This window comes from Fistularia commersonii, chromosome 31 (assembly GCF_037954325.1).
Source record: "Fistularia commersonii isolate RoL2024-O1a breed Wild chromosome 31, RoL_Fcom_v1.0, whole genome shotgun sequence".
NCBI classification, from domain to species: domain Eukaryota; kingdom Metazoa; phylum Chordata; class Actinopteri; order Syngnathiformes; family Fistulariidae; genus Fistularia; species Fistularia commersonii.
Genome location: NC_141314.1, coordinates 10229605 through 10368442, shown reverse-complemented (window position 1 = coordinate 10368442; position 138838 = coordinate 10229605). Strand labels below are relative to the sequence as shown.

The 138838-nt window shown below is 46.5% G+C and overlaps 4 protein-coding genes across 10 annotated transcripts; 2 read left to right on the top strand and 2 right to left on the bottom strand.

Moving 5' to 3' along the window:
- The first annotated feature begins 17790 nt into the window (after window positions 1-17790).
- Window positions 17791-25487, top strand: gabrp (gamma-aminobutyric acid type A receptor subunit pi). Its single transcript, XM_086178745.1, has 10 exons — window positions 17791-17926; window positions 19828-19927; window positions 20029-20141; window positions 20353-20420; window positions 20503-20720; window positions 22846-22928; window positions 23092-23229; window positions 23306-23458; window positions 23976-24169; window positions 25058-25487. Exons 2-10 carry the CDS (start codon window positions 19875-19877, stop codon window positions 25373-25375), a joined length of 1338 nt encoding a protein of 445 aa, XP_086034871.1. The 5' UTR covers window positions 17791-17926; window positions 19828-19874; the 3' UTR covers window positions 25376-25487.
- Window positions 25488-27422: 1935 nt separating this feature from the next.
- afap1l1a (actin filament associated protein 1-like 1a) lies at window positions 27423-56454 on the bottom strand. Of its 2 annotated transcripts, none has more exons than XM_086178877.1 (19): window positions 56197-56454; window positions 38146-38271; window positions 37987-38070; window positions 37818-37897; window positions 35817-35952; window positions 35593-35688; window positions 35298-35512; window positions 35029-35208; window positions 34592-34675; window positions 33790-33868; window positions 33425-33544; window positions 33124-33335; window positions 31753-31898; window positions 31566-31629; window positions 30998-31112; window positions 30303-30470; window positions 28490-28665; window positions 28191-28316; window positions 27423-28110 (listed from the first exon to the last, which is right to left on the bottom strand). In XM_086178877.1, the coding sequence occupies exons 1-19, from the start codon at window positions 56267-56269 to the stop codon at window positions 28084-28086; spliced, it is 2307 nt and encodes a 768-aa protein (XP_086035003.1). In that variant the 5' UTR covers window positions 56270-56454; the 3' UTR covers window positions 27423-28083. The 2 variants fall into 2 exon arrangements, with proteins under 2 accessions (XP_086035003.1, XP_086035002.1); XM_086178876.1 differs by lacking the exon at window positions 56197-56454 and adding an exon at window positions 40003-40160.
- Window positions 56455-57888: 1434 nt separating this feature from the next.
- ablim3 (actin binding LIM protein family, member 3) lies at window positions 57889-109957 on the bottom strand. Of its 3 annotated transcripts, none has more exons than XM_086178629.1 (23): window positions 109422-109957; window positions 108282-108375; window positions 101226-101360; window positions 86544-86727; window positions 80516-80631; window positions 76968-77094; window positions 76793-76886; window positions 70433-70520; window positions 70289-70347; window positions 70133-70204; window positions 67911-67940; window positions 67704-67830; window positions 65738-65833; window positions 65516-65566; window positions 62798-62917; window positions 62652-62722; window positions 62316-62484; window positions 61384-61413; window positions 61175-61230; window positions 61027-61093; window positions 60926-60936; window positions 58811-58891; window positions 57889-58741 (listed from the first exon to the last, which is right to left on the bottom strand). In XM_086178629.1, the coding sequence occupies exons 2-23, from the start codon at window positions 108295-108297 to the stop codon at window positions 58628-58630; spliced, it is 1914 nt and encodes a 637-aa protein (XP_086034755.1). In that variant the 5' UTR covers window positions 108298-108375; window positions 109422-109957; the 3' UTR covers window positions 57889-58627. The 3 variants fall into 3 exon arrangements, with proteins under 3 accessions (XP_086034755.1, XP_086034753.1, XP_086034754.1); XM_086178627.1 differs by lacking the exon at window positions 108282-108375 and adding an exon at window positions 68450-68611 and having other exon boundaries at window positions 101226-101363; window positions 109422-109956; XM_086178628.1 differs by lacking the exon at window positions 108282-108375 and adding an exon at window positions 68450-68611 and having other exon boundaries at window positions 109422-109955.
- Window positions 109958-115598: 5641 nt separating this feature from the next.
- On the top strand, window positions 115599-138624 carry sh3tc2 (SH3 domain and tetratricopeptide repeats 2). 4 transcript variants are annotated; one of them, XM_086178865.1, is made up of 22 exons: window positions 115599-115858; window positions 120059-120157; window positions 121220-121333; window positions 123005-123132; window positions 123232-123337; window positions 123478-123621; window positions 124344-124545; window positions 124628-124701; window positions 124851-125046; window positions 125214-125350; window positions 125449-125499; window positions 125641-125951; window positions 127434-127628; window positions 131149-132009; window positions 133161-133381; window positions 133484-133650; window positions 133864-134041; window positions 134204-134354; window positions 134443-134565; window positions 134736-134886; window positions 134991-135187; window positions 135322-138624. In XM_086178865.1, exons 2-22 carry the CDS (start codon window positions 120148-120150, stop codon window positions 136024-136026), a joined length of 4422 nt encoding a protein of 1473 aa, XP_086034991.1. In that variant the 5' UTR covers window positions 115599-115858; window positions 120059-120147; the 3' UTR covers window positions 136027-138624. The 4 variants fall into 4 exon arrangements, with proteins under 4 accessions (XP_086034991.1, XP_086034990.1, XP_086034989.1 ...); XM_086178864.1 differs by having other exon boundaries at window positions 119377-120157; XM_086178863.1 differs by lacking the exon at window positions 115599-115858 and adding an exon at window positions 118769-119376 and having other exon boundaries at window positions 125659-125951.
- Window positions 138625-138838: the final 214 nt, after the last annotated feature.

The following is a 138838-nucleotide window of genomic DNA, read 5'->3' as shown; positions in this document are numbered from 1 at the left end:
ACAACATCAGGGATAAGAATGGACGACAGAATGGGGCAGCAAGGGTGAAAAATACACAACCAAAACCAAACGATAATATAAATAGTGACAATAGCAATGACAATAAAATAAATAAGGTGAATGTGTGCAGGCCGGGCCTCCTCTCTGAGAGGCAGGTCCAAGAAGGGGCCAAGAAACTATTAACTCCATCTGCTTGAAAAGCTGCTTTTACCCAGAGCCGTCATTACATTAAATTGCACAGAACCCTGAACACTTGAACCTCACATACAGTAAAGTGCAATAAACCCTTTTTTTTCCGCTTTTCACTTCTGTACTTCTTTACTTTTTTTTTTCTTTCTACATATAAATCTATTCAATCTTCACAATTTATATTTTATATTTCGATCTTATATTTTTTCTTCCTTTCTCCAACCCGGAGATGCTGCTATCGTTGTATTGTTGTTTTGTGTCCTGCTTCTCAAGGTTGTTTTTTGGTTTGTTTTGATTCAACTGAACCTGAGCAGCTAAGAGCTGCTATCTCTAAATTTGGTTGCAATCTGTGTAATGACAATAAAAGTCTTGAATCTTGAATCTTACTGTCCTGTCAGCATCCCTCTATCCGGATCTCCACCATCTCAGTGAGACTTGATCTCCAGGATGGGAGGAGAAAAGGAAGACATGATGGTCCTAACGTTACGTTCATCTTCCATCTGGAGATCTTTTCCTCATAAGGGTTGATGCTTTTTTTTTGTCTTATGTCCTTAAGCGATTCAACTTGTTCTCTTTATTCTCATTCACATTCTGTATATCGTCAGCTTCTTATTTATTAATTTTTTTTGCCTAAATCAAATCCTAATTCAAAATATTGCTTGATTTTTTATTTTTATTTTTTTTAAAGCCTGAAAAAAAATTGTGTTTTTTTTTTTTTTGTTTTGTTTTTTTACGAAGACGATTTTAGAACAATTTTTTTCTCGGTCTTCCTTTTCTTTGGGCTTTTCCCTTCAGGGGTCTCCACAGTCAGTCCACAGTCGACCCTATTCTCTGGATCCTCCTCTCACACCAACTACCTCGACCATCAATTTTCTCTTTGGTCTTCTGCTGGACCTCCAATTCCAGCATACTTCTACCAATACATTCACTCTCCTTCCTCTGTCCATGACCCAACCATCTTAGACCTTCTCTCCAAAGCATCTACCATGTGCCGTCCCTCTGATGGACTCATTCCTGATCCTCATCCTCATCTGTCTGCCTGTCCATCACCACTGCAAACAAAAACGGGCTCAGAGCTGATCCCTGATGGAGACCCACCTCCACCTTGAACTTCCCTACAGCATACTGCATCACTGTCTCACAGCGAGCATACATGTCCTGCACCAGTCTTCTCTTCCACTGCAACACACTTCTCTGCCACTCCAGACTTCCACATACAATACTGAAGCTCCTCTCTCAGCAATCTATCTGTATTCATTTTCATTTTTTCCCTTGGTACAGCTGTAAATCCTGCAGATGGTGACATTTATACATTTATTGGCATGTAAAGGGTCAACGCTGCCAAACCCCCACTCACCCGGAACTCCGTCATTCATGCCGGAGAATGTGTGTGTGTGTGTGTGTGTGTGTGTGTGTGTGTGTGTGTGTGTGTGTGTGTGTGTGTGTGTGTGTTTCACCTCGGTGGCTTGTTGCAAATCCACATCTACGCCTTGAGACAAACCAAGTATCCGACCACAACATCGCCAGCGACCACAAGGCTTTCATTTTCCCTCAGTGTTCTTAAACAAGAGGAAGTGTCTTTTCTAAACTGTCATGTCACACGAGCACACACACACACACACACACACACACACACACACACACACACACACACACACACACACACACACACACACACACACACACACACACACACCACCTCCATACCCTCATATCTCATTTGTTGTGACACACTCCACCAAATTCCACCTTCCAAACAGCTCCTCACTTCACCTGGCAGGACAAGTGTTTTTTTTTTTCTTTTTTTTTTTTTTTTCTTATGAATTCATTTATTTTCTTATGTTATCATATCATGTTATCATAACTGTAACACTGTTGGGTTTTTTGTAGCAACAGCTGAAGGACACCTGCAACTCATAGATGGATAGATAGACCTTCTTAATCCAAGAGGGAAATGAAGTTGTTATAGCAGCCAAGTACACCATTCACACATTAAAAGATACATATAATGTTATTTTATTGTGTGTGTGTGTGTGTGTGTGTGTGTGTGTGTGTGTGTGTCTTTCATCCATCTGTAGCAGTAGGGAGGGCGGGCGGAAGGGGAAGAGTCCATCTAGCGGCAGTGAAATGAAAAAGACTTAAGGGCTTCATCGAAGGTCATGCGCATACCGGTTGTGTACTTCATCAAGAGTTACTTCTTGTGTACTTTTGAGTATGACATCACCTCACAGGGGTGCTTGGTTAGCACTCCTGTCGGAGCACTAAACATCATAGCTGGTCAGTCACGCCCACCATGAGGCAGATGAACTGCGTGCCTCAATTTGTGGCTCTTGGCACCTGGTTTATGACCGCTCAGCACAAGAAACTGGTAACACACATACAGTTGTTGACGCAAAAAATACAGTACATTGGAAATGTAGCTCATATAGCAAAAGTGTTTAAATTCTTTTTAACGGCGACATACGGAGAGACAGCAAAATGGTGTTAGTGCTGAGCATACTGGCAGTTAGCTGTCATTGCGCAATCTACATTGAGGCTCAACAGTCCGCTGCCTCACTGCGCATCTCCTCAGTATTTGAACAGTAATTTTGAATAAAAAAGTTCAATGAAAAATATATTTATAGTGCAAATCTGTTTTTTCATTTGACATTTTCATCTGTCCAAGATTGGCAAGTGAGGCACGGCCTCTCCTGCCTCTTCTGCCTCACCTGCCTGCATGTCACATACAGGGACATACAACCAATCACATCATAATATAATATATATGTGTATGAGGCAAATAAATTATGGATTTTTTTTTGGGGGGGGGGCAAACAAGCTTAATGCCTCCAAAACATTTAGCCCCGTCACATCGGGCCAATGAAATTACAGTAAAATTTTGAGGCCGTCCAATTCCCACACAGATGAAGTTAATGGCTTTAGTGAACAGGAAGACAAACTTAGCGATCGGATAGTAGCTAAAAATATTTCCTTGTAACATCTGTGTAAATATCTCATGGACACCTGTAGGTTATAGACAATTGCGGCCTATATATGTACACAAATGTACATTTATTTACTTATTTTAAGCTGATGCAGCATCTGGTGCACTCTATACTCCATGATCTTCTCTTCTATTGATTATCAATGATATTAAAATCAAATTTGAACCCAGCAACCCATTATTACTAATTAACTTATATTGTAAGCCACACATCCGCACATCCAAGTATCCCCAGGTTAGAGCGCAGCTGACAGAATCGAATCTTTATGAATTTTATCTTATGAGCAACGGTTGCATATTGAGCGTAAATCCATCTCGAGCAGCCACATTAAATAAATAACATGCTGAATATTCATGCCGAGCCTCACCTTCCGCGACTGGAGTTTGTTTTCTGGATGTCTGGAGCGTCGTCGTCACACAATCCAATAGTTAATTACAGCCGTGTCGACTGGAAACAGGTCTGACCCGCAGAAGGCCGACGCGCCGAGCTTCCAATTAACTGCTCCTCTGTTGACCGCGTGCGAGGACTCGGCAGGAATTGATCACTTCATCTGCAACATCAGGTGAAAGCCAAGGTTACAAAGTGAACGAAAAGATGTCTTGAAGAAATAGGACGTTATAATTACATGAGGGGGAAAATATTGTCTGATAAAAGAGCGACCGCGAGTGAATGAAAGTGTGAATAATTGTAAGTCTCTAAAAGAACGTGAGAGTGAGAGAGTGAATAGTTGTGCACGTTCAAATATGATGTGAATGAAAGAGTGAATGATTAAATGTTTCTATAAGATTTATGAATGAAAGAGTGAAGGCTTGCACGTCTCTAGATGGCGTTAGTGAGAGAGTGAATAGTGAAACGTTCAAATATGACGTGAATAAAAGAGTGAATGGCTGTATTTCTCGATCTGACGTGTGAATGAATGAGTGAATGATGGTACATTCAAATATAATGCGTGGATGGTTGTATTTCTCAAGTGTGTGGATGAATGAGTGAATGCTTGCACGTCTCTAGATGATGCAAGAGTGAGAGAGTGAATGGTTGTGTTTTCAAATATGACGTGTGAATGAAAGAGTGAATGGTTTTATGTTTCCATAAGATATATGAGTGGAAGAGTGAATGCTTGCACGTCTATAGATGGCGTGAAAGGGAGAGAGTGAATAGTTGTATGTTCAAATTTGATGCGTGAATGAAAGAATGAATGGTTGTGTTTTCAAATATGACATGTGAATGAATGAGTGAATGATTAATGTTTCTATAAGATATATAAATAAAGGAGTGAAAGCTTGCACGTCTATAGATGGCGTAAGAGTGAATAGTTGCACGCTCAAACATGACGTGAATGAAAGAGTGAATGGTTGTATTTCTCGATCTGACATGTGAATGAATGAGTGAATGATTGTACATTCAAATATAAAGTGTGAATAATTGTATTTCTGAAGTGTGTGAATGAATGAGTGACTAATTGCACGTCTCTAGATGGCAAGTGAGAGAGTGAATAGTTAAACGTTTAAATATGACATGAATGAAAGAGTGAATGGTTGTATTTCTCGATCTGACAAGTGAATGAGTGAATGGTCGTAGATTCAAATATAATGTGTGAATGATTGTAGTTCTCGAGTGTGTGAATGAATGAGTGAATGCTTGCACAATGATGCAAGAGTGAGAAAGTGATTGGTTGTGTTTTCAAATATGACGTGTGAATGAATGAGTGAATGATTAATGTTTCTATAAGATATATAAATAAAAGAGTGAAAGCTTGCACGTCTATAGATGGCGTAAGAGTGAATAGTTGCACGTACAAACATGACGTGAATGAAAGAGTGAATGGTTGTATTTCTCGATCTGACATGTGAATGAATGAGTGAATGATTGTACATTCAAATATAAAATGTGAATAATTGTATTTCTGAAGTGTGTGAATGAATGAGTGACTGATTGCACGTATCTAGATGGCGTAAGAGTGAGAGAGGGAATCGTTGTACGTTCAAATAATGGGTGTGAATGAACGAGCGAATGTAGTACGTCTCTACACGTGTCCCTATGATTGACAGCGACCGGTCCGCGGTGACCCCGCCCCCTCGCCTCTCGCCCAATGACTGCTGGGATTGTCTCCGTCAGAATCTTGTGAAATGTTCTGGAGATAAAGTCACAGCGAGACGGACGGAGGAGGACGGAGTTGACGGCAGAGACGAGGAAGCAGAGACGAGGGCGAGACGGTGCAGGTGGAGAAGATTTGTAATCCTTAATTCGTTTGTTGGTTTCTTGTAAAAGCAGCTTCTCGCTGTTTCTGCAAACAAACAATTCCAAGCCACGGATCCACGCCATGCACACGTGCACACATCGCCGCACGCTCATTTCCATATAGATAAGGCGCATTCCTTGCACAGTGCATCAAAACATGTCATCTGCATTTGACTCCTGGAGTTCAGGAGCAGGTTTGGGGTGGATAAGAACGGAGGGACCCGCCGGAAAGAGGATGAATAACAAGGACGTCGAAGAAAACAACAGGAAAAGAGCCAAATAATTGATTAAAAACAAGGAGGGGAAAAAAAAAATCCACTCCTGGGAACGTGCAGCCTCCCAGAATCGGAATAAATTGAATGTATTTTCCATGTGGCACTCGCCCGGATGTTTTTTTTATTTATTTTTTTTAATTCCCGAGAGTCCTCTCCGGCGAGCTGCAGACGACGCACTGGAGCGCACGAGAAAGAATCATTAAATCTGCTTCAAATCATTCTAATCAAGCTAAATGCGGCTTTACGCTTGATAAACAGCAATCGTTTTCTGTCTTCGCGGTATACACAGGTTTTGTCTTGTTCACCGACTCATTCGGCGGCATGTGTGTGTGTGTGTGAGTGTGTGTTTACTCCCCAGCCCGGGGGGGGTTTTGAGCTCAGCTCCGGTTCAGGCTGCCGGTGCACCTGTCCATCAGCAGGTCGTCACGCCTGCGGCGCATCCGATTTTGGGTTTCCCCTTTTCTTTAGCTCTTTGTGCGTTTTTCTCCCCAATCCAGGTTCGTGGTCGGTGCGTGGGATCGTCCCCGGGTCCCGACGGCCGACCCGCCCTCCCAACTCTCTCAGATCCAGGATAAACAAGAGCCCGACAAAGAACTGGAGATGTTTGGATTCCTCCGGGTTGTGTCTCCGACCCTCGCCGGTTCAAAGTGATGGATTTATTTATGCGGTGAAGTAATTTAGCTCCGCGCAGGACATCTCTCCTGATTTCCTCGCTCGATTTATTTTTCAGGAAGCCGAACTCGGGGTAGGAATAACAACCTGAGAAGAAGGGGTCTCCACCGCTTCCTCCAGCTCCTCATCTTCTTTGCCGTCCTCCTTCAGTCCATCTGGAGACCTCCTCTCCGGACGTCCCCCGACCTCAGCATCCTTCACCATCCCTCCTCCAAACCTTCTCCATCTCCAGAACATCTAAGCCCGTCCATCCGACGGTCTCCGTCCAGGAACCTTCACGCCTTCATCCCTGCCTCCTGTCTTCTTCTCGGTGTCTCCAAACCAAACCTGCGAATCGATCACCCCGAAACAAACGTGTGTGTGATGACAGAACTCTCGTCGACACGTTTTTTTTTTTTTTTTTTTTTTAAAAAACGCAAACATGGTCTGCGGGAGGAAGTGTTTTTCCAAGACTCTCCTGAAAAGCCGTCACGTTGCCTCCTGACCAGGCAGGTAAAACAGTGAACCCTCACTTTTCGCAGGAGTTACTTTCCGAGACCCCCTGCGAAAAGTGAATTTCCGCGAATTAGACGTGATTATTTTGATGGTATTTACAGACATATTACCCTTTGACGAACCTCACTCAACCCTTTACCAATCTCGCGCAAACTCTTATCAACCCGCCATCGACTGTATTTCTCTCTTAGACAGCAAACTAAACACTTTGGGATCATTGCAATGCACATTAAACATTGAGATACAATACAAAATGTAAATGAGTCAATTAAAAAGCATATTAAATGTAAATGGAATTGACTTATGGAAAGAAATCAAATGTTATATCTTGAATAAGTCATTTTATAAGGTATTCACCACTGAAGATACTTTGCTGTACCGAACCTTGAATGATATAGATTATTTTGCTGTTTTACTGATGCTTAAGGTCGCCGTCTTCCTCATGTTAGCTTCGTCTTTCTGAATATAACAAAGTGTAGATGGTTAATGTCGTAATGGCACCCAACTTCAGCAAAACTTCTGCCTTCCTTTAACGAATCAAGAAGTTTTTATCTTTTCAGCAACAGTCAGCATCTTCCTGCTACGCTTGAGGTCTAAAGCAGACTTTTGGGAGGATGCTGGGCGTTTGGGAAGCATTGTAGAGCGTGTTGTTATCCATATGAGATCTTGCGTGGGTACACTGGAAGGAACGATGCTGGCTATCTTTGTTCACCAAAGGAGATCTCTTATTTGATTTATTTCATATAATTAATTTTAGTCTCTTCTTCTTCTCTTTTGGGCTTTTCCCTTCAGGGGTCTCTATATTGAATCCACCTTCCCCATCTAACCCAATTCTCTGGATTCTCCTCACTCACACCAACTACCTTCATATCCTCTCTCACTACGTCCATCAATCTTCTCTTTGGTCTTGTTCTAGACTCCCTGTCTGGCAGCTCTTCTTCCAGCAAACTTCTACCCAGATCCTCATCATGGATTGGATATGAACGGAGGACCGTTCATGTCCAAACCATCTCAGTCATCACTTTGTCTCGGTCATACATGTCCTGCACCCCTGTGACAAACTCTTCTTTTCCTTTGGTCTTTTCCCTTCAGGTGTCTCCACAGCCAATCCACCTTCTCCATATCACCCTATTCTCTGGATTCTCCTCTCTCACACCAACTATCTTCATATCCTCTCTCACGACGTCCACAAATCTTCTCTGGTCTTCCTCTAGACCTCCTGCCTGGCAGCTCCACCTTCAGCAACCTTCTACCCAGATCTTCACCATGGATTGGACATGAACAGAGGAGCGTTCATGTCCAAACCATCTCAGTCATCACTTTGTCTCGGTCATACATGTCCTGCACCCCTGTGACAAATTCTTCTTCTGCTTTTGGCTTTTCCCTTCAGGGGTCTCCACAGCGAATCCCTAACCTTAACCCTAACCCATCAAACCCTTTTGGTCATTGTCAGTGTTTCCAGACCATCTCACCACCGTCTCCGTCTTCTGGCTGATAGTTTTCTATCTCTTTGTACCCCTGACACTTTTCTCCAGCCATTCCAGCCTACTTGAACCCATTTCTTCACCTCTTTTCCACACTCTCCATTGCTCTGGACTGTTGACCCTGAATACCTGAAATCCTCCAACTTCTTGATCTCCACTCCCTGTAGCCTCACCGTTCCACTCGGGTTCCTCTCATTCACACGCAAATTTTCTGTCTTGCTGCGACGAACCTTCATTCCTCTCCTTTCCAGCGCATACCTCCACCTCTCTAGATGTTCCTCCACCTGTTCCCTGCTCTCACTACAGATCACAATGCCATCTACAAGCATCATGGTCCATGGAGATTCCTGTCTGACCTTGTCTGTCAGCCTGTCCATCACCACTGCAAAAAATGTGACTGTATTTTTTCTTCTTAGACTAGAATACACCTATTCTATCATGAAAAAATGTTCAAATACTGCAAAGAGCTGCTAAAGAACGCTAAATTGCGAGAGCGTTTACATATTCAGCACCGGTCAGGCACGTTGATGGGAAATGTGTTAATTTGTTCAACCCTGCATCCATTCATCACAATCAAAAACCGCGCCTCGTACCTGGGAATCGGCTATTTAGGCACAATTCCCTCCGTGCGTCCCAGACGTACGACATGCTTAATGACGTCCAACGCTTCGGCCGGACGCTCGGCCGTCAGCGACTCTCTGGACCTGCTTCCCCCCGCTGGGCTTTCACAACCTCCTGAGGAAACCAACTGGTGCATGCTAATTGGTGTGGCTACAAACCCCGTGGTGAAAAGGGGGGGGGAAACCGTATCTGTGTGTCATACACAGGCACATGCATGTGCAGCCGAGTGTGTGTGTGTGTGTGTTTATGTACGTGTGTGTGTGTGTGTGTGTTCAGGAGTATCCACTAGTCTGCTGGACCATGCCTGCATTTGCTGCAGGAAAAAAAAAAATCCTTCTGCAGCTTACGTCACACTTGAGAAGATCCATTTGGACATTGTCCCCTTTTGTGTGCACACACACACACACTCACACACACATAAATTAACAATAAGATCCTTTTTCCAGACTTCCCCTTATCAACCGCTGTCCGCTTGTCGCCCTGCGGATACATTTTAAATAAACCCTCTGTTGTGCAGCCAAAGCAGAGACGGGTCATAACTCGTTACCGTGACGATCCATCAACGCGTGTTAGCCGTCAGCGACCGGTGGCGTCAAATAGCCACGGTTATTAATATCATATTAACCGTGGGGTCGTGGGTTGGGAGATGTAAAGCGGTATCTTATTTTCCTAGCATTTTTTAAGCGCTTTCGGCATGGCGGACACGTGGATCCCTTTAGTCGAGCAGCCAATCTTCCACTTTTTGCGATGATTGATACGAGTCATATCCTCGCCGTTATTGTTTCCTCTCCCGTACCTGCGGCCCATTAGCAGGACAGAAGTGATGTGTTGATGTGGGGGAGGAGGGGTCGCGTTACCTTTTCACCTCTCCCGACTCCCGAGGAAACGAGAATCCACCGCAGGTCCGGACAATAAATACTCTTGACACTCGGCTCATTTGAATTTCAAGTAGAACGCCAGAAGTGACAGGAGTCGCTGCGGGGCGTCGAGGAGGAGGCGGGAGGGGGGGGTCGCAGGGAAGGCGAGCCTATATGGGTCACTTCGCTCGATGCAAGATGGCCGCGGTAAACTTATGGCGTGAATAGGATGGGTACGGGTGAGAGGAACAAGCTTTAGTGAAATAAAGCTTGTTGCTAGTGAAAGCTAGTGAAAAACCTACTAGCAGTACCTTTTGCTCGCTCTAAGCGATCTCAGGCAAAACTGTTCTCAGTTCTACCACCTCAGTGGTGGAACAAACTTCCGGAAGCAACAAGACTTGCATCATCTCTCTCAACCTTCAAGAAAAAGGTAAAAACTGCTCTCTTTTTACTGCGCTGATGCCCCAGATCAGGTTAGGCAGCAAGTTAGGCTATGCAGTGTGTGTGTGTGTGTACGTTTGTGTATGTCTTTGTCAAAAAAAAACAAACAAAAAAAAAAAAACCTCACTAACCCAAGCTTACTGTTCTGTATATTTCCTGTGCATCGTGTATTTGCGAGTGTATTTGCAGTCCTTATGTCCTCTATTGTAAGTCTCTTTGGATAAAAGCATCTGCCAAATGTAATGCAATGTAATGTAATGTAAAATAAGGGTTCCTGACATGAACGGCGCCACGTCTCTCGTTGTTGACTCTCCTTCTCCGGTGGGTTTTGAAGGCCGACGCCGGCCGAGAACCCGCGGCGGCCGCTTCGGGATCTGCCGAGCAGTTGATGGGTTCACACTCCGGTAAGCTGATGAAAACAGACTGCGGTGTGAGATGAAGCATGATCCTGGCAGAGGAGGATAAAGACGTGGGGATGGGGAAGAGCCGCAGACTGATATTGTTGCGCTTCCATTACGATCCGGAGAAAAAAGAGCGGTTGCTTTTTTTTTTCCCCCTCCTGACCGATCACCTCGGATCAAATACTGATGCGAAACAAGAAACCCCCGCTAGAAAATGTATCTCCTCGCGCAAAGACCCGAGGACTTTCGTAATCTGCGCGTTTCATCTGTAAAATCATCCATCGTCCATCATGGCCGCCGCTGATAACGTCAACTAGGGATTTCACGACCCGAGCTTTTAGGTTTGCGTTTGGAAGAAAACAAACCTCATGGAAATGCATCCGGTGTCACGCGCAGACGTTCATCCGCTCATTAAAACCCGAGATGAGGCGTTCTTTGTGCAGCCGTTCAAGCCGCCTCCATGCAAATAAGCCTCCCCGATGTTTTTCCGAAGCCAAGAAAATAAGATGTTTCTGCAAAGCAAGGCCAGGCAATTTATCCAACGCCGGATTATTCGCGATGTTTATTTCCTCCTCAGCTCGACGGCGGGTCGGTTGGAAGCTTTCCCTCTGTTTGTAATTGAAGCTGTATCTTCGCGGCGCACGTCGAACCCACGCCCGGCGCTTTTCTCTTCTGCTCTCTCGGGTCAAATCCAACAAAAGAGGAATTAAGAAGGATTCTAAAATCCAGATGTTTTTTTTTTTCTTCTACTCACCGCAACTATATCGTGGGTGCCGTTTTCACAGCACTTTCCCTTTTTATTGTCAGTAAAATCAACATGACAATTTGACCCGTTTTATTGATTCATGCACTGAGCTCCAGGTAATTGCACTCTCGTGCACTTTGCTGCTAATTTCATTCTCACTCTATTGGCGCCACGTGCGCTCTCCAGCACTAATCAATGTGAAGCCAACAAAACATCTTCACTAGGTTCCTTAACGCACTTGCTTCAGCACAAGTTAGATTGTGAGAGGCTTAATTGTGAATAATGATAATAATATCAAAAATAAAGATAATGATGATGATGGTGATGATAATAATCATCTTAATAATAATAATAACAATAATAATAATAAAAGGATGAATGAGAATACTGATATAATAATAATGACATTAATATTAGTGATAATGATAAAAATACTAACAATAACAACAACAATAATAATAAAAGGAAGAATGATAATACAGATAATAATTATCAATAAATTAATAATAGTGATCATAATAAAAATAATAACAGTAACAACAAGATCAAGAATACAAATAATAAGATGAACTGTAATAATGATTAAAATTAACGATAATAATAATATAATAATAATAATAATAATAATAATTAAAGGAAGAATGATAATACTGACAATAAAAATAATATTTAAATCAATAATAGTGATAATAATAATTAAAAAAAAAAAAAATACTTGGTGGTCCTAGAGGGTGTTTGAGCTTTGGCAGAGTGCTCTGCTGTGTCTGACTTTCCTTTTGCAATTCCAGGCTGCAGCCGGAGCTTTCTGGAAGATTGGCCCCGAGCTTCATCAATTTAGGAGTCTCTCCAGACTCAAAAATGAAAACAAATTGCACAGAGATAACAGCGGCCGGGTGAAGTGAAGGGGGGTGATCTCGTGACGAGGGCAGAAAAATGGTGATTAACAGCCTCACAGTGGGGGTGAAACACACCAGCAGGGAGCGCCTATTTGAAGCTGTTGTCTCCTCAGAGATGTTCAGGCCACACGAAATAGAAGAGATGGAGGACGGCGAGGAGCAGCCGCGGGAGAAGGAACAGGCATGGAAAGGAAACCGGCCTCCGTTCCACATTTTTCTTTTCCCGGTCTGAAGAAAAGCAAAGCACGGATGTGTGGGGAATAATCTCAAAAACTAGATATTGCCACGGCGTGTGGGCGCCTGGTTGGATTCCCACGGGTCTCCATGTTCTCCTTGTGTCTGGAAGTCCAAAATCATGCAGGAGGTTCATTGGAGACCCAACATCAGGCACGGCCAAAGTCCGGCCCGCGGGCCAAATGCGGCCGTGTTAAAATTTATACCGGCCCGCAGCCTCCGACATAAAATCAATAATATTCGTCCGCCAGCTCTGTTGAATACATTGATTTACTGAGGTGAATACATTATAAAATCCTAGTGAATTAACTTTGTGTGTGTGTGTGTGTGTTTGTGTGTGTGATGATCAAAACCATAATTTTGAATATCTTTTCAGTTCTTTCGTTTCTCAATTTACAATCAAACCGGGTCTTGCAGACCTGACAAACTAAATATTAATATTATAATTGGGTCCGCCAGCTTGTGGGAGGTTTGTTCACGACACTTCGTATCTCCTGCTCTTTGCTGTTTGTACGCATTCTCGGTGCAAAAAATACAAAAAAAAAAAAAAAAAGCGCTAATGTAGCTAATGCTACACCAGAAAGCATGCCAACCCCCCTGGCTTTGCACCCACTATTTGAGAAGCAAAGTGTTAAAACCACCTGGGAACTAAACCTGGATGATTCATGTGTGTTCTTCTCAGATGACCTACTTATTACTGGGAAAAGAAATAGATGAACACACCTGAGAGAGGAGAGCTGTGGTGAACATCTCAGGTCTGCAGTGGAGCCCGAGAAAGGCTGGGCGTTGGTGGATCCACATTTTGATGCTCCTACCGCAAGGTTTTTTGATTCTGAAATGCTTGTTGACATGACAATGTGAGCTTAGAGGGACAGGGAGGCAAGGTGGTTGTGCTGCAGCAGCTGTGAGTTTTCTTTGGTGGACCTGGAGGGCGGAGGAGGTCTCGCAGGGTTGAGGGCGTGGAGAGCGTCCAGACCTCCGGGAGCACGGCGAGGATCCGGTGACCTGGTTTCTCCGGTCGGATGTTAAACAGGGCGAGACGACCACGACGGCTTGGGCAGGAATTAGCTGCCCAAAAAGAAAAGAAAAACCATTGGAGACACTTGGAGAAGATGGAGACTCCCACAAAAAAAGCCCCCTGTGGGAATCCAACCAGGGACCTTCTCGCTGCTAAAGAAACGGGTGCAAGCGTCAGTGGATGGAGAAAAGTGTCAGGGGTGAAATGAGATGGAAGACTATCAGCCAGAAGGAAAAGAAAAGTGGAGGAGACGGTGGTGAGATGATCTACAGACACTGACAATGACCAAAAGACAAGGGACAGACCTGGAGGTCGCAGATATGAAGATGTTGAAGTTCTCTTTGGGAGCGACCAGGATGGAGAGGATGAGGAATGAGTCCATCAGAGGGACGACACATGGTAGATCTTCAGGAGAGAAGGTCAGAGATGGTTGGGTCATGGACAGAGGAGGTAGAGTCGATATATTGGTAAAATTGGAGGTCCAGAGGAAGACAAAAGAGATTGATGGATGCGTGAGAGAAGATATGAAGGTAGTTGGTGTGAGAGAATAGGAAACCCCTGAAGGGAAAAGCCCAAAGGAGAAGAAGAATGATAACAATCATAATGTGTGTGTGTGTGTGTGTGTGTGTGTGTGTGTGTGTGATATCTGGTCTCAGCAGCACATGTCCTCAACCAGATGTTTTGATTTTCCCTGCAGCTGAGCCGACCTGCAGCCTGCAGATGGAGCATCTAGTCCTGTGTATCAGTAAGTATTAGTAAATAGAGACTTTTTTTAAAATATTATACTTCATATTTTTACACTTTAGTTTGTTCAATTCAGTTTGCTTGTCACTGTCTTGCCTTTGAATGTCTTGCTGATGTTGCTAAATAGAGGTTTGAAAAAAATCACCAAATCACACCAAAAGTGCACCAAAAATAAAGACAACTTTAACTATGTTTTGCTTATAGTGTAAAAAAATGTATTCTCACATGACGTTTTGAGCAAATATAGGCTCGTTCTCAGATGTATATAGAGAGATATATATTAACATGCATGTTATTGTGGCAACATTTTTAAAGGGAATGATCGTGTGATCGATTCTCTCCTTTTTTTTTTAATATATGACATCATGTCATATTAACATTTTCACATTATCTCCACTATTTTTCAAGACCAGACCCGAGAAACTTTTTCCACCTATGCATAGATATGGAAACTTAAACACTCAATGGGTTTCAGCATACAAATTTAAAATATTGCGGAAATACACGGGAGGAAGAATTAGACCAACAGAGTAAAATAACACCGACAGAAAACCTCGGATGGACAAGAAAAGGAGGTGAAAGAAGGCCTTGTTGAGCTGCATTTTATAATAACGGTGCAATTTGCAATAAACGTCCAAAATGTAATAACTTTTTCATTTCATTTTGTAATAAACTGCCCCAACGCATTTTGTAATAAATTTTGCCGTAAAAAGTTATTACATTTTGAGAAGATTATTACAAAATGCACTTGCAACTTTTTTATTCTCTAGGAAATGTAATAACGTGGAATTTATAGAATATTCTCTGTTAATGCAACCTTTGAATAGTATACTGATAGTAATTGCTAAGTGCTGCTAGGCTAATACAGTGATACTAATAATAGGCCTAGCTTTTACAAATACTTTAAAGTAAAATAAAATACAATTAACAAACTTATGCTTTAGAATTGTTATTACATAATGCACCATGTTATTACATTTCCAAGAAAACAAAAAAGTTGCAAGTGCATTTTGTAATAATCTTCTCAATATATAATAACTTATTACACAATGCAGCAAAATTTATTACAAAATGCGTTGAGGCAGTTTATCACAAAATGCGGCTTTATTACAAAATGAAATGAAAAAGTTATTACATTTTGGACGTTTATTACAAAATGCACTGTTATTACAGAATGCGGTTCATCAGGCCTTCACGAGGCCTGATCCAGCTCTCGGCAGGTGGATGGGATCCACTCGGAGCCGTGGAGACGCATCGTCCCCTTGTGAGTCCCAGTGTTTACGTCCGTCACCTTCCGCCGGCTCCCCCGTTACCGTGGCGAAAGCAAATTGCATTAACTCGCGGTTATTTCGCGGCATTCCTCACTATTAGCATCGCGGCCGCGGGGATTATTACGGCAGGACGTGCAGAGCGAGACGCCTTGATTAGCGCCGCCTGTTACAGATGCTGCAGGGAACCAAAAGTGGCAGCGCGTCGGAGTTTTGCAGGCAATTAAACTATGCAGGCGGGGGAATCTCTCAGAAGGCCGTGAGAGGCTGAGGTTTCCACACACACACACACACACACACACACACACACACACACTGGGTTCAGGAAGTGCAATGAGAGCGCAGCCGAGCCTGCGGAGAACAAAGAGCTAATAGAGATTAATAGCGATTGACTAGAAGATCCTGGTTTGTCTAACGTCTCAGGAAGTGCAGATCTTCACACGTTCCATCATCTTCAGCGGTCCAAAGGTCACGTGAAGGAACGGAAACTTGCATCTTGTGTAGATTTAAATGTCTGCATTTCATGCTCAGGGTCTCCAGCCGGCTTCGGACTGAAGGACTTTACAGCTTGAATTCGCTTCCAGGAATTAGCCTGGTTCTAGCCTAGCATTCTCACAGGCAGTGAGGGACCAGGGGAGGGACCTCTGAAGACCTGCACCTTCAGCTCCACACTGGAACAAACCGGCGAAGAAGAGGAGGTGGAGGACGACAGGGACACCCTGGAGGTGGAAGCTGCCGCAGCGTTCATGGGATAACAACCATGGGTTATCAGATGGTGAAAGTGTTTTTATCTTGTGAAGAATCACATTAGCTGTTGGCCGTTAGCCGTTAGCCATTAGCTAACTCCAAGCTCCAGGCTGGTGTTCCCGGGAAGCCAGAGCGTCGGCGTGGACGGACACCTTCATCCCAGACTCCACGAAGTCTTTCCTACATGACACCACGGTAGAAAACTGCCTGACGCGCATCTTCAGCAACGGAACCGTTCTCTACGCACTTCGGGACATACATGGCGGTTCTCATAGGTCCACAAGGATCTGGTTCAAAGTTCTAAAAACTGTCCGGCTTGAATTTGGTTCCAGGAAGTAGCCTCCTCCAGGTCAACCTTGTAGCTTAACATTCCCGCGAGCAGCGAGGGAACACGGTAAGGACCGGTAGCTCAACTCAACAACAAGCTACCAAAGAAGAAGATGTGGAGAACACGGAGGTGGAACCTGCCGCGGTGCTCGTGGGATAAGAACCTTGGACTATCAGATAGATATTTATCCCGTGTGGCGAACCACATTAGCCGTTAGCTAACTCTGGACTATTTCTGTCCAAAATGTAGATATTCTTCTGCGAGGCCTGGAAACCCCTCTGAGGTGCAGCAGGCCAGAAGATCCCGGACCTCTTCCTCGCTCCTTTTCTAGCTCCTTCTTTCCATTTTCTCCAGAGGAAACATCTGACGAGGGACCATTGTGGCGTTTAAAAACTTCCTCAGAAGTACCTGGTCAGGAGTTTCCACCAATCCACAACGTCACGAGTTCCTGGAGGTGTCCAAAGACTCGGCCACGGAGAAGCTGGAGCTGAAGATCCACGGTCCCGATGAGAGATGGCCTGGTTCCTGAAAAGGTTTGAGAAAGTTCCTGCAGTGAGAAAGGGAATTTCATGCGCTTGAAGGATGATTGAAGGACGATACTGCCGTTTCTGGACATTGAGATGAATCACTACAGTGCTTTCATGAAAAATCCTTGTTTTGAAGGTTTATCTGAAGACCCTCTCAGATCTGAGGGCCGAGCAGCATTTACAGCTTACACCATTAAAGAAACAGCTTTGAGCGAGGAGGAGGAGGAGGGGGGGTTGGAACATGTTCTCCAGGGATGGATGGAGGCAGGAGCTCCAATCCAAACCCACTTTCATCTCAAGGAGGAGCCACATGGGGGGGGGCGGAAAGGGGAGGTTGAGCTGAAAGTAATCCAGCACATGACACTGATCTTCGGGAGTTAGAAGTGAAGAAGAAAGAAGAAGAAAACACCTGGGAATGAGGATGAGGAGGATTCGGTCGCCGGAGAGGAGGACCATAAATTGCGTGGAAGGGAAGGAGGGAGAGATGGGGGTGATAAAGGATGGAGAGTGTGTGGTATCGGAGGAGAGAGAGAGGGAGGAGGAGGAGGAGGAGATGGAGGAGGAGGAGGAGATGGAGGAGGGGGCTCGGCGCAATCTGCGCTCGGAGACGACGGCAGCCTCGCAGAGGCGACCAGCACACGTTGCGGACGACCAGCGGCGAGCTGCCGGGCGCCGGGAGAACATCACCGGCGGTTTGATGACGGAGACGAACGACGGCATCTCGGAAAACGACGCCGGAAGATCGGAAGCAAAGAGGACAAGGTAAGAGGGGAAGACAACTTTTCTATTATTTTACCAGCGCCGATGAGAAGGTGGTTTCATGGAAGGAGAACACCTGCTGCTGCTGCTGCTGGTGCTGGTGGTGGTGAAGGAGATGAATGAAGAGAGACAGGAGAGCGATGAGAACCTGGGTTGGTTGAAGATGAAGGAAAACAATGGTGCCAACCGACGGTAGATCAGATGTAAGGAGGGGAGATCTCACCTTGTACACCCTGCACCATCCTTCTACACCATCCTCCATCACATGGAGGCAGGATGAAGACCAGGGCGCGCAGAGGAGGTCAGAATCTCGGTTTGCATCCCGGGGAGGAAGGGAGGCTTTCGAACAAGAAGAGACGGCTTTTTATAACGTCCGACGTTGCCAAAGGCCTCCTGGCCTCCTGGAATGAAAGCTGTAAATCTGCCGCTGCTCCCAAAACCCTCCAGGGGGATGGAAACCCACCAGGTGCAAGTCAGAAGACGGTGACGCCTGCCGTTTTCTCCCTTTTCACAACGGATTTCAAATTTTGAAAAAGGTGACCTTCAGCGAGGAGCCGCGGTTTGACATCCAACAACGTCCGCTGGAATCGTGACTTAAGGGTTGAATTCAGTCCGTAACTCTTTTTTTTTTTTTAACTCAATTTGATTTGCTCTTATATTACATTGAATTTCCCCGTTGAAATGTTTGAAACGCGATTAATCCATTCCAGCACCCCGCTTTTTTGTTTTTTTTTCATTTTAAAAAAAAAAAAGAAAAATGACTTTTTCAATTCTAAATAATGTGAAAAAACAATAACAGATGATAAAAGAGACTGTAAAGAAATAAATGAGATGAGATGAGAACAACTTCACTTATACCAAAGGAAATTGTTGTGCCAGAGTTTCAAGGAAAAAAATAACAGTAATAGATAATAGTAGGAAGGAGGGAGAATAAGAAATACAATAAAATATAAATTGCCAAGGTTAAGGCTATCAAGTGTTTTAAGGTCTTAAGTAAAAAGATGTTTTAAAGGTGTTTTATAAAGTATATTCGCCTTGAAGATCTCTGGATTGGTTCTCTATCCTTAATTCCCTGCCTCCACCCTTAACGCTACAATGCTACGCTAAATGTAACTTTGCTAACTTTATGTCTAAATTCCATTTATGGACAGAGTGAAGCCGCTCCTCTTTCCGAAACCATCAAACCGTCCCCGACCGGCTTTTCAACGACTCGTCCGAAGCCACCTTCCCGCCGTCCGCCGCGCCAAATCCCCGTAAACATCTCGCAGACGATGCTCTCCATCACCGTATCTCAACAGCTTCTCCATTTCTTCACGAACGAGTCCACGACACGTACAGTGTTCTTCCATAATTCTCTCTGGGACGTCTTTAAACGCCACATCGGTGACGCAACGGTCACATTGGTGACCAACGCTCAACCTGCTAGTTGCAAACTCAGATCCAGGCAAAAAACCCAACAATCTGGTGGAACTCCTAAGTCAGGGGTGTCAAACTCCTTTTCTCCGAAGGCCACGGCAGCATAATAGTTGCCCTCAAGGGGCCACATGTAACCATAACGGCATAATCATTCATCATTTGTTACCTCAATTCTACTTGTTGAAAACAGCATCGATGTGGATGCGGATGTAGTTTATGGTCAACGCACGCATTTGACTTATTTCAGGACAATCAGACCTTTTGAGATGTTCTCGCGGGCCACGGAAAATAAGGTGGCGGGCCACATTTGGCCCGCGGGCCTTGAGTTTGACAATCAAGTTTGTTGCTCCTGGATTTGCAACCCCTCGGTTTATCACGGCAGGTGTCGGATCGGGTGGTAACAACTGTCGTGCGAACGCTGCCGGAGCGAACGGTGTGAAAATAACGACGGACGTTTATGTGCCGTTTCACTTCTTGTCGTCCCGCAGTCGCCTTTTCCCCTCCGCTGGCCGACCCATCGACCCACCGACCCGCCATGTCCGTCCGACTGAGCTCGCTCCTGAGCATCTGCCTGACCTTTACATTGGGGTGAGAAAGGGGTTGTGTGTGTGTGTGTGTGTGTGTGTGTGTGTGTGGACCGACTGTCACACACACACACACACTGCTCTTTCTTTCATTGATGTTCCCAGGGGTTGCATGTTCCCGCGGGATCACTGGGGAGAGTGGAACGACTCCCAGCTCCAGCCAACCATCCAGAAGCTGATGAAGGGTTACAACCGTTACCTCAGGCCCAACTTCAACGGTGAGATATCTGTGGAGGTTCTCAGTCATCCATGTCATGGCAAATTATGGTCGAAATCTTCTTGTCGTGGCCACTCGGGTCACGGTCGGGGTGAAATGTCTTCAAGAGAAGAAACTCGAGTCCAGTGGCCGAGACAAGAAGAAACCAACAGCGAGGAAACCCATAAAACATCTTTCCAATTTCACGTTAACCCTCTCCGTCTCCTTTCTAGAAGGTCCAGTTGAGATCGGGATGAGCCTGGACATTGCCAGCATCGACGCCATATCTGAAATTAACATGGTACGGCTCTTTCCGTTCTTCTGGATTCCTGGAACGTCTCCCCGGCGTGAATAACGAAGCCGCCGAACGCTTCTCCTTCCAGGACTACACGGCGACCATCTTCCTCCGCCAGCGTTGGCGGGACTCCAGGCTGGTGTTCCCGGGAAACGAGAGCGTCAGCGTGGACGGACGGCTGGTGTCGCTGCTGTGGATCCCCGACACCTTCATCCCGGACTCCAAGAGGTCCTTCCTGCATGACGTCACGGTGGAAAACCGCCTGATACGCATCTTCAGCAACGGAACCGTTCTCTACGCACTTCGGTACGTACATGGTGGTTCTTAGAGGTCGACGAGGATCTGGTTCAAAGTTCTAAAAACTGTCTGGCTTGAATTTGGTTCCTGGAAGTAGCCTCCTCCGGGGGAAGCTTGTAGCTTAGCATTCCTGCGAGCAGTGAGGGGCCACGGTAGGGTGACACAAGCATGTGTTAGCTCAACTCAAAAACAAGCCTTCAAAGGAGAAGATGAGGAGGACAACATGGATAACGTTGAGGTGGAACCTTCCATGGTGTTTGTGGAAGAAGAACCGTGGGCTATCAGATGGTTTGCAGGGTTTTCATTCGGTGTGGCAAACCCTATTAGCCGTTAGCTAACTCCGTACCCGTTGTGGTCCAAATGTTGTTCCTCTGCGAGGCCCGGAAACCCCTTCTGAGGCGTAGCGGGCTAGAAGACCTCGGACCTCTTCGTGGCCACCATAGTTTTTAGAAATGGCGCTTTGCGGCCCACGCGTACCTGGTGATGACCGCGGCTTAGGAGTTCCACCGATCATCATGCACATCTGAGTTCCTATGGAACCGTAAAAAGAAAGGATCGGAGGTCCACGGATGCAACCAGGAGGTGACCCAGTTCCTGAAACGGTTCTAGCAACTGCAAAAAGCTCCAAAAGTGCCAAAGGGGTTTTTCAGCCCGAACTCACAAAGCAGTGCAGAAACCACTTAGGAGGAGGCGAATAAGACGGAGGCCGCTCAGGCTTTTACGGCAGCTGAGCATTTCGGGAAAAGTTTGAAAATCCCTGTGAGTGAAGATGCACTAGAACGTGAACTAGCGCCGTCTCAAACTGGAATTTGAACAAAAACGTGCGTATCTGATTTGAAAGGAAAACCTCGATGCTGATTCTGAAGCCCGTCTTCAGGGTTCGTGACCTAAAGCTGAGCAAACCCTCCTCTCAGATCGCGCTCGCCCAGGCGTCGGACGCCGATCGATGGACGCCGAAACGGGCGTCTGCCGTCGAACCGCCGCTCCGACAGCCGAGCGTCGGTCGCTCGACTGCAGGAACCAGAAAGTACATTTTTCCCCTCGGGGTGTGAGTTTGTTTTTTTATGATTGCTGTGGCAATCAAGCATGAATTAGCCTTCAGTCGCACAAAAAAAAAAATCTAAAATCCTATGTATCATCAGTGGGTCATGTAACCCGAGGGGACGCCACACATTCTCCCCTCATTTAGTGTTTCTCCGGCCTTTCCGACAGAATTCACTTAGCACTCAGGAGGATTCGCGCTGTCCCTCGGGGCCGCGGCACCAGGACGTCCTGATGACGTTCCCTTATGACTAGAAGGCTCTGCTGGATATCAGGAAAAAAAAAAGTGTTGTGGTTCAGGATGGTGTCCTTCCTCCACCAGAACATTTCGTAAGACGTTTCGTAGGAACATTTCTCCTCTCCATCTTCATCTTGACGGTGTAGCCAGAAAAAATAAGACAAATGTTGACGGGGATCTCGTGGACAATGTTTGCAGATGACATTGTGACGTGTAGTGAGAGCAGACAGCAGGTGGAGGAACATCTAGAGAGGTGGTGGTATCTCCTACAACTGAGAGGAACTGGAGAATCCATGTGTGTGAAGGAGAGGAACCCTGGTGGAACGGTGAGGCTGAAGACGGTGGAGGAGTTTGAGTACTGAAGGTCAACACTCCAGCAGAATGGAGAGTGTGGAGAAGAGTCAGGGGTGATGGAGGAAGCAGAGGTGGAGATGTTGAAGGTTCCTCTTTGGTTGTGAGGAGGATGGAGAGAATCAGGAATGAGTCCATCAGAGGGACGGAAAATGTGAGATGTTCTGGAGATAAAGATGATTTTGGACCTGAGCAGAGGAGGGACGGTGAAGATCTGGACGTGATGTCGGTCGGTGTGATAGAAGAGGGTGAGATGGAGGCAGATGATTGGCTGTGGAGCAGAAGCAGAAGAAGATAAAGCCTTCTTGAATCCCATTTTCCATCTCCGCCATCGTCAGATCAACTGAACTAGGAGGTCTTCCTCACTCCTCCGCCCGAGCATCGGTTTCTAAAGATGTCGAGGAGGACGGTGACATTCCGGCGGAAAGCAAACACCTGGATGCTGCAGGTTGTCCTCCTCCAGAAGAACATTTTAATGTCACTAACCATGTGAACCCTCCGCAGCATCACGGCCACGATCGCCTGCAACATGGACCTGACCAAATACCCCATGGACCGGCAGGTGTGCACGCTGCAGCTGGAGAGCTGTGAGTACCTGCGAGTCCCACCATCCATCAGTCCATCTCCATGGTGTCACCTCACCTCAATCATCTCACCATCACCACCGTCGCCGCTGTGAGTGTCCGACTAGCGGGTTGGCGTTCTTCTCCCGGAACATCTGACCTCAATCGGCGTGTTGTGCTTGAGCAGGGGGCTACAACCTGCAGGACGTGGTGTTTTACTGGACCAGGGGGAACGACTCGGTGAAGGGTCTGGACACGCTGAGGTTGGCTCAGTACAGCGTGGAGAGCTACTACACGTCCGTGTCCGAGGCCGTGTATGAAACCGGTGGGTTCTTCTTCAAGACGCGCAAGCTTTCGGAGATATCGTGGTCTTCATCGCGTCCCCGTGTGCGTCCTCGCAGGACAGTACCCGAAGCTGGTGCTGCACTTCGCGTTGAGGAGAAACGTGTTGTTCTTCATACTGGAGACCTACGTTCCGTCCATCCTGCTGGTGGTCCTCTCCTGGGTGTCCTTCTGGATCAGCCAGTCCTCCGTGCCCGCCCGGACCTGCATCGGTGAGACCCGGATCCGGGCGCTTTCGGCACAAATACAAACGTTCTCCGCCTAAATGTTTGCTTTCAAAGTGCTTCACGTTCACCAATTCAATCGCTAACGGTAGTTAGCGTGCTAAGCGCTAACCGGGACCATCGGGAGCAACCGGTCGGGTCCGGTGCCTCGCTCGAGGGCACCCCTGCATGTTGGCAGGAGGAGCCGAGGAACCGCCAACCTTCTGACCGACAGCAGCCCACTGTAGTCCTTCGGCGAATACGGTCATTTGTGGATATTAAGAATAGCGGTTCGCTATGACAGACAATCGTTAGCTTGTTTCATGAGCGGTAGCTAATGTTTACAGACACAGGCCGGTTTGTGCGTGCGAAAGCCCTCCACTGGTGCGGTTTTAAATCCAATTTGTGTTGCATTGGCGTCTCCTCTCGCACCCGTGATATTAGCCACGATGCTAAGCGCCAATGCTAGAGCTTGCGGGGTTCACAGAACAATCCTGTAAAAAGGGAGGACGTGTTTGTTCGGCAGGAGTGACGACGGTCCTCACGATGACCACGCTGATGATGGGAGCTCGCACCTCCCTGCCCAACGCCAACTGCTTCATCAAGGCAATCGATGTCTACCTGGGCATTTGCTTCACCTTCATCTTTGGTGCTCTACTGGAGTACGCCTGCGCCCACTTCTACACCCTGCAGCACCAGACCATAGAGGACCTGCACAGGGTGAGAGCAAAGCCTGCAGTTCGATCAGTGGTTCTTAACCTGGGTTCGATCGAACCCCAGGGGTTCGGTGGGTCAGTCTCAGGGGTTCGGCGGAGGTCAAGACACACATTGGTGATGACATCACTGGCCGCAGGTGATCACGCAACATAGCTCGGCCTATCCGTGCTGCGGGGATTTTGGCGCGCTCAGTTGTAGTAACTTGTGACTGTCGTGATGGTACGTCATGTGATTTGTTTCTTAATATTTTAATCCCGTCATACTAATTATGTCGGGCAAAAAAAGAAAGCGGTCGGAAGAACACGTACAATACGGATTCACATGTATGACGGAACGCGATTGGAATCGATGTCCTAACTGCATGATTTGCAAAGACAAGATGAGCAATTCTAGTCCGGCACCGGCAAAACTAAGGGAGGGCTTCCTTCAGCTGCATGGAGATGGGAACTACAAGAACATAGCGCTTGCTGAATTCAAGGTGAAGATGAAAAGGCTACTCTGCCTGTTCTTTGTACCCATCAACGAAACGATCCTCGATCCAATAAAGAAGGGTTCGGTGAATGCGCATGTAAAACAGGTGGGGTTCAGTACCTCCGACAAGGTTAAGAACCACTGAGTTAGATGTTTGATTCTTTGACAGAGTTAACATCATGTTCAGACCTCTGGGTCCAGCTCTTCTGGAGGGACTCGCAAGGGCTTCCCAGGCCAGTTGGGAGACAGAGTCCTCCAAGAGTGTCCTCCTCCTCCTCCTGGTGGGATGTCCCTGGAACACCTCACCTCAACTCGAGGTGTCTCCAGGAGGCATCTTAGCGGTGATCCGACTGGGTTTCTGCAAAGCTGCGCCTTCACGGTAGCTTCACCCATTCTTCACCAGTGCGATGTGTTTTCCAGGACCTCCTGAGGGAGTTCAACGAGGCCAACGGGTCCATCCCGATCGTGGCCTGCCCCCAGGCCAAGCCGTCCTCCGAGGCGGTCCCGGCGGCCGAGGAGCCCGGCGAGCTGGCGGTCGACGTGGACGCCAAGAACAACGGCGGGCCGAAGGAGAAGACCGCCGGACGAGGCTGCAGCCTGAAGGACGCGTCGCGCAGGGCGGTGTCCATTTTCATCGTGGAAAACCCGCACAACATCGATCGCCACGCGCGCACGGCTTTCCCCACGGCGTTCCTCTTCGTCAATATCCTCTACTGGCTTTATTACCTCTTCCTCTGAACACCGGCGGAAACCGAAAGCCTTTGTTTTTGTACCGCGCCTTGAAAAGGGAGACGGGCGAAGAGAAAAAAAAAAAAACAGCTCCGCTCCGGCAGGAGGGTTTCGGTCAATGTCTAGAAATGTATCAGCGGGCGATTGCAGGGGAAGCCTGCGCAAACGCAGAGGGGAAATGTAAGCGGCAGCCCGCGCTGCATTCAACTGCCTTCATCGAGTGTCCGTGTGTTTTATCTTGTCTGTGCTTGGAGTGGGAACGGGGTGGGAGGGGGGTCTGTGGATACTTCTGCAGCATGCGGGATTAAAAATAATAAATCGTCCGCTGCTTCCTGTTTTTTTTTTCTCGTATTTTTCTTTTCATATGACGGGATTCGAAGATGAGACGTTCGTCGCTCTCATCGGGGCGTCTGGACACGTTATGAATAAGTTATGATTTGAAGAAAACGCGAGTCGGTCCCTATTTTTCCTCAGTTCTTCGGGCGGTGCACGGCTTCGCCGCCACGCCGCACATTTAATCGTCGGTTCATCCTGGAGGAGCGCCGGGTTGAGAGCGACCAACATTCACTCGTTCATTCCCACGTCATATACAAGGATTCACTCACTCGATCAATAAGTCACGTAAACACACAAACATTCAGCTTCTCATTCACAACACAGAGATGCACAAGGAACGTGTTCGACCATTCACGTTATGTAGAAAAATACAATTCACACATTATTTACATACATACTATTCACCCTCTTACTCACGTTATATTGAAAAATAACCAATCACTCACTCATTCACACAACATATAATGTGCAAGAATTCACCCTCAATCACAAGGCGTGTTTGAGGGTTCACCCTTTGATTCACATTACATATAAAAATATAAACATTCACCCTCTCATTCATGCTGTAAAGAAAAATATAACCATTCACTCCATCATTCACACATTATATAACCAGCACTCTCTCATTCAGGATATATAGAAAATTCACATCATATAGACATAAAAGAAATTATTCAGAAGTTGTATAAACTTACTACATTCACCCTCTTGTTTACATGTAATATAGACTTACAACCATTCACCCTTTTGTCCACAATATATTGAAAAATAAAAACATTCACTCCTTCATTCACGCATCATAGAGATGTCCAATCATGTCGTCTGGACATGCGACCACTCACCCTCTCATTCATAATACCGTATTTTCACAACCATAAGGCGCAGCGTGCTAAAAGGTGCAGTCTCAGTTATGTGTGCCATTATTGTATTTAACACACATATAAGGCGCGCCTGATTATAAGGCGCGGGTTTTATATACAATAAACGCCCACACTTCCCCCTTTAACGTTCTCATGGTGTCCTCTACTACGTCCACCTTACAACAACACACACAGGGCGCGCTGCACATTTTGAAGAGAATCTAAAACTTTTATGTGCGCCTTATAGTCGTGAAAATACGGTATGTAGAAAAATATAATATCACTCATTCGTTCACACGTCACATAGACGTACAAGAATTCATTCAGACGTTGTATCAACTTACAGCCGTTCACCCTGTCATTCACACATCTCATCAAGATTAAATTCAACTGACCTCCAGCATGCGTTTGGACTGTGGGAGGAACCAGGAGAACCCTGAGGAACCTCACGCAGGAGAACATGGAGGCTCCGCACCGGAAGCTCCGCCGGCGGGAATCCAACCGGGGACCTTCTGGCTGGAAGGGTAAAGCGCTAACGGCTATAGCCTTAAATCACAATCACATCCCAGCCAGCGAGTTCTTCGCCGGGTCCAGGATCCAGGTCCACGTGAGAGGAGATCGGAGGACCTCTGAGATGTAGCCAACGTGCACGGTTCGCCAATGACGGCGCAGACGACACACAGACCAGAGACGTTTGGTTTATTACAAGGTTTAGAAAACACCTCCTGCAGGCCGAGGGAGCTCTTTCGCTTTTCCTCCTGCCGCAAAACAATAGGAACCTTTTAAATCCTGCAACCTCCTGCAAGGAGATCCGCTGAGAAGATCAGGAAGTAATTATGCAACATTTCCAACTGTTATCAAGGTTGAGGGTTTCAAAAGACAGATCTTTGGAGGGTCTGCAGATTCCTGCGTCACTAAAGCGGAGTTTTAAAGTGCAAACGTCAAACGCAGGTCCTGCAGATGTTGGAGTGGAAAGAGCGGGCGTCCCTTTGTGATTCGGACCGCCGCGAGAAGACGGGAGTCATTTTTCATCGTCCGACCCGCTGGATCGGGACGTGTTTTTTGCGGTAAGTGTGTGTGTGTGTGTGTGTGTGTGTGTGGGGTGTGTGTTGCTGCACTTGATGAGAATCTCAAATGAACACAAGCAGTCCCAGGCTCACGGAGTGAAAGCAGAGAAACAACAAATATAAAAAGGCACATCGTGGCTTCAGCTTCCACACTCCTCCTCTTCTTCTTCTCTTCCAATATAAACCCTCATGGTCTTCAACATTAATCCACCACGGCCAACACGGCTGTGGTAGCAGCTCATTCCCGCATTCTGTCCTTCCGCACACCTGCATTTATCTCTCCTTTGCCACGTTCGAGAGTCAGAAGAACCGGCCGAGGAACCGGTTCAAGGAAAAACAATAAGAATGTACCTCCACCTAGTGGCCAAACGGCGGCACTACAACACGTATTTGACGTTTCGACGTCCCCCCCCCCCGTTGCGTTCCGACGCCGCTCCCGTCAACGCCGCGTCCTTTAGCTTCCTTTCTTTGACTCCCATTCCTGCAGGAGGAAAAGAACGAGACGAAACGTGAGCTTCGGACGCATCGCTTGCGACGGGCTCGGCGTCCGACGGGTCGCACCTTCGCCTTCTGCATGACCGTCCCCGAAGAGGCGGCGTAGACGGACGGAGGCCTGCGGCGCATTTCCGAGGCGCAGTTCACCGGCAGAGACTCGCTGTAGATGTTCTGGCTCTTCTTCCTGGGTCCCTGAGCGCGAAAAAGAGACGACTTTTAGGAAACCGTGGAGGACACGGGCGGAATCGAAGCAAGATTTTGTCTCCGGGCTTGATAGTTTGCACCAAAATCTCAAACGGGTGTTTGATTTGAAAGGCACAAGCAGCGCGGAGGGCTTGTTGAAGGTCCAGAAGCACCTTAAGTACCTTGCTCGGAGGCGTGGCGTCCACCGGAGCGCCCAAAGTTCCGCCCGCCAGGCTCTTCTTCAGGTTTTCCTGGACCCGGGTGAGTCGGAGCTCCAGTTCCACCCTTTCGGCCTCCCTGCTCCGACACGCCTCCTCCAGCTGCTGCAGCCGTTTGTTCAGGGGGGGCTTCATCCGGTCTGCTCCACACACACACACACACACACACGTAGAATACAATCCACCCTCATGAAGAAGTTCGCAATCACAAGTTGAGGTGGAGATGAAAACATAGGATCCATGCTAATATTGGTGATGTGGATTTGGGGCTATGCTAGCTGGAGCCGTGAATTGTGTATTTCCGCCACGTGAATGAGAGGGTGATTTTTATGTTTCTGTGACATGAATGAAAGGATGAATTGTGCGTGCGTTTATTTTATATTTCTGTGACGGGTGGGTGAGAGGGTGGATTGTGTGTGTCTGTCATGCGAATGTAAGGTTCTATGACATCTCAATGAGAGGGTGAATTATTGTGCGTTCCATGTGATGTGTGAATGAGAAGGTGAATTATATGTGATTCCCGGATGAAAGGGTGACTTGTTGTGTGTCTCTGATGTGTGACAGGACGAAGTGTGCGTTTCTGTGTGACGTGTGAACGAGAGGGTGAATTATTGTGTGTTCTTTGCCACGTGCGAATGAGAGGGCGATTTGTTGTACATTTCTGTGACGCGTGAGTGAGACGTCGCATTGTGCGTCTCTATGTGACCTGAAAAAGAGCGTTTATTGTATATTTCTATGACGGGTGGGTGAGAGGGTGGATTGTGTGTGTCTGTCATGTGTATGTAAGGTTGTGATTCTATGAGATCTCAATGACAGGGTGAATTATTGTGCGTTCCATGTGATGTGTGAATAAAAGGGTGAATTATATGTGATTCCTGGATGAAAGGGTGAATTGTTGTGTGACGGGACCAAGTGTGCGTTTCTGTGTGACGTGTGAACGAGAGGGTGAATTATTGAATCTCTAGGTGACACCAACCAGAGGGTGAACGGTGTGTTTTAATTTGACGTGATTGACAGACGTGATTACTGCGCTGGTGCTTGAGCTGCCCCAGATCAGGTTAGGCACCAAGTTAGGCTATGCAGTGTGTGAGTGTGTGTGTGTGTGTGTACGTATGTGTACGTCTTTGTCCTAAAAAAAAAAAAAAAAACTAACCCCAGCTTACTGTTCTGTATATTTCCTGTGCATCTGTGCAATATTTCATTTCATAACAGCTACACGATAATTTTTCCTTTATCATACTATTGTGCTCTCCTTACCTCACTTGTTACTAAGACACTAATAGTTTTATCACTTGTTTACTAAGACACTTTATAGTTTCACTGAGACACTTTATAGTTTATAGTTTATTTTATTTCTAATTCTGCCTTTTCTTTTTATTATTTATTACGGTTATATTTTCTGTAACTCTGGCACAACAATTTCCTTCGGGATTAATAAAGTTGTTCTTATCTTATCTTGTATTTGCAAGTGTTATATGCAGTGCTTATGTCCTCTATTGTAAGTCGCTTTGGATAAAAGCGTCTGCCAAATGTAATGTAATGTAATGACAGGGTGAATTTTTGCGCGTTCTTTGCCACGTGTGAATGAGAGGGCGATTTGTTGTAAATATCTGTGACTTGGGAATGAAATGTCGAATTGTGCGTCTCTATGTAACATAAACGAAGGTGAGAATTGTGTGTCTCGGTGTCCCTGTGGTTGTAAGTAATGAATGCATGTGTTTGTTATGACCTGGCATCTTCTGTGCAGAAGATCAGTGTAACTGTGGACTCTTCTCACCGCAGGCCGTCTTCATGTCCTCCTTCAGCTCCTTCCTCTCCTTCCTGAGGGTCACCAGCGCCTTGCGGATCCCGTCCCTCTCCCTCTCCAGCTCCTCCTTCTCCTTCAGGTAGCGCTTGGCGTCCTCCTCGGCGCGGGTTTTCCCGTAGCGGCCGTACTGGTTAGCGTCTGGGCGGAGCGCGGAGGAGGAAGGGTTAACGTGGACGGGGTCAGGGGTCGTGGGAAGGAAACGCGCCTCGGAGACCCGACGAAATGTAAACGAGACATATGAGAATGTGTGGTTGAAGGACGCGGGGGGAGATAAACAGCACATCTAATGGCGCCCGCCATAAATCCAACATTTGGTGTTTGAAGCCCGGCGTGGGGAGCGCCGGAGATCGCCGTCTTCTTTGACCGTGTGACGGAAGTGAAACTGACACGGCGGAACGGAAAGGGTGTGACGGCGGGAGGAAACTGAGGAGGATTCAGAGATTTTAAAGAAAAAAACAACCCTTTTTAAAAGCCAGAACTCTGGATGAACCAGTGAAAGCTAAATGAGAAGGTGAAGGTCAAAGGTCGACGCTGCCTCTCGTCCAATGACAGCTGATGAATGAATGAATGAATGTTCCTATCAGTGGATTCGGGAGATCCGAGCACCGACGGGGAGCTTAGAAAAGGTGGACGAAACCTGGACGGATAAAAACCCGGAGACTTACTGGATCCCGTCCTCTTGAGGGACGCCGGCGGCTTGGCTTTGTCCGAGTCGCTGCTGGAGAAACTGGAGCGCCGCTTCGCCGGGTTCCCAGACGGCGGCCTGTGGTTCCCCCCCGGCTGGGGGCAGGAGGGGGCGGACGGATGTGGGAGGAGGTAAAAAGATGGATGAGCACAGGGAGGCGTGAGACGCTGTGTGTGTGTGTGTGTGTGTTTGTGATGAGAGGTGTGTGTTTAAGTGTATGTCAGAGAGGGTTAGGAGAGTGTATACAGGCTGTAAAAATGTCATGACCTCTCATCTCCCCGTCACCAGTGTGGAGGCCCTCCTCCCCTCTAAACACACACACACGCGCACACACACACACACACGCGCACACACACACGCACACACACCTATTTATTTCCCTCTGGCCTTGGAAAGCCTGCTGCTGATAGCCAGCGAACAAAACCGCGGTTTCATGGCAGCTGCAAAAGTTTTTATCGCAACGAAAAGGGAGGACACGCAAGACTCGACCGACCGAGAGAAGTGCATGTGTGTGTGTGAGTGTGTGTGTGTGTGTGTGTGTGTGTCACCTGCACGTCTTCATTGGGGACTTCGTCGTATGTCCTGGAGTCTGTGCTGGAGGATGTAGCCCACCTACAGATCAGATGGAGGACAAATCATGGCTGCTACTCTGGGCAGCGGCCTCCCACTGACCTTCAACACACACACACACACACACACACACACACACACACAGATGCACGCACACACGCTTACAGGAAGGAATGTCTTGCCGCGTCCCGGATGTTGGCGATGGTTTCCACGTCCACGTAGTCGTAATGCAGGGACTCCGGGTCGGTGGCGGAACCGGTCTCGGCCAGGAGGACGCCCAGCCACTTCCCCAGCTCCACGGAGCTCCCCGCCTGGAGGCGCACGACACACACACACACACCTCCTTCACACCCATGTTTTTTCCGTTTTTGTTTTCTGGATGTTTGATTTTATGACAATCATCCCCTCCCCTTCCTCGCCCGCTGCTCAGAAAAGCAGTTTAGAGACGTTTAAAACAGCAAATGGAGCTGAAAATAAAAAAAGGGTATTTATAGCCTTAAACCAGGGGTCTGCAACCCGTGGCACTTTGAGTATTTTATTAAATAAAACACTCAAGTATTTAATTAAAATGTATTTTATTTTAGTTCGTTCATTTTTTAAAATGTAATTTTACATTTGAAGATTAAAGCAATCTTGTAACATCTAATTAAACGTGTTCAATTTTTTAATCGCTCTTAATAAACGTCTGCACGCGGCGGTGAAAGGACGGCATTTTAGGTTTGCTGCCGGCGGATCATTAATGTTCGTCTCTTTTTTTTTTTCATAAATACAAAAAGGACTCAAATAGAGTATTTTTCATAAACCTTCTTTTTTGGAGTTTTTTTGAAGGGAAACACGTTTCTATACAAAATGACAATATGAACGAAATGTGTTGCGACTGCAGAGAAAATTACATTTCTGCATGCAATAAAACATATTGGTCTTTTTTTTTTTTCATAAGTACAAAAAGGACTCAAATAGAGTATTTTTCATGAACCTTCTTTTTTGGAGTTCAATATGTTTTATTGCATATTGATAGAAGGTTCTGTTCTGCCGCGTTAATTTATTTTAACCCTAATTTATTAATTATTAATGAATTAATAAATTAATAAATTAATTAAATTAAATTAAACTTATTATTAATTAATAACAATTAATTAGTATTATTAATTTATTATTAATCAATTAATATTTATTTATCACTTAATTATTTAATTAATTAATTTATTATTAATTAATACATTAATTTATTAATTTATTTTAACCCTGGAACACTAACGTTAAAATAATTAACACCATCACTAACGTTGGGAATATTATATCCTGGATAAAATACAGTTTTCATCAATTTATAGCCGGGCCGATGGGAGGAGGGAAACAAAAATACAATTAATAACATGAGCGAGCAGCCCGAAGCTACCAAAGGACCCGTGAAATCACATGACAAGAATTGTGTGGGTGAAAATCTCCCGACGTTCGCGTTCTAGGGTTCCATTTCAGGGTTCGGCTCTGGTTGTTTTCTTTTCTGCGTGGAAGCGGTGGTTCGGAGCGTCTCACCTCCAGGGCGGCCACCGTGCTGCTGGCCCGCAGGATCCGAAAAGCGAAGGGGTGCTTGGGGCCCAACCCGGGCAGCACCTCGCAGCCGTGCAGGGGCAGGGAGGGCAGCGAGGTCCGGGGGTCCCCTCTGTCGGGGTAGAAGTGCAGGAGGCCCCTGAAGACGCAGCACCACTGCTCCTGCCACACCTGGTTCACCAGCACCGACAGGTAGCCTGCAGGGGGGGGAAGAGGCGGAGATCACGCCTTGCGAGAACCCGTCGCGACAGACGAGACGCTCTGGAGTCGGCGGTCCGATTCCGACCTTGCCGAGGGTCGCCGTCGGACGCCCGCGGGTCCCCGGGCCGAGGGGACTTCTTCTTGGAGAAGCTGATGATGCGCGTGATCTTCCTGCCGGCGGCGAAAGCCCCGCGTTTCACCTTCCCTGCAAACGGAAAAGCAGTTGGACAAAAAAAAACAAAACAAAAAAAAAAAAAAACAGAAGCGCGATCTTCTGGAATTCAAGGAGTTGCAAATGACTCATCCGTCACGGCAGCGATTCCAAGCCAGAGACATCTGCAATCATCACGAGGGGATGATCGGCCCCCACCTCTCCTACGGATCTGCTGATTTACGAGTTTCCTCACATCTTGTATCGGAAACCCACGGAGGAAAATAGCCGTTTCTCACCGTTCTCCTTGCAGCAGGTCTCCGCCACCGACACGCCGACGCCGTCTGAATCTGACGTGTTTCTCTCATTAGACAATCTCTGAAGGAGGGCGGGGGGGGGGCGGACACACACACACACACACACACACACACACACACACACACAGTGTGAAATCACACAGTGAAATTACAGTGTGCTGTCGTCTGTCAACAGATCTGGTGAGCTCCATGCTAACTCACACATGGATAAACAGCTGCAGAACCTGCAGCTCTGAGGGGCGGTGACCCAAATAAAGGAGGTCACGGACCCTCTGGGTTCCTTCTTCGGAGCTAAAGAGAGAAGCCTGGTCGTCCAGGAGAGGAGCCAGGTGAGGTGGCTCCATCTGGTCAATCCCTGGCGAGGTGTTGCAGGGGGGGGTGTCTCTGCAGGAGACCTGGCTTGAACCGAAGAACCTCCGGGATGTCGGGTGAAACGACTTCAAGTGAGGAAATTCAAGTCCAGTTGCCACGACAAGAGGTCCCACCGAGAGGAGGAGGTCCAGAGGAGGTCTTGTGTATCTCTGCAGGCTTTGGAACACCTCAGGGTTCCCCTCAGGGAGGAGATGGCCGGAGCATCCGGGGTCTGGCCTACTTTTGGGCTGCTGGAGGATGCGCTCTTCATCTCATCCCCCATAAAAGTCTCCCTACGCTTCTGTGATTTATGACCTCCAGCAGGTTTACCTTCTTCCGCCTTCTCCCGCCCCTGTAATTTCATTGTTAACGTCTAACAACCAGGTGCGGCGTGTTTTCGGCGGTAAAACACCCGACATCGCGGTTCCCTCACCTTGTCCAGCTCGTGTTTCCTGGGGACGACGGGCGATGCTTGCTCCTCGGGCCCGGCGCTTTGGCCGCTCACCTCTCGGACGACCTGCGGAGGGAAATGCGACGGGCGTCAGCCTCGGAGAGCGAAAAAAGAAAACACGTTTGAAGGAAACGGCAGAGGTTGCGTGCCAGAGTCCCCGAGGAGGGAGATCCCCCGCCTGCGGGCTCCGTGCCGAGCGCTGGCGTTCGCCGAAAAGCGTCTTCAGATCCCGACACGAGCGATTAGATCTATGAAGCGCTTTCTGATTTACATCTCTTCGTTGTTTGAAAGCAAAAGTATAAAAGCCTCCGTCGAACTCCCCCCTTGTGATTACGGTTGTGATTGATGGCCGCGGCGGAGCGAGGGGGACGGGGAAGGGGGATCCGCGAACGCTTACATCACACGAAAACGCCGCTCACCCGCAACCATCTGTGCGCCTGCTCCTTGCTCTGCACCGCCAGCACCAGAGCGTCGCCGTTGGGCAGGGCGAAGCGCAGCTCGTGGTGCTTCCTCTTGCTGTCCTTGGGGGCGTAGACCACGCCGCACTGGGGCAGCAGCAGATCCACGTACGGCGCCGTGTCCTTGGAGCTCTTGTAGCACTGCGGCGAGGAGATACCACAGCGGGAAGTCAGGAGAGGTAAGGCGGTATCCCCCCCACGAGGACGCCGGCGCAAACCCCCCCCCGAACCTGGAGCCTGTTCTCCCGTATGACGGTCAGCTGCTTGGCCCACTGGCCGAAGCGCTTCTTGCGCAGCAGGAAGGCGCAGATGCGGCAGTCCCTCGCCGGCGGCATGGAGCTCTCGTCCGAAGGCCACTGGTGGGTCAGGCGGACGCCGGGGCTCCTCTCCTCCTCCTCGTCCTCGTAGGACTCGTAGGAGCTGCTCAGGGCATCGGAGTCGTTGTCTGCAGGCGGAGGCGGAGGTGAGGGTTGAAGCGCCGAAGCGTCGGATCGCGCTAGCGGCGTTTAGCCGTCGTCTACGCACAGGAGTTCTTGCGGTGCAGGCCGATGCAGGTGGCCGGGTAGTTGTTGTCGGTGTCTTCGTAGCCCTCCTCCACGGAGATGGGCGGGCTGGTCCTGACTGAACAGAGACCCCCCCCCCCCCCAAACACACACACACTTATCTTCACATTCCATCGGTGTTTGATTGACAGCGGTTTTAAGAGAGGAAAAAAAAACAAAACAAACAAGCGCTGCGTAGAAACTCACCCCTTGCGATGATGTACTCGGGCATCTTGCCCGGACTGAGGGGTACGGCTTCCTCGTAGTACTCCTCGGGGGGGGGAGTGGTGGGCAAAGGGGGCGGTGAGTCGGCGGACCGCGGGGCGTTGGGGTTCACGCCGTTCTGTTAGAGGGGACACAGGACATGTTGATCCACCTGTGGTCTTCAACAACCAGAGGGACCTCGTCAGAGAGGTGGGCTTGGAGACCTTCATACATTCACTCATCCCAGCTGTCATATACATACATACAAACATACATACATACAAATGGACATAAATACATACATACATACATACATATGGAGATACATACATACATACATACATACGGACATACAAACATACATCCATACATAAGGACATACATACATAAGGACATACAGACATACATACATACATACAAACATACATGCATACATCCATACATAAGGACATACACACATACATACATACATACGGACATACTGACATACATACATATATACGGACAGATATACGGACAGATATACGGACATACATACATACATACTTACAAACATGCATACATACATACATACGGACAGATATACGGACATACATTCATACATACATACATACATAAGGACATACATACATACATACATACATACATACGGACATACATACATACATATATACGGACATACGGACATACAGACATACATACATACATACAAACATACATGCATACATCCATACATAAGGACATACACACATACATACATACATACATACATACATACATACGGACATACTGACATACATACATACATATATACGGACATACATACGGACAGATATACGGACATACATACATACATACATACTTACATATATGCATACATACATACATACATACATACATACATACGGACAGATATACGGACATACATACATACATACATACATAAGGACATACATACATACATACGGACATACATACATACATATATACGGACATATGGACATACATATATACGGACAAATGGACATACATACATACATACATGCATGCATGCATACATACATACATACATACATACATACATACATACATACATACATACATACATACATACATACATACATACATACCAACATGTGACCATCCACCCTCTCATTGGCTGGTCATAAAACATCACACACTTATCATACACACACAGCAATCATTCACCCTCTCATCCATGTGTTAAAAACAGACATTCAATCATTCACTCTGTCCTTGACACATAATTTACAGACGTGCAACCATTCAGCCTCTCGTGCACGTGTCATAGGAACTCATGCAACTATTCACCCTGTTGCCTGTTTATATATTGTATAGTTATTTTATTGCCTATCTGTATATTTTATGTATATTGTCTATTTTGTACAGTTTTATATTTGTATTGTCCAGGACTAAAGATGGAAATTAGCTATGAGCTACAATCAGGTACAAACATCTCTGCCTCTGTGCTTCATGTAATTGTACACTGTCCTAATAAACTTTTAAACAAACAAACCAACCCTCTCATCCACACGTCAAAAACAGACATGCAACCACTGCCCCTTCCATTCGTGCATCATATAGATGTGTTCATAGTGTCCTAGAAAAGCTGTCGTCGCATGAAGACATTCAACCGTTCACGCGTCTGGCTCTCCAGTGAACCTCCCGTGTGGTTTTGGACTTGTGGGAGGAACCTGGAGAACGTGGAATCGAACCGGTGACCTTGTGGAAGCGGTGGCTAAACGCCGTGCTAGCATGCTGTGCTAGCACGCCGCAAGCTTTATCAAGTCTTTAGGCGGGTGGAAGAACTCAATCCTGCCTGATCTAACATCTCCGTCAGCATCTGAGAGAAACCCCGGTCTTGTTTTTCCCCTCCAGTCTTCGCTTGGAGACGCCTCCAGCCACTCAGACTGGAGATTTAGAGGTTTCTCCACGTCAAACATCTCCATCCGTCACGTCCCGCGGGACGGAAAGCAAACTCGCCTGTTTGCCGGGCTCGATCTGCAGGTCCTTGTCCGGCTTCAGGTCCTCCGTGACGTCCTTCAGGTCTCCGAGCTCGCAGTCTGAAAAAATCCAGTCGCACGCCGTCAACGAACGGTGTGTGTGTGTGTGTGTGTGTGTGTGCGAGTGAGTGAACGTGTGTGTGTTTTACCGAATGTTTCGAAGAGGGACTCCACGAAGCTGGTTCCGTTCCTGTACACCGAGGAGTTCATGTAGATGAAGTCGGTCCCTGAAACTGGAAGAACTCGCGTCGTGAGTTTTTCCCCGCAGAGACCTTTTTCCGGCGTCCGACGGCGGCGGCGCTTCCCACCTGACGGCATCATCTGCTGCAGGAGGTTCCTCACGGAGATCTTCTTCTCCCGGGTGGAGGCGCTCAGGTCCTCCTGGTCCAGCATCTTCAGGAGCGCACTCAGCTCGCTCACCAGCACCTCCATGGCTGCAGGGGCCGGGACACGGAGGAGAAGGTGGTCAGAGTTCCAGCCGGGAGCTCCAAACAAGAGGAGGAGAAGCAGCCGCCACGTTCAAATGCCGGGAACGCCGTCGGGAAATTGGAGATTAGGGTGAGGAATAACGGCCGGCGGGGATCGCGTCTTTATTTTGCAGATTGGAGATTTCACTCACACACACACACACACACACACACACACACACACATAAACAGGATAATCTGATTTACCAGGCCCGGTCGCCGCCTGATCCCGGACAAGGTTTTTTTTAAAATTCCTTCCCTATCTGATCTGATTCCAGACCGGAGTCGGTGCCGCCTCAAATCCGCCCAACTCGTCCTCCTCCCTCCTCCGTCCAGCCCGTCGTCTCCACCTTCTAACTTGTGGCGTTTGAAACGAACGCCAGCGCGTGACTCCTGGAGCGGCGTTCATCCTCAGGGGCGCTTTGAGATTTACGACTCCAGATTTGCATCTGCAGCCGTTCACCGCTGACAAGTGGAAAGTCTGGTAAGGCCGGAAGACGCGTCTTCATCTGATCTTCTTCAGAAGCATACCTCACCGAGGTGGGTCTTCCTTTGGGCCGAAGCAGGGCGCTCCGAGGTCGCCGGTCGATGCCCTCACTTTTGTTTTTCCTCTCCGCCGCCGCGGCTTCCTGCTATTGTGTCATCACAACCCCGTCGGCCGAGCTTGCAGATGCAGGAGGCTCCGTGCAAAAACGTTTAATCAGCATCTCAGATGTGGAGATGCAAATGAAGCAGGGGTTGAAAGGTCTGGGATTTGGCTGCTGAAAGGATTCGCTATTCGGCTCCTCCGGCGTGGGAACGAGCCCGGAACAAGCCGGAACACCCAGAAACTTCAAAAAAAAAAAAAAAAAAGCCCAAAAAAGTCATGCCTTTATAATCGACCCCTCTCACATGGTGCCTCACACACATCTAAAACGACACATGACCCGCCGAGTCAGCAGCTCAGAGGTAGTGTGTGTGTGTGTCTGTGTGTGTGTGTGTGTGCACGTGCCCCTTTGATAAAGCCGGTTAGCTTATTTCCATCCGAGCGCCTCAGGGGGGAGACGACTCCGAACGCGATAACGCTGCTTTTCTCCCGCGACCCGATTGAAGCGGCCGCATCCACACTGCGCTCATCCAGAGGGAAACATCTGGGACGTCCCAACGGGGACGCGTGAAGCTTCTGACGCTCTCCTGGCCGCCGCCGCCGCCGCCCCACGCTCAAAACACATTCCTCGCCTCGCGGGGAGCGTGTGAGCCGACCTGAGAGGTGTTTGTGTAGCAGTACAGCGGTACAGTGCAAACTTTGCAGGGCAGAGGGGGAGGGGGGGGCGTGTGTGTGTGTGTGTGTGTGTGTGTGTGATAGTCAGCAAATTGAGCACCTGTGCCAACTTGCCCTGATGCAGGGAGTAGCTGCGACCTCAGCGGCGGGAGGTCGGGTTCCTCCCCGGTTTTTCACGACAGCAACACTGCTGCATTATGTTGTTTCAGACATTCCAGAAGATTAGGGGAGAATTAGCGCGTTAGCCGAGATCCCCCCCCCCCCCCCCCCCCCCCCGCGCTCACACCTCACGCCAAATCCACTAAATCGTTGCACAATTGAAGGAAATGAAGTCGGCGAACGACAGCAGGCCAAGGAGACACATAAAGTGGAAACAAGGTCTCGTGCAGGCGTGATTTTAGAAAGTCTCCACGGTGTTCCAAGTCACCGGTTCTTACCCTCGGCAGCAGAGGACGAGAGTCCAACCATTGTTCCCGGCGGCGGCGGCGGCGGCGGCGGGTGAACGCGGTCCGGCGCTGCAGCCCGAGCCTTCCCTTAACTCTCTCTGTAGCCGAGATGAACAATCCCGAGCTTCGCTCCCACCTCTGCCTCCCTCACTCTGATCTGCTATCTCTGCCTCCCTCCCACGCTCCAGCTCCCCTCCTCTCTTTCCCTTCAGGGGGGCAGGGAGGCGCTAGCATGTGTGTGTGTGTGTGTGTGTGTAGCTGTAATCCTTGGGATCGTGTAGCACCTGGGAAAAGCTTGCTCTGTAAACACACACACACACACACAAAAGGTCAGCTCTTCTTTCTTTCACATTCCTTCCCGCCGTCCCTGAATTAATCTTTAACTCGTTGTTAAACACGACGTTTTTTTTTGTTTTTCTTTTAACGGAAGATGTTTAAGCACAAAGGCGGGTTCCAGTGTGTGAAAAATGGCGGCGGAGATGAACCCGACTCGTCGCCTCGAGGCAGGAGTCGCGGGGCCGGGGCACGAGGCAACACGCCTTGGCTCACACACACACTCACACACACACACACAGGCCCTCGGGGCAAGAAAAAACCAAAATGAAAGATAGCGCACGCAGCCGTGCATGCATAGAGTCTTAAGAAACACTGGAAACTGTGATGACGGCGTTCACAGCCGTCTGAGGTCGTGGGTATTTGCTGAGCTTGCGTTTGCCGACCGTGTGTTTGCGCTGCGGTCTTGACCCCGCAGTGTCGACCGCTGTCATTGGCTCGTGCCAAAATGCCGGAACGCTCCATTTTCAGGGGAGCGACGGGTCGACCCGCCTTGTGCGAGGAACGCCGGCTCGGACTGGACGACGATCGATTGCGGCGCAGGGCGATTCCACATTCGTCCGTTCATTCATAATCTACAGGACTGTCTCAGAAAATTAGAATATTCTGATAAAGTTCTTTATCTTCTGTAATGCAATTACAAAAACAAAATCGTCATACTGAAATCAACTGAAATATTGCAAGCCTTTTATTATTTTAATATTGCTGATTATGGCTTCCGTCTTAAGAAAACTCAAAAATCCTATATCAAAATATCAGAATATTATGAAAAAGTAATTTTTGCTTTTATAATTGCATTACAGAAGATAAACAACAGCTGACATTAAAGAAATGTTGGGCTGTTATCAGAAATTGATAAATTTCTTTGAGTAAAAACACCCACAATAAGCAAAAACCAGATGTATCTCAGCCCAATTCAATGACGTATGGCTGAGTCATGTCCATAAAATTTTAAATATAGGCAAAGGCAAACTTTTAAGATGAATTATTTAAGAAGAGTGTTATCTTGCAAGGGTGATTTAGAGGAAAATGAATCCGAAAAAAAGAAAAATTAGTGAAGAAAACTAAAATTCTCAAGTAAAATTCAAGTGAATTAAGTTAAATTGAGTAAAATAAAGTGTTGTTTTTGGCTCAGTGTCCATGTTGGTGGCGTCTGCAGTGTCTGTCTGAGCTCAGGGTTCTAATTATTGATTCTAACCACAAGTTTACAATAACCATGATGTCCTTTACATTATTAATGTCCTTCTTTTTCAGCGTTTTTCAATATTAATATGCTTATTTTGTGAGGTCTTTTTTTTTGGGGGGGGGTTAAATTTATTTTCTGTTATTTATAATATATTATTTTCTACACATTATTTATATTCTATTATTTAAATGGGTAAAATTCACTTAAGATAAAAAAAAAAAAAAAATCAACATATGAACCCACTTTTGGAACTAATTAAATTAGTATCTTAAGGGAAACATTCAATCATTCACAATTAATAGACATAAAACCGTTCACGGGTCAAGGGTCAAGGGTCAAGGGTCAGACAGACGTACACGTTCACATTTCAAAACACAACCATTCACCCTCTCATTCACGCTGGACTAGTCAGGGTTTCTGATGAACCTCCTGCATGTTTTTGGACTCTTTGGCAAGATGATGTCCAAACAGAAACATCTGCAACCCTGACTGGAGGATAGAAGAAGAATCACATAAGATAAACCTTCTTGATCCCCATTGGGGAAATTCTTTTGTCACAGCAGCGTAACAGATGATCAAATAATTGTCAAATAAATATGAATATATATATATAAACAGAGAAACAATTAGGAAAACCAAAAGACATCCACACTAGAGAGAACAACAACATCAAGGAAGACATTCAGGGTGAAAGTGGACGACCGCAACTAAACGACAACACAAACAGAGCGACAATAGCGATGATAAGAATATGATAAACAAACAAAAACTGTCAGGATGCAAGTGGGCTGAGACTAACGGGATAAAAACAGAATTAGGGCACAAGACAGAGCAGCGGTTAGCGCTCGAGCTTCACAACTAGACAACGGATGCAAATTAGCCCATGGCTACAATCCAGAGTAGTGTGTTTACATGTGTGTTCATTAACATGCACTAAAAAAAACAAATTAAAAAAAAAGAGCACAACATTAGACAATCCATCATGGATGCAGAAGGCAGCTGAGGAACAGCACCAGGGGAGCAGTTAGCGGGTTTAGCATCGTCTTCCTCAACAACACTTTAACAGGAACCGGGAATCGAACCGGGAACAGCATCTTGAAAAATCAGTGACAAAATATCGCAAAGAAATATAGCAAAGAAAGCAAAACACCAGGTTCTCCTCATGTGGGCTCACAGCGAACACACACCTTGCGAGGTGCAGTGTGTGTGTGCACCAAAGGGCCTCTCCAAGAATGTCCCGCGGCAACGCCCGCACCACGCCGTGACTAAACGCGACCTTTGACCTCGCCGGCCGGTGCCGGGTAAGGGGCCGGACGGGAAAGCGCAGCCTCAAACGCCGGCGCAACAACACAAGAGTAACCAAAACTGCGGTTTGCGAGTCACAGGGCCGGACCGCCGCGGCTCCGCGCCAGATCGGGATCTAATGAAAACTGCTTTTCCTGGAAGCCCCCCCTTCTTGTTATCTTTGGACTTACCGCATGGATGGCCAGCTCTCAACCTGATCTGAGACCAGTGCGGCAGGTCGACGACCCCGGTGACTCTCTTCCCCCCCGTCCAGCTGCGCAGATGCAATCCTGCAGACGCCTTTGGTTTGCAGAAACAGCGTTCATGACACAGCGGGAATCTTATCTCATGATGTGTAAGTCACCGCTACTAGCGAGAGGCTAGCGGTCAGCAGGGTCTACATGCTGAACAGCGACGCCCCGCTGCGGGATCGTAACACCGCCGTGCAAATATTATCAGTGACGAGTGGTGAGGTTCACGGCTACCATGAGGCAGGAGAACCGCGTGCCTCACTTAGTGGCTCTCCTGCAGCAGTTTTATCATCGCTCAGCACAAGAAACTAGTAACACACATACAGTTGTTGACAAAAAGAAAAACACAGTACATTAGAAATGTAGTTCATTTAGCAAAAAAAGAGTTAATGGCGACATCCAGACAGACAGCAAAACAGAGTTAGTGCAGAGGATGCCAGTCATTGCACAGTCTAAATTGAGGCTCAAGGGACGACAGCCTCACCGCACAGCTCTTCTCAGTATTTGAACAGTGAATCTGAAAATCCAGCCATTTCGAATAAAAAAGTTCAATGAAAAATACCATTGTAGTGCAATTTTTTTTTTCATTTTACATTTTTTTTTCTATCCAAGATTGGGAAAGTGAGGCACGGCCTCTCCTGCCTCCCCTGCCTGACATAAAACAATTCATATTTTAGCATTTCAGTAAGGCAAACAGGTGATGGTAAAACGTAAAATGCTAAATGAGCTATAGCTGTTGCTCAACCTACAATACAATTTTCTGTTCCCGCTAAATTCAGGTAAAAACCCCAGAATTCATCGCACCCCAAAACACACCCACAAAATTCCCAGCAACCCCAAAATCACACAGAAAAAAAGCATTAACATAAACACTAACATTATAAAATATAAAATATAGTATATACCATAATTTCCAGACTATATGCTGCTACTTTTTATCCCCCTACACTCTGAACACTGCCGCCTATTTGATGGACGCAGCTAATTTTTGGATTTTTTGCGGGGCGAATGAAATTCATGCCGCCAAAACATTTGTCACACGAGACCAATGAAATTACCATGAAATTTTGAGGACGTTTAATTCTCAGTGGCACTTGGCAGCCGTTTTATGATCGCTCAGCACAAGACGCTAGGAACACACATGCAACAAACAAACAAAAAAAAAAAACATTGTACATGGTTCATATAGCAATAAACATTTTACTAGAGACATAAAGAGAGACAACATAGTTGTCTTAGTGCACCTCTCTTCTTAGTATTTGAACAGTAAATGTGAAAATCCAGCCATTTTGAATAAAAAAAATTCAATGAAAAATACCTTTGTAGAGCAATTTTTTTATTTTTATTTTACATTTTTCTCTCTCCAAGATTGGCAAGTGAGGCATGACCACTCCTGCCTCCCCTGACGGCACATCGCTGATTATTATTTTAATGTTAAAACACCCCCCCCCCCCCCCCCTCCGTCCAGCCTCCACCCCAGATTCCAGGCATTTCCCCCGGGGTGACGCTTCAGAAAACATGCCCGGGCACTCAACCGCCGCTCATCCCCTGCTGATAGGAATCAATCAGAGGTGAGCTTTGTGTTATCGGAGTTGTTAGTCAGAGGATACAGTGGGTTAAAGTGGACTCATAACTTGTTGTGACTACAAAGCGTCTTTTATGAACCATTTCGCCATGTTATCCTCGTCAAATCAAACATTTAGCTCATGTTCAGCGCTTTTTGCCACCGCAGACGTCTACAGGGAAACTACACCTGAAGCCTGAACGGAGACGACCAACTCACTAAAGCCGGGCTTACGCCTTCAGATTTTACAGTTGCAGACGTAAAACTGGAAGTTGGAAGGGAATCTTAAGAGTCTTGGTGGAGTTCCCTTCGTATCGGTCGCTAAATGTCGTAGCTCGGTGTTTGCCGGGTCTTGGGGCTTTGGACGATAGCGAATCTGTTTGCGAGTCTTTGCGTTATGTCACCGTAAGAACTGAATCCACGACCAATGAATGAGCTCCGGTAAAACAGGACACCTGGTTCCAGCACGGGAAAGGAAACCGTAATTTCCAGACTATTGGGCGCACCTGAATATAAGCCGCACTGGCTAGCTAGTCGCTAGTCGTCGGTGTCGGAATTGAACGGGATCAAAATTTCACAGTGATTTCGTCAGTCCAATGTGACGATGCTAAATGTTTTGCCATAAATTAGCCACGTCATTGTTTAAGCCGCAGTGTTTGGAATTTACAGTAGTTGCAGATTTCCACGAGTCTTTTCCAAATCTTTGCGCAGTCTTAAGCGTGATTCACGGCTTTCCGCTCGTCCTGCTGTCACGGTTTGGTCATCAGAGATTCAAGCATCATCCTGTGCAGCAGCTGGACACAGAGCGAAGTCTCGTTAGCATCGCTATCAACTCACAGTTGATAGGAAAGGTGCAAGAGTTGGGGGTCCCCCAGCCCTGGTCCAGTACCGGTCCGTGGATCATTTGGTACCGGTCCTCAAAGAAAATCTTTCTTGGTACGAATGCTATTTTTTTCATTCGCCTTTCAAGATCTTATTTTGAAAAATGACTGTTTTCGCCTTCGCCTTACCGCCGCACTTAACTCCGTCGCGCCACAAGATAGCCCTTGAGAAAAAATTAGCTTGTAACAAAAGTCGCCGGAGAGCTTTTTTGGGGAGGTAATGAGCGTCGCAGACTGCCAGCGAAAAAGGAAACTGCGTTTAAAATAAAATAAAGATTCCTACTTAAGTTACAGGTTCACCGCAAACTGGATACCCAAATAATGCTATGAAGCTATAAAACCCTCAAAACTATTATTTTTATTTTATATTCATGTATTATTTAGCATTCATTTATTATTTATTACTTATTATTCATTTATTTATTAGCGTGCAAAATTATTATTACTGTCTTTTATCAAGTGTAATCGTATTCAGATTAAATACTGTGAACTGACAAAACTTTTGATTAATTTTTCGAATTGCAGCAGTGGGTTGTATGAGGAATGAAGAAAAATAAAATATGCATTTAGAAATCTCAATGTACGAATATGGGAGCCACACAACCTTTTAGAAATTTAAAATGATTTACACGGCACACAGTGTTGTTGTTCTTTTTGCCTTTATGCTATTCATCAACAAAATATGTCCTGCATCTTTTTTTCCAAATCAATGAACAACTGCAAAGAAAACTAAATGACGTTTCTGTGTGAAACAAAACATCTTTTGAATCCAAAAAAAAAATAAAAAAAAGTCGGGTTGAAGGTTTCTTTGAAGAAAAATACTCAATTTCGATTTGAGTCCTTCTCGTATTTATGAAAAAAAAAAAAAAAAAAAAAAAAAAGCAGAACCTGAATGATCTATTGAAGCTTGCAGTCACTTATTTAGAGCGACAAATTTTTTTTTAACATGTTTTATTTCGATGTTACAAGATCACCATAACCTTCAAATTCAAAATGATATTTTAAAAATGAATTACCATAATTTCCAGACTACATGCTGCTACTTCTTTCACACACTTTGAGCACTGCGGCCACAAAAACATTTAGCCTTGCAGGGATATTTGGAAGGAAAAAGAAATCCAGCACGTATTTATGGAAGTTAATGGTATGTATTTAATTAAAAATTTCAAAAAAAAAAAAAAAAGGTTTCTGTGTAAATATCCCATGTTCAGGAGGAAGATGAAAATAGCAATCAGCTAGCTGCTGCAAATTATATTTGTATTTTATATACACTCAATAGAAATGACGGTGACGGACAAAAAAAAATTTAAATTAAATACTCGTTCATTATTTTCGAAAGCCAAAAGGAGCCGAAACAGAGATATCAAAGAGGGTTTCCAACCCCTCATCTAAACCAAAAGCGGTATAATGATAATCATATACAAGACCTGGGCATTTTTCGTCCCGTATCCATATCCGGCCCGTTGTGCCTTTTTATCCAGCCAAACTATTTTCTTTGAATTTTTAGTATTTTCAATCAATATTGAATTTAGAAACTCCTTATTTTTTCCTTTTGTTTAATTTAGTTGCATGATTACATACAAAATACTGTTGGTACAAGCCAAAAAATGTAAATATATAAATTACAATTTTCATTTTGTTCAATTTTCATGACCCTTAGTTGACACGCACTTAAAAATTAAATCAGACTTGTGTCCCGCCAGCCAAAATAATTGCACACCCCGTCATATGCAGTGGACCCTCGCTACTTTGCAGATTTTTTTTTGTGCGGTTAATCGTCCTTTGATGTTTTTTTTTGCAGTATTTGAAAAAATGATTTGGGCTGAAATAGCCCAAGAAGAAAAATCAAGTAAAATAAAAAAAAAATCAGTTTATAAAATGAATAAAATACAAGATCTCCTTTGGTAGCATGCATTCTTAGAGGGGACGTCGATGGCTTCATAGACCACCATTCAGATCCCCTGACGGACGAGAACCTCGCATGATGAAGTCAAAAGCCTTGCAAAATATGTGAGACTGGGTGGATTATATGGTTCGTCGGCCCACTTTTGTGACTTGATGGACCAGAAAACAAAGCAGAGGCAGCAACTGTCAAGAACGGTGCCAGTAAAGCACACGCCGGGAGATTCGTAAAGGTCTAATATATCTGTAAATAACATCAAAATGATTGCGTCTGTGTGGAAAGGGATCACTTTATATAATAATAACGATAATAATGAACTTATCTTGTGTTTCGTTCTACTTCCTCGCCGTGGGAACTGATGCAAATTCTGTGTTTTAAACACTCGTTCGTCGTACTTTTACTTCTCGGGTCTTTTAAACGGACAATAGCGAGTTCTCCGGAGTAGTTCTCTCCGTTCTCGTGTAAATATGCGGAACGGAGGGACGGATGGAGGGAAGGGCCGACGGACCCCCGGGTTCTGGCGGCTCCATCTCGTTCCACGAGCTGCGAACAAATGTTCTTCCTGCCCCACATAATTAACGGCCTGTCCGCGCGGCGCCCTACGGAGATGCACTTCCTGTCTCCGCCGATGACATCACAATCACCCCCGGCCGTCTGTTTCCCCTTCCTGTCGGCGGACCAGCGCTGTCTCTGGTGACCCCGTTCCCTGCGAGCGCCAGATCCGACGCCAGATACAAACAAAGGAGTGACTCCGTGACGGGGTTTTATTTAGCCCCCGCAGGTAGCTTTTTGTCTTTCGTCAAGCGGTCGGGTTTCGGTCGGCTCGTAAAGACTCGGGGATTAACGTGAGATCAGGGAACTGTGGGGTTCCCGCTGTTCGGGCTCCACACGGTGAAGAGGCTCCGGGTCATAATAAAACCGACATCTTGTAGGTACTGGTATCCTCGCTGCTTCTAATCAGGCCGCGCTAATGAGCTCATTAGCGAGCCTCTCCTGGGCTCCGGCGTTTCTATGGCGACAAAGAGCGAGAGTGACGTGCACGGCCGCTCACCTGTTTGAGGGTTAACCGGCTTCTAAAGCACGATGGATGCGAAGTTCACCTCGGCTGGGTTTCCAGTTTACCTGCGAGGAACGTGGACGATCCGGGAGGCGGAGAACTCTGAGTTAGCAGGGGACGTTAAGCTACGAATATGGCTGACATGAATGAATGAATGAATGAATGGGTGAGTCGTCTTTTAGACGTTCACCGCAGCCAATCACCAGCCTCCATCCAACCCTCCCCTTTGCATCGTCCACTCCCACACACTCCACCCACTTCCACACCGGCTGATTCCATCCGTCCTCCAGGCCTCAAATGAATAAATGAATGAGTGAATGTGTGATCAATATTTCCTTTGCATCCATTTAATGGATATTCCTCTTTTATCATCATCATCATCATTATTATTATTAGTAGTAGTAGTAGTATTGTTATATTCTTCTTCTTATATTATTCATTATCATTATTGTTATGATTAATATTATTTCTATTATTATTATCATCAATCAGAATCAGAAACTTTATTTGCATTTATTTGCCCAATTGGGGAGCACATGGGGTAGCAGCATGAAAATTGTGAACATCAAGAATAATAAAAAAAAAAAGATAATAATAATAGTAATAATAATAATATGCTAATATATATTTGCATAATATATAATATATAGATATATCTATATATTATATATATCTTTATATGAGGCCTAAAACTTACGGTACAAAATTGTGCAAATTGTAGATCCACTCGCTCTGCATATATCATGAGCGGCACACTCAGCAGTATTATTATTATTATTATTATTATTATCATTGTCATTGTCATTATACATGTAATGTGATTTTGAGATTTACTGTGTACGGCACACGTGTCAAACTCAAGGCCTGCGGACAAAATGTGACCCGCCACCTCATTCATGTGGCCCGCAAGAACGTGTTAAAAGGTCTGATTGTCAATAAATAAGTAAAAGGCATCCATTGACCATAAACTACATTTCCCGCAATGCACAGCGATCACATTACCCTCAAAGTGACAACGTCCCGCCATTTGATCGCAGTGAATCCTCATCAATGATGTGATCAACAAGTAGAATTGAGAAATAACCTGCTGCTAACCCCCCCTGCTAACAGCTGCTAACCTGCTGCTAACAGCTGCTAACCTGCTGCTAATTGCTGCTACCAGCTGCTAACCTGCTGCTAACAGCTGCTAACCCTGTTGCTAACAGCTGCTATCCTGCTGCCAACAGCTGCTAACCTGCTGCTACCCTACTGCTAACTGCTGCTAATCTGCTGCTACCAGCCGCAAACTGCTCCAAATTATTGCTACCCCACTGCTAACAGCTGCTAACGTGCTGCTAACTGCTCCTAACTTGCTGCTAACATCTGCTACCAGCTGCTTATTGCTGCAACCAGCTGTTACCAGCTGCTAACTTCTGCCAATTGCTGCTGCCCTCTGCTACAAGCTGCTAACTTGCTGCTACAGCCTACTTACTGCCGCTGAGAAGAAGACGAAATACTTTAACTGTCTCATCTAGTGCGACATAGAGCACAACATCAGCCAACTTTGACCACTGTATTGAACCCATCATGGATGCACGATGTGCAGGTGGCAGCTAAGGAGCAGCACCAGGGGAGCAGTAAGGGGTTCAGGTTCTTGCGCAATAACACTTCGACAGGCTAGGAACCAGGGACGTTCGGTTCCAGGGACGACCGCCAACCCCTTGCATCACGCCGCCGCTAACCGCTGCGATTTCCCCCTCTCGTTCAGGTCACCCCGATCGCTGGGACGTCTCCTCGGACTCCTGCGATCCTTCCCTTCCTCGCCATCGTCACATCGGGTCAGATCTGCGTCCGATAAATCGTGAGCGCCCGACACGAACCCTAATTGTCCCGGAAGGGGATTTCCTCATGGGTGTGTGTGCGAGCGACGTACAATAAAAAGATATAGACCCGGGCAGATGGGTATCGGCTCATAATGGCACGGTCAGGGGTCAAAGGTCGCAGAAGTCAGCGGGGCGTCTCATCTCTGGATGAGATCTGACCGTGACACCCCGCCTTTTCATTTCCCATCCTTCACCCAGTGATTTATTCGGGTCGGCGCTGGCACACAGGGCTTGACTCAGCCTGCCGCCAGACAAAGACCCCACAGTTCCCTCCCCCGTTGTTCGGCGCTGAGATCACCGCGGCGATAAGTCTTGGCCGCAGAAAAGTATTCGCGCAGAGAAAGATGCCATTCTGCCCGTGGAAACGGCGTGTTATTGACGTCGCTCAGGCGAGGGCCGATGCGCTCGCGGTGTCTGGAGGAAACAACTGCCTCTGTCTGACGCTTTTGGCTTTTATTCATTACATTACATTACATTTGGCAGACGCTTTAATCCAAAGCGACTTACAATAGAGGACATGAGGACTGCAAATAACACTTGCAAATACAAGATGCACAGGAAATATACAAAACAGTAAGCTTGGGGTAGTGAGTTTTTTTTTTTGTTTTTTTGTTTTTTGACAAAGACGTACACAAACGTACACACACACACTGCATAGCCTAACTTGGTGCCTAACCTGATCAGGGGCAGCTCAAGCATCAGCGCAGTAACATGCTGACAAACATAAACATATACTGACATACATGAACATAAACATATACATACATACATACATGCATACACACATCATACCAACATACATATAAAACATGCAGGCATACATATAGACATGCATAGATACTTTCTCACATACAAACATTACATTACATTTGGCAGATGCTTTTATCCAAAGCGACTTACAATAGAGGACATAAGGACTGCAAATAACACTTGTAAATACAAGATGCACAGGAAATATACAGACCAGTAAGCTGGGGTTAGTGAGTTTTTGTTTGGTTTTTTTTGGACAAAGACGTACACAAACGTACACACACACACACACACACTGCATAGCCTAACTTGGTGCCTAACCGGATCTGGGGCAGCTCAAGCATCGGCGCAGTAAAAAGAGAAATTTTTACTTGTTTCTTGAAGGTTGAGAGAAATGATGCTAGTCTTGTTGCTCCTTCTTTTCATCGACGGGATTTGGTCTTTGGTTTTCGCCGGCTGTGATTGACAGGTTTTTTAATCGAAATTCTGATGAACAATTTTCCGCAAATTGTTTTCTAGAACAAAAAAAAAAACAATCTCCTTCGGGTTTTTCCCTTCAGGGGCCTCAGCTAAACTTCTTCCTCCATCTGACCTTCTTCTCTCACGCCAACTGACTTCCTGTCTTCTTCCCCTCCGGCCATAAACCTCCTCTCTGGTGTTCCTCTGGACGTCCTCCAACCTCAGCATCCTTCAACCCAGATCTGCACTACATGTCCAAACCACCTCTGTCTGACTTTTACCTCCAGAACATCTCCCATGATCCTCTCCATCCTCCTCGCTTCACAAAGAGGAGCCTCCACATCTTCACCTCTGCTGCCTCCAGCTCTGTCTACCTCCATCTTCTTCTTCTTCTCCACCCAGTCCGACCTGCTTGCTCCAGCTCTTCGTTGCTCTGGACTGTCCAGCCTCGGTTCTTAAAAGTCCTCCACCTTCTTGATCTCCGCTCCCTGTAGCCTCACCGTTCCACTTGTGTCTTGCTGCAGGTGACCTTCGCCCCTCTCCTTTCCAAAGCATCCTTCCACCTCTCTAGATGTTCCTCCACCTGCTCTCTGATATATCACAGTGTCATCTGCAAACATCACAATCTTTGGAGATTCCTCAATGGACTTTCTAGATGACGTCTCTCCACGCTCTCCATTGCTCTGGATCCTCTTCACTTTCTTCATCTCCACACCCCGCAGCCCCGCCCTTCCACACAAATATTCTGTCTGATTCTATCTTGTTTTTTTTTTTTTTTTTTTTCAAAAAAAAAACAAAACAAGTTTTGGCAGAATTTCGAGTTCAACCGGGCGTTGAAACTTGCTCACAGCGAGAAGTTAGCGCCCGGGGAGAAGATGGAGGTTCGGAGTTTTGCTCAAGGACACCCCAGGAGGGGCTTTCTCCAAATAAGGACAACCAGACGTCTTGCAACGAGCTCTCTGGTCGACGCACAGATGCAGATGTTCCAGAAGGACGTGGAAAACACGTCTCCAGCCTTCATTTGCATGCAAACATCAGCCGTCGGCTTCTGTCTCTGCAACCGGTTCCTCAAGTTGGACTCTGATCTGCCGCCTCATCGGTGACGGTTGCCACGTGAACCGGCCGTACGAAACGCAGCGCTCTTCCCGTCCCGTTGGTTTCGAAGAAGGGGATTCTGCTTTTCGGGATCGTCTTTGGCGATTTACGACCCGGCGCACTCCAGGCACCGACACGTCACGCTTAGATGTGACATCAACAATTGGCAACACTCTTTCACATGGAAGCTCTTAAATTTCATTCAGCCGCACCGACGGAAGCGTCCCCGTCGCCGGGGAAACCGGATTCAGTTTCGGACACAGTCGCACACACACGAGAAGGCGTCTTCACAAGTAAGAATCACTAAAATAAAACCTAAATAGAAACAACTTCACACATAATAAAAAAATATGCTGTAATTTCTAGACTAGTGAATATAAACCGCACCGGCTAAAAAGTGATTAAATATAAATATAAAATATAAAAATGGATATGTGTGTGTGTATATAAATATAGATGTGTATACTTTTTTTTTTATCCCCGCACTAAAAGTCGTCTTCTTCGGTTTCAGCCTCAGAATTTCACGGTAATTTTATCTATCCGGCGTGACGTCGCTAAATGTTTTGGTAGCGTGAAGCTCGTTAGCCCAAAAATTGTTTTATTTTTCTTCATTTTGTTGTCGATTCTTATCCTTGCTGTCAATTTATTTGTGGATGTCTTTAGCTGTCTTTTAAAGGTCTCTCTATTTATACTTATATTTATTGATACCGTCATTGTTGCGCTGCTGTGACGAAAGGATTTCATCGGTAAAGTATATCTTATTTTATCGTTGTTTCAGCTGCAAAGCTTGTGAAAAAAGTATAAACTTATCGTCCGCAAAGTACGATATTTGGATTTACTCGTTCATCTAAACTCTTTGTCATGTGTTTCTGTTCGACACAATACGATGATTTTAAGAAACAATCTCTAAATATACAGTCGGGTTAGGACTTCCTCAGCCGACGGCGTTTCCTGGTTTTCCTTTATCAAGAAAGTTTCGTTCCATCGAACGAATCGTAAGATCGTTTGCGACAAAACAGACTTCCGGCGGCGCCGTCCGAAGAAAACGGCTTTGTTTACATCTTACGCCATATTGGATTGTGGCGTTCGTGTTCTTTCTAACTTCTTTTTTTGGATACTTTTTGCCCTTCATTTTGGCTCCCAGGTGAAAGTCTCTTATTTTTATTTATTTCGTACAGTGTTTTTATGTCCTACATTATGATTTTACCACTGTTCTGGAAAAGGTGAGAGGCAAAAATCGCGTTACGTCGCGCTGCGAGGACGGAATCCCGGCGTGGGTGGACGACCTCGTGGAAATATACGGACATACAGTCGAACATCAGCCGTTCCGAACCGAATCAGTGTTTCCCGTTGAAATCAACGTAAACCGTATTGATCCGCTCTCCAGACCCAAAAACAAACTGCACAATTTTCAAACTCTTTAAGGGTTCATTTGTAGCAAAATAAGGAAAGGAATCAAAGCTAGAGCTGCGTTTCGGGTGTTCTTTATCTTCTAGATGTTTCCTTTGCTAGATCAGCAAAAGTCAAGCCTTCTCGCATGAGACCCTCGCTAACGCTAATGCTAACGCTAATGCTAACACTATCTCCAACAACCTGTCTGTCCTTCATCCAAACTCACAATCGCTTTTCTGATTCTTCTAAGACGGTAATTTGCAATGTTAACGTAGTTGCCCCTTTAGCCACGCCAGACGTCTTTAGCTCGTCAGTTCTTCAGGATCGTAGCGATGGTTGTCTTAGCCACGTCGTAGCGCTTAGCAACATCTAAAACACCAACACGCCTCTCACGTTTAGATGTTATTTCCTTCCTCAGATCAACTGTAACTCTCAACTTCTTCTTAGCACCTCTAGCATTAGCACTGTTAACCTTTTTGAGAGCCATAATGAGGCGAACAAATTGAAAAAAACAAAAAACAAAACAACAAAACAATGTAAACAATGCCGACTGCGGCTACGCTACAACACGGAAAGCCAGTGAGTTTGTTTGTTTTCGTGCACCGAGGCTTCTTCGTAGCTTGATTCATAATTTGATGGAAAACTGTTCGCGGGATGATTTGGGAAACTATTAGACATAAAAAAAAAAAACGTGCAACATTACGTGGTGGAGCTGACAGTTTTTTTGTTTTTTTTTAGAATCGTGTTCGTGCAAAGATTCACTTCTGGAAAAGTAACGCAGATCATTTACGCTCCAGGCTCAGAGTGATATCACTTCACACACACTTCGAAAGTTAGGCATCCCGCAAACACACACACACACACACGTCTCTGAATCCAAAAGTGTTGGATTTATGTGCGGCGTCCCGGTGGGTGTGTTACCAGAGCACGTCCTCGTGCAGCAGATGACCGTTTGGCCCTCAAGCTCTTCCATATGCTCCCCGGCACGCCGACAATGGCCGCGATTCATCGGCGCCGCTGAGCTCAGCGCCGGGAGGCCGTCCCGCCGCACCGGATCTCCGATGGGACGGCCGCTCCCGCCCGCTCACACCCACCCGGACCGCCGCGTCTCAGAATGCATCCAGACTCCAGACCCAACCTTTGGAAACACCGCAGCTGCATCCCTCCATCCCCAGTTTCTTCTAACACAACATGGTCTGCTGTCACAGGTGAACAACACACACACACACACACACACACACGCGGGTCCAAGTTGTGCAAATGAAAAACACCCACGTGAGCTTTGCAGGAGGACCTTCAGAAGCTAATTCAGGCGTCAAACCTTGAGACAAACCTTGGAAAAGTCACCCAGCGGGAGGCTGAAGGACACACAGGATGGTAAACAATGGGGTCTACTGGGCTTTTGTGACGAGGTCAAACACACACGTGATGGAGAAGGTTGCTCAGGGAGAGGTCCTCTGTGTGTGTGTGTGTGTGTGTGTGTGTGATATCCATTCACAAGACAAAGTTGGTGGATGTGAGAGGTTGAGAAGCTAGAAACCTTCCTAGAAAGACGCTCCTCAAAACAACCCTCCAAGTTCCACCTGCAGGTCCACCAGGACGTCACCAAACACACCTCCGCTGAGCTGGAGGACATCTGGGTCGCTTTCCAACCCCCCCGCCCTGCAGATGGGAATGACTGCATCTGTTTTTCCGCCACGATGTGGAAATATTTTCTGGGAAAACGTCGCAGGGGTGCGAGCGGACCCCTCCCAGAGAAGATCCCCCCGGGGGCGGGAGGGGTGGTGGACCACAGTGTGTCACCAAGTTCTGCTGAACAGCAAAATAGAAAACCCCACTCTCACGGCCAGACCACCAGCATGGACCAGGGACACACACTTTCTAGGAAAACACTCCAACATCGGAGAAGCACTTCACATTGTTGCCACTGCCAACCACCATATTGGACATGTGTGTGTGTGTGTGTTTGTGTGAGGGGTCACTACATGTCTCCACGGGTGTTTTCACTTCTCCCAGCAGAAAGAAACCACAAGAAAGTGTGTCTTTGCCTCCGCAATAATGACTTTCCTGACACTCAATCTCTATTTTTCTTTTTTTAATTCTTCTTCTTATTATTATTTTAACACACAGCTTTTAATTTTGAGTGGAATGAAAGGTCTTGCACTTACATGCGGTGCAGGTCGGGTCCATCCGGCAGGAGGGATCTTCTCCGCGCTGCAGCGTCCGCGGAATGAGCTCCATGCTCCTCTGCGCTCCGGAGTGAAACCCCTCCACCTCCTCCACCTTCTCCACCTCCTTCCACTGACTTTTCAGATCCTCAGCAGGACCTCCCGCCGCTCCGCCGGGTCCTAGAGCCGTGAGGTCCCGCCCCGGGGAGTGGTGCAGGAGGTGGGGCGTTGGGGAGCCCGACCCGGGCGGAGGAGCAGCTGCAAACCCGCACAACTCACCGGTTCCGGTTTGCATGGACGTTTTTTTAAAAAATAAAAAAATGACCACACGGGGGCGCTGTTGTGCCGCCTCTGCACACAAGGGGCCTTTTTATTTTTTTTAGTTATTTAATGATTTTTTTTTTTTTTTTAATAATTCTTCGAACTGGGGAAATAAAGACAATTAAATCATCGATGTTTTCTTGCATGAGATATTTTTTGCACCATTATAGGAGTATCCTCTCTCACGATGTGCATCTTCTCTTTGGTCTTCCTCCAGACCTCCAATTCCACTTTTTAATTCCTCTCCATTCAGCCGCCGGCAACCATAAAAACCTATCTTTAACCTAAAAAAAAAAAACAAAAACTGTGTAATATTTTATTTCACTGTGCAGTATTCAGAACTGTGCAATATTTCATTTCATAACAGCTAGACTACAATTTTTCCTTTTATCATACTATTGTGCACTCCTTACCTCACTTGTTACTAAGACACTTATAGTTTTATCACTTGTTTACTAAGACACTTTATAGTTTCACTGAGACACTTTATAGTTTATAGTTTATTTTTATTTCTAATTCTGCCTTTTTCTTTTTATTATTTATTACTGTTATATTTTCTGTAACTCTGGCACAACAATTTCCTTCGGGATTAATAAAGTTGTTCTTATCTTATCTTATCTTGTCTTATTCCAGCATTCTCTGACCTTTTCTCCAAAACATCTCATCCCTGATCCTATCCATCCTGGTCACTCCAAAGATTAGTTGGTTTGAGAGAGAAAGGGTTTGATGGAGAAGGTTGACCCCTGAAGGAAAAAGCCCGAAGGAAAAGAACATGCTGCCATAACTGATAACTGATTTTGCACAATGTGACTCATCTGCAGTTATTTTATTTAATTAACCCTTCAAAACTGCACTTTTTTGCATAATTGTCTTTGCGCTGCATTTAATTCTGTCACCGTCGGAGGTGGAGGAACATCTCGCTCGTTTGGAGAAATTTAAAATCCAGCTGACTTTGACTTTGACATTTGATTTTCTCGTTTCTCCCGCTCAACCTGTCAGGTGAGGCGGCGGGTGGGCGGAACCGGCTGCCGGTTCTTCTTCTTCTTCCTCAGGTCCTTCTTAATCCTCTGCACCCCAATAAATAAATGAATCGACTGTATCGATCGACTGCAGACGGGAATGGAACGGTCAAACTTAAACCGTGCTTATCATTAGCGAGGGAAAGTATGTGGTGCTAAAAGTGCAGGCAGGTTGAAACCGGTTCCTCGCTGGATGCGGGGCACCGAGTTGAGTCTTTGCACCGGCGTTCTTATTTTGCTTAATATCTTGCAGGAATGTTGCCCGTCGGGCTTTTCAAAAAAAAAAAAAAAACTCACAAAAGCGTCCCTTTGAAGCGCACGTGAATCGGCCGGAGACAGACAGGAGGCGGGATTTGACTTCAGCTTTAATTTTAGTGACAAAATCAGAAAAAAAAAAAAAAAAACAGTATTCAAAAAAAAGAAAGACCTCAAAGGGCGGCGGGCGGGGGTCGGGTTTTTTCAGCGTCTCTCCATCTTTGCAGCTACAAAAAAATCACCGAATCGTCACGGAGAATCGTCGTTCACGGATATCTACCTAGTCGTTAGCGCCCGGTCGTCGTGTTCGGGTGTGTCGAAGCAAAAAAAAAAAAATCAAAATAAAAAAACAAACCGGTCAACCAAAGCAAAGGGAACCCTCACGCTCGTCGGCTCACACTGATAAAGTGACATAAATGATATACCGTCAACTACATTCTACGTTTTTCAGATTGCTGGTGCCGCACACTCGTAGCTAAGAGAGCATAACAAATAAGGCAAAGCCAAAGTTCTCCTGGTGGTGCTCCAGCGCTGCAGCTCTGCTCGCAGATCTTCCACCTCCACCTTCACCTCAGGCTTCAGAAAAGCACAGCACCTCTGTACATGGCACCTGCACCCCACACCGTATTGCTTACACACACACACACACACACACACACACACACACAGGCAACTTCGTAACAGCTTCTCAGTCTGTTTGTGCATAACTCCTCGCCGCCCGTTCCTCCTGGTGCAACCAGAGTTTTGGTTGGGTGATGTGAGGAGATCTAGAACAGGGTCTCAGCCATGGCAGTGAAACTGAGCGGACGTCTAATGGCAGTTTTCGAAGGGCGTTCTCAAAAGAGCCGGGCCTGCTTCTTCAGCTCGTTCCTCTTCCACAGGGCCAGCCGGTCGAAGTCCTCCACGGTCATCCCGAACACCCGCGAGAACTCCTCCGGGGAAAGGTGGCGCTGGAGAGAGAGAGAGACCGCAGGATGCAACCGAGTCCGAGAGTTTGACCCGAGTTTGGCCGGACTCACCTCCAGTCTGGCCCGGTCCACGTCTTTGGGGAGACGGTTGCGCCCTCTGGTGGTGACGATAAGCGCCTCATAGGGGTAAACCTGCAGGGAACACCGAGGCGTGCGTGATCTCGCATCGACGTGCACCCGAAACTCGACTCCCGGTTCTCACGTATGTTTTATTTTGCGATTGGAATATAGATCTGAGAGGGCTTTTATTTGAGATTTTTATTTTTCGACATTTTTAGAACTGTTGTGCTGCTCTGAAAAAGGAATTTCGCCTTTGAATAAAATTTGTATATTATTGTATATAATGTAATATAATATAAATATATATATATAAATATATATATATATAATATAATATAATATAAATGTATATATTATTGTATATAATATAATAATTGTATATAATCGGGAGTCACGTTTAAAGACGGCGGGACGTGTCGCCTAGCATGACACATTTACGGGGATTTGTTTCCTCACTCTTACTTTATATTCATTTTTATTTGAGATTTTTATTTTTTGACATTTTTATAACTGTTATGCTGCTCTGAAAAAGGAATTTCGCCTTTGAATAAAATTTGTATATATTATAATATAATATAAATATATATATATATATAAAATATATATATAAATGTATATATATAATATAATATAAATGTATATATTATTGTATATAATATAATAATTGTATATAATCGGGAGTCGTGTTTAAAGACGGCGGGACGTGTCGCCTAACATGACACATTTACAGGGATTTGTTTCCTCACTCTTACTTTATATGCATTTTTATTTGAGATTTTTATTTTTCGACATTTTTATAACTGTTATGCTGCTGTGAAAAAGGAATTTCCCCTTTGAATAAAATGTATCTTATTTATCTGTGATTTTTGTTTTTTGATTCCACTGAACGTGAGAGCTGCTTTCTGTCAAATTTTCTTTGCGCTTTATTAACAATAAAAGTCTTTGAATTTGGTGGACGAGACGTCGGAAGAGACGTTGAAAGCAGGCCGGGGACGGTTTGATGGTTTTAAAAAAAGCAGCGGCTTCACAACCCACAATCTCAGATGTTCATAAAGCCCCTTTATTTCTTTACAGTCTCCTTTACTACCTACTACGAATTTAATGAAATGGCAGCCCGGTGGCTCGGCATCAATATATATATATATATATATGTATATATATTGATGCCCCCAACACATGGAACACTCTGCAACAAACCCTAAAATTAGATGCCCTCCCCTCTGCAGCTGTTTTTAAACATTTGGTCAAAAATCTATGTACTGCCAATTGCACTTGTTTCGAGTTTTATCTACTGCTTCCGTACTGTCTTTAATTTAATCTCATTTTCAGTGGTCTTACAAGTATAAATTATTATTGTTATATATCTACAGTGGTATGAAAAAGTTTGGGCACCCCTGATCATTTTCAAGATTTTCCTTTATAAGTCATTGGTTGTTCGTCTCAGCAATTTCAGTTTAATGAGAGATGAGATGAGAACAACTTTATTTATCCCGAAGGAAATCGTTGTGCCAGAGTTTCAAGTAAAAACATAACAGTAATAGATAATAGTAGAAATTATAATATATAATATAATATATATAATATGATATATAGTGTATATATTGATATATACCAATATAATATATATTAATATATATTATATGATATTATATTATATATTATTATATATTATACAATATATATTATATATATTATATGTATAATATATATATTGATATATCATATAGCAGACAAACAGTGATATTTGAGAAGCGGAATGCAGTTTATAGGATTTACAGAGAGTGAGCGATAATTATTTAAACAAAAGTAAGCGGGTGCATAAATTTGGGCACCCTTGTTGTTTTATTGATTTGAATACCATCAGCGCTAATTATTGGAACACAGCATTTGTTTGGTAAACTCATTGACCCTTGACCTCCAATCACAGGTGAAGCCAATCATGAGAAAAGGTATTTAATGTGTCCAGTTGCAAGTTGCTCTCCTCTTTGCATCTTATCTGAAGACTGGCAACATCTTGAAAATGATCAGGGGTGCCCAAACTTTTTCATACCACTATATATATATATATATACACAGTATACAAACAAAAATACGTGCAATCCTTACCTTGTATTCTGCTGGAATTCAAAGGAGAAGACAATCAGGTCAGTTTCACGGAGGACGGACGACGTGTCTGAAGGTAAAGTTTTGAGTTTACTCTCCGTTACCTCTGCTGCCCCAGTTGACCTCTCCGCCGCTGTCGTACTGGTACTGGTAGCAGTCGGCGCTCTGCGGCTGCGGCGGCGAGAAAAGGCGCATTTTAAAACCGCGTTTGTCGTGGTTGGTCATTTTTTTTGTTTCTTTTTTTCTCCTCACCCTCTGCATGCCGTTGCGTCCGTATCCCGGGAGCGAGGCCGATTTGCAGACGAAATCTAAAAAAGGGGGGAAAAGAAAAAAAAAGCACAGACCCCCCCCCCCGGGTTGAAGTTGACCTCGGCGCCAGCGGAGGGCGCTCACGGCTCGGCCAAATGCTCCCAGACCCGAGCGCGTGGAATGAAACTGAATCTTCAACGTGATGGACTCACCGCTGTCGGCGCCGTACTGCGATCGGGGAGCTACGAAAACACAGAGGGGACATTATAACTTTGGATCGGACGGACGGCGAGTCGCTCTCCGACCTTCAACGTCGCGCATTTTCAGGACTTTGAGGCGTTTCTGCAGGTCGAGGGGGGCGTGTTGAGCCGCATTTTGTAATAACAGTGCATTTTGTAATAAACATCCAAAATGTAATAACTTTTTCGTTTCTTATCGTAATAAAGCCGCATTTCGTAATAAACTGCCGCATTTTGTAATAAACTGCCCCAACGCATTTTGTAATACATTTTGCCGCATTATGTAATAAGTCCTTACATTTTGAAAAGATTATTACAAAATGCACTTGCAACTTTTTTATTCTCTAGGAAATGTAATAACGTGGAATTTATAGAATATTCTCTGTTAATGCAACCTTTGAATAGTGTACTGATAGCAATTGCTAAGTACTGCTACTAGGCTAATACAGTGATACTAATAATAGGCCTAGCGTTTACAAATACTTTAAAGTAAAATAAAATACAATTAACAAACAATTAAACTATGCTTTAGAATTGTTATTACATAATGCACCATGTTATTACATTTCCTAGAGAATAAAAAAAGTTGCAAGTGCATTTTGTTATAATCCTCTCAATACATAACAACTTATTACACAATGCGGCAGTTTATTACAAAATGCATCTTTATTACAAAATGAAATGAAAAAGTTATTACATTTTGGACGTTTATAACAAAATGCATTATTATTACAAAATGCGGCTCAACAGGGCGAAACCAGATCACGCCAACGTGCACGCGTGTTTCAGACAAGCGAGGTCCTCCAGACACGTGCGCGGGCGACGCCTTCTGGTGACTTGCAGAAACAGAAAGCGCACAAAAGAGGAGGCGGACCCCAGGGGGATTTGGAGGGGGCGGAGCTTACATCCATTGATGGTGTTGTTGTACGGCGTGCAGCCGTAGCCCGCGGTGTTGAGGGCCTCCTTGCTCCCGCTGCGAGAATTCCTCGCGCTGCCCCAGGGGTCGTTGTCATAGGAACCGGATCTCGCTTTCATCTCCTCCTTGAGGATCATCCTCCCGATGCCACTCCCAATCTAGCAGGAGACGGGGGTGAGAGGGATTAAAAATATTAAAAATTAAATTTGATGTCCAGGTGGAAGGTGTGAATGAGGAAGCGGCGCTATAACTCTGCATTATTTACGGGCGTTTCCAGGGGGGGGGGGAGGGGGGGGGGGGTAACGAAGAATAATGAAGCTCTTACTCTTTGAAGACCGTGGCTCCAGGTCTCTTCGTCTCCGCCGGTGGAGAATCGTCTCCTGGGCATCCGATAGGCTGAGAGGAGAACACGTGTATGGATGTAACTCGGTGTGAAAATCGTCTCGCCGCCGTGACGCGCGTCCTCCTCACCCCTGGGGGAGCCGGTGTAGTTGGAGTAGTAGTTGGACTCGGACCGGGCGTACGGCTCGGGGGAGTAGGTGGACAGTCTGGAGGATCTGAGGATGTCCTCGCTGGTCCTGCTTTTGGTCGCTGCGTTCAAATGATTGTCTGTGAACGAAAACGCACGGGTTAGGAGAGCGGGAGGTTTTCGTGATGGAAAATGAACGTAATCAGTCAAGTCGACCGGATCGTCCCTCTCGGCTGAATTTCAGGAAGAAGCTTTGAAAGCGAAGCGTTTCCGCGCTAGAATCACGATGTTCCATTCATCGTTTTCTCCACAAACCGTGCAAAAACTAATATCGCGCAAAACACGTAATCCTCGGAAACATACTCATAAACTCGTAAAAAACAAGATGGATACGTTTCTGCGGTCAAGGAGAACGTTAGCTTAGCTCAGGCGGCTAACATTTAACATCAGAACGATCAATGACGATCGTGCTGGTGCACCGCCGAGAGGAGCCGCTATGCTAATGAACATTAGCGGGATCAGCTAGCATCAGGTGCAGTCGCGTCATGGACCACGCAGAGAAAATCCACCGTCGCGGTCGATACTCGACGGAATTCCCACACACACACACACGCCGAACCACCACGGTTGCAGGCGATGGCGACGCAAATCCCGGCTCTGCGCCCACACACACACACACACACACACACACCTACAGCAAAGTCAAAGAAAGTCTGGCTGTCCACCGTTAGCACGTGGTAATCGATACAGGGGAGCCACACACACAATGACAGATGAGTGCAATCTATCGATCCGCTAAGTGATAAAGTGAGAGGAGGGAGGTACTTACATTAGAGGGGTCGCCGGGTTAGGCCGAGCAGGAGGTGAAGGGAGTGAATAAAAGTGATTGGATGCAATAAAAAAGAGGTGGGGAAAAAAAAGAGGGCGGCATTACTGGAGTCTTCCCTCCCGGAAAGGCGCGACAATGTTACAGCTTTGCTACCGAGACGGAACCGGGAGCCGACGTCTACACAGGTAGCAAACATTCACGCTGAGAAGTACATAACAGGCCTTCGGATGCGTTCGACAAAAGGACTTCACACGTCTGGTGTCGCCGTGGCGACGCATCAATCACGCTGAAACAAGAGGGAGTAATAATCAATGGTTGTTCAGTAGGATGTAAAGCACGGGGTGGATCGATGGTCGGCGTCCCGACGCTGTTTTTAAACTCGAGCGGAAATCAGAAATCGCAGACGGCTTTCGTTTTTCTGAAAATCCGCAAAAAAAAAAAAAAAAGACGGGTATTTAAAAGATGGCAGCCGGTGATGTACTCAGATCAGGAAGCCTGGGAAGGCGAGAGCGAGGCTGAGGAGATCCGGTCATCACGAACATCAACACATACTGAACATCATGCAGCAACGTGACGGCGGCCCTTTCAGCAACGCGGGCGTTCGTGAGTCTTATTTTTGATCGAAATGACTCGCAGAAGCAACAGAAGGACATCTGCGGCCGCACGATGGACCGACGTCGTCGCGCGGCGTGCTATCTTTTAACAACCTCCGATGAAGAGCTCTTCCGGTTCCCTGGAAATCCATACAAAACCCCCCCGAGTATCTTCCGAAACCAAACAAGGTGACCAAAAAGCAACCGTGAATTAAGATCGCAACTTGATTCCGCACTATTTACTGATGAACGCACACAAAAACCGCCTACGTAAGCTGTTGGATAAACCGATGCTAACTCCGTAGCTCGTGTTTGCACTTAAGCATTTAAAATAAATGCACTGCATTTATTTGGAATTTTAATTAAGTTAATGAGTCATTTTATTTTTCCATCACAGCACTGGCCATGTTGCATCATCTCATTGTTTATGAAGTGGCTCGATTGGAGCTCTTACTTCATTTCTAGTTCCCTGCAGATCTGGCTATTTTCAGGTCTTGGAGCACGATATAACCCAAAAAAAACAACAAAAGTATCGTAATTTCCATACAATTGAGCACATCTGAATATAAGCCATACAGGCTGAATTTAAGTAAATAAATCTTTGTGTACATATATAGGCCACAGGTTTCCACGTCGTAACATTATTTTTTTTTTGTTTTTTTTTCATTAAATACATAACGGTAACATCTACAAATACGTCGTGGAAATGCTTTTTTTTCCCTGAACACGGCTGCTGAAAAGATAAATAAAAAGTAACACAACTCCTGCGCACTAAAAGCGTTAAAGTCGTCTTCTTCGGTGTTGGAAATCGAACAGAATTTTTCGGTTATTTCATCGGTCCAATGTGACGAGGCTAAATGTTTTGGCGATTTGAAGCTCGTTAGCCCAAAGAAATCCATAAATTAGCCGTGTCGTTGTTTAAGCCGCCGTGTTCAAAGCGTGTGAAAAAAGGAGCGTCTTATAGTCCGGAAATAGAGCCGTCTTATTCTTCACGATGGAACAAGACTTCCTAAATTCATGGGAGATAACAACATAACCCGGTCATTTGATGCATCGTAAAATAAAAATCTTCGTAGGCCATCCGCGTGTTTTTCCCGTCCCGTACGTTACGGTTCTAAGCTGTGCGACGCTGCGCGTCCACGGCACACACTGCCGACACCGACCCATCCTCATTTTTCAATCGGTTCCCGGAGATCTTTGGAAAAGCACGGGTTGAGAACATCTACACCGATTACTCAAACACAGCATGACTACACTGACAGCACGGGCAGGCTAAGGCGGGGCTAACTGCACTGTACCCGTTCTCTGATAGATGGGAGGCTTCCGGTAGATGTTGGGGTCCCCTGTGGCTGAGGAGAGAGAGAGGACACGGACAAGTGAAACTGGGAGGAGTGACGGCGGAGAGCTAGGGCGGGAGTGAGCCGGGCGATGTGTGTGTGTGTGTGTGTGTGTGTGATACAAATAGGATTTTATTTTCCGCTGATACTCAGCACCCTGCGGCGTGGAACGAGGACTCCTACCTGGCACGTGGAAATGCTTCGGGGGCTGGTTGGTGGTTGGGGTGCTGGAGCGCCCCTCCTGGCCGTAGTAAGGTGAGCTCCTGCCGCTCTCGGAGCCTGAGTCCAAAGGAGGGAAGAGCCAGACGCGTCAAAACATGACGGGGGCGGCTGAAGGAGGCCGATGCTAACATCTCTGCTGGTGTGAACGCCGCAAATACGGCAGTGCTTGGTGGTGTTTATCGGTGTACATGAAGGAACTCAATAAGACGGCAGCAAAGGAGGGACGGGAAGCGTTTGTTCATTCATTCATTCATTCATGATCGCATTCAGGGTTGTGGGGTTGTTGGAGCCTATGAGCCTTTTCCTGAGGTCTTTGGGAGAGGGAGATATAGACATACAACATTCATTCATTCATTCATTCATTCATTCAGCAGAGATCGTCAACCAATCACTCACTCATTCATTCATTCATCATATAGACATATACAACATTAATTCACTCACTCATTCATTCATCCAATAGAGATATTCAAACAATCACTCACTCATTCATTTATTCATTCATCATACTGTGACATAAAACAATTTACTCTAAATAATTCATTCATCACACAGAAACATGCAACCATTCACTCATTCATTCATTCATTAATCACATGGAGATATACAACATTAATTCACTCACTCATTCATTCAGCAGAGATATTCAACTAATCACTCATTCATTCATTCATCATATGGAGATATTCAACCAATCACTCACTCATTCATCATATAGAGATATTAAACCATTCACTCATTCGTCATCTTGTCATACAACCATCCACTCATTCATTCATCCGGCAAAAATTCAACCATCCACTAATTCATCATATAGAGACGTACAACCATTCGCTCTTTAATTCATCACATAGACATGCACCATTCACTCATTCATTCATTCATCACATAGAGATATACAACCATTTACTCATCATTCATCCATCATATGGAGATATACAACATTAATTCACTCACTCATTCATTCATCCAATAGAGATATTCAAACAATCACTCATTCATTCATTCATTCATTCATTCATCATACAGAGACATCAAACAATTCACTCAGTAAATAATTAATTCATCACACGGAAACATGCAATCATTCACTCATTCATTCATTCATCACATGGAGATAAACAACATTAATTCACTCACTCATTCATTCATTCATCATATGGAGATATTCAACCAATCACTCATTCATTCATCATATAGAGATATTCAACCATTCATTCATTTATCATATGGAGACGCACAACCATTCACTCATTCATTCATCCCGCAAATATTTAACCATCCACTCATTCATCATATGAAGACATACAACCATTCACTCTTTAATTCATCACATAGACATGCACATTCACTCATTCATTCATCATATAGAGATATACAACCATTAACTCATCATTCATCCATCATATGGAGATATACAATATTAATTTCACTCGCTCATTCATTCATCCAGCAGAGATATTCAACCAATCACTCATTCATCTTATGGAGACACACAACCAATCACTCATTCATTCATCACATGGAGATATACAACATTAATTTACTCGCTCATTCATTCATCCAGCAGAGATATTCAACCAATCCCTCATTCATTCATTCATCTTATAGAGATATACAACATTAATTCACTCACTCATTCATTCATCCAATAGAGATATTCAAACAATCACTCATTCATTCATCATATGGAGGCATTCACCCATTCATCTTCTCATTCACATACCACTATTCACCCTGTCATCAAAACGTCATTAACAGCCGTGTCTGTGGAAGTTCTCGGTCATCCCGCCCACGGGGAATTCTTGTCGAATTTCCACGACAAGAAGTGATTTACAGACATCCTACGATTCACGCGTCACCCAGAGACGCGCAATCATTAAACCCGAGCTTCTATTAGCAGAGAAAAGAAAACCTCCGGACTCACCGGCGTAGCCGAAGTGCTGCGGTGAGCGAGGCATGATGGGAGACATGCCCTGGCGACTGTACGTGGGAGAATCGATGTAACCCGGACTGGAGCACCGCCTTTGCCTCATGTCCGGGCCGTCGTAGTCCTGGGACGACAAGCGTCAGGGGAGGATTGAATCACGACAGAACACATGAGCCGAAAGACGACGGGAGGAACCGAGCCTACCTGAGAATAGGGTGAGAGGGTCCCGAGCGACTGCAGCGGCGACGGAGAGAAAAGGTTTCACCGTGAGAAGTGAGAAAAACAACAATCGGTTCAATGTGCGACGATTTTGAAAAGGGCCGGTGAAAGCGGGAGAGGGTCGGAAAATGTTTGTTCGGTTCTAAAGGTGAAGGTTCGGTGCAAAAAGGGTCAACTGGGGTTCATTTTAGACGAGTCGGTCTAAGGGTCCCCTTATGATTATGGCGTATTTGGACATCATCGGCAAACAATGTGATGAGTCCAACCATCTCATAGCAGAACACACTTCCTGTTAGTAATAGCGAGCTTTGGAAACGTAGCTTGCGCCGCGATGCTAATTCTAACCTGGCTTCATCATCTTCAATTGAGCGCACAGCCTAGCTAGTGCATCAGAAGAAGCTACACATGCATTTTTTTTTTTTTTTTTAAAAGCCCTTTGAATATCCATCAAATCCACAATAAGATGTAACATAGGCACGTGGTGTGGAGTCTATCGGCTCGGCCCGAGTGTGTAACAGTGATACCTCCCCATAGCTGTAAGTGTCTAGCCTGTCATCAGAGATGTATCTGTAGTACGGCTGGTATGAGGAGGATATGAGGTCTGGCTGCTGGACCTCATATATGGCCTTGACCTTTGGCAGGGCAGCTAGGTCCTTATAATCTAGGATCTCATTCTCCACTCTGGCCTGGAGAGAAGACACACACACACACATACACACGACACGTACACACACACACACACACACACACCGCCACAGCCATCACCAGATACAGACAAAGCACAAAACATCAAGCACACGAATGACGCAAAGGAGAATGGCAGTGCCGACGGCGGCGGCGTCGAGCAAAACATGCAACTGTGAAAAGAGTGAGGGGTTAAAAAACATGAAGTGGGGTTGGTGAGGTACGTCTTGTCTGGAGTGCACGGAGGAGATCCTGATGGCGTCACGGTCATGAACGGTGATGACCTTCAGGAGCGGTGCATGTGTGTGTGTGTGTGTGTGTGTGTGTGTGTGTGTGAGCAGGGGGTGGAGGTGGAGGGCCAGTTAGCTTACACTGCATTTCCTCCTCATCCATCACGTGAAACCAGAAGATCATCGATTATGAGACCCGAGGAGGCCGAGGAGAGACTCCGACGCGCTAAGGAACTAGCGATTTCGAGGATTAGCGTCTACACGCTGAGACACCGTGGCAAATAAACTGGTCCAAGATGGACGATTCTAGAGGCGGAGGAGCCAATCGTCCGATGCTAACCGGCAAAGGGATCACAACCATTGGTGGGACCGTCACTGGCCGCTTTCAGATGGGAAAGTTCTGAGAACTTGAATTTATGTTCCAGGAAGTAGCCTCCTGCGGGGGAACCTTCTAGATTTCCACTCCCACTGGAAATGAGGAACCAAAGCGTGGGACGTTCACCTCGAGCTCCACGCTCAAAAACAAACAAATTTAGAGGAAGACGACATGAATACGGAGGTGGAATCTTTCGCAGCTTCCTTGTTCTGCATGGCGGGAATAATAACCATTTTTATCTTCTCGCGTGAGCTAACTCCGGACTGATTTTGGACCAAAACGTCAGCGTTCCTCTGCGACCCCTGGAAACCCCTCTGAAGAGCTCGGACCTCCTTGTCGCAGCGAGAAAACATCTGACCGGTGACCACGGCGGTTTTTAAAAATGGCGCACTGCAGTCTCCAAGAAGTATCTGCTGACGGGCGCGGCTTGTGAGTACCTATGGAACCGTAAAAAAGGACCCCTGGAGAAGGTGCTAAGATGGCTCCAGGAGCTGAAGGTCCACCGTCCCTGGTTCCTCCGCAGTCCGAAAGATGGCCCGATTCCCGAAAAGGTTCTGCAAAAAGTTCCTGCAGCGAGAACGTAGCTGAGGAACCTGAGAAGAAGACTTTAAGCTAATGCTAATGACCTCAAGCCTGAAAATAGATTTAGATTGACATGACTTGGAGAAAGCGCTTGTTGTCATGTTTTTTTTTCAGCATCATGACAACAAGAGACCTAAAGCAACCCTCTCAGCTCTTTTCTGACCAACGATGGGATGGAGGACACACAGGGTGAACAGGCCAAGGGAGTGAGCAAACCCTCAGGTCAGATGTTAGGAGCTAAGCGACGCCTTGCGTTTCTGCGCCCGAGCGCATCGGAAATTCTAGCTTCAGCTTCGCCGCGGTGATGAATCACCCGGGCGCCGTAAGCTACTCACACATATGACCCTGCTGGGGGAGCCGATGGAGGAACCCGGAGGAGAAATGGAGGTCTCTGACAAGCGTCTGTGCTGTGAGGGAGCGGAGAGGAGATGCGGAGATGGTTACATTTGCAGGACTTCAGTTCGATCCGGGAGTCAGGAAGCGCTTCTCACCCTGAGTCTTCGCTCCGCCCTCGCCGCCTGCTTACATAACGGGTGCCAGACTTCGCTCCCTGCAGAGGACGGAGTTTGGAAAGAGGCCGTCGGTTGGTGGTGTTCTACGAGAACGTTCGCGGCGTTAGCGTCTGGATGTCTCACCTGTTAGGTACATTTCCTCTCCTTCCTTGAACATCAGGTTGCAGCGCACGCAGCGGGCGCACGTCGGGTGGTAGTGCTTCCCTCCCGCCTGAGACCAGAGGAAAAGTCACTTCAGATCAGGACATGAGAAGGTGAAGCCTGGCCTTCAGAGTTCAAGTGACACAGGGGTCGGGGGTCCAACTCCTTGTGCAAGAACATCAACCTCCCATTGCTTTCCAGAGTAATAGTTGCCTTTCGCGGTGATTCACAAGTATTTACCGGATATTACGATTGCTATGAATTAGTTTCCCGGGGGGACGGAGCTGTAGGAACCTGTGGATCTTTACCAGCAGACAACGTGTTCTACAACAAATAAAATATGAAAAAACATTCATCTTCAGAGGAGGGAGAGTGAATATACACTGCTCAAAAAAATAAAGGGAACACTTAAAAAACACATCCTAGATCTAAATGAATGAACTATTCTTATGAAATACTTTGCTCTTTACACAGTTGAATGTGCTGACAACAAAATCACACAAAAATGATCAATGGAAATCAATTGTATCAACCCATGGAGGTCTGGATTAGGAATCACACTAAAAAATTAAAGTGTAAAAACAAACTCCAGGCTGATCCAACTTTGATGTAATGTCCTTAAAACAAGTCCAAATGAATGTGTGTTGCTTCTTGAGTGGACACTATGATTTCACACAAGTCTGATTGACTTGGAGTTACATTGTGTTGTTCAAGTGTTCCCTTTATTTTTTTGAGCAGTGTATTTACCGGATATTATTATTTACCGGATTTGTAGGAACCTGTGGATCTTTACCAGCAGACAACGTGTTCTACAACAAATAAAATATGAAAAAACGCTCATCTTCAGAGGAGGGAGAGTGAATATAGTAGATGGAAGCTGGAATTGGAGGTCTAGAGGAAGACCAGAGAGAAGATTTATAGACGTAGAGGAGGATCCAGAGAATAGGGTTAGATGGAGAAGGTGGATTCGCTGTGGAGACCCCTGAAGGGAAAAGCCCAAAGAAGAGGGGAAACAAAGGGAAAACAAACAACAACAACAACAACAACCCAGGACAGGAACACATTTCTACACTCTGACCTGAGGGATACGGTGTCACACTACATGTTCCAGGGAACGAGCGGTTGATCTGCAATGTTCTGCTGAGGAAGCTGATGGATCTACGGGGCTGACTCAGAAAATTAGAAAATTGTGATAAAGTTCTTTATCGTCTGTAATACAATTACAAAAACCAAAAATGTCAAACATTCTGGATTCATTACAAATCAACTGAAATATTGCAAGCCTTTTATTATTTTAATATTACTGATTATGGCTTACATCTCAAGAAAACTCAAAAATCCTATCTCAAAATATTAGAATATCATGAAAAAGTAATTTTGTTTATTTTAATTGCATTACAGAAGATAAAGAACTTCATCACAATATTCTAATTTTCGGAGACAGTCCTGTAGTCGGAAATGAGCGTCTTGTCCTACGTTTTGGAACCGGGTACCGACAAGCCGATGTTTGAGTCTTTCACTGAGAGACCCAAACCTGCAGATAAAAGAGGAGGTAAAAGCCGACTCCATAAAACAAGAATAAAAAATGTTGTGGTTTCATGCGCTGGTGGGCCTCAGCACAGACCGTCTATGACAGCTCCCGGCTATCTGTACTGCCTGGCCACGAATAAAAACCAGGAGGGCCGGGTGGAGGCCTCCTCCTAACATCTACAATCAATACTCATCTCCTTGGTTTTTCCCAAACGTTGATTGCCAAGGACGAGCTCACAGCGGTCAGTAAAATCCTTCACCGCATCCTCATCGTTAAGGAGCGACACAATCGGCAAGTCGTCCGCAAACGTGGTCATTTTCCCCTTTTTTTGTGCTGATTCTGGCACTCGTTTGTGCTTCGAAGGAATAAAAGCGTTGAGCAGACGGAAGACCTGGGATGAAACACCGGTTCCCCTCACCCTCTCTGGTCTGGCAGTGAGACCGTCCACTCGCCGGGTTAGAAGACCCTGGTCAAGGTCGGATGTGCTGCTGAGACGATTTCCTCAAATTCATGGTTTATACAGTTAAAGTCAATAAAAAGTAGACGGGCAAAAGAGTGAACTTCCTCAAGGTGGCTCAGAACCAGCCTGAGAAGGGGTTTGATTATCTTTTCCTCTCTAAAGGCAAACACGAGAATAAATAAGAGGTCCAACCGGCTCTGGGTTGTGGCCAAGATTTCAGCAATTTATTTTGGCAAACGGCGGTTTCTTCTTCTTGTTGACTTGAATTTCTTCACTTGAAGATGTTTCAGCCCTCATCTCAGAGGCTTCTTCACTTCTGATGACCTGCAGGGAGTTTCCCAATATAACCGCCAGGGTTGTAGGCGAGGTTTTGATGGCTTGTCTAGGTTTTGATGGCTTGTTGTATAAACGGAAAAGTTGATGTGCAGAAACTAAGGGGGTTGTGATGCTAATGGGGGAACAAAAACAACTTTTTTGGGATTACCTGGATTGGAGTGTGAACAGGTGATGGAGCGAAACCTGTTGGATCTCACTAACTGGTGCTCATGTGGACGTTACCTGGGGCTGCTTCTGGTGGTGGGTCTTTCCCGGTTGTTTGGAGGGTGCAGAAGGTCCTGGTCCATGTCTGAAAATCCGTCCTAGTATTGATCCCAGTACGGCGTTTTTAGTTGTGGGTCGTGTCTGAGGCCCCTCCTCTGTTCAGAGATGGTTTTCCTGTTTTGCCAAAGGTGACTTCTTCAACTCCTCTCTCGAACCTTCTGTCTTCTCTGGCCAGAAAACAAACATTTCAAAAAGAACGTCCCTTGTCCTTCAGGTGGAGGTGGACCTTGGAATCCTGTCCTGAAGTCTCTGATGTAGACATCATGACAATCCTCAGTGCAGGTGACAGCAGACACCAGATTCTCCATCTTGGGGAGCGCCTGTTTTTGTCGATCATCTCAAGCCACCATAACCTTGACCCCAAACCGCCCTGGAAACTCCCCACAGGTCAGCAGAAGTGAAGAAGCCTCCGGGATGAGGGCTGAGATGTCCTCAAGTGAAGAAATTCAAGTCTAGCTGCCACGACAAGAAGATTTCAGCAAGTATTCACCATCACCTGATGGCTGAGATCCTCCACAGACATCTCTACTTCTTCAGTTAATTCATTCATGGATTTGTTTTCCAGTTATTCAGCTTCCTGCTGCCGCTTTTAAACAAAATTCTGCCGAGCGCAGCGGCCGTACGAGACCTCAGTCTACCCGGGATTACTCGTTTCCATCTCGTGTTTTCCTCGCAGCGGAGCTTTCATTATCCGCGGTCATTTCTGCACAGTATCACTCCGACTATCTCTAATGAGGCCCCGCTAACTCTTTGGTGGCGTTAATGGGCTGCAAATGATCGCGCTGGATTGAGATTTCGGGGATTCAGACGACAAAGTAGAGCTAAAGGCTCGTCTGTCCTTCGTTTCCCTTCCCTGGATCTCGCCTTCAAAATCTTCAAAAAAAGAACCAGTACCGGTCCACTAAGAAAAGCTTTCTGGGTAGAAATTAGTTTTTTCCTGAGACCTTCTGGATCTTATTTTGAAAAGCGACCGTTTCCGCTTTACTTAACTCTGTTGTGCCCTTTCAGACGTCAGCTACCACAAGCTAACTCCCAGAAATACAAGTCGCCGGAGAGTGTTTTCGGAAGGAAACGAGCGAACGATGAGCCCTCAGAAGCGTTGCAGACTGCCAGTAAAAAGAAAGATGCATTTAAAAGAAAATATCAAGATTCAAGATACCATCATTGCTGCGTTTCGTGTCATTGTTTCCCGGAAAAGGTCAGAACGGCGGGATTACAGCCCATCTTCCGCCGTGAGCTGAAAACGTACCTCTTCACCAAACACAACCCCACTAATCGCACTTAGCACCCCCCCCCAAAAAAAAAAGAAATTAACGTATGTATGTATATGGTTTTGAGATGGCTATTAGGTAGTGGTGACTGGTGAATAATGACTACTGGTACTTTGGATCTTCGGTTATTGAATTGCAATTTTTGTAAGTCGCTTTGGATAAAAGCGTCTGCTAAATGACTGGAATGTGATGTAATGCGTTGCGGTGACAAAAGAATTTCCCCTATGGGGATCAATAATGTTTATCTTATCTTATCTTATCTTATCTTATCTTATCTTATCTTATCTAGTCTTATAACCACCTAAGTAACGGTTCATCGCAACAGGTGATAGACAAGCCCCGTTCCCACTATGCATTATTTGCGGTGAACAGCTAGCTAATGAAGCTATGAAACCCTAAAAACTTTATTTTACATTATTTTATTTTATTTTATTTTACTTTACTTTATTTTACTTTATTTTACTTTATTTTATTTATTTATTTATTTATTTATTTATTTATCTGTTTATTTATTTATTCATTGATTCATTCATTTATTTAGTTATTCATTTATTTATTGTTTATTATTTATAATTTATTTATTTATTATAGTGCAAAACAATTTATAATAATGCAAAATGTAGCTGTAATTATTTGTAATATTGGTGTATACAGATTAAATACTGTGAACTAAAAGAAGAAGTTATTATTATTTGAACCCCAGCGCCTTTTACCGGTTCGCGGAAACCTTTTCATGCTTAAAACTGGTGCCTGATAGAAAAAAAGGTTGGGGATCGCCGCTTTAGAGAATACAGTACAAATATGACAAAATATATATTTTCTCGATTTCGTGAACAACATGCCGATCCGTCCATTCAATCGATCTCAGCTGGAGGCCCAAAGGGAGCTCCGTCTCTCCGCCGCCTGCCGTCGTATCTCACGTCTTGTGCAGCTCTTAGATGAAGTTCGATCGATGAAGTCGTGCACGAGCGTATCTTCGTCCCGTGCAGTCGTGCGTTCCTTCTCCAGGACACTGATAGCGTTTGCTGTTTCTCATCTCTGACGCTAACAAAGATAACAACTAGCTCGCCGTTGACTTCCAGCACAAACACACGGTTCTGTTTGTCCGGTATTTGTTTGTTTTCATTCCTCCTGCGTCCATGTTTTCTCATCATTTTACCCAAAGCCCTACGATATGAATGCCTATTTTCTTTTTTTCTCTACCTCACCTCACCTGTTGTCTTTTTTATCCTTGTTGGTCTCAGCCCACTCGCATCCAGCCTATTTTTGTTTATTTATATTATTCTTGTCATTGCGATTGTCACTCTGCTTGTTTAGTTTTGGTTGTCTATTTTCACCCTTTTTTTTTTTTTTTTGCGATCCTGCCATTCTTATCCCTGATGTTGTCGTTTTCTCTGCTTTCTATTTATTTGAGGACGCTTTTTCTTTTGCTATTCTCTTATTTGATATTTATAGCTGTTCTGCAGCTGTGACGAAACAATTTCCCTCATGGGGAGCAATAAAGTTTATCTTTTCTTATCTTAAATATTACATATCAGAGGCTCGCTCGGGATCAACAAGGCAAGCGAATCGACACGGATGGCGGGATTTACCTCGACGAGAACACGTGTTTCCTCACTCGGGAAAAAGTTACTCCTGCTATTTATAGACCGCGAGTCACACCGGCTGCACGTTAGCGTTAATGTCGTTGTGACGCCGAAATCCAGGTCCACACAAATGTTTTCCAGAGCGAGAGGATGAGGAAAGAGTAGGAGACTTGCAGATAAAGGCTGACATGTCCCTGTGTCTATAAATAACCCAGAGAGGCTGACAGTCAGGAACAAAGCACTTTACACCAGTCATTCTGACAGGCAGTGGCGCACAGGGACAGCAATTTAATGTGTGTGTGTGTGTGTGTGTGTGTGTGTGTGTGCGTCCCCCTACATTCCTCCAGCTCCCACCAAATGTTTAGTTAGCATCTGCACCTAATCACGCTCATTATTTTGAACGCCACTCGTACATAAATGTTCCTTCTCGTCGACTTCCTCCGCCAGACGCAGCTGCTTCCCATCCGCTCGTCTCTTCTTCCTCTAACTCTTTAGTTTTTTTTTTTTTTTTTCCATCCCTCCCTCCACCTCTCCACTCTGATCTTTTTATAACTCCCTTTTTTTATTTTTTTTTTATTTTTTTTCTAAACGGCTCAATCGAGCGTTCCGCGTGCACGGGACGCTCATTTGGCCTCCTTGGAAAAAAAATAAATAAAAAAAATGGATGTTTAACCAGAGCTTTCCTCGTGCAGCGGCATTTGTTTTGGTTTGGCGAAATGTTTATCAGCGTCTCCCCTACATTTTAAAAGGCTCCCTCAGCTCAGAGCAGCTTAAACAGATAAAACGCCGCTGCTAAATTCCGATAATGACGATCACGCTCGAGAATGCACGTGTGATTCTGCGACGTTTCAGCGCGGCGACGTTTCCGTCACGGGCGCCGCCTCCCTTTCTCACCTCCAGAACCCTCCCACTGATGTATCTGCTGCAGGTCTCGCATTTCACCCCGTACTGGGCGTGGTAATCGGCCTCGCAGTACGGCACCCCGTCCCTGCGACGGAGGAAACAGAAACAAAATTTCAGAAAGGCTTTTACCGCGACGGATAATACAGCGTTCTCTCCCGACACTCACTTGCTGATGTACTCTCCGGTGAGAACCATGTTGCACGTCTGACATCTGAAGCAGCTGACGTGCCACTGCTTCTCCAGCGCCAGCAGAGACTGACCTTGCTTGATCTCTGCTCGACATCCGGCGCAGTCTTGGCGGGAGAAGAATGGCGAAGGCAGAGGAGGTGGTGGAAAAGAAAAGAAAAACAAGCTCAAGTGTAATTGAACATCGCGCGCCGACGGTTTGTTCCCGCACAATCGATAGCCATGCTAATGGAGGACGCCGCAGACACTCGTCCTCCAAATACTAAACCAAACCGCGAGTTCAATTTCTCTCGAGGCGCAACGTTGAAGCCTTCTGTCCGTTCTCTGTGCGCATACTTCCTGTGTAATTTATCCAGGAGCTCACGGATTGGTCGCCAAACAGAGCGCTACCTTGGGCCTTCTTGGGGGCCTTCTTGGGGGCCAGTGTTGTATGCTCAAATGTCACCAGCAAAAGAAACAGAGAAAAAGAAGAAAAGGTGTCATAACTGGATTCTCCATATTTTTAATGTCTTTCTTAGACTGTACATTATCACCAGCTCCCCCGCCGGCGCCATCTTTGTTATTGTCTGGAGAACTTGGAACTCTGCACTGCCCTCTTGTGGGGGTAGTGCTGAACAACCACTGTGGTGTAAAGACTCCGAATGATGAAAAAAAGGCATAAGCGATCCATTTGTTTCCATTTGGAGGACATTTAGCTGTGCTTAACCTTTTCCGACCCGGTGTATCGCCCCTGGAGACCCATCCACTCTGCCCCGTCAGCAAAGACCAACCCTGGATTCCAAGAAACTGCAGACTATTGAGTCTCTTTCTTGCAGGCAAATAATTCTCAACTGTTATTTGGTATCGAGGGTCTACAGAGCGAGACGAGCCGCAGTTGTCGGGGAGGAAAATCCATTATATCGTCTTTTTACACAACTGAGCGTGTGACATGAACACATGAGGTAATGGTTAAATGATTATTCGCAATATGGAGGAAAACAGCTGCAGCGCTGCTCTGCGCTCACAGGGCTCACTTATTATCCCGGCGTCTGCGAGACTCTACGCGTCAATCCGATCTCCGATACGCATCGCTCTCGGTTTAGAAGCGCTAAAGCTTCTAAGTTTCTAACTCGTGGCTTAGTTGTTGTTGGAGACATAAAACCCATCGGCTTCGATTTCAACGATTTCCAACGATCACCTACGGATGAACTTCCATCAACAACGCTAGGTTTTCCATCCATTGCCACCTCGTTCTCGACCCTTACAGGTCCAACGTGTTCCCAGACTAAGCATACATGTCTACCCTGAAATACCGTCTTCTTCTTCATCTTCTTTGGGTTGCTCCCTTCACGGGTCACCGAGGCGAATCATCTTCGTCTATCAAACTCTTTCCTCTGCCTCCTCTTCTCCTGCAACTCGAACTTGCTGCCTTCTTCTCCTCCATCCATAAACCTCCTCTCTGGTCTTCCTCTGGACCTCCTGCCTGCCAGTCCCAACTTCAGCATCCTTCTACCCAGATCTTCACCATCCCTCCTCTGCCCATGTCCAAACCATTTCTTCTCCAGAACATCTAACATGTGCTGTCCCTCTGATGGACTCCTTCCTGATCCTGTCCATCCTGGTCCCGCTAAAATATGGTCATTGACCAAAACATGGAGGTGCAAGTGGTCGAACCCGGTGGATTAGACTCCTGCCAAGGAGTACCCGGGAAGCAATTTGGACTAGAAAACTAGAGAGGTGGAGGTATGCTCTGCAAAGGAGAGGGATGAAGGTTCGTCGCAGCAAGACAGAATATATGTGTGTGAACCAGAGGAACCCGGGTGGAAGGGTGCGGCTACAGGGAGTGGAGATCGAGAAGTTGGAGGATTTCACGTACTTAGGGTCAACAGTCCAGAGCAACAGAGTGTGGGAACGAGGTGATGAATGGGTTCAAGCAGGCTGGAATGGGTGGAGAAAAATGTCAGGGGTGCAATGAGATAGAAGGGAAAGCAAAGGTGAAGGAGACGGTATGCTCTAGAAACACTGACAATGACCAGAAGACAGGAGGCAGAGCTGGAGGTCACACAGATAAAGATGTCTTGGTTCTTTTTGGGATGGATCAGATCAGGAATGAGTCCATCAGAGGGACAGCACATCTTAGATGTTTTGGAGAGAAGGTCAGAGAAGCCAGACTCATGGACAAAGGAGGGATAGTCAATATATTGGTAGACGGATGCTGGGATCGGAGCTACCATGCAGGAGGTCTAAAGCATAGGTGTTGAAATTTGGCCTTCAGCGCATGTACCGCTTATACCACAAATCCCAGAATGCTCTTCTGTGCTTCGGCAAAAAAAAAATCACCCATCAACACCCTCTCCGATGTTTACATTAGTCATAGCAACCTTATGCTAATACTGGCACGGCGCTAGCCCTCTGAAAAATGAGGATAAGAAAGGCATTTGTGCAATATTAAGCTGTCTATTGAGAAGTGTGAAGCTTTGCTAGTTCCATATTCAGTTTTTAAGCAGAACTTGTTTGGGTCCATGTGAAAAGGGCGTGCACCTCCTCTGCCCAGTTAGAAACGGGTGCTGGATCTAAAAAAAAAGTTTGACTTAGTAAAGTCGTATGCTCCAAAAAATGCGAGCAAAAAAAAGGCTCCTCCTCCGATGCTTACCAACACATATTTCCAGTAAAAATAAAATACAACTAAATAAATAATCTTTTCTTTTTGGAACATTTTTTCAAAACTCTACAAAGTCCAGATGAAAAGTTTCTTTGTTTCATCTGGAGGAAGATTGTTTTTCAATAAATAGCAATGTTGGCCTGTGATTTTGTCCCAGTTTTGAAATATTGCCATCGCTATTTTCACTCTGTTTATGTTCCTATCCTTGTTGTTGTTGTTTTGGTTGTTTATTTTTTTTCCCCATTCTTATCCTTGAAGTTGTTGTTCTCTCTGCTGTCTATTTATTTGTGTACGTCTTTTGCTACCTTCTAATTATCTATTTATATTTTTATTTACATTTATCGACACTACAACTGTTACGCTGCTGTAACAACAATAAAATATTATCTTATCTTATGGACGTAGTGAGAAAGGTTACTAGTTGGTGTGAGAGAGGAGGATACAGAGAATAAGGTTAGATGGAGAAGGTTGAATGAAGAAGAAGAAGAAGAAGAAGAAGCAGCAGCTCCTGAATGGAGTGATTCAGGTAAGCGTGATGTTTGTCGCTCGTCCACCTCCGTTCACGTCTTTATGACGATCAAAACGCTTCAATCACCCTCACGCCGAGCGGTAACGTGGTCGCGCTCTCTGCAAACCGCACCGATGTGAAACGCACACACACACACACACACACACACAGAGCGAATACACAACATCCACTCAGCGGTGACGGTAACAAGCAGTGAGTGTGTTTGGGTTGCATAATTTCCAGCTGACGGATCAGTGTGACAGGTCAGACCACTGATTTGACACACTCTTGATTAGCTAAATGAGCTGAACAGGCCTGATGAACACATCAAATTAGACCCGGCGCACTTACAAATGGAAGAAAAGGACGCCGGACTTACGGCTCGGGCCGTGGATTTTGATGGGCTCGTTCGTCTTCACCAGAGTGTGAGAGCATTGCTGGCAGACGCAGTCCTTTCCGCTGAATGTCACTCTGTCTCCGATGGGGAAGGGTTTACTGAGGAGGAAGAAATAGAGAAGGGGTTAGCGAACAGCGCTGCCTGAGGAGGGTTTGTACATCTGAGTACACGCCGCGTGGAAATCGGAGATGGCTGGTGGCGGGAAAATGATCGGGGGATGCCGAGGCCGCGATGCCGCTGCACTGAGCTTAACGGAGCCAGACGTTCTCGGTAAACAAGGTTCAAAAGCGCTGAGGCGACGGGTTAGCGTCGATGAAAGAGCTCGTGATGTGACGCCGCGAAGGACGCCTACGAGGAAACTCTGCTCTCCAAGTCGGACCGAAAAACGGATGGGGAGCTTTTCGCGGATTGCATACTAATCAGAGCGGTCGGTCGGCGTAAGAACGCCTGGCGGTTGAGGTTTACCTCCGGTGACCTCCAAACACCGACATGCCTGAACTTTACTCCCATCCAAGTCAGGGCGCATATGTGGCCGGGGCTCCGGAGACGAACGCCATCTGACGTCGGACTCACACGGCGCAAGGAAAGCTTAAAGTCACGGGCGCCAGGACGACTCCGAAAGAGTGGCGCCTGTGTCGTCGCCTCCATCTGCTTTCAGAAGAAGATTTTCTCCCACGGTATCCAGGAACACGGCTGAGAAGGTGTGATGAGCATTGGAGCCTCTGCAATTCGCATACCAGCCCATATTGGAGTGGAAGATGCCATAGTTGAGGCAGGCAGCACCGTAAGAGTGATGCTCTTTGACTTTCCCAGTGCTTCCAACACTGTAGTTGGGAGTAAGCTAGTGGACATGCAGGTGGATGCACCGCGAGTGGCCTGGATTAGGACTACCTCACAGGCCGCCCACAGTATGTGAGGCTGCAGAAGTTCGCGTCCGACACGATCTTCTGCAGCACCGGGGCACCACAGGGGACCGTTCTGGATCCCCTCCTGTTTGCGCTCTACACCTCTGACTTGAGCTTCTGCTCACAGTCCTGCAACCTGCAGAAGTTCTCGGACGACTCTGCCGTCGTGGGCCGTATCAGCGGAGACCAAGAGGCCGAATGAGGGAGTCTGGTGGACGGGTTTGTGGGCTGAACAACCCGAAACTCAACGTAACAAAGACGAAAGGAGTTGGTGGTGGACTGTAAGAAATGGAGGGCCGGTCCAAACCTGTCCATGTAGACCAGAGGTGGGCAAACTACGGCCCGCGGGCCACGTCCGGCCCGTTGGTCTTTTTCATCCGGCCCGCCAAAGATTGGTACAGAATTCCTACTTGATGAATGTGGGAGCTCAAACATTTTTTGGAGCTACTTGAGAACACTTGAGAATTTTCCTGAGCTGAATGACACAGATCGGGTTTGTGATTTAGCCTTGACTGTGCACGTACTGACACACATGAATGAGCTGGACGTGAAGCTACGAGGCAAAAAACGATTTGTCCGTGAAACATCCGAGCCTTCAAAACCAAGCTGGTTTTATTTTCAGAGTAAATGTCAGACAACGGTCAGACAAATGCCGGACGAGTCTGACATGTACTGTTAACAGATATGTTTTTTTTGTTTTTTTTTGTTTTTCTGACCCGGCCTGTCCGTCAAATTTCAAACGTCGATGCGGCCCCTGAGCCAAAAAGTTTGCCACCCCTGATGTAGACAATAAACTAGCCCGGACTAAAAACACAGATGCCATAAAGGTGCAAGAAAGGTCAGCACCGCCTGTTCTTTCTCAGGAGACTCAGGTCTTTCAACATCTGCATAGCCATGTTGCAGATGTTTGATCACACCGTGGGTCCGGCGTCATCGGCAGTAGCACTAACACGCTAAATAAGCTCATCGGGAAGGGCGACTCCGTCCTGGGAGTTGAACTGGACTCGATGTCTGAGAGGAGGAAGCTGAAGAAGCTGCACGGTATCAGGGACAACGCCTTGTATGCCGGGTTCAAGTCCTACAGGAGCATCTTCAGCTGTAGACCGAGACCACCGAGGGGCACGGCAGAACGCCACTTACCTGGAAACATCAAACTTCACAACTCCTCCACTTTCTGCAAGAAGGAAACCTCACACCAATATCATGTTTCAATTGAAAAGATGTAATGTTTGATCCTTATGGCAAAAGAATGAATAAATTCTATGCTATGCTACGCTATGTAGCGCGCTGTTTTCATGGGGGGAGCCGGTGATTCGACATTCTCACCACCAAGCCTGCCTCCAATTCCGGTGTGTCAGGCACCCTTTTCTCCTCATTTTTCAATTATCCCTATTTTCAGGTGCAGCGTCAGTGGAGGAACTCGAGTTCTCATTTAGGACAGAAAGACTTTTATATAGGTTAAGTTTAGATAAAGATGTTGACATAGACATGGCGCTCCAGGTTTGTCAAAAAAAAAAAAAAGGGATGGGCGTCTGAAACGTCGGTATGTGAGAACCTCTACCATTCCTTCCTGTTTTGTGATTTTACATCAAAAAATAGAGGTCATTTCTTTTGTAAATAAACGCGACAGTGCAGGGATTGGTGTTTACAAGGTTTCTTTCGGGTCCACTGGGTTCCTCCCACAGGCCCGACGGCAGCTGCAATCGGCTCCCTTGCACATACGTGACGCAAAGAAGCCGCAAATCTAGTCTTACCTCAACTTATTTAAACGAGGGGGTTATTTTTTTCCATTCTAAATCATAACATTGCTCCGCGTGGAGAGCGTTGCCTGTTGTAGCGCTATGCTATTAGCATAGCGGTATGTCATCTGCATAGGAGTTCGACCTTGTCTCTACCTGAGTTGCTCTCAAGAAACGCCGCATCGTCAGCATTTCTAAAGGCTTTTAAAAATTTACACTGTTTGCATATTTAATGTTTTTTTTTTTTTTTTTGAATACTAACTGAAGAACATAAAGTTGTTTCTAGCCGCTTCCCTTTGATCACCGCTTCCTCCGGAAAAGATCAGCATCAGAAAAGTACCGGCGCTTCATTAGAGCAGAGGCCCTGACAAGGCCCTCGGAGACAGAAGTGGATGATGATGAAGATTATGAGATGCAGATGATGACAAAGAAGAGGGATGATGATGCAAATTGTGAGGGGGAGGAGGAAGAAAATCAAGAGGGGGACGAGATAGAAGGTCAGGCTGATAAAGAACGAGTCAAAGGAAGAACCGTAAGCAATGTGACAGAAGCCAGACGGAGCAGGAAAAGAGAGATTCAGCCCACAGCTCCCTGCTGTCTCTTCCAGTTGACTCCACACACACACACACACACACACACACACACACACACAGCCTGGTTACTCCGCTGCATGGGTTTGACCACTGGGCATCGGTTCTACTCGCTCCGCCTGCAGGACATGGCTGAGCGCTAATAAGCCGGCGAGAAGCAGATACTCGACAACAGGCAGACGTTTCCCTCGAGGAAGGTGGAGAAAGATCAGTCCCTTCTTTTATTCATCCGTTGATTCGTTGGTGGAGCTCCTCCCAGGTGTCTTTGGACGAGAGGAACCGTGAGGAAGCCCACAGGGAGAACATGGAGACTCCACCCTGTGGGAATCCAACAAGGGACCTTCTTGCTTGGAGGTAGAAGTCCTCCTCGCCTCACCTCCAGGCGAAGAAAGACTCAAACCAATTCTTCTTCTTCACCTTTCCCCTTCAAGGGTTGCCACAGCCAATCCACCTTCTCCATCTAAGCCTATTCTCTGTGTCCTCCTCCTCTCTTACGACGTCCATCAATCTCCTCTTTGGTTTTCCTGTAGACCTGCAATTCCAGTATCCGTCTACCAGTATATTCCTCTGTCCATGACCCAACCATCTCAGTCTGGCTTCTCTGACCTTCTCTCCAAAACATCTACTATGTGCCGGCCCTCTGATGGACTCATTCCTGATCCTATCCAACCTGATCACTCCCAAAGAGAACCTCAACATCTTCATCTCTGCGACCTCCAGCCTCCTGGTCATGGCTGGTTTCTTCTTCTTCTTCTTCTTCTTCTTCTTCTTCTTCTTCTTCTTCTTCTTCTTCTTCTTCTTCTTCTTCTTCTTCTTCTTCTTCTTCTTCTTCTTCTTCTTCTTCTTCTTCTTCTTCTTCTTCTTCTTCTTCTTCTTCTTCTTCTTCTTCTTCTTCTTCTTCTTCTTCTTCTTCTTCTTCTTCTTCTTCTTCTTCTTCTTCTTCTTCTTCTTCTTCTTCTTCTTCTTCTTCTTCTTCTTCTTCTTCTTCTTCTTCTTCTTCTTCTTCTTCTTCTTCTTCTTCTTCTTCTTCTTCTTCTTCTTCTTCTTCTGGGGTCGCCACAGCGAGTCAACTTTCTCCATCTAACCCTATTCTCTGTATCCTCCTCTCTCACACCAACTACCTTCATATCCTCTCTCACTACGTCCATAAATCTTCTCTTTGGTCTTCTGGACTGTTGACCCCACATACCTGAAATCCTCCAACTTCTTGATCTCCACTCCCTGTAGCCTCACCGTTCCACCCGGGTTCCTCTCCTTCACAAACACATATTCCGTCTTGCTGTGACGAACCTTCATGCTCTCCTTTGCAGAGCATACCTCCACATGTCAAGATGTTCCTCCACCTATTCCCTGCTCTCACTACAGATCACAATGTCATCTGCAAACATCATGGTCCATGGAGATTCCTGTCTCACTTCGACTGTCAGCCTGTCCATCACTGCTGCAAACAAGAAGAGGCTCAGAGCTGATCCCCGATGAAGCCCCTCCTCCACTTTGAACTTCTCTGTGACACCTACAGCACACTATCTCACCACAAGCATACATGTCTTGCGCCAAAGATTCAAACCAATAACATCAAAATGGCATTTCACTGAAGATGTGAGCAGTAAAAAAAAACTGCATTTTCAGAATGAATAAAAAGGGAAAGAAGAGCGGCAATCACCGGGAAACCGTGAGCGATGATGAAGCTGCTTCTGGTTAGTTCATGAGAAACACACCACGAGCACCGACAGAGGTCAGAGGAGAGGTGGCCTACTTTTCCTTCATCTCACAGCACGAAACAGGCGGCCGCTCCCTTTGAGGAACACGTCTGGAAAATGAAAAACAGGAGGGCGTTCCAGGTCTCAAATCACACGTGCACGTCGATATCCAAGCCAATGGAAGCTGGGCTGAGGAGACGTCGAGAAGGTGGAGGAAAAGTGTCAGATGTGATAAAAAGAGTGTCATCCAGAGTGAAAGCAAAGGTGGCGGTGGAGAGCAGTCTTGTTGTCTGGTCGGGAGGAGAAGACAGGAGGCAAACATGAAGATATGGAGGTTCCTCATTGGGAGTGAGGAGGATGGAAAGGATCAGGAATGAATCCATCAGAGGGTCGGCACATGGTAGATGTTCTGGAGATACATTCTCCAACTAGACTTCTTCACCTGAAGACGTTTCACCCCTCATCCCGGCGGCTTCTCCAGTTCTTCAGGTGAGGAAATTCAAGCCCAGTTGATTTTGACAAGAATCCACCATGACCTGGATGACTGAGAACAGACATTCTGGAGATAAAGTCACTCTGAGATGGTTGGGACATGGACAGAGAAGGGCTGGTGGAGATCTGGGAGGATCATGAACGGAGGGGAAGCGGTGTAAGAGATGTAAGCAGATGATTGGTTCTGGTGACCCCTGAAGGCAGCAGCCCCAAAGAGAAGAAGAAGATCTGAGTGACTTTCGCTTGAAATATAAATACATCACAATATGGTGGTCAGAGTGGGAACAAGGTGACCTCTCGTTTTGGAGAAATCAGAAGATGCATATTTTCATTATTTAGATGTTTCCCCATAAGCAGATCCATCTTCGTGGATTCATTTGGGTTTTGTATGTTTTGCTGATTCAGATTCCCCCCTCACTGATGTTTCTCCATCACGTGGCAACACACCAGAATCCACCCAACTAAGAAGGGATGTAACCGCAACATAAACGAAGAGATTAGCAGCCGTTAACGAAATCGATTTGTGACGCCGTATTTTCCGTTCTTTTTGCGGTTTTAACGGCAGGCGGCGTCGGGAGCCTCACCTGCAGACGCTGCAGACGAAGCAGCGGGGATGGTACGTCCGGCCCAGAGCCGACACCACCTCGCCCGTGATGAAGCAGTCGCAGCGGTCGCAGCGCGTCCCGTACAGACGTTGGTAATCCGAGGTGCAGATGTACTCGCCCTTCTTCTGAAAGAATCCCGATCTTGCCAGGTCACAGTTGCACACTTTGCAGAGAAGACAGAAAGGAGAGGGGAAAACAAAACATGTAATTATCTTTTTTTAAGGGGAAATACAGTTCAGTCACAGTCATAGTCACAGATGAGGTTAGACAGGAATCTTCATGGACCATGATGTTTGCAGATGACATTGTGATCTGTAGGGAGAGCAGAGAACAAGTTGAGGAACATCTAGAGAGGGTGAGGTATGCTCTGGAAAGGAGAGGAATGAAGGTCAGTTGCAGCAAGACAGAACATGTGTGTGTGAATGAGAGGAACCCGGGTGGAATGGTGAGGCTACAGGGAGTGGAGGTCAAGAAGTTAGAGGATTTTAGGTACTTGGAGTCAACAGTCCAGAGCGTAGGAGAGAGTGGAAAAGAGGTGAAGAGACGGGTTCAAGACGGTTGGAATGGGTGGAGAAAAGTGCCAGGGGTACTATGAGATAGAAGACTGTCAGCCAGAAGGAAAGGAAAGGTGGACAAGACAGTGGTGAGATGGTCTACAAACACTGACAATGACCAAAAGACAGGAGGAAGAGTTGGTGTGGGAGAAGTGGATCCAGAGGATACAGTTAGATGGAGAAGGTTGATTGAATGTGGAGATCCCTGAAGGGAAAAGCCCAAAGTAAAAGAAAAATTTGTCACGGGGTGCAAGACATGTATGACCGAGACAAAGTGATGACTGAGATGGTTTGGACATGAACGCTCCTCTGTTCAACAATTTCCTTCGGGATAAATAAAGTTGTTCTTATACATGTACAATCCATGGTGAAGAACTGGGTAGAAGGTTGCTGAACGTAGAGCTGCCAGACAGGAGGTCCAGAGGAAGACTAAGGAGAAGATTTATGGACGTCGTGAGAGAGGATGTGAAGTTAGTTGGTGTGAGAGAGGAGGATACAGAGTATGGGGTTAGATGACGAAGGTTAATTTGCTGGAGACCCCTGAAGGGAAAAGTCCAAAGGAGAAGAAGAAGGAGTAGAAGACAGTTTAGTCACAGTAACTCATGAGACTCCCCACGTATCTGACTGAAAACACCACACCAGGTATGAATCCCCACCGAGACACGATGCGAGCATACAACATGGCGCAAGGAGTGGTCAGCACTTCCCCTCACAGCAAGAAGGTCCCCGGTTCAATTCTAAAGGTCTTCTGGTATCTCCAGTTTCCTCCAATAGTCCAAAAACATGCAACAGGTTCAACCGAGACCCAGAACTTTTCCAGATGTGTGAATCCCAGGCTCAAAACCGACGGTTATGTCGCTTTATGGCACGTAAATGAGAGGATGAATGGCGGTATGTCTACTTGTGGTCTACAAGTGGTTCTGTGATTGAGTGGCGACCGGTGAACCCCGCCTCTCGTCCAATCACAGCTGGGATTAATTTAGATAATGAACGAATGAATGACCACTGAGTCAACTTGCGGTCGACTCAGAACGATAACGCCGGATGTGTGTGTGTGTGTGTTTCGGAGTCTCCTTGTACCTGCTTGTGCTAGCATGTGTGTGTTTGTCCTCATACAAGGCCGCCGGGAAAGTTATTCAGCCGGTGAGCCAGTTTCCCCCTGATGTTAATATAATGATATAAACAGCATGGAGTGTGTTTTGCTTGGGAGCCAAAGCTGCACACCAGGCCGCGCAAACGGTAAACACATGAAATCCGTTGCCGTGCTCGTTCCGCGAGCTTCCCCCCCGACCCGGCTCGTGTCGCCAAAGAGCGACGACGCCGATGTGTCCTTTTTAATTTCTCGTGACCGATTCAACGGGGTGAATCGGTGCGAGTCGATCGCCGGTTAAACGTCCGTCCGGGACGTCGGGTCTCCGGTTTCTGCGGTTGAAAGACGGCTCCGGAGGGAACGTCTAATCCAGATCCTCACGCTCGTTTTAATTTTTATCATAATTATTACCGATACTGTGTGATTGTCCGGTAATTGAAATCAAACACGGTCGACCGAAGCCGCCGGAGAAGCAGACGAGCGGTCTGCTCAACAGCTTTAATCGAATACTCTCCATAAGTTGGAAATTGGATCTTGAAAAAAAAGAAACTAAAAATTACATCCACCGACAGTTTCCAGTGAAAACAAACCGCGGTCTATTATCACAGTATGAAATAATGGAAATAGAATTCCCAGCTGAGGGAACGCTGCCACGGAGTAAAGGCGCGCAGCTTTGCGCTGTAAACGGATAGCAGGCTCGCAGGACGCTAACCAGAGGACGCCGCTCATCAGCAGCTTCTGCATCTGCAGCGGTTTGCGCTTCTGGCTCACGACCAGAAGGTCCCCTGTTTCGAGTCTCCATGTTCCCCCCGTGTCTGCCTGGGGTTCCTCTGGGTTCTCCAGACACATGCAGTAGGTTCACCGGAGACCCTACATTGTCCAGACCTCTCCTTTTTCTTCTGCTTTGGGCTTTTCCCTTCAGGGGTCTCCACAGCGAGTCAACTTTCTCCATCTAAACCCATTCTCTGGATCCACCACTCTCACACCAACTACCTTCATATCCTCTCTCACTACGTCCATAAATCTTCTCTTTAGTTTTCCTCTAGACCTCCTGTCTGGCAGCTCTACTTTCAGCAACCTTCCAACCAGATCTTCACCATGGATTGGACATGAATAGGAATAAGAACAACTTTATTTATCCCCAAGGAAATTGTTGAACAGAGGAGCGTTCATGTCCAAACCATCTCAGACATCACTTTGTCTCGGTCATACATGTCCTGCACCCCTGTGACAAATTCTTCCTTTACTTTGGGCTTTTCCCTTCAGGGATCTCCACATTGAATCAACCTTCTCCATCTAACCATATCCTCTGGATCCGTCAACAAGTATATCCACTATCCCTCATTTGTCCACAACCCAACCATCTCAGTCTGGCTCCTCTGACCTTCTCTCTAAAACATCCAACATGTGCCATCCCTCTGACGGACTCATTCCTGATCCTCTCCATCCTGGTTGCTCCCAAAAAGAACATCACCATCTTCATCTGGACATTTGAATGAAACAGCGATTGGTTATCGCAACCCTGCTTCTCGGCCAATGACAGCCAGATAAGTCTCCAGCATCCCCACAACCAAAGCGGTGAAGAAGCTGGTCATCATCTACACTGAAGATAATAAACGGATGAATAGAATGAGTGAAGCAGCTTCTGCAGCCAAATAGAAGGTGGAAGAGAAACTTATGAAAACATGCCGTGGTTGAAAGTAAAAGAAAGCTCTGCGTTCCAAAGAAGTGCCGGCGGAGGCTGGAGCTGCTGCTACAAGCCGCCGTTAGCTCCGCGGGAGTTTCCAGTGTGTACACCGAGTTCACACACACACACACACACACACACACACACACACACACACACACTTGCACATAAACCTTCAAGGGGGCTCATTTCATCTCACGCTGTTTATGTGTGAAGCATATTGACTTAACGGCGTAATAAAAGATCAACGGGCTCGCACTTTAGAACAAAACAGTCCCCTCTCCCGAAGGAGGACTAAAATGCAATAAATCCATCGCCCAAGTGTGTGTGTGTGTGTGTGTGTGTGTGTGTGCGCAGAGCGGAGCTGCTGGAATGTGTGCGCAGACATAGATATGATGATGGATTCTTATCATTACGGCAGGTCGATCCACGGCAGCTGCCGAAGCGGGAGAAGGAAGGAGGGGACGCCGTCTGGAGGTGGAAATAGTCTTTTCATAGAAACCAGCGCCCGCGTGCCGAACCACATTTCCATAACCGCCGAACAATGGCTTGGAGAAGTTTGTCCCCCCGCTGAAATTTTCAGCCGGTCTAATTACGGGCTTCGACCAGAGAAAAAAAAAAAAAAAAAACCCAAATCACATGTTACGCGATGCCTTCAAGGAAACGGGGGTTTAATATTTCCCCGTCTTGGAGACTCATGGAACAGAAAAAAAAAAAAAAGGAGATGGCTTGATGAAAACATTGTTTTGTAACCTTCTAAAAGCAAATCGTAGTAGAATTCCCCGCCGCTCTCTCATTTCCCGCCTCTCATTAGGCTTTTTCTCGTTCGCTTTGGAACGTCTGGAAACCCGCTAGGTTAGCCCGCCGCACGTGATTAGCATATGGAGTCCCCATATGCTAATCGACCGGACGGCTCACCCAATGCCGTGGTTTCCTCCGGACCGGACGATTGGCCCGGCCTGGCGGAGGACGTCCTCCTTCCCCCGTTGCCATCGGCGACATAAACCTTCGGCGGCTACAGCTCGGCCCCGCTCGAAATGATGCTGTTAGTCGTGGCGCAAATTGGGGCCTAAAAGGAGGGGGGGGGGTTAAATCTGATGTTACTTGTGACTAAAACAAAGAAAAGACGACACGTCGTCGACTTTATTAAATGTGTTTGGGGTTTTAAGTTCCACGACAGAGTCTTAATCTCTGTATCTCAGCAGCTCACGGAAAATAAATGGCACTTTATCAAATTTTATTATTTTGCTATAACAGAGGCCCCTTATCCTCTTATCTTCAAGAAACCATGTTGATCTTTGACAAGCAAACACACACACACACACACACACACACACAGTAGAAAATATTCCTACATCTTACATATCCATCTATTTCTGTGACGCCTCCTTTTGAGTGCTTGGAATCACATAAAATCAAGCGCGTCAGGAATTCATTCATTCATTTTCTTTCTTGCCGTCGATCGCGTGGCCACACAAAGACACACACATTCACCCTGACGTTCAGACACACAACACACTCAGTTATTCACACATCACGCAGACAAACGGCCATTCACCCTCTCATGTGTTCGGACTGTCGGAGGAACCCGGAGAACCCTGAGGAACTCACGATTTATCGTGCTTTAGCGTTTTTTTTGCAGTGTTTGGAAACAGTTTTCATGATGAGATAGCCTTATTCTAGCCTAAGAAGAAAAATAAGCTAACATTAATTTTATAGAATTAATAAAATACGTGATCTCCTTCACCGGAACGCATTCTTGAAGGAGACGGCTTCTCCGACATCGAAGACGTCGATGGCTTCACAGACCGCCATTCGGATCCGTCGAGGGACGAGGACGAGAAGTCTGGCGGCGAGGAAGAGGAAGAAATAGAAGAGACCCGTCTGACGCTCGAATGACTGGCGGCCATGACAAACGCCACAAAAGCCCTGCCAAATACGCCGAAATATACAGATTGGTCGGTCCACTTTTGTTACTTGACGGACGGGGCAGGTTCAGGGTAGGTCTCTTAATAATAATAATAATAATACATGGGATTTTTATAGCGCTTTTCATGACACTCAAAGACGCTTCACAAGTCAAAAAAACAGAAGGAACAGAACATACACAGAATTATTGGGAAGAAGTCCAAATTGCAGAGTGTGGCGAGTGTTATGCTGCTGTGAGGAGGCAAGTGTTGGAGCTGGATGTCGGAGACGGATTTTTGGTGGAGGGAGAGATGGTGGAGCAAGAGGAGCAAGAAGATTTCGGCCGATGGAAATGCCGTCTTGCTAGGCGCCATCGGGATCCGGAGTTTCGAGAGGCTAGCCGGCTAGCTAGCCAGCCAGCCAGCCTGCTCAGGTCGGCAAGCTAGTTTGGTAGCTTGCTGGAGATTGTCCAGGTGAGCCTTTGTCTTTGGTTTGGTTGATTGGTTGGAGAGCGGGAAGCGGCAGCCAAACACGCCAGCGTCCTCCCGCCCGCCATCTTGCCATCTCCCCTCTTGGAGAGCTGGACTAAGTGGTGTTCTAGAAGAACCCCCCCCCCCCGGGCCTGGGTCTTCCACTGGGGTCTCCTCGTCTGGAACCCCAAATCCGAGGCCACCGGAACGGATCCCCTCGATGCCTTCCCGCAGATTTTTCCAGTTATTGGGGTTTTGTTATCGTCTCCAGGCAGCCCTGTGGGTGGAGCCCGTCCTGGGAGATGGTGTCTCCGTCTCCCCGAGACACGCCACGGCTTGGCTCCGACAAGAAAGGCTTGGACGACTAGCGCCGCATGGTTTGCACTCCCGCCCATGAAGCCGGTCTGATCCCATTCACCGGTGCCTCCCGCGTCGTAAAATCCGAATGAACGCGTCCAATTAGCTTCCGAATCCAAAAGAAAACCCGAACCACATGAGGTTACTTCTGTTTTGTTGTGACGCTTCCCTGAAAGATGGCGGGTTTAGCAGGTTAGCGTGACGCCGGCCGTCCGCAGTTGCGGCCGTCACGCCGCCGAGAGGGGGAGGGGGTCCGAGATCGGGTATTTATCTCCCGCTAACAGACACCATTAAAATTCCCCTTTCAAAGTCATCCCAGACCGGAATCCCAAAATAGTCTTGACATAACGGTCCACGCTAATCCCGCACCCCCACCGTTTTCCGCTTCCAGGACATCGTCACCATCTTCGCAGCTGGAGAATCAAGTCCCGGCTTTATCTCAAAGTGCCTTCCTTGTGATAGATGGCTTCGGCTAAAGGTCGGGAGCGGATCAGAGAGGGAAAAGCGGAAAGCCGGCTGTCTAAGACGCCTCACTTTTGTTTTGACCGAAGTTCTACGTGTTGTCCGGCTCGCCTTGATGAATGAAAATGGCGCTCGGTCACGAAGACCCTTCCTGGATCTCAAATCTGTGTGAGCGTGATTCACTCTCGGTAGCGCTTAACATTGGCATTTAAACATAAATATTCCTGGAGCGTGAGCTGAGCGAGCCTCCCCCCCTCCTTAAAACTCACCCCGGCGCCTTTGCTAAAAGAACATGAGGCCCCTCGGCTGCTCCCCGGATCTCAGCCCCCGTGACGACCGGGGAGGAGGGGAGGGGAACACTTGGAGAGTAAATAATGTGCTCTGTCAAGTTGTGCCAAATTACCGGCTGGCGGGAGAGGCGATCAGTCGGGCAAACAGAAGGAGAAGGAAGCTGAAGTGCGAAAAAACAAAGGCCAGCGGCGGTGGACGGACGCGATGTTTTATTGGCTAATAACCGTTAACTTGCCCATAACGGGTTTATTTTCAGTCTTATCCATTCTAGTCGCTTTAGCGTTGACACATAATTGGACTAATGAAGGACAGAACAGGGATGTGTTCCTGTTTCCGTGAGCATCGGCATCATTTAACACCTCGCCAGACTCGAGTCTACTCTGTCTTCTTGGTCTTAATTGGGATGGTCCCTTCAGGGGGTCGCCACTGTCAATCATCTACAGGCTCATTTATATTGACAGTAAATACCCGTACGGATGGAAGTTCGTAGACTGGAGCGGTCCCGCCGGAAGTCATGTTGGGCGGTATGCTCAAGTGCGACCGGCAGATGGAAAAGAGAGCAAGAAGAGAAGATGGTATCGGTTCATCGGAGGCCTGAAGGAGTGAAGAAGCCTCTCGGACGAGGGCTGAAACGTCTTCAAGTGAAGAAATTCCAGTCCAGTTGCCAAGACAAGACGATTTCGACAAGAATTCACCGTCACCTGGATGACTGAGAACCTCCTCAGACATTGGAGGCCCTCATCTTTCCAAGAGGTGTGAACGAGAGGGTGAATGGTTGTACGTTTCCATATATGGTCCAATGATGGCGGTCGCTCCGGAGTGAACCCCATTTCTCGCCCAATGACAGCTGAGATAACCTCCAACCGGCACTGGCCTCTAGTGGATGTACTGCACAACAGCCACGGGCGTGCACGGCAGGCATGGGAGGTATGCGGGCACATCGGTTGCAACGGACGAACCGGTTTTTTGCTACCATAGCCCGAGCGTGAATGAGCGTTTGTTTTTATGAAACTGTAAAACCGGCTTGTTTGTTCTGCGGTTCACCCTCGAATGTCAACCCTTTTCCACGGATCCAGAAGGTTACGGAGCAGGAGGGTTTCGGCAAGGATGTCGGATGTGACCAACGGGTGAAAGCGGACGAACAGGTTTAGCTAAATGCTAAACCAGAGGAAGAAAATCGCACGCCGGTGCCACGATTCCCCGAGCGCCAGGGTCTGGTAGAAACAGATGGTTGCCCAGCGGAGGCTCTTTGTAGCGGCAGCCCGGGCCTGCGGAGAACGCCGACGGCGATTAACCCTCCGCCGGGTAACGAGCGGCTCGTCTGAGCGACGGACGACTGTGAATGAAAGTGATGAAACCTGCTGCACGTCGGCCGTCGGCGGGTTCCCGCTGTTTGCGAGTGTTTTTCCGACACGGCGGGAGGGGAGGGAGGGGCTGCCGCCGCCGCCGCCGCCTGGCGATAATTCTTATGATGCAAAAATCACTCGCGACGCTAAAAGACAACCGGGTGGATGTGACGCTTTCCGGACGAGCGCAGGATTCCCCGCCGTCCGTCAGCCGATCCTGGAGAGCCGGCGGGGGTGGAGGGATGCTTTCGTCTGCCACGCTCCCATCCTTCCCCCGCCTGAATCTTTCCCTAGCAACCAGGCTTTGGCGTGGTGATTGGACCAGCGTGTCAGCGGTTGCTATAGCTACAGGAAGCTCCCTTCCCGGTTGCACTCGCCCCTCCGCGACACACACTTTCTCCTCGCTTTCTTTTTCCCTTCAAGACATCTCTTTCGCCTCTTCCGTTCCGTACGCCAGGCAGATATTTGCGACCTGACCTCTACCTGGAATCGGCCGCCATGTTTGCGTGCACTTTGCACGCCGGGCCTCCGTTTCTGCTGGAATCCGGGAGTGTCTGTTACGCTTCGGAGGGCGGGGTAAATGTGATCACTTTGTCATTAGGGCCCGACATGCACGAGTCAGCCAGGCTGCCGGTAATCCAACACCACATTATCCACACAGCGCATTGCTGCACTCTCTCTCTCTCACACACACACACACACACACACACATACACACCCTGCTTGTTTCATGTCTTCAGTTGGTGCATCCATCTGCGAGCCAGCGACTCCCCGGTTCAGTTTTTTCCATCTGTCTCTCATTGCCTCGCTGCATATTCCTCCCATCATCAGATACCTTTTAGCGGGTGAGGAAGGGGATGCGGAGGAGAAGGTTTGGACGGAGGCAGACGATTGGCTGCGGCGACCCCCCCCCCCCCCCCCCCCCCCGAGGGGGAGCGGCTCCGGGGGGGGGACAGGAAGGAGATAATGGGGTTGAAATAGGAGGTTAAATGTTCATGATTGGCGTTTTGCTCTTCCTCTGATGAATGTACGATAGCCGGGCGGATTGCGATGACGCGGGATTCGAAAAGGTAATGCGGTTCGATACGGTACCGAATAAACCGAAGGGGCGGGGGGGGTAAAACGGTCAGCCGGATGATCGAGTGCAATTCGGCAGACTGCTCTCACCGGTCTGACTGCATATAACACGATACATTTGCGATCTGCCCAGCTGGGCACAGTCAGCCCTTTTTTTTTAGTAAATGTGAGGAAAGAAAACGGGGGTTGGGGCCGTGCGGTGGAAAGAAAAACGATCGAGGCAGACGTATTATCTTCGGTCGAGGTCAATAACCCGGTGAGAGAAAGAGCCAATTTGAATGTAGAGGCGCGCCAGGTCCACCGAACTTAAGAAAAAAAAAACAAAAAAAAAAAACAGGAGGCAGCCGGGAGAGCTACGTTTACGAGACGGTTTAATACAGATTAGCCTCAAAATACCAGAACCGACGTGCAAATGTCAACCTGTCCCGCGATGAGAAATTGATTTCATGGATGGGCGGCTGTCATCAATCAGAGGATAAAAACAGAAAAAAAAAAAAAAAAAAAAAAAAAAAACGTACGGGATGCGAGAAACGATCCTATTCCGAGAAAACGCACAAAGAGCTAATGAGAAGCAGACAAAACTGGAAGGGAGATCAAAACAAACGCAGCACACTCGTATGCAAGGACGGGGTGTGGAAATGTGTGTGTTCGCGTGGGTAGGGGAGGGGAGGGGGGGGTTGCAAAACAAACAATAAAAGCTCTAAAAAACTGCTGGCTGTGCAGAGGCCGGGGCTGCCGCTCGTCCCGGCCTCACAATAGCGGCCGGCGGAGCCTCTCGGGACGGGGAGAGCTCTCTGGAACGGTAAAGGACTCGCCGATGAGGGCGTTGAACGTGGGGCGGAAAAAGGGAGAGAGAGAGAATTAAGAATCTTTTTGTTTCAGATCCGAGTGATGATGTAATGTTTAGGCGACCGAAACAATACCACCATCCCCCTCCGCTTCTCCAGCCGGCTCTCTTCCTGTGTTCACCCCCCCCTACCCTTTTTTTTTTTTTCTCTGGGGCATGCAATAGCACCCTCCAATTGGTTAATAGCGCCAGGGAGATGCTGAGAATATCCACCAACCAGGGCGCGGGTGCCCCCTTCACACCGTTACCACAGCAACCGCTCACAACCACGGCAAATTGTGCGTGTTTATAAGCGTGTGCACACCCAGGTGTGTGTGTGTGTGTGTTTGCGTGTCTCATATACGGCGCGGGTTTCCCTGTCCGTTCGGGTCGCACGTGGGAAACATGTCGCGGGAGCAACAACCCCGACGGATGGCGAGCAGGGAAGCGGACGCGACGGGCAGAGCGCCGACCTTCTGCACAGCTGGACGCAGAGGTTTTGGACGACAACTGCACACGCGTGAAATAATCCCTAGAAACCGAAGGCGGGGGTTCGATTCGCCCAGTTGTGTGAAGTCTGGGAGACAAACGAGCCGGACAGATGTGTTTGAGAACTTCCTTGAAGGAGGTCCATACTTCATTTACCTCAAACTAGCTGTTCTTACCCCCTAAAATAAGACGCTAATTCACGTTAGCACAGTGGGACAATGCTATCCAGCTATCTTCTGCCGCTTATCCTGCTCTCAGGATCGCAGGGTTCACAATGTTCCCTCATTCGGGGCCATTTTTCCACGTGGGAAACATGTCGCGGGAGCAACAACCCCGACGGATGGCGGGCAGGGAGGCGGTCGGCGGACGCGACGAGCAGAGCACAGCTGGACGCAGAGGTTTTGGACGCCAACTGCACATGCATGAAATAAACCATAGAAACCGTAGGCGGGGGTTCGCTTTGCCCAGTTGTGTGAAGTCAGGAAGACAAAACGAGCCAGACAGATTTTTAGTAAACTACCTGTTCTTACCCGCTAAAATAAGACGCTAATTCACGTTAGCACAGTGGGACAATGCTATCCAGCTATATTCTGCCGCTTATCCTGCTCTCAGGATCGCAGGGTTCACAATGTTCCCTCATTCGGGGCCATTTTTCCACGTGGAGAACACGCAAACTCAACACAGAAAGGTCCCCTTGTCGGAATCGAAGCAGGGTCCTTCGTGCCGTGAGGCCGAAGCGCTAACCGATGCGCCGCCGTGACGCAACGCAACGACGCTTTTTCTCAAATCGACCATGGGAGTGTTTGAGCGGACGAAAAAAACGATAAGTTGACGGCGTCCCGGATCCTCTCTTCATTCACGGCCATTTGCAAATGAATGAAATTCAACCCTCAGGAATCGTCTCTTCTGTGCAACAACGTCTCCATTAGTATGACGCTCGCTTGTAGCAGCGTGACGAATAGCATTTCTCAGTTCTTTGCCTTCTCATTCACGCACGCACAGATACTTGACTGTCACAACCCCCTTTCTTTTTTTTCCTTAAAACAAGCACTCCCTTTCATAATTGCGCTGGCAACTCCACACATCGGCATCGTTGTTTGGAAAAGATAAAAGACCCCGAGTGATTTCTTCGGGGTAATTTGTTCATTTATCGCATTACCAAGCAGTTTATCTGCATCCTGAATTCTTCTCCTCCCATTCATCCCGGACGCTTACGGCTTGAAAAACCCCCGGATCCTTTCCGCGGCAGAATCCCGAGCCCAGAGTAAACAGCGGCTCTTAGACATGACGAAATGGAGTCGTGAAAAGAAGGATTAGTCGTGTAATTCCTTCGCTCTAGTTGTTCACCTGCCTAATGCTTTTATAACTAGTTGGCAGGAATCTTTTTTTTTTTTTTCTTTTTAAAAATGACCTCTAGGAGCACTCGAGAGGTTGAAGCTGTTGTGATATGCATATAGAGGAACACATCTCGTGCTAATATTAAGGCTGACTTCATTTTTATTCATTTATTTGCAGAAAAATTATTCATTATATAGGACTTAAATTTGAATTAAGATATAAGAAACTTCCAGGTTTACACAGGAAGGATTTTGCATATCACAGTAGCAGCAATCCACACTCCGTTAGCACCGGAATGCTAACATGTTGGGTGCTAGCGAGCAGGTTGGTAATGCTAACTTTGGCGCAGAAGGCATCACAAATACGAGTGAGCGGAGCGTCATCGATCAACAACTGACAAAATGCCCAAGTTCAGGTGGGATAAACCGACCAACCTCCTGGCGAGAGAAGATCTGGGCCCGCAGGAAGCTGTCGAGAACTACGACCACGTCGAAACAAATCCAGCAGCTGGACGAGGACGGAAAGGCGGTCGAATAGATCACGGTGAAGATGCACAGATATGTTTCCTTCACTCATCCATGGGAAAACAAACACAATGTTATCGTTTCAGCTCATGTCTATGCCCTCGTTTTTCCCCCGTCAAATATTGAAATACGATTACTGAATACAGATTGATTATAGATTAATTATAGATTATTTTTTAAATTATAAAACAATCCGTCAGTGACTGAATATTCTTCTTATGACAACTGACTGGCTTCTCCGTCTCCGTCGTGAATGCGTTTCAATTGCATCTATCAATATATAGATAAATAGTTAAAAACATATATATCTGGCATGAATGTAAATCTTCTGAACAACAGTCTGAGGCCATGCCATCGGACCACCGCCGAGGCTGCTCGGCCATGTGCTTCAGAACTGTGTCATTAGACGGCGGCGTACCGCTCAGGGAAAATCCCCCTGCAAGTTGGCAGTGCTATAACAAGCTACCTTAGCAGGAGCCTAAGTCCCCTGCAAGGCACCTCTGATCCATTTCAATCCCCACTTTGGGCTAATAGTAGCACTCAGCAGGTGTACTAGCAGATGGATTAACTGGAGGGATACGTAACTCTGAATGAAGGCAGGCCGCTGGGTTCATTTTTGGGAAAGTATTGGCCGGGATTGATTTGATGTTTCCGTTGGATAATTCAGATATAATAAAACTGCCGACTCCCCGCTAACCGGGTTATTAGAAGTTATTTTGACCCACGTATCAACCGACCCTTCGGTTAATGGGATGTGGTCGTGCATCTTTTCTGCCATGCGGCGGCGGTTTGACCACAAGATAGGAAGCAACTCATACTGCTCGCACTGGATGGGACAGATATAAGAATTCAGTCATCCATTATCTGTACGGCTTATCCTGCAGTCGTGTGGGGTCGGACGAGAAGCGAGGTCATCGAGACGTACAACCATTCAGCCCGTCATTCACAAGTCTGGACAATTAAATGGACCTCCTGCATGGGTGCGAGGAACCCGGAGAACCTGGAGGAACCTCACTGGGAGAACATAGAGACTCCACACAGAAAGGCTCCTTGAATTGGACCTTCTTGCTGTGAGGGAAGTGCTAACCCAGAGGTGTCAAACGAACGGCCCGCGGGCCGGTATCGGCACGCCAAGCGGTCCAATCCGGCCCGTGGAATAAATCTTCAATTTGAAAAAAATACATAAAAATCATGACCTACTTTTTTTAAAATATGAACACAGTTGCTATATTGTCTGCTACGGGCGCAGTGTTTTAGTTAGTGTTAACAACACGGCACAACGCAATGTGACTCAGAACTTGCGGTAGATGGGTCGGTAAATAGCATTTTTACTGATCGTTGGGAATTTTCCTTTGGCTCATCAGCAAGATGTCAAAAAAGAGAAAAGTTTACATGGAGTAAAGGGTTTTCCAAGAAAAACGGACCACGTCTGATTTGCTCGTCCAGTGGAAGTAGGCTGCAGAGGTTTCATAGCCACTTCAACATCCAGGCTACTCAGGGAGACGGAAGTACAAGGACACGCCCACAGATAGGCAGTCAAGGAGCTCTCCAGAACAGGAGCCAGTGGCTGTGGTTGAAAAGATCCAACTTGGGCCTTCAACTGAGCTGATGGCATCTAGGGAGTGAACCTGGGACGCTGGGATTCACTGCCGGACCCTCTGGAGATGTTCTGGGCCAATCAGCGAAACATCCATGAAGGAGGACGCTCACTTGAACCCCACAGAGTCTCATCGGTGCCTTAGGTATCAACACCTGGTCCTACACAACTGATCTAGTGGTTGAGGTTAATAAGAAACCTGTATGCTCGGTGTGGACGCAGCAGCTTTCAGTGCTACTATGAGACCCAAAAATACAACAAAATGCACGGCAATCTGAGAAGATAGAAGTGAGGCACAGTGTTGTTGAAATTGCACTTACTTTTCTGCATGAATCTCAGGTTGTTGGTCATGTATTTTTTAAAGAAACAGTTCATTACATAGAAAGATTTGAATAATTTACCTGTTGTCCTTTACGCTAACACAGCAGAAACATTTGGACTTAGTGCTACTTCTTGGGAAGTAAACCATGATTTTACTAGTCCTTGCCCCTTTGGCAACAAATTAGCCTCCTGCATGTTTTTGGACTGTGAGAAGAAACCCCACGCAGACACGGGGGGGTGAACATGGACATAACCTGGAACCACCTCCATGCTGAAGATCCTAACATTTGTTGCAGAATTGCTGTGGTCGTCATCTGGTCTTACCGGCGCAGGTGAAACACTTCACGTGAAAATGCGTCTCTTGGACTCGAACCACCTCGCCCTTGCACACTTCTCGACATCTCTGACACCGGATTGGTCCGGAGCTTTGCTCACTTCCAGATGAACCCTGGTAATAAGCTGCTGGGAAGAAAGAAAAAGAGATTAAATTTAGAATGCTGGTTTAAATAACCCTCGGAAAAGTTGAGTCACATTTTTCCAAGAGGTGGACGATGCAGTGAAGAGAAGATACGGGGTTGTGGAGCTTGTTCGTTAATTCCACGTACATCGCCATCAGAGGTCTAAATGCAGCTTTGCCTTCACTGCAGCTCGAAGGACAAACAACTTTTCTCCCCGGCAATGTTGTTCGATAAAACCAATGAGCGCAGGTTATAAAGAAAACAAAAACAAAAAAAAGAAAAGCAAGCCAAACCAATCAATAAAACAGAATAACTACTTGACAAAATATCATTGCTTCTCTCTACAAACTGAACGTTGTGCGGAGAAAGCGGAACACGGGGAAAGGCCTCCCGGCAGTTTGTGCAATTACAATATTTATCCAATACAACCTGCGAGCCGTCCCTGAAACGGCAGGCGGGGGTTGAACTACAGCTCTCACAAGTGTTGTCAACACTTGTTCTGGGGCTGTAAAAGTCTGACACATACACAGCTGGGTAAGCTCCGGGATTCCTCTCCTACTGTCTCTACTTCACACACACACACACACACACACACACACACACACACACACACACAGCTTTGAAAGTGGATGGATACGTGAAGAACAAGCGACCATCCTGGTTTCGCATCCGACCAACGGCGAAGTAAATAATTACAGTGTCTTAAATTTAATGGTTTCATCTTTGTGATCGGTCAGACCAGCGATGCTGCACGGCCTAGAAACAGGAATAATGACCAAAAGACAGGAGTTGATGAAGATGTTGAGGTTCTCTTTGGGAGCGACCAGGATGGAGAGGATCGGGAATGAGTCCATCAGAGGAACGGCACATGGTAGATGTTTTGGAGAGAAGGTCGGAGATGGTCGAGTCGTGGACAGAGGAGGGAGAGTGGATATATTGGTAGGAGGAGAAGATTTAGGAGAATGGGGGTAGATGGTGGAGGTTGATTCGCTTTGTCGACTCATGAAGGGAAAAGCCGAAAGGAGAAGAAGAAGATCCTCGTTTGCAGACGATACTGTGATCTATAGTGAGATGTTTGCAGATGACTTTGTGATTTGGAGATGCAGGAGGTGGAGGTTTAAGAACGGAGGGTCAGCAGCCCGGGGGGATGCAGGGGGTGGAGAAAAGTGTCAGGGTCGATAGAAGAATGGCATCCAAAATTAAAGGTGTAGAGGACGGTGGTGAAAGCAGCCGTGTTGTCTGGTGCGGGTACAGAAGTAGAGGTGAAGATGTGGAGGTTCTTTTTGGGACTGAGGAGAATGAAGTGGATCAGGAAGGAGTTCATCAGAGGGACAGCACATGGTAGCTGATCTGGAGATAAAGTCAGACTGAGATGGTTTGGACATGGACAGAAGAGGGAGGGTGGAGATCTGGGTAGAAGGATGCTGAGGTTGGAGCTGCCAGGCTGGAGATCTAGAAAAACCAGAGAGGAGGTTTATGGATGGAGGGGAAGAGGTGAGTTGGCGTGAGGAGAAATCAGGAAAGATGCCCTGAAGGGACGGGCCCAGAGGAGAAGAGCCTCTTCTACCTGAGAAAGCTGGGGAGCTTCCAGACCTCCTCTGCTGGTGAACTTACAATTGTGCCATCAGCATTGTGTTCTGATGTTTGGCTTCCTGGGCTGGTTTTCAAGCTCCACAAAAGCAGACCAGCAGCCATGTGGTGACAATCAAGATGTAGTACCGTCTACACCAGGGGTGGGCAAACTACGGCCCGCGGGCCACATCTGGCCCGTTGGTCTTTTTAATCCGGCCCGCCAAAGATTGGAACAGAATTCATACTTGATGTGAATGATCGGATCAAAGAATGCGGGAGCTTAAACAGGATATTATTTCATCTTTGGAGCTACTTTACGCTTGAGAATTTTCCTGAGCTGAATGACACAGATTGGCTTTGTGATTTAGCCTTTATCGTGGACATACTGACACACATGAATGATCTAGATGTGAAGCTACAAAGGAAAAACTGGTTTGTGCTTGAAACGCAAGCAAACATCAGAGCCTTCAAAACCCCGCTGGTTTTATTTAAAAGCAAATGTCAGTCTGATATGTACTGTTACCAATAGCGTTTGGTTTTTATATGGATCGTATCTTGTGGTGACCTGGTCAATGCGGCCCCTGAGCCAAAAAAGTTTGCCCATCCCTGGTCTACAAGCTGTCTCAGGAGAGTGCAGAACATCCAGCTCATCACGGGTTCCACCCGCTGCCCTCAGGTCAAAGGTACATTTCCACACATCCCCAAACAAAAAGGCTTGCCAACAGCCTGTACCCTCAGGTCATAAGACTGCTAAACTCAAGATAAGGATGTCACGGGAGCGGACTCGGGCAGGGAACCACACCTTCGAGGCTGAGATCAGGGTTGAAGCGCTTTATTTTAGGTAGGCAGGGTGTCGCTGGCAATTCCCTGGCCCCGAGACAGAGTCGCACAAGGCTGGGTCTCACCAGGACGGGCCCCGGGTAGGGTCAAGGCAGGATCTCCGACAGGGTCAAGGCCCGGTGGTCCACCAGGGGGGTCCCACGAGGTCAGGGTCGGAAGGTCCAGAGGGGGCTCTCGCAGGGTGGGGGTCCAGTCGTGACAGGGATCCGCAGCGGTCAGGGTTGTTGGACAACCGCAATCCCCCGGTAGAGCGTGCCGCTGCCCTTTATAGGGATCTTGATTAGCGGCCGCTGCTGCAGCTGGCGCCGATTACGAATTGAACCCAGGTGTGATACCCTGACAAAGGACCGCTGACAAATGTCCAGACTGCTTAAAACTGCTTAAATGTTTACACTGGGGTTATTTATGGGGGGTTTCTGGGGTTATTTATGGGGATTGTTGGGGGTCAAGGCACCGGCGGCACTTTGTTATATTATACCGTGCCGCTTTAAATCAGGAAGTGAACGACGCGGTGTTCTTGCTCCATACATAATTTCATCGCCTTCCGGACAATAACAATAAATCAGGAATCTGAATCTGAAGAAGCCATAGCTTGAACCTGCAGGCTGTGAAGGTTTTACAAAATCAAGAAAGGAAACAGCGAGCACCTGCACTCGCGCCCTTCTTTAGCTCCATCTTCCTGGAGAGAGCGTACGAGTGGCCCTACACTCCATGGAAGGGGTATAATAGCAGGGTTACCAGCTGGCCTTCATCGCTACCTGAGTAGCTGACTGAAGGACTTCAGCCGGCGTGATTCCATTTTCCCTGGACGGATCTCGAAGGACGCGCGGCACTTAAAGCGTCTAACAGCCGTGCGCGCTCCGCCACGTCGATCCGGCGGACCGTGCGACCGCACATGTCCACGAGCATCGCGGAAAAACACGTTTTGTTTACTTTCTGGTCCGAACGGGCGCAGGACAAAAATGCGAGCGCGATTAATTCCTCCTCCAAATCTCCCACAGTCAAGTCCTCAGTTAGCTCATTGTTTCGCTCACAATGCTGGCAGCGCAACTGGAACCCGCTAACCTGCCCGATGAGTTCTCCGCCTCTGGCTCGGATAATGGCGCTCGCTTGTAAACACAGAGGGAAGGGAATGCAAAGTATGGCTTCAGATTTATCTCCAGTCACATTAATTCACGGCGTTCCCTGACCCAACGTCTAGTTCTGGCGCTGACGTTTCAAAAAACGTGCCAAAAGCTATTGGCGCTCGAATATCCGTCCCGAGGTAAATAATAGCGACAGCCCGCATCGGACGCGACCGGCGGAGGCGGAGCCAAGGCGAGGATCCACTCCAATCCACTCCAATTTGCCTAATTTCATTAAATAAATGCTTATTTAACTTGTAGAGTGTGCATGACAAAAGGCTACACCTAAGCAGGGGATCCACGGCTCAATCGGATCAAGGGCTTAGGAATTACATAACTCCTTCTAAATGTGTGCGTCTCCGCCGTCGTCAACAACGCCGAGAGCTCCCCCGCTTAAAGCCGTCGCAGAGTTCTTGAACGGCCGGCGGCATACTTTCCCACGCCGTTTCCGTAGCGATGGCCCTCAGAGCGACAGGTGTGATCGGATGACTCGGCCTCGGGCGGGCGTCCCGGCGGGAGGATACAGCCTCCGGCGGACGGGCCGGGGTCACCGAGGCAGGCGGCTACATCTGGCTAGCCGGCTAGCTAGCTAGCCAGTTCTCTATTTCTATGTAGTCCTATTGTGAATGTGAGACGTCTGAATGAAAGAGTGAAGGTTGCGAATGGTTGAAGGGAAAAAGCGAGCGCCGGTTTGTGTGTGTGTGTGTGTGTGTAGGGTGTGTGAATGGCTGCACGTGACGCCCCGCAAAGAATGAATTAAACGTCAGCGCTTCCTGGACCTCATTGGACGAATCCATAGCAGCTGATGTTCGAGGCCTGAGAGCCGTTTGGAACGGGTGAGCAGACGCTCTTCATAGAAGCTCATTAAATGGAAATATGAGCGTGACTTCTGGTTTTGCTGAGTCGTGAGCGTCTGCGCCTTCAGTCAAACTCGGCCGAATGATTCTGGCGGCTGCCCAAATCTGAACAAATCACCATCCCTATCAATAAACTGGAGTTCTCTCCCTCCATCCAACATCTCCCACCCTCTTCATCAAGCCCTGGACCTGCCAGGACCTTGGGAAGAGCAATTCATCAACGCCATCGCAGCATCCTGTAATGTCACAACGTTCTGCGACTGTTTGGAGAGAGAGAAGGTCAACATGGGGGCGTCGGCCCTGCGATGAGCGCGAATCACGGAGACGGGAAATGCCTCGGAGAGCAGCGTTTACGAGCCGTGGGATTTTCATGATTCAAAATGGGCGAACAATATGAAGGGGAACTGGACTGGAGCTTTTCTCCAGGAGTTCCTTTTGCGGAGCAAAAACAATAGCGGCCTGATTTTTGGCTAACTAAGGACCGATTGTATCTGTGTGTGCAAACAAAGACAAATGCTGGGAATGAAATGCGTGCCAGCTGCGTTTGACTTGACGCTAATCAGTGAATCGGTGAATCGGTGAATCAGTGAATCAGAGAATAAACGAATCAGCGAATCAGCAAATCAGAGAATAAACGAATCAGTGAATCAAAGAATCAGCAAATCAGCAAATAAGAGAATAAACGAATCAGTGAATCAGTGAATCAGTGAATTACCAAATCAGCGAATCAGCAAATCAGCAAATCAGCGAATCAGTGAATCAGCGTTCCTGTTTACATCCGGGCATCTCGGCCTTTATGGAACCAAAGTGTCTGTTAGAGAGCCGAGCTTCTTGTCTGTTGGTTCGGGACCGTTATCCTGATGACGCAGGGAATCTTCAAATCTTTGTACTTCAGACCTTAAAACACTTGATAGCAAGTTACATTTTATTACAATTACAATTTATATTTTATTGTATTTCTTACTCTCCCTCCTTCCTACTATTATCTATCATTGTTATGTTTTTGCTTGAAACTGGCACAACAATTTCCTTCGGGACAAATAAAGTTGTTCTTATCTTATCTTATCTTATCTTATGACAAGAACGGGCAGAAACGCATGTCTTCAGCATTGAGGTAAACTAGCTGAAGATCGAGTCAAACACAAAATACATCTGGTTGGTCTAAACATGCTTTTTTGATTTCCCAGAACTACAAATGTGCTCTACATGGAGAGCATGGCTTCGACCAAAACCCAATCCAGCATCAACACGGCTAAAGGACAACGACAATGCTCTGACGTTGATGTTATGGTGTTCTTCAAGCAGAAACACATCCTCGACCATCTCGCCAGACGTCACTGCCTCTGGAGGCTCCACGCCGGCTCAGGATGAAACGACTCGTTGACATTTATTGACATTATGACGGACCGAAGATGGAGAATAAATCAATACATGCGGGGAATTGAACAATTTAGAGCCTTTTTTCCAGGTGTTTGTGTGAATTGTGAGGCGCCTTCATTCATTTTCCATCCCACCCATCCCGTCTCATTCGCACATCTGGACAATTTCGGGTCTCCAGTGAACCCCCTGAATGTTTGAGAACACGTGGAGAACATGGAGGCTCCACACAGAAAGGCTGGGGGTTTGAATATTTTACTTTTCCATTATTTCCACATCGCTCAGTCTTACTAAAAATAAGAAGGAAGCTCTTTAATTAGTCACATCCAGGACCTTCATATCCTCTCACGACGTCCATAAATCTTCTCTTTGGTCCTCCTCGAGACCAGGAGCCGGCGACCAGCGGCTCCCTGCGGCTTTTGAAAATAATTGAGTTTTGAATTATTATGTATTTTATTTTAGTTTGTATATTTTTAATTCGTTGTCATTTTAAATTTGAACATTTAAAATAAAATGTGTTCTAAATAAATAAAATAAAATAAAATAAAATAAAATAAAATAAAATAAAATAAAATAAAATAAAATAAAATGTGTTCAAATATTTTTGTCACACTTGATAAACAACTACACGCGTCGGAAAAAAAGGGGACGAGAATGGAAATTTTTTTGTAGCCGGTGGATCATTTAAGTTTGGCTTTTTTTTAAATAAATTAAATATTAATATAATATCATAAATATAATATTTATTATGTTAAATAATAGAAAAAGGACTCAAATAAACATTGAGTATTTTTCTTAAAAGTAACCTTTGACCAAACTTTTTTTTTTACAGAGTTCAAAAAGATTTTGTCACATACAGAAATGTCATTTTCTATGTGCAACACATTTTGTTTCTACATTCAGAGCTTTCACTGTCACACGCACGGTTTAGAAACATGTTCCCCTGTACAGTGAAATTCTTCCTTTGCTGGATACATAAAGCATAAAGACAAAAAACGTATATATAACGTTATATGCCGTGTTACTTCATTTTAAATGTCAAAAGGGCTGCGCTGCCCGTGCTGTTTTCTTTACTCTAAATGTCTCTGAGTGGGAAAGGTTGCAAATCCTTGAACCTCCAATTCCAGCATATATTGACTCTCCATCTCTGACCTTCTCTCCGAAACATCTATCGTCCCTCTGATGGACTCATTCCTGATCCTATCCGTCCTGGTGGCTCCCAAAGAGAACCTCATCATCTTCATCTCTGAATAAATATCAAAAATATCACATATTAAATATAAGTTCCTGAGATTTGGGGATTTTGCCTCCCTGGATTTAACATCACTAGAACTTAGAACACACATCTACTCGCGCACATAAACATAACCTGACGCTGACGAGCAGGTCCACCAGCCAGACCGGGACCACACACACACGTGTGTGTGTGTGTGTGTGTGTGTGTGGACGGCCTCTGGGTGATCACATCCAATGCAGCGGAAAACACAGCACACACACACCGCAGCTTAACAGGCCCGTTCATGTCTGAGGCTTCAGAGGGCGGACATATGTTTGCCCGGAGGTAAAAAACGAGGTTCTTTCGTGACCTCTGACCCTCAGACCCCGTGTTCCACCGCCATCTGCGCAGGTTAGCGCCGCAGCCAGCCACGTGCACGTGGGTTTAATCACCTGCGCCGCTCCTCCCTCCGCTGACAGCCCGGAGAGGAATTTGACAACTCGGCGAGGAGAATGTGTTTTTCTGAGGAGGCCCAAACAGCTCGGGATGTGGGTTCTTGGATTTCTTTTTTTTTTTTTTTGCAGATCCAAGCGGACGGATCAACCGGTGGCACCTCGGCGAGAACTTCCACCCCCCCCACCCCCCACCCCCCCGCCCGCCCCGGAGGGAAAGCCCTGATTCAGCTGACAGGGGATCAGGGTCGGCGTCAGCTGATGCAAGGTCAGTCGAGCATCATGGCCGACCCCCGGGACCCTCAGGACCCTCAGGACCCTCAGAACCCTCAGGACGCCCCCCCCCCCCCGTGTTTGCAACTTCACGCCGGACGCCGACCTCCGGGGTGACGAGGAGATCTTCAAGTTGCTGGAGATCCCTGGAGAAGAAGGAGAAGGTCCACCTTGGCGTCTGAGGGAGCGGGCCGGTGGGAAATCTTAAAAGATGTGGGGCAAAATGGTCGAGGAGATGCAAATGTCTTTGCAGAACACGCGTGGATAAGGTGTGTGTGCATGTGTGTGTGTGTGTGTGTCCAGAGGCAGGTATTGTCCTTGCATGAGGCAGAGAGGGTGGACTGGACTTACCGCCGGAACTCATGATGCCCACCGAGAAGGTTGCGTCGACGGTAATCCCATACAGCAGGAGCGCTTCACTCCACCCGGGTCATGGAAGTCACATAAAAAGCCGAGAGCATCCAGAGGAGGTCAGGCTGAGGGATGCTCCTCACTCTCCACGCCGCTGCTCCGGATCCATCTCCGGGCGTGAATCAGGAGCTCAGAGGAGACCTGGATGGATGGGATCCGATCATCTGGAGAAACACTTCCGACACGGTTCTGCTCCGGCGGGTTCCTCCCTTCACCTCCCGACTGACTCTTCTTCTCCTCCTCCTCCTTCTTCTCTTCTCTTCTCTGCTGCTGTCACCGCGCGGATCGCACGGTTTCGTCAAGCTCCCGGGAGTCACCATCTACTTCCGGTTTCACTTTTCCCAAAATAAAAGCGACAACGTGAGCACTCGATTTGCCGCTCAAGTAAAAAGTGAATAACAACATTTTCAGATTTTTTTTTTTTTTTGTACAAGAATTGCATCATATTCGTTACAATTAAACATTTAATCACAATTCAAAAGCGTTTATACAGAAGTAAGTATCAGAACCCTCTTGTGCTTTTTCTGTTTACTCCCACAGTAACGTAACGGGGACTTCACGATTTGTTTAACTTTTACATCTGACCAAAACTAAAAGGGGATTACAGTCTAAACTCAGACCACAGCGGCGTGAAAACAACCCACGCAAATGACACTTTCCACTCGCTCCTCTGGTGCTTTTATTTTGAAACGGAAGTGGCCTGTTGGTCGTGTCACTCCACGCATCCGCCCTCAATTCCTGCGCTTGACGGAGCCTCTTTGCCCCCTGCGGCGAGCCAGCTCCCCGACAAAAACAAATGATTAATGAATTAATAAACCAAATAAATAAAGAAATACAACTCATCTTTCAATCAGAATCCAATGCGGAGAACATCAAAGGCCTCTCATTTTGAAAGAGCGATTCATGAAAGCGGATTAATGTTTTTTTTTTTTGTTTGTTTTTCTTTTTTTAAATGATGTATTCATTTTTTTAAATGTCTTTTTACTCGCTTAAAATACATTTTTTGTTTTACTGTCAGGACAGGCGGCGCTCGCAGCTCCAAAGTGTCGTGACACCGCCCTCTTCTGGAAAAAGCACGTAAACAAATGAAGCTAATCGGATTATTCGCAGTGAAATCGCGGCTGGAGGCCGGATGAAGGTGGAGGCTGCAGGGGAGGAGCTGCTGGGGGTGGAGGGGGGTTATTTGCAAAATATGGAAAAAAATAAACCACATCATATGAACAAAGGCGAGTTTAAATAGTTTGTGTCTCAGCTGGAGGATTAAGGTGAGTCGTTGTGACCGGAGTGCACACTGATTTAGCTGTGTTGGGCAATTATTTTCTTATTTCTTATTTAATTTTTATGCGTGGGCCAACTCGGTGTCATGTAAATTAAAATGAAAATTGCAATTTAAAACTGCCATTTTTTGGAGGGGGGGGCATTTTATTTCAACTTTAAAATCAAGAATGATCCTTTAAATGTACTGATGCTCTTTTGTATGTCATCATCCATGCAAAATTAAACAAAATGAAAAGATAAGGAGTTTCTAAATTCAATATTGATTTTAAATACCGTATTTTCACGACCATAAGGCGCAGATAAAAGTCTTAGATTTTCTTCAAAATGTGCGGCGCGCCCTATAGTGCAGTGCGCCCTGTGTGTGTGTGTTGTTGTTGTAAGGCGGACGTAGTAGAGGACACCATGAGAACGTTAAAGGGGGAAGTGTGGGCGTGGATTGTATATAAAACCTGCGCCTTATGTGTGTGTTAAATACAGTAATGGCACACATAACTGAGACTGTGCCTTTTAGTGCAGTGCGCCTTATGGTCGTGAAAATACGGTACTTTAAAATAATCCAAGAAAATAGTTTGCCGTAAAATGTGATCCGCAATCCAGACGTCCAACCATTCATCCTCTCATTCACACATTAATATACAGAACAACAACTATTTCGTGTGTCATCTGCACACCGTATTGAGATACAGTAAACCCTTGTTTTCGCGGGGGTTACGTTCCAAAAAGAACCCGTGATAGGCAAAATCCATGAAGTAGAAACCTTTATTTTTTTTTTACAATTATCATACAATTAAATACTCTATTATACATTGCTGCTGTCGTCCTAATGTTTTTTTCTTCCTTCTTTATGGAACGAACGGAAGATTCATTAATTCCGTAATGCCGACCTACAGCCGCATAGCTTTTACCTTCCCTTAGCATGTCCAGAAGTTTAACTTTATCTGCGATAGATAGCATCTTCCGCTGCCTTTCGGGCCCTGCAAGGTGCTTTTGTCGCTCAAGAGCGTTTTGTCAACATTATGGGGTTTTAGGGGATTTGCAAGAGAATTTGCACGTACGTAATGTAAATTCGGCAAGCTGTTTTACGTACGTGTACATATTAAACTGCAACATTATTGACGCACAGGTAGAGAAGAAGCGGAGTGACGTCTTAGCCAATCAAAATGCAGAACACAATGCACCATGCAAATCCGTGAAGTAGCGAAACCGTGAAAAGTAAACCGCGTTATCGCGAGGGATCACTGTATCTACAACTATTCACCCTCTCACTCACATGTTAATAGACACACAACCATTCACTGTGTCATCTGCATATCATATTAAAACACACAACCATTCACCCTTTCACACACACATCATCTGTTGTTGTGCAACGATTCACTCCCTCATGTAAACATCACACTGTGTCAAGGCCCTCCACCATTCACACTATCGTGTTTTGGCCGTGGGAGGAACCCTGGCAGACACGAGGAGAACCCACGTGCACAAGGGATACCATGCGATGAAACGCCACACGTGCACGTTCCTCTCAGAGCGTCACGTCGTCGCAGGCCGGCGTCACACACCTGCAGCTCCTCAGACAACATTTCCAGTTTGTCACCGTTTTCATTTGGATCGTTGAAGACCTGCAGCTCCCAGTCGATCAGTGTTGTTTCCACAGTGTGTGTGTGTGTGTGTGTGTGTGTGTGTGTGTGTGTGTGTGTGTGTGTGAGGAGGCGAAAACAGGAAGCCGTCCTTCCTTTTCAACAGAGGGGCAGCGGTGGGGGTGCCAAAGGCAAACATTTCCTCATGTCAGCTTCATCAACGTCCGTTTCCTCAGACGGAGGAAATCCAATCTGATCAATCAATCAATCAATTGATTAATGTCAATCAATATGGAACACACCACAAAGCATAAATGTTCTGTGCTAACACATCCAACATTCACACACACCAATGGCGGCTGCGTTGCAAGGTATTAAAGCCTGTCTGTTAAAGCAGACTCTCTGTCACACACACGCACGCACACACACACACACACACACACACACGCACACACACACACACACTCACACACACTCTTTCTCTCTGTCGACCTGCACTACAGACACTGTAAACAATCACTGTGGAATATTTCACTATCATAGTTGTAATAATAATAAAAAACTACCTCCTCGCTTCACTTCAGCCTTGTAAATTTAAATTATCGCTCCTACTTGTTTACATGTTCACATTTTGCTCTTGTTTTTCCTCTTATTTTGCTCCTCTATCATTTTTCTTTTTACGGCTCGAACCGGATCTGGATACAAAGTTGGTTCCACATATTGTGAGGTGTGCTGGTATGACAATAAAAGTTCCTTGGAACCGGGGGTTCGGCCTACCGAGAAAAGTTGGCCAGCAGGTTTTTAAAAGGTTACATTCACATCGGAGCTGAAATGGGCGGAACAGATGAAACCGGGGTTAAAATGTAAATATGTGAAGTGACACTGCGGTTTGAGGTTCAAAATATTTATAAAAAATGCTTAAATGTGATTTAACAATTAAAATGGATACACAATCAGAAGCGTGTGTGTTGAAAACAAAACAAGCAAGTGTATCAGACCATAAATCAGGGGCCAAATGGTGTGTGTCATGAGAAAATATGGTGAAAATAAAAAAAGAAAGCGAGCTTGAGAAAAAACAAACAAAAAAAAACTTGCACATCCGCGCCCAGTTAGGGATGGTTGCCGGACCGGGAAAAAGGTAAAAATAAAAGTATGCGAACCAAGAAGAGCTCCAATGGGGCTCCATTGAGCTCCAATGAGGACTTTATTTATTTCAGCATTATTTCATAATTTTATTTCAGACGTATTTATTTGTTATATTTCAGCATTATTTATTTTATTCCAGTCTTATTTATCTATTTCAGAATTCTTTATTTACTTTATTTCAGCATTATTTATTTACTTTTTTCAGCATTATTTATTTACTTTTTTCAACATTATTTATTTACTTTATTTCAGCATTATTTATTTTATTTCAGCATTATTTATTAACTTTTTTCAGCATTATTTATTTACGTTATTTCAGCCTTATTTATTTACTTGATTTCAGCCTAATTTATTTACTTTATTTCAGCATTATTTAATTTTCTCAGCATTATTTATGTACTTTATTCCAGCAATATTTATTTAATTTCAGCCTTAATTAATCTATTTCAGCCTTATTTATTTACTTGATTTCAACCTTATTTATTTACTTGATTTCAGCCTAATTTATCTACTTTATTCCAGCAATATTTATTTTATTTCAGCCTTGTTTATTTACTTTATTTCAGCTTTATTTAATTTATTTCAGCCTTATCTATTTACTTTATTTCAGCATTATCTACTTTATTTCAGCACCTGAATAAGAGCCAATGTGACTCGATTTGTTGCCCTGAAATAATGCTAAAATAATTGGTCTTGGCATTGGAGCCCTCTTGGTGTGCGCACTTTTTTAAACCTTTTTGGAGAATAAAAATAAAGACACACTTATCACCGAGCGAACATGTGACGGAGGCCTGATGTGACGCTCGGTTGGCGTGCAAACGTTTTTTGTAACGCAACTCAGGGTTGTGTTTTCTGTTTGTCCACCACGCCGACTTCATGTGTCCATTATCAGAATCACCGATCAGCAGAATTCTGCATTCTTCGCTAACCCTCACAATCCTTGCCCTTTGTCAACGTGCAGAGCACACACACACACACACACACACACACACACACACACACACACACACACACACACACACACACACACACACACACACACACACACACGGTGAAAATCCACCCTGTAATGCTATACTCCATTCTCTGGCGATTCCCCTTATATCTGCTTCTATTCCACACACCCACATTCTCTTTCTTTCCCCCAAACACACACACAAATACACACACACACACACACACACACACACACACACACACTTTTGCACACAGAGCAGAATAAATGGTCTGTGTCCGGCGGTCTTGTGTAGCCAATTGCACAGTCACATGTGCAGCGCCTGGCTGAGCCAGGCTGACATTCTGCATTCAGGGTGACTTTGTGGCATTGCACTGGGGGCCACACACACACACACACACACACAGACAGACACACACACACACACACACAATCAGTGGCCCCGGTTTATATTTAACTAGGGAAACACGCGAGAAGCCGGGTCACAAATGAAGATGGACAGAAAGCGAGGGAGTGTCATTGATAAGCTGCTGCACAAGATACCGGGGAGTGTGTGTGTGTGTGTGTGTTTGTGTGTGTGTGTGTGTGTGTGTTACACTTAATGCAAGTGGTGTAGAACATGAGGTCAAATAGTTAACATATCTCAGCATTGCCAGCAGGAATGCACACGTGTGTCTGTGTGTGTTAACAAGGGTTTTTGGAATAACAGCAGATATAAGTGGAAAAAAAGAAGCATAGCTTTACAGTGTGTGTGTGTGTGTGTGTGTGTGTGTGTGTGTGTGAGCCAGCGAGTGGGGAAGTCAGAGAGACAATGGAAGTGAATGGAATGCCGCCCGGTGACCCCTCAGGTATGGACCGAGTCGTCTGCAGGGTGTGTGACCAAACGGGTGCGACTGGTGCGGCAGAATGAGGAAGTAAACGTCATTATTATTGTTATAAGCGTTTAATAATTGAAACCTAACTTCCCTCTGCACGCAGTTCCAGTCCTCTTGTTTTCTGTTTTCACATTCAGACACTGGGAGGAAGTGTGTGTGTGTGTGTGTGTGTGTGTGTGTGTAGGGAGGCAGAGGGGGCTTTAACTCTAGAACCTGATGGGTGGAGTTACGTAGGAGAACCTCCCCGAGATCCGTGACATGCAGCGTGTGATAGCCTCAGCTGCACTCAGAGGAACACACACACACACCCACCCACTCAGACACACACACACACACACACACGCCGCCTCGGAAACTATCAGTTTTTCTCCCTCCTCTGGTTTTCCTGCTGCGGCCTCGCCGGAGGACGATGGGGGCCGCCGCGAGGTCCACGGCGCCCGTTGAACCAAACACACACACCGCGGCGGACACGCCGACACACACACTCTCTGCCACGCACATGAGGGATTAATTGCGAGGGGAGAAGCCGGCAGCAGCGGGAAGGTAAGTGGTGATTTTCCGCTTTCGTTACGTTCCCTCGCTCCAAAGCTCACGTTCTTCACTTGTACTTTGGACTCGGACACACTCACGTTTCGTCTCCCACAAAGTATCCGGAGTGTCATCTTTTACACGCTTTAACGGCCTATTTGGCGTGGGAACGCAGAGAGCGGAAAGCCAGAGCGCTTCTTGTTTGCGGAGCGACGGCGCGGGAATCTCCCCGCGGGGCACGGAGACCCGGACGAAGCCGGGTTGGCGGTGCGGGGGGGGGTCGTCTAAACTTAGAGACCATAACCCGTGTCTCATGTTCCCCACGCTAACTCAGATCCAGGAACCCACACGCCTCAAACAACCCCGCAGACACACCACATGTTTCCCATTAGGACGACCGCCGTTGTCCTGCAGTCTCCGCCGCGCAGACAGCGCGGAGACACCAACGTCATTCGTGGGAAGCGGACGCTCGGCTAGCGAGGGCGATTGAACGCAACGCGCGCCTCTTGTGATTTGTTGTTGTTGTTTGTCGCTGGTGACGGCCGGCGGTGACCGAAGGGTTTGTGGGTTCACGCCGCGGCCTCCACCTGCAGGAGCCTTGTTTGTCGTGGGAACGCCGCCGGCCTCTCCGGAACCTCGCGCACGGATTTTATTCGCGCGAAAAATCCCCCCGCCCACGTCTGAGACGCGGAATAATCCGTGACACGAAAACAAATGGTTGCGTGAGGAGCAGCTGACCTGAGCTCCGGGTCCGAGAGAACTTCCTCCCATTGTCGTCTCACCGCCGTTTCTCCTGTTGGGCACAGAAGCGAACAACAATGGCAGGATGAATATGTGTGTCAATCAAATAGCGGACATAACGTTCATCCGTTCATTTGCTAATTCATTCGCTCAGTCATACCCACGTGGGTCATCATGCAGTCGGGGGCGGAGCCTATCTCGGCTGGCATCGGGCGAGAGGCGGGGTTCACGCCGGACCGGTCGCTGTCAATCAAAGGGACACTTATTATTCACTCTGTCACTTACAAGTTAATATTCATAGGATTCACAATTCAGCCGTTCACTCTTTCCATGGAAAGACAATTCACCCTCTCATTCACACGAGATATCGAGACACGCAACCGTGCACTGTCAATACGCGACCGTTCACCCTTTCATTCGCACGTCACACGCAGATTCACTCTTTCATTCACGTGTCGAATGGAGACACGCAACCATTCGGCCTCTCGTTCACAAGTTAATACTGAGACGCACAACCGATCCACGAGTTGTTTACGTGCATGCGGCCGTTCACTCTGTCATCTACACGTCAGATAAAGACGTACAACTATTCGCCCTTTCATTCGCACATTAATATAGACGTTCAAACATCCGCTCTTTCATTCACGGGTCATCTGGAGACGTCCAAGCTCCCGTTTAAGTTAAAATCGAGATACACGACCATTCACCCTTTCATTCACGTCACCTTTTGTCGTACAATTATTCACCCTCTCGTACAGAGACATGCAAGCATCGGCGGTTCTGCTGAATTCAGAGCCCAAACCCAAACAATGTAACCAAAATATAACAAAACGCGCAGATGTGTCTTGTTTATTTGGGCGTCGAAATTCTCACAAAAGATTCGAGGCCTTGAACGAGCGGTCTGCAGATGGCGGCCTTGAACGGCGTTAGCGGGAGGCTCACAGATCGGCATGAATACGGGTGTGTGTGAACAGGCGGTAGTTTCATGCGTGTGGACGTAAAGATTCCTATAATGCGGCGTAAAACCCACTTTTTGTCAAAGAAACAATGATAATTGTAATTATGGACGGAGCCAAATGTGCTAAACAGATGTTTCTTTCTAATGGAAAATGAAGACCAGACAATTTCATATAATCACAATTAATATTATGTTTCAAGAGGCCCACCGACTATTTGGTATTTAAAGGCGTAATTCATCCAGGGGTGAAGGATCCAGGACAAACATGTATTAAGTTTTCATGAAATCGCTGAATGGACACCATAATTGATGGCTGGTTCTCAGCAGAAAATAAAATCACCACAATAAAAACACTAAAAAAAAAATGACACACTCCTTCAAGATCCCAGACTTTTTGGAAAATGCAAAAATGAATCATATGAAATATTTAACCGCCGTTCGCATCATTCCCGATACAGCTAACCTTGCGCTTCTTACATCCTTTTAGAAATGTGCAATCATTCACTCTTTAATTCAAGCATCTTATAGGGACATCAAAATATTTATCCGAGAAACAAAACCATCCGCAACTCATATTTGAACGTAGAATCATTAACCCGTTCATTCACGTGTCAGATAAAGAAATACAACCATTCACTTGGTCGTATTTGCTGATTCATTCACACATCATATTTGAACGTGCAACCATTCACTCCCTCACGGCGTGCAAAAGTTCACTCTTTCATTCGTGTCGTATCATCCTCTCATTCACACGCGGTGCAGTACAATTATTCACTCTTTCACTCACACATGCACTCACCCTCTCATTCATGCGTAATATAGAGACATTAATTCACATGGAGACGTCCAACCATTCACACATCTGGACGCCTCGGGTTCTCCGATGAACCTCCTGCATGTGTTTGGACTGCGGGAGGAACTCGGAGAACCCGACCAGGGACCTTCCCGCTGTGAGGTTGCCCTCCGTGACTCAATAACAGACCCGGGTTTTCGTCTCCAGATCATCTGGAGTCTCTTTATCGCCGGCCAAAGCGCCGCGTTCCTTCGTGTTCCCTTGAATTGTCACGGAGAATCCCATCGCTGCCGCCGCCACGAAACCCAGATTTCACCAATCGATCGATAATAATAATCCTCCCCGGGCTCGCTCCTCCGCTCCATCTCCACGGCGACGTCAGCTGGCCCGTCCGACCCGTCCGACCCGTCCGACCCGTCCGACCCGTCCGACCCGTCCCCGCGTGACGGCGTGGGAGATCAACACGGACAAAACCGTCTCGATTCCGCGCCGACGACCGACTTTCGCCTCCTCGCCGGTGACCTTGCAGCCCGGCATTGCCTTACAGTGGATCAGCAACATCATTGCAGCATCTCACACACACACACACACACACATTGTCTGTGTGACACATTCTGTGCATTTTTTCACTTGCACACACACACACACACACACAGGAGAAACTCTCTCCAAGGCCTGCCCCCCCTGCACTCATAGCAATCTGCAAGAGTGCTTTGTGCATTCACAGAATGACTGGGCAGCGAGTGAGCGGGGGTGATGGGTGGAGGTAGATGGAGATAGTGGGACTTTAAAAAAAAAAAAAAAAAAACCCAGAGCAGAGGAGTCCAGCAAGCGGGGCTGAGCGGGCGACACAGGAATAGCAGAGGAAACGGCGTTCGTCCGGCAGGCAGGAAGAGAGCTTTGTTAAAGGAGCCGACGGGATGGCGTTGAGCGCCGGGAGCTGCTGCTTCTTCAGTCAGATGGCGTCGTGTTGCTGCGGACCGCTGATCCGCTCGCCGTGCTGTGGACCCCTCATCAAAATCTGCCTCTCCTCCTTCACAGGTCTGTCCCACCGCGCCGGCATGACTCGGACGGCCGCCGCCAGGTAGACAGGGCTCTAGGTCTAAATGCAACATGGGTAACACACTTAGCCAAGAAGGTAACCGGGGCATGGTGTGTGTCGGCGCCGCGGAAGCATGACCGCGGCTGTGTTGACTGACGTGGTCCTGTCGGCGCTAACTGTGTTGTGTGTCTCCACAAGGAGGACAATAGGCTGTTGTGGCGTTGCTAAGTTGTGTGTGTGTGTGTGCCGTTGTCTTTCCCCTGAATGCTTTGCATCAATGGAAGTGCTGGAGGGAGTTTTTGTTTTTGTTTTTGCACTGACAGCATGTTGGTAAAGAAATGAAAAATAAAAAAAATAAAAAATAAAAAAAAAAAAAAGGGGGGCGGTTTTACTTTTTAAGTGCTTTTGTGATTCTGCGAGGATTTGCACCCGAAATGAAGCGTGTGTTTGTAAACATGTGACCGCCTTGACCAGGTCAGGGGTCAAGGGTCAGGCCCGTCGCGTTCCCTGATAGTCTTTTGTGTGTGTGTGTGTGTGTGTGTGTGTGTGTGTGTTCACTGTACCCCCCCAAACTCCACATACCTCCTCACACTAACCCCGTTGCCCTCCCAGCAGCCGACAGCGATGTGCTCTTTTTGTTGCCGTGACGACCTCCATCCCTGATCGGCTCCTGTCTTGCAGACATCTCCGCGGCCGAGCTGGACGCTCTGTGGAGGGAACCGCCGTACGCGCTCGGGGGTACGAATGAGCACTTCCCCAGAAACGACGCCATGACGGAAGGTACCGCTCCGCTCATCGATCGCCGATTCGAAACCGCGTTATCGAAAACTTCTCCTTCCGTCCGGGCGATAAATAAACATCACGGGGCTTTTTTTTTTTCTTTTTTGAGAGGAGATGTATCTGCGGTCGCAGCCTGAGGAAGTGCTCTGGACATCCTCTCTGCACAATGGAACAAACCAGAGGAAGCTCGTCTCCGGCTATTATATGAAAAAAAAAAATCGGAGTGACGTTTACGGCTCTCGGAACCAGCAGGATCCTGTTTTTTTGCAGAGAGCAAAAAAATATAGGCAATATTTAAAAAACGATTTTTGTAATTCGGTTCTCACAATTTAGCGTTCTTTAGCGTTATTTTGCATTATTTGATTTTTTTTTTTTTTTTTTTCAAGATTAAATCTAGCCTGAGAAGAAACAAACAGTAAAAAATATAGTAAAATTAATTTTAGAAAATAAATAAAGTAGAGATCTCCTTTGCTGGCATGCATTCTTGGAGGAGACGCTTCGACCGCCAGTCGGAGAAACGACAAGAAGAGGAAGAAATCGAAGATCTCGGTCTCACACTCCGACGACTTGCGACTATGACAAACGCAGCAAAAGCCCTGCAAAATATGTCACAAGATCGGGACGATGATGCGGTTCGGTCAGTTTAGTAACTTGACGGACGGGGGCCGTGGCGGTTTATAAAACCATTTTCAACCAAAAGAAAAGCAGAGGCAGCAACTGCCTATGAGGATGTTTCTGACCAAAAAAAATGGCGAAAAATGGGAATTTTAAAGGGAATTCACTTTTCCCTTTCACTTTTCTTGGGATCCTGCTAAAAGCGCGGGTCAACTGTATCGAGATGTCGCTGCCGGTTGAGGATTTGTGGTGTCGGGAAGCTCAGTTTCAAAGATTATCCCCCTGGATCAGTCTGTTTTCACAGCAGGTAAAGCACGCTGGTAGAAACACTAAATAACACGGCGTGTTTGGGAAACAGCGTCTTAGCGCTCGCCGGTCATCGTGAACTTGGACCAGAAAACCAAAAGAGTCTCGCATTTGACTCGACCTTCCGCCTTCTCTCGTCAGGCGCGGCCGAGGACGACGACCACGCCGGGGCGGAGTCGGACGAAGGCGGGGCGCAGCAGGACAGCTACTGGCAGAGAAAAGAAACCGGGTCGGCGGGCGACAAGTTCTCCTCAGGTACCAGGAAAAGCTCTCCACGAACCGTCTTGAAGGTGCGAGAGCCTCTTCCGGTTCTGATCGGGCACCTTCGCCTCGCCGTCCACTCATGTTTCACTCGCTCAGCAGTTCAGCTCCGACCATGGCGTCCCTCTGAAATGTCTCTAAATGGCCACTCAGAGGCTCCAGATGAGGCCTAATGGCTTGGCTTTTCCTCCGAGAGCCAACGCATCTTATCCAAATAGACATTTTAATGGACCGTTCTGCGGTCTGTTTTAAAGCTGTAAGAGCAAATAGACGCCGAATGGTTGCTGACTCTATAGGACACGTGTCAAACTCAAGGCCCGCGGGCCAAATGTGGCCCACAACGTCTTTTTATGTGGACCATGAGAACCTCTTAAAAGGTCAATCGGACGGAGAATCGGACAGTGAATCCACATCAATGCCATTTTCAACAAGTGGAATTGTGATGTACAAATGATCTCTAAATGTCCAGAGAGAGAAAAGCTGATGCAGATGGAAACCTGTTTCAAGACAGATGTGAAGGCCAATACACGTTTGTGTTTCAAGGAGAAAAAAACGGTGTGTCGGTTTTGTCGGTTGCCAAAGAGTACAATCTACGTTCGCATTTTGACGTCAAACGCAGAGCTAAGTATGCTAAAGTTAGCCTTCCGGGAAAATAACAAACTGTCCAAGAATTAAAAGCCAAACTGCGATGGCGGCAGAATGTGTTCACCAAAGCTGCATCCGAAAACACTGCAGCAAGAATCCTAGCTTTTATAAGTCATTTCTTTTTCTTTTTATATCTATGCAAATGCATATGTAACATTTTGGACATGTGAATAAGAGGCCGAATGATTGGACGTCTCACCCGGTGGTGGCCAATAGTGAAGCGTGCCTCTCGTCCAATGACAGCCGGGATAAGCTCCGCCACCCCCGCGGCCCAAACCGCAAAATAATGAAGGAATGCATGAAGGAAAATAAAAATAATGACAAATAATAAAAAAAAAAAAAAATACAAAATAAAAAACAAATTTAAATGGATAGATAGATAGATAGATAGATAGATAGATAGATAGATAGATAGATAGATAGATAGATAGATAGATAGATAGATAGATAGATAGATAGATAGATAGATAGATAGATGCTAACGGCTCATGGTTCATCCATGATGGCTCAAAGGCAGAGAAGGGATTTCATGCAAGGGATGATTAAAGTTAATAAAATTAAATTTAAAAATGTTTTAGTCATACCTTCACCATTTTTTGGTATTGTACTGATATCGATGCTAACGGCGAGTTCACACGTTAGCAATGTTATCAGCGGTGTTCAGCCAAAGTAAACTTGCAGTCAGCTGGGCTAATTCACATTAGCTCAGCCGCTGTCGCTGTGCTATCTCGGCTAACGTCACATAAGCAAAGTCCGCATTCTTCCGGCGACCGTTACGAGTGAAACGTCGGTGAGATAAACCGTCGGAGCGAGTTTGTGACCCCTCAGATAATCCCCTCTCTGATGAGTTTGGAAACGTGTGCTAAGACTCGGATTTAATTTAGAGTTTAATCCCCGTCAGAGTTAATCCAGACTCGACTCCCACCATCACAGGTGGCCTCGTTCTGCAGGTTAATTGACAGATAGCGCACGCTTGTCTTTCAGGAGTTATTAATCCATGTTTATCTCCTTACTGCTTAGAAATTGTGCTGTTATTCACCGGACAGCGGCGCTCCGGCGTGACCCCGGACCGAGCCCTGCAGGAGGCCCTGCGCACCCGGCTCAGGGTGGTGGAGAGCAACAGTCAAGATGTTATCCAGCTCTTCAAGGTGAGCGATGAAGCCGGGACGAAAACAAACATGCTCTTCTGCATGTTTGAGCACCCGAGGAAGACGTGCAGATGTTCCGAGCGTTTTTTTATTTTCCAGGATTTGTCCGCTCGCCTGGTCTCCGTCCACGCCGAGAAGGACAGCTTTGTGCTCACGTTCAAAACCGTGGAGGAAATCTGGAAGTTCTCCACCTATCTGGCACTCGGTACGACCGCTTTGCTTCGCAGTTTCTGGCTTTTGATGATTACAAATAACAAACTATCATTTGAAATGAGTTCTTCGTCCTTCCTCGCAAAGGGAAAACATGCGTTGCCTTTGTTTTGAGTTGCATGTACTCCGTTCCAGGCTACGTGGCTCGCTGCTTGGAGAACTTCCTGTGCGATCAGTCGTTCTGGCTGGACCCAGAACTGCTCAGCGACTTGGAGATCAACGTGAAGGTGGACGAGGAACACCTGGCCACCCTCTACCTCGGACTCCTGCTGCAGGAGGGTCAGTATCGCATTTTGCACGAGGAGTTAAAAGGTAATTTGCCAAGAGAGCGTGGATTTGCTCGAGATTGGGAATCGGAGCTTCGTCTATAAGCGATAACATCCTGTGCCATCTGATCCCAATTAACGCCCAGGAAATAGATTCAGCTGCTTTACCGAAGGTTTTTTACAACTCAGAACACACTTGAGAAATGTATTTATTTATTTATTTGCACTGCTAATCTTGAAGTCAGGGGCTTCGGCCAATCCTGGCCGCTATTGGACGAAACATGAGGTTCACCGCGGACCGATCGCAAGACCGCATGTAGATCCGTTCGCTCTCTCAGTCATACATCTGGGCAGTTTTGGGTCTCCAACAAACTCCTGTATGTTTTTGGGCCTCGTCCGAGGAGATACCGATAGGACTGGGAATTCCTTTGCATCGACAAAACCTCCATGACAAAGCAAAACCGCCGCGCCTTCCACATTCGGCTGTCCGAGCCTCCTTGCTCCATGCAGACTCCAGTATTTGCTCCCGAGCGTTTCCCCTCAGGCGAAATCGGACCGCAGTGTTGGCAAACACCGACGAGGATCGCATTAAGCTAATAGAGGAGGGCATAAAACATCCGCTCGTGACCGAGCGAGAGTGCAGCTTCAGTTTGTCCCTTTGCTTGTATTTATATCCGATCTGCTCCGTCCGCGACCCTCGGGAGGGTTGACCCACACGTGGACGCTTCTTCCCAGGATCCTTCTTTGCCAAGGCGCTGTTCACCAGGAGCGAGCAGGACGAGGAAGATGAGGAGCGGCTGCCGTTCAAGAAGAACGACCTGGTGATGGTGCGAGACACCGGACAGGGCGATACGTGGGAGGGGACTTTGCTCACCGCGGGACAACACGGCCAAGTGCCGGTGAACGCCATGCAGCCGCTGCCCTACCCTTTCTACCAGTGAGTGCTTCTCACGGCGTTTACGGTACGAAACATCTGGACGTGTCAGCGTGTCGCTGATCTGCGTCCACTGTTTGGTCAGGTGGTTCCTGAGGAAGTACCCGGGACACGCCGGATGTTTGCCGAAAGAGAAGGAAGCGTTCGAGCATCCACTGGGTGAGGACGCACTCGTACACTTACGGGAGTTCTATGCCAAGTGCGGGAATTCCTTCCCGTGTTTGGAACATCATCTCTTCCCGCCGATCTTTACTTTGAACGCGTGATATCATGTGTTATGGCCTCAAAGTACATATCGTGCTCATCAGCGACAGGTTCCTGTGAAGCGGCGGTGGACTACAGTCCGCTGGGCCAAGATGAGCTTCAGCTGAGCCGAGGCGACGTGGTGGAAATCCAGGGTTTGCTCGTTCGAAGCTTGGGCTTTTTCATCGGGAAACACGCTTCGACCGGGCGCACCGGCTTCGTGCACAAGGCCCACGTCAAGCCCCTGAGCACAACTCCCCTGTAAGAAGTTGTCTCTCATTGATCCAAAGTAGCTTCGTCTTGTTAATAGTCTTCCACGTATCTTGAAAAGACCTCCTTGTAGAGGCATCTGCGGTCAGGACCGATTGGATAACGAGACACAGCCGAGACGACAAGATGACAACGCGTCTTTTGTTTCGCTCCCTCAGAGACGGACAATTGGTCTTTCTGACCGAGGAGGAGAAAGCAGGCCTGGCTCGCGTTAACCCCTGCGGCTACGAGCCGACCGACGGCAGCCTTCTGGAGAGACTCTTCTCGTCGGACATCAGCTCCATCTACAGGCTCGGTGAGGCTCACGGGCCTTTTATCGCACTTCCTGTTTGCTTCCACGTTTTCTTTGCTGAACTGGAAGAATGAACGCGCTGACTCGCCGTTGTCCTTCAGACAGGCTGGATGAGTCCGACTTCATGTACATAAGGAATCGACCAAAACACGGTAATGATTTTCCGTATCAAAGGCGCCCGCGGTATTGTCGTAAAACATGTTCGCAACTGAAATTAAGCAAATACTCCTATCGCGTTCATGTCTTAGAATCAGGTTTGTGATGGTTTTCTACCGTATTGTGATTTTCCTCAGTTTCCCCCCTTTTCCCAGATCATAAGGTCCCCGCAAGCGCTCGCCAGAGCGTCATGTCGGAAAGAAGCGGCGGGACGCCTCCGTATCACTCCTCGCCTCGCCCGTCGCTCTCTCACTCCTCGGTATACCACTCCCATAATCCTCTGCCGCAAGAAGGGGAGTGCCTGTCCTTCACCCTGGACGATACCTTCAGAGAAATGGACCAGTTCCGGGAAGACCCGCCTCCCTTCTTGGAGGAGAACAGCTGGGAGGGGGAGGAGTCCGAGCTCAGCGACCCCGTCCTGATCCTGCTGAACTGCGATCACTTCCAGGTCGGTGGCGTCACAGTCCAGCCGCTCGCCAAATCCATGATCTAGATCAGGGGTCGGCAGCGCCGCAACGCCGAGTGGCTTGGGAAAATAAATTATACGTATTGAATTGAAGTGTATTTTTTAGTTCCTTTTTTTAATTTTAGTTCTAAATTGGAAGATTGTTGTAATCTTGAAATATTGAAATAAAATTATATTTATTATTTTTCAACACTCATGATAAATGTCACACTCGTGGAAGCCAGTATACCCGCCAAGACTCCCTCAATTTGTCGAGACACTCAACCACAAGTAGGCAAAATATGAAAAAGCAATATACCGCCGGCTAGCTCAGAGTGGCTTGGGAAATAGAATTTTAAATATTTAATTGAAGTGTATTTCATTTGTGTTAATTCCTTTTTTTTTACTTTTAGTTCTAAGTTGGAAGATTATTGTGATCTTGAAATATTAAATAAAATTATATTTATTATTTTTCGCCGCTCAAAATAACGTCACACTGGCGGAAGCCGGTATACCCGCCAGCCGGTAAAGTACCGATTTGCAGACGCTGTGCGCAGAAGTTCAGGAGCAGAAGTCCCGTAAACTAGGTAAAATAAATATTTATGAAGACATTTTGCAAATACTTATTTTTTATTGTTTACTGACACAGTGATTTTTTTCCCGGTTTATTTTCAAAATTCCGGTCAAGGCTCCGCTGCACGCTCTGAAAGCCCAAAGCTCAAAATGAGTTCATTACATAAATAAAATTTAATTTTCTCCGCAATACTTTGTGAATTTCAGAAGCAACACACTTGTTTATACAAAGTGTAAAGGTAATAAAAAGCAACATATACAGTGGTACCTTTATTTTGGACGTCAAAAAGTAATTGCGGCTCCCTGAGTTTTCTTTTCCGAGGAAACCGGGTCCGAATGGCTCTTTGGGTGTTAAAGGTTGCCGACCCCTGGTTTAGCCCATCGCTATCTCAGGCTTCCTCCTGCGCACTAAAACCGTCCAAGTCGTCTTCTTCGGTGTCGGAGTTGAACGGACTCAGAATTTCCCGGTCATTTCATTGGTCCGATGTGACGAGGATAAACGTCCATATATTAGGATAAAAAGTCCATATATTAGGATAAAAAGTCCATATATTAGCCGCATCGTTGTTTACATGAAAAAAGTCGCGGCTTAACGTATACCGGAAATTACGGTATACAGTTGTACCTTATTTTAGACGTCAAAAAGTAACTGCGGCTCCCAGTGTTTTCTTTTCCGTGGAAACCGCGTCCAAATGGCTCTTTGGGTGTTAAAGGTTTCCGACCCCTGATCTGGATGTACCGATTTGTAGTCCGCCGTTCATCCAAGCGGGGAATTATTTCAGACTTCGGTCCCAAACCGAGCAGTCAGGGCTGGTCATCTTCACTTTGGCTCAGCGTGAAGACACAAATAATTCTTGTAATCTTCCGCAGTCCAACAGCACCTTCAGGATTCTTCCGTTTGTTTGTCCTCAGGAGGAATTCCTGCCCCTGTACGACCTCCAGCATTCCTTCTTGTGGGCGACGTTCGGTGGGAAAAGCGAGCCGGAGCTCTCCGGGCACCTGGAGACCGTCCGGGAGTGCGCAAAGAGGATGGGAATGCAGTGGGCGCATCGACGGGCCTGCTTTCTCCTGGGGCGACTCTGTGCCAGGAAGCTCAAGCTCTCCCAGGTTTATGTTCAACTTCTAATATTTCTGAGGAAGCTTTTCTCCCTGCGGCCATCTGAGGCTACAAAACACAGACCCCTTTCTCGAAAATACCACAAGTAGTTGCAGAGATTTGCTGTAAAGGGCTAATATATAAGCTCAAAACTCCGAATACGGGGGATTGTTCAATCCACCGATAGATTTACGTAACGGGGGGTTTCCCTGGTCGCCGTCGGTGACAAAGAGGTTTCAAAAAGCTCCCTGTGGATCCTGCAGTGGGACAAACTGTACGCAGTCTAGTCCGCTCTCGACTAGAAGGTTCATTCTGGACAGGAATCACAAAGCGAGCAAACAAACAATATATGCATTTACAGCCAGCGAACCAGAAAAGCCGGTCCGCGAACAAGCAGCGGGTAAAAGTATGGTAGCGATGTCATGATATTAATCGCATTAAAATGATTGATATATCTATTCTCGTGTATTCGAATCCATGTATTCATTTCATTTTGTAATAAAGCTGCATTTTGTCATAAACTGCCCCAACGCATTTTGGTATAAATTTTGCCACATTAGATAATAAGTTATTACATATTGAGAAGATTATTACAAAATGCACTTGCAACTTTTTTATTCTCTAGGAAATGTAATAACATGGTGCATTATGTAATAACAATTCTAAAGCATAGTTTATTTGTTTGTTAATTGTATTTTATTTTACTTTAAAGTATTTGTAAAAGCTAGGCCTATTATTAGTATCACTGTATCAGCCGAGTAGCAGTACTTAGCAATTACTACCAGTACACTATTCAAAGGTTGTATTAACAGAGAATATTATATAAATTCCATGTTATTACATTTCCTAGAGAATAAAAAAGTTGCAAGTGCATTTTCCAATAATCTTCTCAAGATGTAAAAACTTATTACATAATGTGGCAAAATTGATCACAAAATGCGTTGCGGCAGTTTATTACAAAATGTGGCTTTATTTCAAAATGAAATGTAAAAGCAATTACATTTTGGAAGTTTATTACAAAATGTGGCTAAGCAGACCTCGTATTTGAATTTTTTCATAAATTTTTTGTACAATTTGTCAGTTTTTTTCTTCTTAGGCTGGAAAACTGCAATTTCATCACACAAAAAATCGAATACTGCCAAAAAAACACAAAAGAATGATAAATTGTGTTAACCGACAAAATTTATTACAAAATGCGTTGGGGCAGTTTATTACAAAATGCGTCTTTATTACAAATTGAAATTAAAAAGTTATTGCATTTTGGACGTTTATTACAAAATGTACCGTGATTACAAAATGCGGCTCAACAGACCTCGTATTTGAATTTTTTTTTAAATTATTGTTCAATTTGTCAGTTTTTTTCTTCTTAGGCTAGAAAACTGCGATTTTGTCACACACAAAAAAATCGAATACTGCCAAAAAACACTAAAGAGTGATAAATTGTGTGAACCGACAAAATTTATTACAAAATGCGCTGGGGCAGTTTATTACAAAATGCGGCTTTATTACAAAATGAAATGAAAAATTTTTTACATTTTGGACTTTTATTACAAAATGCACCGTCATTACAAAATGCGGCAGTTTATCACAAAATGTGACTTTATTACAAAATGAAATGCAAAAGTTATAACATTTTGGACGTTTATTCCAAAATGCACCGTTATCAAAAAATGCGGCTCAACAGACCTGGTATTTGAATTTTTTTATACATTTTTTGTTCAAATTGTCAGTTTTTTTCTTCTTCGGCTTGAAAACTGCAATTTCATCACGCAAAAAAAATCGAATACTGCAAAAAACACTAAAGAGTGATAAATTGTGTGAACCGACAAAATTTATTACAAAATGCGCTGGGGCAGTTTATTACAAAATGCGGCTTTATTACAAAATGAAATGAAAAATTTTTTACATTTTGGACTTTTATTACAAAATGCACCGTCATTACAAAATGCGGCAGTTTATCACAAAATGTGACTTTATTACAAAATGAAATGCAAAAGTTATAACATTTTGGACGTTTATTCCAAAATGCACCGTTATCAAAAAATGCGGCTCAACAGACCTCGTATTTGAATTTTTTTATACATTTTTTGTTCAATTTGTCAGTTTTTTTCTTCTTCGGCTTGAAAACTGCAATTTCATCACGCAAAAAAAATGGAATACTGCAAAAAACACTAAAGAGTGATAAATTCTGTGAACCGACAAAATTTATTACAAAATGCGCTGGGGCAGTTTATTACAAAATGCGGCTTTATTACAAAATGAAATGAAAAATTTTTTACATTTTGGACTTTTATTACAAAATGCACCGTCATTACAAAATGCGGCAGTTTATCACAAAATGTGACTTTATTACAAAATGAAATGCAAAAGTTATAACATTTTGGACGTTTATTCCAAAATGCACCGTTATCAAAAAATGCGGCTCAACAGACCTCGTATTTGAATTTTTTTATACATTTTTTGTTCAATTTGTCAGTTTTTTTCTTCTTCGGCTTGAAAACTGCAATTTCATCACGCAAAAAAAATGGAATACTGCAAAAAACACTAAAGAGTGATAAATTGTGTGAACCGACAAAATTTATTACAAAATGCGCTGGGGCAGTTTATTACAAAATGCGGCTTTATTACAAAATGAAATGAAAAATTTTTTACATTTTGGACTTTTATTACAAAATGCACCGTCATTACAAAATGCGGCAGTTTATCACAAAATGTGACTTTATTACAAAATGAAATGCAAAAGTTATAACATTTTGGACGTTTATTCCAAAATGCACCGTTATCAAATAATGCGGCTCAACAGACCTCGTATTTGAATTTTTTTATACATTTTTTGTTCAATTTGTCAGTTTTTTTCTTCTTCGGCTTGAAAACTGCAATTTCATCACGCAAAAAAAATGGAATACTGCAAAAAACACTAAAGAGTGATAAATTCTGTGAACCGACAAAATTTATTACAAAATGCGCTGGGGCAGTTTATTACAAAATGCGGCTTTATTACAAAATGAAATGAAAAATTTTTTACATTTTGGACTTTTATTACAAAATGCACCGTCATTACAAAATGCGGCAGTTTATCACAAAATGTGACTTTATTACAAAATGAAATGCAAAAGTTATAACATTTTGGACGTTTATTCCAAAATGCACCGTTATCAAATAATGCGGCTCAACAGACCTCGTATTTGAATTTTTTTATACATTTTTTGTTCAATTTGTCAGTTTTTTTCTTCTTCGGCTTGAAAACTGCAATTTCATCACGCAAAAAAAATGGAATACTGCAAAAAATGCGAAAGAATGATAAATTGTGTCAACCGACAAAATTTATTACAAAATGCGCTGGGGCAGTTTCTTACAAAACGTGTCAGTTTATTACAAAATGCGGCTTTATTACAAAATGAAATGAAAAAGTTTTTACATTTTGGACGTTTATTATAAAATGCGTCTCTACAGACGTGAAACACGCCAGCATCAGATGCACGTTAGCTGTTGGCGGCGCTCGCTGAATGCTAATGTCTCTTGGTCATTCAGGCACGCGTTTACTACGAGGAAGCCCTGAGCGTCCGCGTGGACAGTTTCTCCGACACGCCGCTGCTCGTCGCCCTCGTCAACAACCTCACCGGCGTCTACCTGAAGCAGCGTATGACAGACAAGCTGCCGCAGACGCTGGAGAAAGCTAGCGCCTTGCTCCTGTGCCTCCCGGGCCATACGTACACGTCCTCGGACGAGGCGGAGCTGCTGAAGCTGCTTCTGAGGAGGTCGGTGGTGATGGGGGACAAATACCTCGAGGCTCGCGTGTGCTACCTCATCTCCAGCCTTTACCTGCTCCTCAAGAAGACCGATGACGCCTTGCCTTTCGTCGAGCGCCTCCAGTTCCTCTCAGTGAGTCTTTCAGCCGCCAACGGGCAGCCCATCGTTCCCCTGGACCTGAACTGGCTCCTGAGTTGGCTTTATCACCGTAAATACATGCCCTACTTGGCGCTCGCCTCTCTGAGCCTGGACTCCAGACAAGACCACTCTCTCCACGAAGCCTTCCAAAGAGTCGAGCTGTTCATCAGGAACTCAGTTCGGCTCAACCCGCTCTGGAAGGAAGGAACCTCCCTGCTCCCGGCCCAGATTGTGGTTTACCTTCTGCAGACTCTGGCCATAGCTGAGCTAGGAGAAGACCTGAAGACCCAGAGGGACCTGTGTCTGGGTTTGGCCTCGGTTTACCAGCAGTATAACGCTCTGGATAAGGCGGTATGCTGCGCTCGGCAGGCGGTGGAAACGGGAGGCCACATCAACGAGGAGGAGGCCTTCGAGGCGTCCGTTCTTCTGGGCTGGCTGCTGGTGCTGACGGGCCAGGCCGAAAAGGCTGAGCGCGTCCTGCAGCCGCTTCTCGTCTCACTTCAGGTACAAAGAAACCTCAATGTTTTTTTACGGAGATAAGCGTTGGCCGTCTAAAATACTACTGTTCAAAAAACGTTCAGGCCCTCTACTTCGGTCGGTGGGAGTAAAAATAAGAGGCGAATTCTCCCTCTTTGAGCAGAGTCGGTTAGCAAAATGAAGCCAAATATTCAGACTTGGAGAAGAATCAACGTCAGCGCTCTTTATTCGGCTGAGGCGGCAGGCGGGAAGGGCTGGTCGCCGTTTCCCTCGTGGCCAGAGGAGCTACCAGGCTTTTCCTGGTCACCTGGAGCGTGGATTGTCGTCCGCGGTTAGCGATCCAGTTAGCTTAGCCAGCTAACTAACACGACGCCAAAGTCCTTTTTTTGGCGTCGTCACAGTTTGTTTTTTTTTTCCTGTCGTGCCGCAGTCCAGTCACCGTAGCAGGTAAAGTGCTTGACCGCTCGGAACTTTACATCAAGAAGAACCGGAACTTTTTCAGTCCAGAAAGTTCTGCAGGTGCAGCTTTCCTGCTTCTCCTCATCTCCCTCCCACAACCCAAACCTGGTTTAGATGAGATGAGATGAGAATTTATATTTCATTATATTTCTTATTCTTCCTCCTCTCCACTATTATCTATTACTGTTATGTTTTTACTTGAAACTCTGGCACAACAATTTCCTTCGCGATTAATAAAGTTGTTCTCATCTCATCTCATCATCTCAACAACTTTATTTACCCCGAAGGAAATTGTTGTGCCAGAGTTTCAAGTAAAGACACTAAGGTGAGGAGAAACTCTGGCAGGCAGCCGCCCGAGACAGCACCGGAAGTATTATTGTCGTATTATTATTGTATTATTGTATTATTATATACAAGTATTATTATCGTTGCACCTCATCCTGCCTCACCTCTGCCCCCTCGGCCAACTGGAAACAGAAAAACTGACAAGACGATTCAACGCCCAATCACAAGTAGCAAAAGAACACATGTATGACCCGAAATTAGTTTTGGGCTGTTGTTAAGTTACATCATGTGACCACCAAAAATCATCCAAAGCACGAGATGGATTGCATCTTGTGACCGGGAAACAAGTCGCTGCGCCGATCAATTCTGTTCTTCTGCTCCGGAGTTTTTAAATGTTTACTTTCGGTGTAAATCCCCCGCACGTCTGCGTCCAGGGCACCGACAGCTCCACTCAGAGAGGCGTCATCCACAACCTCCTGGCGTTGTGTCTGAGGCGGCGGGGCCGGGTGCCGGAGGCCGGCCGCCACCTCCACGCCGCCTTGGTTATATCCAGGGAAAGTGGCCACCAGAGGAACCAAGCCCTGGCGCTGGCCAACCTGGGCTGCCTGGCTCTGGACGCGGGAGCGTCTGCGGTGGCGGAGCGTTTCTTGGTCAGGTCCGGACATCTTCATTTTTCAGTTGTAGAATAAGAAAAGATCAAGAAAAAGAACAGGATTGAAATGAGTCCGTCTTGAAGGGAGATGGTTTTTCTTTCCAGATCCTTGTGTCTTTTTATGGAGCTTTCAGAAAGTCCCACAGATGAGGAGCACGTCCAGACCTACCTCTGGTTGGGGCGGAGCTACAAGGACAGGGGGAAGAGTCAGGACATCAGGGCGTGTTACGAAATGGGTCTCCTAATTGCACTCCATGCAAGAAACTTGCACGGTACGTACCGGAATAGTCAAGACGTGCTTCATCCTTCATTTCATCCTTGTCTCGATGACGTGAACCACACGATGACGATGGATGTCTTTACCGGAGCTTGTTGACCCTCGGGTCCGATGCTATTACTACGTTTCCTTTCCAAGAGTGATACCGTCGGAAAAGCTGCGCTGCGTCAGGGTTGTGTAGCATAGCATTCTACCGTTTGGTCGTCAGGTCAAATGGTGGTGGCCAAGGTGCTGAGCCGGCTCTACTCCGACATGCTGCTGTACGGACAAAGCATCGTCTACTACGAGCACTGCGTGTCCGTCTCCAGAGAGCTGAAGGACAAAAGACTAGAAGGAGAATATCTTGAAATCCTGAGCAGCCTCTACCTCTCTCTCAATACGGAAAGGTGAGATTTCAAACCTCATATCTTCTCCCCGAGTCTTATTTCGCAGGTCGGATCCGTTGTGGCGCCCGGCTGAGCATCAAATAGTCGCACATTAATATTTAATAATGACTCAAATTGGAGTTCTAACAGAGACGGTTCAAGCGCCGGATTTTGCTTTCGCAGGTCATCTCGGAAGTCTCTTGACTACACCAAGCAAAGCCTGAGGATATCGATAGATTTGGGCAAGAAAGAAGAGGAGTCCGAGACCTGGCTGCAAGTGGGGCGGATCTATCACCTCATTCAGGAGGACGAGTTGGCCGACATGTACCTCCAGGTGAGCGGAGCGTTTTATTTTCCTCACGTCGAATCGAGGGAACCGACCGGTCTTACTAAGTAAGGGTACTGTTTGATTTGATCGACAGGCCGCGGTGAAGACGGCCCTGAGGATGAGCGACCCGCATTTTTCTATGAGCATCTACGAAGAGGCGGGAGACGTTTACTTTAAGGGCCAAAGGAACAGGATGGCCTCCCTGCCTTTCTACAGGGTAAGAGAGCACAGCAAAGCCATTCACTGTGTTCCCATACAGCGGATTGAAAGGGGGGAACTATATTCGAGCCCTTCTCTGAGTTTACAACGTCACGGTTGTCAAGATGATGAGGTTCTTATTCCCGGAACGGCCGATCTTATCCGACGAGGCCATTCGTGTTTCCCCAGGACGGCAGCCTGCCTTTTGCGCGGAGCATAAAGGACGTTCACTCGGAGTTCCGCCTGTTGAGCAAACTGACGGAGCTGTTGATGAACCAGGGAGAGCTGGAGGAGGCGCTGCAATATGCCACGCTGGCGGTCCAGATCGCTGCCGAAACGGGTATCGGACTCAAAGTCTCACGATACGATCGGTTCTTTAAACGAAAAAATGGCACGACCCGGTTGTACCGCTGTCCAAGCTGAAAGGATTAATGGGTTTTGCAGGTGCGCGCGTGAACGAGAGGGCCGCCTTCCACCGTCTGGCTACGGTCTACTACAGCCTGCAGCAATACGAGATGGCGGAAAACTACTACCTCAAGTCCCTGGCGCTCTGTCCGCCCTTCCTGCAGCACCCGAAGGAGGTCCGCTACTACACCCGGCTCTACTGCAGGCTGGGCAACATAACTCTGCACAAGCTGAAGGTACAGGAGGCCGAGCCTCGGTGCACCGTAGCGTCGCCGAACCCCGCATTTCCGCGCCGCCAAAGATTTCAAATAGACGATGTATCTATTTCTACTTCGCCTTTCTGACACGCTGCTCCGTGCGCACTTTCCAGGATGCTTTCGATGCAGTGGGCTATTTCCAGTTGGCTCTGGCGGCTGCCCTGGAAGACCAAGAGAACCCTCAGGCTCTGTATGTGGTGTACATGAAGCTGGCCGAGATCCACTGCAACCACATGCCCGATGCTTCGCTGTGCCAAGTCTACAGAGACAGAGCCCACAGTCTGAAGACGGTGCTGGCCGGGGAGCGAGGCTCTGCTGCGAGAGAGGAAAACATTGACAGCGCAGACGCTGTGTCTGGCCAAAAGGAGGGAAATGTTGATATGGAGAGCGGAGAAACTTCTTCCGAGGGAACCGTCGTCTTCACTTCTGAGGCCGAGAGCGGAGATGCCTCACGTCCGAACGCTCACGTGATGCAGGGAGAAGACGACGGGCGTTCGTTCACTCTTTTCCGAGACGACCCGGCCGCCGGAACTCATCCCGCGACCGGATCTGAACCGGAGAGCGTCGTCAGCCAGTCGCAGAGCGACAGCACTTTCACCGAATCCTTCAACACGGCGAAGGAGCACATCTCGGACTCGGACAGCGACACTTTACGAACCTCCCCGAGCGCACCGGACGCCAACCACACCAGTTCGGACCTGGTCGCGGACCACGACGTGCACGCCCAAGACACCCGTCGGCGAGCTGGCGACCGAAGCGGCTCCGTCGGCCGGAACGTCGACGGAACGGAAAGCGTGGACGACCCGTGCGCTCGGTGAAGAACGCCGACACCAAGTCTTGCAATGGCACTTTAGGTTCTTCGTCGACATTTCCTCTGTCTGGTCACAGGTCCTCAGCCGCTACTCAAACCACGGCATCCGTTGTACAGAAGATGTCAATAATATGAAAGTTTTTCGGAGATTGCCGTTTTGAAAGCACGTGCCTTTTTTGTAAGAAGTATCCCGCGGTCACGATGGCGCGCTGCGCTCGGAGCATACTTCGTCTTTTCTACGTGTGCCTTTTTTTTTTTTTTTTTTTTTTTTTTTTTTTTTTACCACCAGAGAGCGAGAGATGTCTAAAAACATGAACAATCGTTGCGATTGCTAATTTAACAGAAGAGCTCTACGGGCGGAAAAACAAAACACAGCAATAAATTAAAAAAAAAAAAAAGAATATTTAATAAAAAAGTGGAAAGAATGCTGTAAAAGTGTTGCAGAGTGCCGTCATTTATAGTGAAAAAAAAAACCAAGCCTCCTCCTGACCTTTGGATAACATGTCCACCCGTCCAGGACCCGCGGTCCACCTCCACCTGAAGGACAAGGGACATCCTTTTGAAGACACCAATGTCCGTATTCTGGCCAGAGAAGACAGAAGGTTCCAGAGAGGAGTCGAAGAAGCCATCTTTGGCAAAACAGAAAAACCATCTCTAAACAGAGGAGGGGCCTCAGACGCGACCTTTAACAAACGGGATCAATACCAAGATGGATTCACACACACGGACCTTCTGGACCTTAAGAAACCGGTAAAGACCCACCACCAGACCACCAGACCTTCAGTTCACGTGATCCAACAGGATTTCCAACGAACGACACCCCTTTACTGGACACCTAGTTTCTGCAGATCGACTCTTCCTTTTCCACAACGAGCCACCACAACATGGAAACCCTGGAAACTCCCCACAGGTGAGTAGAAGATGAGGGCTGAAATGTCTTCAACTGAAGAAACTCGAGTCCGTAACGCAAGGCGGGGAAAAGAAATCTCGAGCGAGCGAGCGCTTCACGGCCGCCATTCTCCCCGTGAGCCAGACGAGGGCAGCACAAGACAAAGCCATCGCTCCGGATCGGCTCTCGGAACGAGGAAGAAGGGAAACGGTTGGAGGAGGTCGGCGGCGTGAAGATGCCCGGGGGGGGGATCTGGATTGTTTGCCCCGAAGACGCCGGGATAAGGACATGCATACGGAGAAAGGAAGGTATTTTGAAAATATAAACACAGAGAAACAGGAAAAACACATTCTTTGATTTTGATATGACATGTTATTTTCCCCAAACGATACCTCGCGTCACCAAACATCTGAACTGCTTCACTTTTGTGGGAAATTCTTGTTCGATGCAAACGAAAGCCGAGCCGCTCGGCACTTTTAATTAATTTCAGTTCGGAAAAAGACTGAAAATGCGATCATCATCTGCGAGAAACATCACACGTATAGATTTCATTAAATTTCCCCCAAACAAATAAATAACACTGACCGGAGAAGGTGAGACAACTCATCTGGATGTTTATAAAACTGGAGAAAAGACGAGCGCTGGAATTGATTTATCACCGCTGGAGTTTTCAAATGACTATCGCGGTTCCTTCTCTGATTGAACGCCCCATGCGATGTACCTTCGCACCACGGGAGGAAGTTCATCGCATCTCCAAGGAGCTTTTCAGCCTTTTCGTTGCACCAATTAAGCTTTACATGTATCCATCCATCTCCCCCCTGCTCATCTGGAGTCGGGATGCCGAACCAGCTCGTTTCTACTCCGAGCTCCTCCTGGATGACCCAACTTCTCACCGCGGAGACCGTGGAGTCTCTGGGCCGGCAGAAGAAGAAATGTCACGCACAGAAAAACATCAGGGACATTTAATCGCTGCGTTTAAACCATCGAAAACACGTCGACACACTCGGAGGAACCGGGAATCCAAGCGGGATCCAGAGGCGATTGATCTGCAGCTTCATCCACCAGGCGGTCAGGAAGCTCAACTCCCTCCCTGCTCTGCCTGCTTAACGTTTCACCCCCCTACACACACACACACACACACACACACACACACACACACACACAAACAGAGTCATCAGCAGTGTGCACGACACACACCTCACTATCTCGCCCATTCACACGTGTCACACCCGAACTCCGTTGTCTATTTTCCTTGTCGGTGTCACTCCTGTTTATTTTGTCTTTATTATGGTCACTCTGTTTATGTTCTTATTCTTGCTTTTGTCTATTTTCACCCTTACTGTCTTTTTTTTCAATTCTTATCCTTGATGTTGTTGTTGTATTTATTAAAGTATTAAATAGGAATATTTAATTAATTCAGATCTAGTTATTTTAGTGTTCCCTTAATTTTTTAGCAGTGTATATACAATAAATATGTACATTATTCTCTTCTTTTCTCTCATTTTTTATTTTTTTACCGATTCTTATTCTGATTACTGTTTCTTTCTTTTCATTCTGTTGTTCATTCTTATCCTTGATGTTGTTCTTCTCTCTGCTGTCTATTTATTTGTGGATATCTTTTGCTATTTTCTGATTGTCTCTATTTATATTCATATTCATATTTATTGATACTATAATTCTTCAGTGGGGATCAATAAAGCTAGGATTGGCACCAGCTCCCCTCCAAGTGAATGTTGTCTATTCTCACCCTTGCTGTCTTTTTTTGGTATTTTTTTCTTTCCTTTCCATTCTGTTGTCCATTTTTATCCATGTTGTTGTTGTTGTTGTTGTTGTTGTTGTTGTTCACTCCGCTGTCTATTTATTTGTGAATGTCTTTTAGTTTCATTTATTTCTTTTGATCTTTACTGTTACTGTTTTATTTTATTTTTTA

Coding starts and splice junctions, on each gene's coding strand:
- sh3tc2 (XM_086178862.1), top strand. CDS start 119,256: ATGGCGTTGAGCGCCGGGAGCTGCTGCTTCTTCAGTCAGATGGCGTCG. Junction 123,338..123,477: donor CTCCACCTATCTGGCACTCG/GTACGACCGCTT, acceptor ACTCCGTTCCAG/GCTACGTGGCTCGCTGCTTG. Junction 127,629..131,148: donor GGAAGCTCAAGCTCTCCCAG/GTTTATGTTCAA, acceptor TTGGTCATTCAG/GCACGCGTTTACTACGAGGA.
- afap1l1a (XM_086178877.1), bottom strand. CDS start 56,269: ATGGAGCTCATTCCGCGGACGCTGCAGCGCGGAGAAGATCCCTCCTGC. Junction 33,869..34,591: donor GGAAACACGAGCTGGACAAG/GTGAGGGAACCG, acceptor GCCCTCCTTCAG/AGATTGTCTAATGAGAGAAA. Junction 33,336..33,424: donor CGACGGCGACCCTCGGCAAG/GTCGGAATCGGA, acceptor CCCCCCCTGCAG/GCTACCTGTCGGTGCTGGTG.
- gabrp (XM_086178745.1), top strand. CDS start 19,875: ATGTCCGTCCGACTGAGCTCGCTCCTGAGCATCTGCCTGACCTTTACA. Junction 22,929..23,091: donor CACGCTGCAGCTGGAGAGCT/GTGAGTACCTGC, acceptor GTGCTTGAGCAG/GGGGCTACAACCTGCAGGAC. Junction 23,459..23,975: donor GCCCGCCCGGACCTGCATCG/GTGAGACCCGGA, acceptor TTTGTTCGGCAG/GAGTGACGACGGTCCTCACG.
- ablim3 (XM_086178627.1), bottom strand. Junction 70,521..76,792: donor TCAGTGGGAGGGTTCTGGAG/GTGAGAAAGGGA, acceptor CTCTGGTCTCAG/GCGGGAGGGAAGCACTACCA. Junction 70,205..70,288: donor GGGCGGAGCGAAGACTCAGG/GTGAGAAGCGCT, acceptor GCTCCCTCACAG/CACAGACGCTTGTCAGAGAC.